A 144,179-nucleotide genomic window follows, 5' to 3' on the forward strand; every position below is an offset into this window, starting at 1 on the left:
TCCAATGTGAAGCTTTGACAAGATGAGTTGCACATAACACAAAATAAGAGTTGTAAGTGAGGGTTGTACAATTTATCAAAGCCTAAAATATACTTCCAAGTGATTTCAAGAGTGTAAACAAAACCTTCTTGTAACCTTCTTCTTCTTGTGGCTTTGTACTCATCATTTCTTGGCTTCCATTAGAAATCTGAAGATGAACAATATGACACATAATCCAAATGCCCCATGTACTTTTTGATCATGTGCTACAACCATGTACTATGATGGTTCATTAAGAAAATCATCTCCACATTTGAATTAGTCTCATATGAAGGCCAAAAAGGTCAAATTGTTCATCAAGAAGATATGAGTCAATTTATATTGCATGAAGAAGAGAAAGTTAAACATGAGAATGGTGGGAGACAACATTACTACTAGGGCAAACATAAGACCTTATGAAGGAAAAGATTATGCAATCATGGAATGGGGTTCAACCATAACAAGGTTTGTAGAGTATCCAATAAGGAATGAAGGGTGGAAACAATTATTGGGATTGATTATGCATGCAAAGTAGAATATGAATGAAGGATTGAGAAAATGGTTTGAAGAATTTTGGATATGATAGGGTGAAATACATAGATCACATGTTTTACAATAGCTTTCTGATTACAATTTCCAAAATTTTTAACAAATTAAAAAGTTCAAGGCTAGTTTTACCTCAAGTTTATCTTTTGGAATTGGAGAAGAGAACACGATCTAATGGCTGATTCGATGTTGACTTGGCTCAGGTACTCTGAACCATGATGCGTTGACCTCTACTTTGATCTTGCTCCACAAAATGTATCTTTTTCTTGTAGCAGACTTGTTTTTCCATTTCTCTCAAATGGTAAATCAAATTCTCTTGAAATTTTCTGAGATTGTTACCATTAATATTATGCATCTTCCCACAAAAGATCTCGGCCAATGGGTGCATGGATTTCAAGAAATTGATAAATGGTTGTAGGTGAAAGTGACCAGTTTCTTAAAAACTACACACTAGAATTCCTTGAAATTTTGTGTGTTTATTTACCCTACCTCAATGCATTTCCCATAAACATTTTAGGACCAATGGATGCACGGTTTGTAAGATATGGTCAAATCAATTTCTACCCTGTTTCACCCTTCAAGTTGCCCAATGTTGCAACAAAAACATATGCCATGAACTCATTTTGAGGCCAAATTGAGTGATTCAAAAAAGAAATGGTGTATTTTTACTTTTCTTACCGCTTCATGCCTTCAGAATCCCATTTTGATGAAGAAAAGGTGCTGCTATGAAAAAATACTAAAATATGGCCTAATCTGTCCATAATGGTGAAAAATGAAAATCTGCCTTAAAATCCCGCTGAAAAGTCCTGGAAAATTGTACTTTTTTGGAAATTTGTCCACTTGTTACTCAATTTGCCATATTCTGAGAAAACCCAAAAGCTCAGAATTTTTTTATTTCTGCTCCAATCTCCTGTAATATTTGTGCCAAAACTGCCTCTAGAAAAAGTTGCTACAACAAAAACAGGCTGCTACAACAATCGCTCTAGAAATTGCAACTTTCCCTAGTTGTTTGCGGAAAATGTCAATTTTTTCAAAAAGTGGTTTTCTCCGAGTTTGAACTTTTTATTTGGATTGTGTACTACATGTTGAAGTAGAAACCATGAAACATAATGCATATTGACTGAAATAGGCCTAATTTTATTGTTTTGCTTGAAAATGAAATGAATGAAAAAGTGTTGTAATGGTGCCATCATGCCACTGTTGAATGAAAAAAATATGAACATGATTCTACAAGAAAACAATAAAATATACTACTGCAAGTTGTTGTTGATTCCATAAAACCATTAGTCTTCATCCAAAACCAAAAATCATGGTACAATTCTTACCATGCGAATGAATGTGCTAAAGTCGGGCATGGAAAGAAATAATTGGATTACCGATCATTAATGAAAATCGTTAACCAATGTGAGATAACTCACTGATAATGTAAATGAGTGTCAAGATACCTGAGTGCATCTTGACAGGGACGAATGAATGTGTTGAAGTCGAGTCACCTACAAGGTCTGACAATCAAGAGACATTGTTGTATTCCCATTGTTGTCAACGAGGAGGCTTTTAATTGATGTATGTAAGTTCCCAGGCACTCCAAATAATCTCTAATATTGATCCCAAATAAGGTGTTGAGGTCGATGGGACAAGATTTGTTGGAAGGTGGGCCTTAAGGAATCCCACATCAACCAACTCGAGCATAGAACCAAAAATGATTTGAAGAACCATAATAAAATATTGAAACCATCATGAAATTGCAGAACTTATTGTGAACTTTGCTCACCAGTATCTTGGTTTCCAAGCAAAGCTCGTGTCCAGTTGCGCCAGCAACCTGGTTTTCACAATAGGACTTATTTTTCTCTTTACTTATTTTATTTTATTTTATTTTTTATTTTTTATATGTCCTACTCTACTTGAAAAAGAAATCTCGTTCAAGTATATGAATACTTCCAATGGAACCATGTGTGTAACAAGATGATAGATAAACTCATATGTAGGTTTGAAATATACTCTTTGATATGTACTAGTATATGAGAGACCAATTTCCTTGATTGAGATGATGTCAAAAGGTATTGAAGAATTGAGCATTGGGATCTGATGACTGTCTTGAACCAAGATTCAATGTAATCTTGTCTTCCTTGGCTTCCTTCTATCATGCCATGCAAGTCCTCAGATATGTGATCTTCATTTATAAAATCTAGCGATAAGCATGCATGAAACTTTTCAATCTCAGGTTCCAACAACTACTCTTTATCGACAAGCATCCATGATTCTTGGACCTTATCTGAGTCTTCTTTTTTTGGTTGTTGTTCTTCAATGCCAGTTGGTGAATCATTTTTCAATACCTCAACATTGTAAGTGGATTGAGGTGTTTTATTGTTGGGAATTTGAAATGGTTGTGCTAGTAGTGGAGTGGGAATGGATTTTTGGGGTGTTTGTGTGTGTGGTAATGGGAAAAGTTGAATTGAGGTCAACTGAGGGTGAAACTGATGTTGTGGTGAATGGTATGGATAACATTGATATTGGTATTGAGGATAGTGAGGTAATGATTGAGGATGTGGTGGATTTCCTTTGTAGGGCCTTTGCAAACTTTGTTTCCAAGATTGGTGTTGAGGTTTGGATGGCCAAGGTTGCAAAGATGAGGGTGTATTCCAATTACCTTGAGGTTGTTGTGCATAACCTTGAAATTTTGCATAGGGATATTGCATTATATTGGATTGATGAGGTTATCATAGCCCTCTTAGGGCTACATAACAGAGTTGTTATTTTGCTTGATTCACTCTGTTATCCTTCTAGTAAACTACCTTTAACATTGGTAATGATGGGCAATCTTCAGTAGTATGTGAACTTGCACAAATTTTACAAATTTTAATGTTATCAAGTGGACATTCATGCAAAGAATGTTTCTTTGTACGTTTAGGGTAAAATAAAGCAACATTTTCAACTTTTTCTTGTTTTGCATTCTGAGCATGTCAATTTGTTCATTTAAATTACCGAGAATGTTTAGCAAATTGTTAAGTTCAGTTTGACTTACCAATCCCGTTGTCAGCTTACTTACTCTTGATGTAACTAGATCTTGAGGGGATCTTCCATACTTTGCTTTTCCGCTTGATATGTTCTTGCATAATTAAAAAATCTCTTGAAATGAAAATTGATAGACATCTCCTTTTCCCACTAGGTTAAGAAGATCAATCCATTCATCCTTTATAGAATTTAGTAGGAGAGTTTTTAACGTGTCTAATCCTAAATTATGCAATTTAGATCTTTTGATATTATAAGTAAATCTCTCCACTAAGTCTTCTAGGTTTTCATCCTCTTTTTGGTTCATCTTAAAGACTTCATTTCTAAGGTCATGGTGTATGCAATAATCTTTATATTTTTCCAAAAATACTCTTTTCATATCATCCCATGTCCTTATAGAATTTGTTCCTAAAGTCATGAACCATCTAAGAGCTTTATCCTTCAATGTTGCCGGAAACAAATTCAATTTTTGAATGTGTAATGAGTAGCCATAAGATCTACAAATGATTTCAAATTCAAAAAGAAAAGTTTCCAGGTTTTATGATGTCATACCTTTGAAGTTAGGAAGTACGGATGGAGGGATGTTCTTCATATAAACATTGAAATTAGTTTCTTGAATGGGAAATCCAAAGGATTTTCCTCATTGTCATCATCTCCATCCATTTCTTCAACCTCTTTTGTCATCTCTTCTTCTACCTACAAAAATAAGAATTCATGATGTGGATGTGTGGCTCTTACTGCACCACGTGATATAGTGTGGGTGGTAGGTGATTGAAGTTTGTTTGTTTTTTTTTTAAGAAAGAAAAAGGCTCCTATTTACACTTCCCCGGCAATGGTGCCAAAATGTTTAGTCAATTTAATGTTCTTAAATTGCAAGCATACATTATTGACCGGGGTTGGTAAACTTATGAAGTGCAGGTGTACTATATATGCTAGAAGCCTACTATTTTGTTTTAGTAAGATAATGGTTATGCTTGTTTTGAGATTTTTGTTGTTATCTAGATTTTTAGTAGAGTTAAATTTATACAAATTAATATATGGAAATTAAGCTATTGTTAGAACAAATAGGAGTTAAACTACTATTAGATTACTTTATCAATTCATGTCTAATGGAGTATCATTCTAAAATGAATTAAGTTATTCATCCTAAAATTATATAAACAACTTGCTTCTATGAAACAAAGTATTGAATTTCAAAAGCTTGTCTATGAAATATATACAATTCTGATTTTAAAAAGCATGAAAGAAATTTCTAATTACAAATTGCAGAGTGATATACATTCTAATTCTAGAAAGCATGAAAAGATTAACTGTAATGAAGCGAAAAACGTTGAAGGACTAATGTATTAAACGATTGTAAGAATAACAAAATGTGAAATGGTAAATGAGATATTTATGCGAAATAATGAAAACAATGGAGTAATTAAACTAAATTGTAGTTATAACAGAAAACAATTTAAATGAAATCAATTCTAAAGCACGAAATGAAAATAAACTAAACTATTTACTGTCTGCAGGGGCCCTCCGCATCCAGTAGGGATGATTCATGATCACATACGCTTCTAATCAGAAAGGTAACTTCAAATTAACACAAGAACAAAGGTCTGGTTCACAATTTCTTTAGCAATTAACTTAATACTTCCTCCTTTATCTGTTTCAATGGTGTGTTTATATAGTGATTACAATGTAAATTCATGGAGATTCATATGGCTAAGTATCATAACTAAATGGAAACCTAATTTCCACGAATTTGATGAATCACAGTCCATTCCAACTTATGTTTGCTTGACTGGGCGTTTATTGACACATAGGTGCACTGTTTTCTCAAGTAACTACAAAATAGGGCTCCAAAGAACCTGAAATACCTCCTAAATGGTAATGAATTTGGGAAAAATTCTAACTAAAAACTTAATTGGGCCCATTATTAACAAAACCCACGTTTTTGTTTTATGAGATTCTCTTTCATTTTCTCAGAAAAGTGTTTGAAGTTGGCTGGTCAAAACTGTTGCGATTTTCCCTTGATCTTTTTGTGGAGGTCTACATGTGCGAGCTGGGTGGAATTTGACCAATCACAATCCATATTGGAGCTTCTAGAAACAATTCCCATGTGTGATATTTCATTCTAGATTGATGCTACTACCTCAACCATGGAGGTAGCTATGAAAACTTGACAAATTTGCAACAACTTGAACTTGTTAAATTGTCATTAGTAAAACCATGCAAAAGTCTTCTTAATTCATTAAAAATAATGTAAATAATAATAATAAACCATGTAAACATGTATGCGGAAATTTGGTGCGTTTTATGGAGGAATATGGTAAAAAATTCTAACAGTGGATGAATGGAATGGTGTAAAATGGATAGTTCGGTTAATGGAATTATGACAATTTGGAGGCCCAACACTCCACATGGGGACTTGGATTGAAAATTTGAACAATGATATTGGAAGAAACATTCATGGCTTTGAATTAGTTTTTGATTTGACATTTAAGGCCTAATAAGAAAACTTGATTAATTTAACTACATAATATTGATTTGTTTGAGGCTGAGTATATTGGTTTGGTTAGTATTATTCTTGCAAAAAACATTGTATGGTTTGAAGAAAGCTTCCCGAACCTTGTATGTTTGCATTGATAGTTATCTAGTAAAGCTTGGAAAATGTGTCTATCTGAACCTCTAATTCAAATTGGTCCAAGGTATGCCTTTGATTTTGGTTTTATATGCTAACGATCTATTCTTGATAGGTAATAAGCTTCTGATGATCAAATTAAGAGGGACTGGGCCTTTGAAGTTCAAGATGAAGAATCTTAGCTTATGAATTACTTTAAGGGATTAAAAGTTTGGAAAAAGAAAAGATGTCATAAAGTTATTTGGCATGATGGAATACAAATCATTGGCCACCCTGACGGAATTGAACTTTAAGAAGTTATGCAGAGATATTATTGAATTGGAAATCGCCAGTTAATCAAGCATTGATGTTCCTTGTAACACCTGCAACACCCTCCTCCTACATCTACCCAAGCAACTGACCAACCGAGCTAAACATGCGATGAGAGGCCACTATGATATGATTCGACCTCCTAAGTCATGTTAAGGAAGTGGAACTGACGGAAACACACCATACAGGCATTCAACATTAGCTACAGGACCCTTAAGAACCGATCCAATACTTTAGAAATCTTGCCCTTGGGTCCCACTAAACTTTTGGACAGCTTAAGCCTCAGTCACTCTCATGCTATATGCATGACAACGTCTAGAAACCCAAAGTCGCTCTCACAAGCTTGCCTTCCAATGTTGAGAGACTAAATTTGTCAGCCTTATGCCAGCATCCCTAGGATTTGACCCACTTTTTCAGGCCCAGAGTCAGGTCATTACCCATAATTGAACCATCTCCTTAGAGCAATAAAATAACATGGAAATAACAATACTAAAACAAATGCTTGAATGAAAACTTTACTGGACCCCTACTAGCCATGATAGGCATTTCATCAAACATATATGAAATATGTAATCTAGAGGTGTAAATAATAGTTCCAAGGATAGGGGTCTCATACTTAGCTAAGAATTGCTAAGAACCATTGATGTATCAACACATGAATTTTCATTCCATCCATTAGGTCATAGATACATTTATCATTCAATTACAAGTAAAAACATGATGAAATCCATACATGGCTGCTATCATAAAACACATATATAACCAACATAATAGCAGCAGAAATACTCATGAAAGTACAACTATACAGACCACATATAATCCATCAAAATTCTCATAGAAATACAAAGAGAAATAACCTTTCATTCATGATGCAAAATCCAAACCCGGGATGGGACTTCCACATTCCACCTGACCGTAGAATGGTTGAGCCAAATCTCTCTTCAACCATTGACCCCTATGCCATATTCTAAGCATGAATGTGGGATCTCATAGAACACATCAATAAAAACTCATCTAGGCTTCTAGAGGCCATCCACCTTAACCCATCAAACATTGATTCCATCACCCGGTCAGACATCACCAAAACCATCATCAAATTGGTCTCCATCCAAGCCTTCCAGGGCTTCTAGAGAATTTGTCCAACCAAGGCTTACAGGACTAGTAACTCAACCTACAGCTTATACAAGACTTCCAAAGCATTTGTCCAACCAGGGCTTCTAGGACTAGTAACTCAACCCACCAAGCGATTCCAAAGTATTTTTCCAACGAAGGCTTCCAGGACTAGCAAATCAACTTGAGTTGTTATAGGGCTTCTAGGACTAGTAACTGAACCCAATCTGTTATAGGCCTTCCAGAGCATTTGTCCAACCAAGGTTTTCAGGACTAGTAACTCAACCCAAGCTAAGGAAACATGAGATCCAACCAAAACAAGCAATGAAAGTAAACCCACAATCACCATGGCTATCCAGGAAATGGTAAGGCTAGGCAATCCACTGTCAATCCCGACCAACCTCCATGGTAATGAGATATCACAACCAAAAATCCACATGCATATGCCATGCATGCCAAAACTAGTGAAGGAAACACACATGCAACTCGGCACTTGCAAGAAAATTTGATGTAGCTGCTGATCCCGATGCCTTCTTGTGCTTTCTTACTCTTCCTTTTCCTTCTTTCTCAAAGAATCCAAGTATGCCACACCCTCCAAGAGTGCTCCAAGAAAACTCTAAGTCTCCAAGAGTATGAGAGAGAAAGAGAGAATAATGAGAGAGCTCCAAAATTGAATTGAAAAAAGATTACCAACTGATCCTCATAAACATTTTTATGAATGAGGCCTCTATTTTCTTCATTTTCCATTATTTTCCTTCATTTTCCTACTCATGTGCAACCTATGACATTTCACCTCCATTTTCTCCTAATTTCCATAATTGTCTAAATAAATGTGCCAAAAATCACATTTTGCCTTTCCAAAGCCTTAGTCGTTGCCTTTGCGAATTACCTTAGCCATAAACACTCAAATGAACACCCACTAGGATTTCTTTCCCAACATTCAGCTTGGAATAAGTGTCTCATCAACCATGGTTATTATTTTTAACTTTTATTACATGGAATTTTCACCAGGTTGGTATAGAACCCTCCCCCTTGGGGGACATTGTCCTCGGTATTCAATCACACATATACCTCAGAAAACTACTGGAAGGAAGACATGCTGCTCATGGAGCTTTATAACATAGCTCATGTCAGTATTTACATCCATATACATATGTACATAAACCAACATAACCAAACATATATCGAAACATATACCAAAGCATATACCAAAATCACACCAAAACACCAAGCCAAAACTACTTTGCCTCAACCAGAAAACAAGGAAGGACACATTCCGCCATCTCCCATGTAGCGTCATTGGGACCAAAGTGCTTCCATTTCACTTTAACTTGCTTGATTACCCGGTTCCGGAGCATGGGCACCTTTTTCTGCAATATACACTAAGGCTCCAGCTGGAATTATCCATCTGGTTCCATCTGCAATACATACCAGTCAATCACATGATCAACATACTTAACATACTTCTTAAGCAAAGATACATGGAAAAAGTCATGGAATTTCACTATTGGAGGCAGTGCAAGTCGATAGGCTACCATCTCAATCCTCTCAATGATGTTGAAGGGTACACAAAACAGTGGTGCCATCTTGGTACATGATCCAATCCGCAAGGAGCTCTTATTTAATTTGATGCGCAAGTACACCTGTTCCCAAACCAAGAACTCCTTGAATAATTTGCTTTGATCTGCATAACTCTTCTTCTTATCATGTGTTTCCTTTAGATTCTTCTTTATAACCTGCATTCCCTATTCCATGTCTGCCAACATGTCTGGTCCAATCAATATCTTGTTAACCAGCTCACTCCAACTGATAGGAGTATTGCAACTTCGCACATACAATGCCTCTAACAGACTCATCCTCAAATATTCCTAATACCCATTGTTGTACGCGAACTCTAATAGTGGAAGATACTCTTCCCACTTTCATTGTTGATGCATCACATATATCCTCAACATGTCCATCAATATCCCGTTAACCCTATTTCTATCCATCTCTCTGCAGATGATAAGTTGTACTAAAGACCAACTCTATGCCCAAACCTACAAACAACTCCTTCCAAAACTTGGAAGTGAACTTTGCATCCCTATCTGACACAATCTTCTCCAGAACACTGTGCAATCTGACCAGATCTCTGATGAACGCCTATGCTACATCACTAATTAAGAATGTAGAATTCACCAGAATGAAATGTGCAACCTTTGTCAACCTGTCCATAATAACCGTGATGGAATCATGCTGTCTCACTTCCTTCAGCAAACCTGTAATGAAGTCCATGGAAATGACTTCCAATTTCCACTTTGGAATCATGATCGGTTGTAGTAGTACACCTAGATGCTTACATTCTTCCTTCACACGCTGACAATCAAAACACCTAGCCATGAACTTTGCTACATCCCTCTTCAAATTTGGCCAATAATAAAATCTCTTCACTGCCGTCAGTGTCTTTTGATAACCTAGGTGACTTGAATATGGTTTCTCATGAAACTCTCTGAAGATCACCTTCTTGAGCTCACTACTATTTGACACATATATCTTGTCTCAGAACTTGACCAATCCATCTGTTGTAAGCCAATAATCCATATCCTATGATCCTGAACCTATAACTGTACCTATACCACTACCTATACATGTACCTATACCTATACCTATACATGTACCTGTACCATCACTTGTACTTGTACCTATACTATCACCTACACTTGTACCTGTACCTATACAATCACATGTACCTATACCTGTACCTATATTATCACCTGTACCTATACAATCACCTGTACCTGTACCATCACCTATATCTATGCTCTGTTGCAACTTATGCACAATATCCATATATCTAACATCCTACTGACCTGCCTGCAAGATCCTATCCTATAGATCTGTCCCATAGGAGCTCATAGTTGTTAAGTGATTTACTTGTACCCGCCTGCTAAGAGCATATGCCACTCTATTCTCTTTACCTTTGATATATCTGATCTCGAAATCAAACTCACTGATCATTGCCAAGCATCGAGCCTGCCTACCATTCAGATTTGGTTGGTCAAATAGATACTGCAAACCATTGTGATCACTCATCAATGTAAATCTCCCACCCAGAAGATAGCGTCTCCACATCTTCAACGCAGGTACAATCACTGCTAGATCAAGATCATGTGTGGGATAATTCTTCTCGTACTCATTCAGTTGCTACAACTCATAACATACCACCTGTCCATCCTGTATAAGGACTCCACCAAGTCCCTTCTTGCAATTATCTGTGCATAATACAAATTATTTGTCTGGATCTACAATATTTAGCACTACTGCATATGTCAACAACTACTTAATATACTCAAAAACAAATTATTTGTCTGGATCTACAATATTTAGCACTATTGCATATGTCAAAAACTACTTAAGCTACTCAAAACTAGCCTCACACTCCTCTGTCCATTCGAACTTCTTACCTTTCCTTTGCAATGATGTGATAGGATAAGCAATCTGTGAGAAGTTCCTGATGAAGCTTCTATAGTAGCCTAACAACCCCATGAAATATCTCACCTCATCCACATTCTTAGGAGCTACCTACTCCATGATGGCTCTTATCTTTTCTGGATCTACCGCAATGCCTTCCTTGGAGACAACATGCCCCAAGTAGTGTACCTCAGTTTGAAAGAAACTACACTTGCTGAGCTTAGCATACAATTGATGCTCTCTCAACAACCTCAACACTGTTGCTAAATTCTCAGCATGCTCTTCCTCATTTTTAGAATATATCAATATATCATCAATGAACAGAATAACTAACTTATTGAAGTACGGATGCAACACATTATTCATCAAACACATAAATGTAGTTGGAGCATTACTTAAGCCAAATGGAACTACAACAAACTCATAATGCCCATACTTGGTCCTGAATGCGGTCTTGTAAATGTCCTCCTCTTTGATGCGTACCTGATGATATCTGGATCTCAAGTTGATCTTAGAGAACATTGCTGCTCCCTTCAGCTGATCAAACAAGTCATCAATCCTCGGCAATGGATACCTGTTCTTGATGGTCACTTTTTTCAACTTCATGTAGTTAATGCATAATCTGAGAGTACCATATTTATTCTTTACAAACAATACCAGTACGCCCCATGGTGATACACTTGGCCTAATGTACCCCTTGTCCAAAATTTCCTTCAACTGCAACTTTAATTCAACCAACTCAAGTGTGTTCATAATGTAAGTTGCTTTTGATGCTGTATCTTCCCCTAGCACTAACTCAATAGAAAATTCTACCTCCTTGTGAGGTGGAAACTTTGTAATTTCCTCAAGAAATACATTCTTAAACTGTTTTAAAACTAGGTACCTTCTCAACACATCTACATCCTCAACCTCCTTACCCTTGTCACTAGAAATGTGTATTGAAAATAACATACGCCCTTTCCTATGGCTACGGTTTGCTTCCATAGTTGTCACCATCCTAACTGATGTGGCTTTCTTCTTACCCTACAAGACTCTCGGTTTCCCATTGTCATCAACACACTCAATAGCTTTGTCATAAAATTCTACCTTGGTTCTATGCAGATAGAACCAATCCATGCCCAACAACATATTGTATGAACCCAATGGTAATACATTCAAATGTGTTGTGGTAGGCATACCATCAAAATCAAATGCACAAGCTCTTACCCAATGATGAACTTGCTTCTTCATACCTGTAGCCAACTGCACTAACCAAGACTCTACATACAATTCCTTACTCAAAGCACACTTATCCACCAATTCAGGACTAACATAGCTATAATTAGATCTAGGGTCAATCAAAATAGAAATAACTTGATCACAAAGCTTACCGTCCATCTCAATTATAGATGCCTAATGATCTTCCTATTTGTTATCTAATTCTACATTGATACATGGAACACTCTAACCAACATCCCTAACAGTCTGTGCCTCCTACGCACTGTATATCTGAGGTATACCACTCTGATCCTATGGAAAATATCTCCTGCGATGATCCTTGCCACAAATCCAACACTCTATGGGCTTCCAGCCTGTCTCCTTATTTTGTTCTCCTGATCGGAATCCCTGTCCTCTATCTATTGTATTGAACTTCATAGGTGGTGCAAAATTCTCCTTGTTACCTGTATCATGTGGTCTTACTCACTTCTTGTCCCATTTTCCCTTGTTCTTTGCATTACCTCTCTAGACTGGATTAGTTTCAGTTCTACGCTTCGATTATTCATAGAAATGCTTCAGCTTCCAGATAGCCTCCTCCAATGATCTAGGATCATCGAAATCGATCCTATATTTGAATTCAACTGGTAATCCACTAACAAATCTAGGAATATTAGCCTTCTCCTCCTTGAGGTAAGGCACATACCTCAACAACTCCAAGAGTCTGCTAGTGTATTCATCATCTATCATGGATCCCATGTTTAGCTCATAAAATTCTTTTTCTCTGTCATCAAAGTATCTCTATAATAGCTACCTCTTCTTGAATAGTCACTCAAACTAACTCCAAGTCAAGTCTTCCTCATTTATACCTCTGACATTCTTCACATCTTCCTACAAACTGTCTTCTTTTCCTTTGAGACTGAATGTAGGCACTCTAGCTTTCATGTTCTCTGAATAGTCATGTAATTTGAATAACTTCTTCATGCCTAGCAACCATGCCTCTGCATCTTGTGATTTCTTTACCTCTCCATCAAAATTAGGTGGCTTTTCTTTCTTGAACTCGTCTAAAAAATACTCCTTATCACTATCCTGTAAGGATGATATGGATGACAATCACAGTTCTTATCGGAATCAGAACTAGAACCATTCCTATTTCTATCCCCTCTCCTATCCGAAGTGTCCAACAATCTGCCATCTATGATTGTGTCATATCTATCTAATCTGCGACCACCATTAAATCTACTATCGTATGCCCCATTAGTTTTATCCTCCTAGTCATGGCTGATCCGAAGTGGTCCCTGTCGCTGCAAATCTGACAAGCTCTAAAGTATCACTACACTTACCTTTTCTAATTTTTCATATGCCTGTATGATTCTACCATTATCTACCTTATAACTCCTTATTTCTCCCATTAAGCTTCTCAGTGTATCTATCAAATCAGAAGAGTTCCCAACACCATACTTCTCTTTTTATTCATAGGGAGATTCTTTGTAGTCAACCATCTTGCTAACCATTTGATATTTCTTCCTACAAGGTATATCATGTCAGCTAAACCAAATCACAATAAACCAACGTACCTTAGTATATCTTGGGGAGGATACCTTGTTTGCAAGATCAACAAATCAATGTGATACATGTATAACATAATCATGACAGAATATAAAAGCTTAATACATAAGCATATGACCATACAACCATCATTCTAGCTAGGGTCCAGTCATCAATGCATGACCTCAACAACAACACACACCACGACCTCATGCATGAAAACCACCATCATTACGTCACTATACACTTGACCACATGCAAACATGAACATGCATAAGCGATGCATAACCATCCACACATATGCATAAACACATATGACCAAGCATGAATGAATAATACTTGAAATCAAACCTACAAGAATGATACATGCAACCAAGCATACAAGAATGTAACCAAGCATACTACAATGATACATGTAAGTGACATAAGTCGACATGTAACCAGTCATACCCTCATGACATTTCATTTCACAACAAAAAACTCAAGTTTCACATGACGACATCATTACAACCATGAACAACATTCGACAAATGAAACAAGCACATGGAATGCAAGTGTGAGAGACACACATGCAATTGACATGCATGCATGACCAACACATAGCCCATCCAGTCCGAGGGGTGAACCATGCTCTGATACCACTTTGTGACACCCTCCTCCCACATCTACCCAAGCAACTGGCCAACTGGGGTAAACATGTGACGAGATGCCACTATGATATTATTCAACCTCGTAAGTCACATTAAGGAATTGGAACCGACAGAAACACACCATACATACATTCAACAACATCTACATGACCCTCAGGAACCAATCGAATACTTTAAACGTCTTGCCCTTGGGTCCCACTAAAATTTTGGACAACTTAAGCCTCAGTCGCTCTCATGCTATGGGCATGAAAACGTCTAGAAACCCAAAGTCGCTCTCATAGGGTTGTCTGCCAGCATCTAGAGACTAAATTTGTTAGTGTTATTCCAACGTCCCCGGGATTTGAGCCACGTTTTTAGGCCTAGAGCCCAGTTCACTACCCATAATTGAACCATCTCTTTAGAACAGTAAAATAAAATGGAAATAACACTACTAAAGAAAATGCTTTAATGAAACCTTGGCTAGACTCTTACTAGCCATGACAGGAATTTCGTCAAACATATCACGAATATGTAATCTACAGGTGTAAATAACAGTTCTAAGCATAGGGGTCTCATACTTAGTTGAGAATCGCTAAGACATGTTGATGTCTCAACACATCAACTACCATTCCATCCATTAGGTCATAGATACATTGATCATTCAAGTACAAGTAAAAACATGATGAAATCTATACATGGCTCTTGTCATAAAACACATATATAACCAACATAATATCAACAGAAATACTCATGAAAGTACAACCATATAGACCACATGTAATCCATCAAAATTCTCATAGAAATACGAGAATTAACCTTTCATTAATTATGAAAAATCCAAACCTGGGATGGGACTTCCACGATTCACTCGACCGTAGAGTGGCTGAGCCAAGTCTCTCTTCAGTCATTCACCCCCGTGCCATATTCCAAGCATGAATGTGGGATCTCATAGAACACATCAATCAAAACTCATCCAGGGCTTCTAGAGGCCATCTGCCTCAACCCATCAAACAATGTTTCCACCACCCAGTTAGACATCACCAAAACCATCATCAGATTGGCCTCCATCCAAGGCTTCTAGGGCTCCAGAGCATTTTTCCAACCAAGGCTTCTAGGACTTGTAACTCAACCCACATCTTATACAGGGCTTCCAGAGTGTTTGTCCAACCAGGACTTCCAGGACTAGTAACTCAACACAGTGTTTGTCCAACCAAGGCTTCCGGGACTAGTAACTCAACCCGAGTTGTTATAGGGCTTCCAGAGCGTTTGTCCAACCAGGGCTTCCAAGACTAGTAACTCAACCCAAGCTAAGGAAACATGAGAACCAACCAAAACAAACAATGAAAGTAAACCCACAATCACCATGGCTATCCAAGAAATGGCAAGCCTAGGCTATCCACTGTCAATCCGTCCATCCTCCATGCCAGTGAAAGATCACAACCAAAAATCAACATGCATATGCCATGCATGCCAAAACTAATGAATGTAACATACATGCAACTCGGTGCCTACAAGAAAATTTGATGTAGTTGTTGATCTCGATGCCTTCTTTCACATGGTTGATGTAGTTCATGGAAGATTTGGTTCATTGTCCTTCATTGATCATGATTAAGTCGCTTCATATACATTGTGTTTCCAACAAGCACTTTTTTTTGAGACATTTTCATGGGATGATCATTCATGGTCTAGGATATACTACATGAGATGTATGATGCATGGATGTGCTAATGTTGACTGGACTAGAAATAATTATTGATAGAAAGGGCACATCTGGGTGTTGTTTTAGCTTGGGATCAGCTATGACATTTTGATGAGAAGGAAATAGAAGTCCATAGCTTTAAGCACGACCACAGTTGAATACGTTGTTGCTAACATGGCTATTTGTGGGGACGTTTGGCAGAGTAAGATCTTTGGAGAGTTGTTTAAGAGGGTTCTAGATATGATAGTGATACATTATGACAAAAAAGGTGGGATCTGATTGGAAGATAATATCATATATTTCTAGGAGTAATATATCTCCTTGTGTTGAGATAATGTTGTTTTATGAGACAAGGTTAGGCTTGTGGTTGTTACCTCCTTGAGACAGAGAAATGAAGAATAAGGCATCCTTTTGTGACGTGTAGCTATTCTGACATAATATTTGATGTAATCAAATGACTGCTGCTCTTGGTAATGTATGAGGTAGTATGATTTAACTCTTTAGTGAATTATTTAAGCAAGTACTAGATATGAGCACGTTGATATGTTTCTGATCTACATAGAGAGCAGGGCTTATTGAGGACAATGAACTGAATCTTCCCCCCTGTATGAGCTCCTAGGGGTAAGGAATTGAGATGTAGGTCTCCTGGAGTTGCAGAATCTATGGAAAATGGGGCATCATCCCTATTTTTCACCCATAGGGTGGAATATGTTGCTCCCCTATATTGTTATAACAGAGTATAGCCTAGTTTACATCATACCCACGAGTTATGATTTTTGGGTTTGTAGCTCCATGTCTGGCCAACTGGTTTAGAGGGCTTGGGGGTGTGTTATCCTTACCTTTGGTAGGTTAGGTACCTCACCCAAGATTATGGTGCAAGGTTTTCTACCACATGGATCTTGAGGGTCTTTTCTAGGAAGATCAACAAGAAATAGGATGGTTTAGATATTTTATATCGCTTATTGCCCGACATAGGGTGGAAGACATATGCTCCCCTATGTGATAGCTTGAGGTGAGAGTGTCCCATAGGACCTTCATCATTGTCATTGGATTCTGGGTTGAGATGTGCTCCCTGATGGATAGAGGGTGGTATCTTGGACTCCCCTAAAATGTCAAATTCTACTTATTTTAAATTCAAGAGTGTTCAACATATGAGCAAAGATACAAAGACAAGTAGAGATAAGCAGGAATGCGAATATATGAGAAAGGATGAGTAGAGATGAACAGAGATGAACAAAATTGACCTTTGATGATGATGAGATACTTTTGATGAGACATATGTTGTAGTTGGTAATTTCTCCCTTAGTTGAGAGGGAGTGTTAATTTGGAAGCTCAAGGATGAATTCCATCCATTGGAAAACCTTCCTCATCAAGAAAGACCCTCCTAGCCCTTGGAAGAATTTAATTTGGTTAAGGAAAATTATATTTGTATTTTGGAATCACATATGTGAACAAAAGGATAGGTCAAACCTAACAAGAATATGGAGATCCTTGGATGCATATAAACACAAGTCAAGTGACCCTCATTTGTAGATCATCAATCATTCTTATTTCTTTGATTTGGCTCACACAAGTCTGAGGTAGTTCATGAAGATTGGTTTGTACAAGTCCAAAATTGTAGGGTCTAAAGCTCGCATGTGTGATTAGGGTTTTTGGTTCCCAACCATGGGCATGCTACAATATATTTTCGGTCGCAACCGCACATAGGCAGGCTCATGCGTGCAGTTGGATATTTTTAGTCGAATGCACATACACTCTCTCTAAGCGGTTGAAAAGTAAGGTTTGATTTTTACAGTTAACCGCAAAGTTGGACAGTTGACCGCAAAGTTAGACAGTTGACCACAAAGTTTGATGGCTAATCGCAGAATTTTGAATCAAGGATTTGATTATTAGCATTGTTGGGGTCTATCTTGGATTTTGTATAGTTGAATTCGTTGGATAGTTTTGAGGGTGAAGATATGGATCATTGTACTCTCTCTTTGTTGAACATTTTATGACAATCCAATAAGAAGAATAATTTGAAAGGGTTTTCCCTATAGTGGGTTTTGCCTTGGTATCCAACCAATACTGGTGTCTCTATGTGTGATTTCTTTTCTTTTATTGTTCCTTTATGTTCCGCTACATTGATGATGATATTGTTCTTTCTATATAAATGCATATGTTGCTGAATAATGTTGTAAAACTGAATATTCTTATGATTTTGTGGGGTGAATTCTATATCTAAATGATGAAATGAAATATCTTAATCAAAGAACAATATAGCTCTAGGAAAATTTAACATCCCACAGTCATCCTCTTTAGTTTCCATCCAAATGGCCTATCATAACTTCTATCAACAAAGTTTTATACAACTTGCAATAAGTTCACTGCATTTTCTGTGCTTCTCTCCATCAAAACTTATATCTTGGAAAATAAATATGCTCATGATTTAGGCCTTTTTATCATTTGGCTACCTAAGATCTTCCATCAATATTTCACTATTTGTGTTGGGGTCTCGATGAAGAAACTAGCAATCTCCATCCATATGTGTTTCCCAATCACAAAAAGATGTGCTCATGTGCTGTGATGTCCTCTTTTATGCCTTCAAATAGGGAATTGTTGGCTTGACGAGTGTGAAAATGTCTCAAAGGTATTCTTAATGAAAAATTTCCATACAAATATGTAGAAGATATCCCTAAATGGTGAATTATTACCACAAGTGCATCAATGCCTCCAAATATATGACCTCAACACTCAAACATACCTCAAAAGATCTATCTCATAATTATGTGAAAGAAAACATAAATCTAAGTTGGCAACATACATATGAATGTAATGGATACTATCTTTAGGTTAATGATAAATTGAGTTTTCAAACCACTTTGTGACCAAATAGAAAATAATATACATTGAAAATGGAACCAATAATCTACACGTCCCATTTTCAAAATAAAAATGAAGTTTTCATCTAGAAAATACAATTCTCATTCAAATGTAATAGCTTGTATACAAAACCTTAGGAAACTTTACAGTTTAGTGGATTATATTATTTCAACATTTGTTTCTTTACAATTATTTTAGTTTTAAAATTTGCAACTTTGCATGTTGTATGACATGGTCTTGAGATTGGGAGTGCATTTTCATGTCTCTAGTAACAAGAGATGTTGTAATAACTTAGAAAAGATAGAAGCATTGCATATTAGGGAATTGTGGAGTCTTCCTCGAAAGAGTGCTTTGGCTATTAGATGGTTTGTTGAAGTGTTTGTTTTAGATTTCTTCTCAAAATATAGCAAGAATGGCATGATAGTGTTTGGTTCTAACTTCATGCACAATGTGGACTTACATAAAAATCAAGTTCTGAGATATATGGTTTTAACTAAAGCAACCTAAAACCTTGCACTATTAAAGAAATAGTCTTATGCTATATCTCCAGCCTTTTATTGATGGTGTAGGATATCACAAACATACAGGGGGTCTCCCCAATGTGAAGTCCCAATTAGACCTCACACCATTTGGAGTAGGAGCCCCATTTGGAGTATTGGCCCGATCATCATACCGTAAGGTTTGACTCGGTTTCAATGAATAACATAAGAGATTAGATATATAGCCCTTGAACAAGAAAGTAGGTTTACATTATGAAACATTGATTGTAATTTGTAAAACGACATTTTCATGAGGGGGGAGACAAAAGTGAGCCTTTAGAAGGGAGTAATAATACTAATCTAAGAGAGGCAGACAAGGAAATAAATGTGCTAGTTATCTAGTGAAATAGTTCACTTAGACACAGATAATTAAACCACATATAACAACACATTCTCAACAAGATAAGTACCGAGGCCACTGAAAAAGTTCATTTTCTTTAGTACATTAGAATGAAACATATATAACAAACCTCCAAAGAATAGTCCTAAGGCATTCACAGTACATGCATGAAATGTGTTGGCTCATCGAGCTTCATTTATAAGGTGAAAGATCCAAGTACACAGTTACAATGATGAGACACTGGTTCCAATATTGGAACATTCAATCACTTCTTGCTTCTCCAAAGAATAGTTTTCTCTCCTATTCCAAGTAGAGAAGCCAAGACTAGCTCTCCCAAGATTAAGCCTCCAAAAGTTTTTTTCTCGAGTTATGAGGTTGCTTTTATAATAAGGAGAATGAACTTTCGTATCCCCATGACTCTTGCATGACTCTTGGACTTCTAATGTGTCCTTTGGACTTCTAAACAACTCTTGAACTTCTAATGACTTTTGGACTTCTCCTAAAGACATTTTGTCCATATATGACTAAGTGAATTTTCATATTCCACATATGACTCTTGGACTTCCACACATTACATTTTATCCTTTTCTTTAGAATACATCATCACATTCAACATGATTATCTGGCATTCCCCATGGAAACATATTAACCATTATGATGACACTTGTACAAATTACAACTTGAAAATGATCACATGGACTTCAACCTGAGGTGAAAATGTGAAGCTATCTTCCTTGTTGCTTCATCTTACATTCTTGATGGTAGATCTTATCTATGCTTATTTTTCATGAAAGATCCACTTTGTTTCTTATCTTCACCCTCCAAAGGGTATTTGATCAATATCAAAATCTCTTGAGTCATCATGCAATTTCTTCTTTTTGTCTTGGTCCATGACCTGCTTCATGTCTCCATGATAGATTTATTTGTTATTCTTCTCTGCATGTGTTTATTTATGCTTTTTTCTTGTTATGTTCTCTTGATAATTGCCTTTTCATGCTAGGAAGGTACTCCTACTAATGAAAATCATTCATGTCAAATGAAAATCAGTCTTAAAAAACATCTATTCTATCATTAACTATCTCATGAGATGATCAACTCATGATAGGCCAATGAGAGGGTTAAAAGAAGAAGGCTCGATTAGGAGGGATTATTCAAACTCATAAAGGCTCACAAGAGGCCTTCAAGGTGCGCTTGTGCACCCAAGCAAGAGAGAGAGAACATCAAGGGAAAAAACTCACACTCCAAAGAGATGAAGGAGTGAGGCTTCAGGCCTTCAGGCCTTCAAGGTGCACTCATGCACTCAAAGAGACTAAGAAGGCACAAGGGCACACTCTGAAGAGTGAAGGAGTGAGGCTTCAGGTCTTCAAGCCTTCAAGATGCACTCATGCCCTCATGAGGAAAAGGAATGTGCAAGGGAAGATGTCGAAGAGAAGAAGGAGAAACACTCAAGCCTTCAAGACGGACTGATGCGGTCAAAGAGGTCATAGTTCTTCGTGCCGAAGGAGTGCACTCAAGCTTCAATCTTAATGACTGTGCCATGCAATCAAAGGGAAGGATGAGACTTCTTGTTTCATGATTACGCCATGCACTCTAAGGCTACATTCTTTGTGAATGTGGCATGAACTCAAGGAATATAATGAAGCATCATGCATCATGAGTGCACCATGTGCTCAAGGAGGGCGTAGTTCTTCGAGTTGAAGGTGTGTGCTCATAGTCTTGAAGTGTTCTTGTTTTCTCAAAGTGTGCTTTTAAAGGCAAGAAGGTCCTTTCTTGTCCAGAGTGCACTTTTTAGAGTGGAGAAGGTCATTGTTCTTCTGAAGAGTGCTTTTTCACTGAGCTTTTGAAGTGCACTTTGTTGTTTGAAGTGCACTTCGTTGTTTTGAAGTGTGCTTTATTGTTTTGAATTGTGCTTCATTGTTTTGAAGTGTGCTCAAGCTTGGGAGGGTGCAATTCTTCTCCAACAGTGGCTGCTTTTTCATTTGCAATGTGTTATTCACTAAGGGGGGTAGCAAAAAGCAAGGTGACTTATCCTTAGGAAGTAGTAATGCACACCTTAAAGCAATGGCAAAATGACACTTATATCTAAGTGCGACAGTTGAAATGACACATTACAACACTTAGAACACAAGTTATGATAGGAGTGACGATTGTGACCAGAAGGTGTGCTTAGATGTAGGAATGTGTCTAGCACATATTCCAATGATATGTAATACCATCTACAACATAAGAGTGTTCCATAACTATATTTGGTGATATGTAAAGGTGTGACATATGCAAGAGATAAAACACAAAAGTGACACCTAGGACAAGAGGAAAACATGAAGATGACACTTGTAAAATGTGAATGACCTTAAAAAAGACACATGTCAAGGTGAAGATAACATGAAAATGAAACGTATTAAATTAAAATCAATTCAAAAATACAATCGCAAATTTGAAATTGGAAATGTGCAAAAGAAAGAAGTTGAGAAAACTCACCAAAATAGAAGTACAAACACAACAAAGTGAGGGGGACTATCAATAAAAGTGCGCATTGACTTTCGACATGATTTGAACATTCCATAGGCAATGTCTTGATGGATGGTGCTATGCTTGTCCAAGCTTTCATAAAGGAAGTGTTCTCATGAACTCATCAAAGGCTGAGCATGTGTGTGCAAGTTACTTGACAACTTAAAAACTAGCAAGAAGACTTAAACACTTTACAAAACATCAAATGACCATGGAGTGAAAATAGGAAGACATACCATAAGATCCTCAATATGCTCCAAAATTCAAGTGTGTGAAAAATTTTGGAGGGTGTTTATTGCAACGACAACACTTGGTGACACACTGGTAGAATTCCAGCTTCTTTGTTTAGGTTTAATTTTCTAAGTGAAAGGTCTCAGTCTTTCAGAAAGTATTGATTCATGTTGTGGATTACCTTGGGTTCCCTACTTAACCTGGTTAAATATATATCCCCTCCATTCCCTTACTTGATTAAACACATACCAAGGCTTGCCAAATCATAATTTCTTTGATTTAGGAAAGGGTAATATGTGTGGCGGTTTTAAGATATTCAAGTATGAGTTTCATCTATGGTGTTGTTCTGCTACCAATATGCATGTACAGTACCCCGACAAAGTCAGTACAGGAGCAAAAGAATTGCTTCGATTCCAGTGAGCCTGGACAATACCTTGGCAAAGTCACTTGTTTCACCTCCCTGCACAGGAATCCTTTCTCTTCTTTCACCCTTTATTTAATAGGATTGTGCTTTAACACTTATTATTTTCAACAGGTGGAAGAGGGATCTCGACTCATTGAGAGAAGAGGAGGTTTCCCATGTAGAGAAGTATTTGTATAACCTCTTATATTTGTTTTCTCACTTTAGGTTTTCCCCTTATCCTTTCTCTACTTGACTAGATCAACAAGAAAACACTATTTACTTACAATATCAAGTTGAGGATCGAAGATCCTAGAAGAGATACATGCTTTCTAGTCTGACCAAAGGATTTTTTTTCGAGTGGATCATATTTTCCATTCAGATATCATTGGATTTAAAGACAGGTAACAGATTAGCCAAGCATTGTTCGTCATCACAACTGCACTTTTCAATTTTTGCCACATTTCCTTTTGAGCCAACAGGAGCATATTTCATGCAAAGTTTTATTAAGAAAAAACAAAAGAAAAGACAAAAAAATGAAAAGAAAAAAAGACAAAGCAAATGGATACCAAACCCAAAAGAATAATTTAATACAAAATATGAAAACAAAATAGATGCAAAGACTAGATGCAGAGCAGGATAGAGGGTGGATGGAATGCAAGGGAAACTAAGTGAAACTAGACCTACTCTTAACCTAACAAGCTAGAAGGTTAGGGCTAAGTGTAATGATATTTCCAATGAATCCACCGTAATTGGTCCCAAAGATAAGAGAAATTACAAGTGATATATAATAATGTGCAACAGAAAAAATGATAACTTTAATATCTTGCAAAAAAAACACAAGGTCTTTATTAAAGGAACAAAGATGTTTCATACCACCTGACTTTACCCAAGCTACAACCTTACATTTTGGATAAGAAAAAATATCATACAAACCTCTACAATGCCTTGTGAAAACACCCACATCTGTGTTGTTCTCCTTAGAAAACATCAAGAAAGGTAAATGTTTTTTATTAGCTTAAGGTATTTATAGGTAATATGCTTCTAATTGATGATAGATTGGATCTTGAAATTCAAAACAATTCTCATGAATATCCTAAAATCCTCGAGAGAAATAATTTTCAATTAATGGTGTGGAATTAGGATGAAAATCTTGTGAGGAAAAATAAATTTGATCATATTCAGAAAGTTTGTCAAGATAGTGAGGGTCTGACATAACCATCAGTGGAGGCTAAAGTGCCTCAACTAGTTGAAAAGTACCTAAATATTGAGATTATAAGCCATAAATATCAGATGATGTAAACAACCATCATTATGTACACTAGTGGGAAAATGATCAATTGAATGATAGTTGTTAGAACAAGAACCATGAGCATATGGGTTGATTTAGGCATAAGATTCTTAGTTAGGATACATCAAAAATATATTAGTTTGAAGAACTTTACAAATGCTTCGAACAATAGAAACATCTTCCTCATATGTTGAATGTGACATACCATCTACTTGTGACTAGATACAACCCACACTGACATGATAATTAATGATTAAAAGGGAATGAAAATATGGAAATCACATGAAACCAATTGAGATGTAGTGGATGAAAAATAGGAACTTGATTCATCACATAACACAAGCATTCATTGACACTGAAGAGGATATATGGTGCCATAAAGAAAATAATCAATATCAAAATATTCACAAGAAGGATTAGAAGTTGATCACTTTCAAACGTATGTGACAGGTATGAATTTATTGGCCAAAGGTAATATTTATAATGATCAACTTCATATCTTTGCTCGTCCATGAAAGGTATACACTCCAAACCCAAGTTTGGTACAAGAGATTCACATGAATAATGATAAATTGAAACGAAACCTCTAGTCTGATCAGAGACCAAATCTTGAAATTTGAAAGAGATGTATTCAAAATAATAAACATCTTTCAAGAAATAATTTGCATTTAGTGAAACCATGCAAAGAAAACAATTTTGTGAGAAGATCCAAATATGACTTATCTCATGGCTCTTACCAAAGTTGCGAGAACTTGACATAACCATCAACATAAGTTGAAGTTCCTTGACTCCCTGATGAGTCCCATAAATTTCAAGAATTATAGAATTTCATTTTGAATATTGAATCAGATCATGCATTATGTATGGACAACTACCATCAGTAGTTTCAACAAGGTCACTATTATCCAAATGGTAGCCATCTACATCACTGATTTGGTCAAAATTTACATTTTCGATAAACAAATTTCCCAAGTCAAAAGATTCTTCTAATTGAACATCTAAATATGGATACGTCAGACAAATCTCATGATTAACTTGGATAGAAGAATTTTCTTCATGAAAAGTTGGAAATGATAAGGAATGGAATGGATACTTGATCAGTTGCTTACCTTCTTCTTCATCATGGATGACCTCACTACTTTGTGTCAATTCAAAATTCAACTCATTAGATGATGAACATGAAGAGAATGGAGTATCTTCTTCACAAGTTAATTCATTATAAATAGTAGAACACAAGGGATGGTGAGGTGAAGAGGAAGTTTCCATAAAAACATTTTCTTGGACCGAACTAGGCTTGAGGTTTGAATCTTCCAAAATAAAATCTTCTTGAGAAACAAAAATATTAGTAGGTGCACTTGGGCATACATCATCACATATAATAATGGAGCGAGAATCATTAGGATGATGGTTGCCAAGAATTCAAGTTGATTAGGAAAATCAACAGATTGATGATGGTTGGTTGTACAAGACTTCAGATTGATTCAACACCAAGATTCTTCGATTCAAAATCAACCAAGGATGTAAGAAAATCATATTGAAATAGAGGATTTTGAAAGAGAGAAGAAAAATCGAAATAATACTCACCTTCCTACTCCTCTACTTGTGAAGAGTGACTACCTTGCACCTAATCACTATTTAGATGTGGAAGAGATTGATCAAGAAAATATAGGGGTAAGGGATCCTGAGAAAAAGATGATAGGGGATGACAAGAATCCAAATAAGATTCAAGACAAGAGTTATGAGTGTAAATAACATCCTAAGGAATGGAAGGATGAACCTATACATAAGGCTTCATGAACCATTCCAAATTTTCCTCCATTGGATATGAATTATGAATAGCAGAAGAAGATTGAGGAGGATTTTTATTTCTAGATTTCCCAACTTCAACATTATCATAGGGAGGCACTCAAATTGGTACTAGAGAAGGAGGAGGATAAGGAAGAAGAGGAATAGTAGTTTAATCCTCTGGAATTAGAGGTGTCTCACAATTTCTAAAAATTGGGAGAACATGAACATTTGAGGGTTTAGATCCACCATGTAAAGAGTTTTGAACCAAATTTTTGAACTTCATTTTAAGGAAATTTCAATCCCTATATTCTACGGGAAATTCATAACATAAGTGAAAGAATTGATTAGAAAAATAATCAATTGATTCGTTAGGGCACATTCTTAGTTGATTAATCCTTTTAAAAACATCGCGATAATCATACCTATCAAAATCTTGATGAAGCTCCTCAAGGAATTGATCAATAGAATGGATGGAGGCAGATGGTAAGGTATGACACCATCGATTAACACAACCTTCAAGGGTGAGGAATAAAATCACACAAGAAATATATTCATCTTCGATTTTATGAGATTCACAAAACTTGAAAAACTAAAAGGAATGCTCGACTGTGGATATTTTACCCTCACCATTGAACTTCAAATGATACAAGTCATAGCTTTTTTCCACGGAGATGAAAAGTTTACCAGGGGATAGGTTAGAAAAAAATCTTGGGACTATGATTTGAGGATGATTCATTAAATCTAATGGATTCAACACATACTCAATGGGAACAAATTTTCATATGGCCCTCCTTCTAGTGCCAGAAAGTTGATAGTGCTAGAAACCGCAAACATATAGGGGATCTCACCGATGTGAAGTCCCAATTAGGCCTCACATTGTTTGGAGTAGAAGCCCCATCCAGAGTATCAGTATGACCACCATAACGATAAGGTTCACCTTGGTTTCAATGAATAACATAAGATATTATATACATAACCCTTGAACAAGCAAGTAAGTTGACATTTTGAAACACTTATTGTAATGTGTAAAAGGAGGTTTTCATGAGGGGGGAGACAAAAGAGAGCCTCTAGAAGGAAGTAATAGTACTAACCTAAGTGAGATACATAAGGAAAGAAAGATTCTTTATTCATCTAGTGAAATAGTTCACTTAGACACAACGATCATTAAACCATATACAACACACCTTCAACAAGATAAATATCAAGGCCACCGAAATAGTTCAAACTTCCTTAGTAAGTGTGAACAAAACATATATAGAAAACATCCAAATAATAGTCCTAAGGAATTCACAGTACATGCATGAAAATGTGTTAGCTCATTGAACTTCAATTATAAGGTGAAAGATCCAAGTACATGTTGGGATGGGGTCCCCTGGGTCAGTTTTGGGGTTAAAATAACCGAAGTTTTGATGTAATTGTAGTAAGTAATGTAGAGTCTCCACAATTTGTGGATGTGGAGTGCGTAGATGGTTAGGAGTCAAAGGGGATTTAGCCCCTTGTTTATGTAAAATTTGAGTCAGTTTTGAGATCCACCCATGGTCCATAGACCATGGGATTGTATGTAAAAAGCTATAAATAGGTGTGTCTTAGAGAGTCTAAGGCATGATAATAATGATGTCATGATGGATAACGGATGAAGTCTTGGAAGTCTTAGTGTGGAAAAGTGGGTCAGATAGGAGAGAAAGGCTCTGTAGCTGAGTGTGCAGGGAAGTTTTGAGTTTGTATTATGAACTGGAAATCAACAAAGAAGTTGTTTTTGGAGAAATCTTGTGTATTTTTGTTTAGTTCTATTTATGACTTATGTTGTTGATGAATAATATGTTTATGAAATATTGATCTAATGATGTGAAATTCTATTAAATAACTGTTAGATGATGTACGTAAGCATTTTTATGTAATTCCACGAGGATTGTGTTCAATTCTATTATGTTTACTGAATAACTTAAGTAGATCTACGCGAACACTAATGAAGGGTTGTTCTATGATGCATGTAAGTGGATAAATCAATTGATAAAGGTCTGTAAAAGCCAATCGTAGACCTTCGCGAAGGTCTCAAGACTGTTTGAAAAGAGTTACAGTGTCGAGCCCTAAGGGCTTATAGATCTTTGTGAAGGTAGATCTAGGGCACTAAAAGAAATCACACTGATCTCTGGATGTGGAAACTTAGTTCCAGCATCCCCCATACTGCTTCGGGTGAGACTGCAACCTGCACTACGTGGGTTGTTTTCGAAAGGGCCAGTAGTGTAGGTTTTTGTTGGTTGGCACAACTAACTCTGAACCTGGGTCAGGACCCCTTAAGCTAGCAAATGGTTCCGTTGCTGGGAGCAGGATATTTTTGAAGGAGATGTGTGATGTCGCATCACTAGAACCTGACGAAGAAAGAAATTGAAAAGTGGATAGATAGAAAAAATCACGAATAAGCAGCGTAGGAAAACAGGAATCTGTGCCTGTCAAAAGAGCAGTGGTTGGATAGGTATTTGTATACGGAGATACACGAAATTTTCTTTTTCACCTTCCTGATAAAATTATATGAGTGGTTAGTTAAGTTGGCATATGGTCAAGGAAACTGGAAGCTTGATGCTCTAATAGTGTGGACTCCAGAGTTGGTACAATGATTAGAAGCCTCTGAAGACAAAATCGCGTTGGCTATCGATCACTGGCTTGATCGAATTATAGGAGGATTTGTTACAGAATTCACAGTTGATAACTCAGTCAGCTATAGCAAAGTGGAGCGGCGATTTTTCAAGGGACCGTGAGGTAAGTATTTAAGGTCTCTGAATACCTGGATTAAAATGTTGTTATGTGAAAAATGGGTTAGGTCATTTCCTTGATGTTCGGAGCTATGCGAAGAGGAAACTCTTCAGAAATTGAGAGAGATTAGGTCCTGAATATAGCCCATTGATTAGACCTCCTTCGAACGATGACGAGGGAGAGATACATGCCTCATCGCGGAGTGTCGTTCAGCTGATAAGACAGACTTTTCCATGAACACATCATCCATCCACTCCACCTCCACCCCATACACCTTCGCCCACATCTCCAGCACCACCACCACCGTTCAACATGTTGAACACAATTAAGTTGCTGATTTTCAAAGGTATAGGGAGTGAAGACATAGATCAGTTTTGGTTTGTTGCGAATGTTTTGTGGACAATGCAGCAGATTACTAATGACAATATAGAGAAGGCACAATTTGTCACCACTATGCAGGATCACACGCTGACTTGGTATATTAAGTATTTTTCTGATAATCCTCTGGCAACGCTAGAAGAGACTAAGATTTCTTTGAACAAAGAGTTTAGTAAGCCTAAGTTTGACTCGCAGTCAGTAGTTGGATTTAAGGAAATCATGATGAGGGTTGATGAGATGCCTTGGGAGTTAGATCAAAGGATAAAATGTGTAATTTGAGAAGCTAATATGCATCTCACAGATGGTCAACATCGCGATTGGTTTATAGCTTCGCTTCTGCCCCACCTGAGGATTACTTTGTCGTAGCAGAAGATAGGAACTCACGCAGAAGCCATGGAAATAGCGATGATGTTGCATGTGAAGCCTATTCAAGATGCGACCTTGGGAGTACAACAAATCCATTCTCAGTTACAGAGCCTATGCTTAGAATTACAGAGCTTGAAGAAAGACAAGGAGACTAAACCAGAGGTGCACGTAGATGTCTGGTGTCTAAAGTGTAAGAGCGAGGGGCACAATAAAGACCACTATCCTGTATTCACAAACTATATCACAGGAGGGGGACCCATTCCCCTGAGGACAAAATCTCCAGCAGGACCAAGCATGGGGGTCATGCTATGGTGTGCTATTTTTCAGGTTGTTGGACAACATGCAATGGATAATTGTCATTTTCTTCAAAATTTCGTCCAGACACCACAACAGTTGTTCTGTAACTTTTGCAAATCAATGGGCCACAATGAGCACCACTGTCGCAGCTATGAGCTGATGATGGAAAAAACACCTACCTACAGAATGAAATCAGAGACTCGGCCTCCAAAGTAGGGTGCCAGAGGAGCACGCAGAGGATATCAAGGACGAGGGCGAGGTTGAGGAGGAGGAGGGCTTGGTAGAGGCGGGGTCAAGTTATTTGTTACAACTACGGAACACTAGGGCACTACGCATAGGAGTGTCAGAATCTGACATGCCCATCATGTTAGTACTCTAGCCAGTTTGACCACACTATAGAAGAATACTCGATGATGATAGCTAAGATGCAAGAGAAAAAGGCGCAGCCTCAGCAACCTACGCAGAACTTACAGATGATGAGAATTGAGCCCCTCGAGGAAGACCAGAGCATGAGCATAGTGCTAAGAAGGGGAATAACATCTGGTGATGATAATGGAAAACATCTTGAAGAGGATAGATGGGTGCGTAAGACCCCAAAAAAGGAAGTTAGTTTTGATTTTGTTCATGCTAAGGAAACTTTTATGGAAGCCAAGAAAAGATTCATTGAGGCCTCCACCTTAGAAAGCCAGAACAAAGTGCAAGAGATGAGCACGCCTACAGAGGTTGATCCCTTTGTCCTTACCACATTCTTGAAGACCTGCATGAAAATTTTGTAGGATACAAAAGTTGTGGAAGGCCTACAGGAGTTAATAAAAAAATGCGCTGGCAAGGAAACGCCCCTGATGGACACCACGTAGTTAGAAAAATTGGCAAACAAAAGGCAAGAACAGGGTGCGAGATGACGCTCATCGCGCAGATAGGAGATTATGAGATGGACAAGGTCATCTTGGACCTGGGGTCTGATACGAATGTTTTTCCAAAAAAAACATGGGAAAGAATGGGGAGACCTGCATTAGAGTGGTCTCCGATCCAGCTTAGAATAGAAAACCAGTAGAAGATCATTCCTATGGGACGATTATATGGAGTGACAGTTGACATAGAAGGTGCAAGTGTGATGGATGACTTTGACGTGATAGAGATTGTTGATGATAGTAATCCATACCTTGCGCTCTTCGGAATTGACTGGGCCATTGACATGAATGGAGTCATCAACTTGAAGAAGAGGACAATGTCATTTGAAAAGAAATCTCTTCAAGTTGTAGTGTCGTTGGACCCTGCAGAAGGGGCGCACTACACTGAACCGATCCGTGATTATGAAGAAAGTGAAGATGACTTAGATTATATCTACAAAATAATAGTGTGACATCTAACTGGATCAATCCAACAATAGATGGATAGATTGCATGGGATCGAGAGAGTTCCTGCAACTCTGATTCAGATGAAGAGTTCGAGCATTGGCAGAATCGGTTGCATGAAGTATCTACATTGTGCTGCAATATGATGACTAAATTGTTGTGCTGCATTTCGTCAGAGGTAAGGAATTTACCTTATTATGATGGTTTAACTAACGTAGATAAGTTTTTGGATGCGTTTGAGCATGAAGTCCCTGAGCATCACTGCTTCCAAGTGTTAGATTTGGCACTGCACATTATGCTCACACGATGTTGGGGTACACACAAGGATAGATTTGATGGATGGATGAATTATAGAAGGATGATGATTTTGTTTTTTGGTCGACCTAACATTTAATTGGCCGAGAAATACAATGGGAGGTGTTAGAGCCTAGATTTGCCTCAGGCTGAAAAGACAAGGTTCTAGGTCCACATCAAACCACGCTTAGCCTCGTAGCTATCCCTACGAGGATAGGAGAGGGCTCTCTCCGGGTCAGTCTCGGCAAAAGGTAATTGATGACGCTCGAGACGACTAAATTTGCAACTGATCTTAGGCTAGGTATTAAGTGCAAGGATTTGATTTGGTTTTTGGTATTTTTTGTTGAAAAAATGGGAAAGGCAAATGGGGCTCAGGGATGAGGCACGGTTTCTGCAGAGTTCCGATTGGGGCAAGGAAGGCAATCAATTTGATGCTTTAAAGTGAGTGAATGGATAGATCAGACCGGTGAGGAGCTAAGGAGAGCAAGAGAGTCTCAAGAATACTCCTTAAACAGATGAAAACATGAAAATATAAACAAATTCAAAGGCAGAGCATAGCAGTTATGGATTCTACCTTAATCACTCATTTGTTCAAATTCAGAAGAAGAAGCAGGAAAATGATACACATAACACTAATGAAATTACAATTACTCAGAGAAGCACACCATAAAAACATAAAGCCACATGGATCCCAAACAGTGCTGCAAAACCCTGGTCTTTCCTTTGCCAAAAATGCAGAAATGAATGTACAATAGAGTGCCAAACTTTTCCCAAGAGTCCAACCCTGAAAATGACTTAGAAATTACATAATATAGACTAGCCCAACCCATTCCCTTGCCTCTAGGGGTCGAGCTCATCATTCTAGGAGCTGTTTCAACCAATTCTAAACAAAGCACTAAAATCTAGGCAGTCAAAACAACTTGCCTCTATAAGGTAGGAAACTGATTCATTCATTAAATGTTCACTTTTTAGTGAATGAATCCTCTAGAACAAGTAAATAAGTGCCAAAATTACATCATTTTCATCCAATTACATCAAGATCGATAAAAAATTACATCACAAAGCAAAACTAGTCAAACTAGCCGAATTTCTGAGCTGGAAGGTGAAAAATTGGGCAAAAAACCTCTGTGTGCTGCGCCAATTTCTTTGTGCGTTGTGCCACTTTGAGACTGAGTTTGAGGCACTTCCTGAAGTCCAAATTGAGCCCAAGTGTGATTTTTGGAAAGCCCTGCCTGTCTGATTTCCAACCCAAGTGGAATTTCTGAATTTGGTGCCCATTTGCCCCTCCAAAACCTCAATCTCCCAAGACTGCTTCATGTGTGTGAAATTAGGGGCAGAGAGGTCATTTTTGAGTGTTTTTTGAACTCTTTGGGACTCAAAACTTGCCCAAACTTCTTGGCCATGCACCAGCAGTCATGATTTTTCATGGAAAATCCAAAAATATAATTTTTTTTTGCATTTGGAGCCTCCTATCATAAGCGCGCGCCACGTGGTGCGGCGCATAGGGAGAAAAACCCTGTTTTTTGTACAAAAATTTGCCAAAATACCAAAAATGCCCCAAATTTCTTGAAATTTGGGTTGGAGCTTCTTCATTAAGTGTTATGTTGGGCTAAAGAGGCTTTGGCCAATATCTGAAGACGATCAAGCTCCCTTTGCCTCTTTTGCTTCCTTATTACCTTCCTCAATTTTGCCTTTAAATGCCTGATTCGTGCCTTGCAGACCTTGTTTCGCGCCATGTAGTGGAAAGCCATGTGTCTTAGAAATGCATGGTCCTTGTTGGCCTTATCCAGCAGTATCTCCAAGTGCATGTTAACTCTCTCGATATTAGACTCCCGATCCTCATTAATCTCTTGCTCCAATGACGTGAGCTCGATTCTTCTCCTTTGTGCAGCCAGGCGATTCTCGCGAATGTTTTGTAGCTCCATGATTGCCTGCTGATCTTCAAGCTATTTGTTCCTCTACTCCAAGTACTTCATGGTCCACTTATCTCTCTCCAAGTCAAGGGATAAGGCTTGGATCTCTGTTTGTTGCTCCTGGATGATTTCCCTAAGCTTGGCACTTTGTGGACCCGTATCTGTATCATCATCATGAATGAGAATGAAGGCAGTCTCTCTTTCACCTGAAGGCCACTCATCCTGCATTAGCCTCTTGCCTTTGTCCTGTACTTGTGATGCTGATGGAGGAAGCGAGGCCCCTTCCACCCCGGGTGGAGATAACACTCGCTTTGCCGCTGCAAACAAATGTCTGGTGCCTCTCTGATATGTGATGAATACCGACACACTAGCGGTATCATGGTGCTCATACTGATGAGAAGGTCCACCTTCATTCTTAACCTCTGATAATCCCTGTGAAGCTCTGAAGAAGTCATGAGAGATGAAATCATCCCAAGTGATGCCCTATACTCCAAGCTAATGAACCACCAAAATCTTAATAAGAGCAAAATGGTAGACACTGTTAAGTTGCTGTTGAGGGGTTTTGTGTTGCATAAAGGTGGTCATCATCTCTATGTTCCGGCAAATGAAAAATGGAATGTTCATCATCCGTACTTTGGTGAAATGCATGAGCAACCTAATGTGATAAGCATAGAGACGAGAGAACCGTCCCTCACAGCCGAAATATTTCATAATTAACTTCATTAGTGGAGCATATTCATCTTTCAGATATCGGAATGGGAACACTCTCTTAAGCTGCCTCAAGAAACTAGTTTTAATGTATGGCTCATAATGCTGCCGATCAATCTTCTGCTTCTTATGCCATGGTTCTCCAATGTTCGGTATGCCGGTTGCTAATGAGACAAATTCTGGTGTAAGCGTGAAGGTGACATCGGCTAAGGTAGCTTGATCTCCATGCAAGTGTAGCACAAAAAGACGAGCCAGCTCATGATGAAATTGAACACTAGCCACCTTTTGACAAAACTCATAGCATGACTGATGCTGAAAACAAAACATGGCAAGAGGGCAGGCCTGCAATTCTGTAAGGGTGGTCGGTTCTTCCCTAACATGTCTGCCACCTTTATGAGGCCTCCGGGGTGCCTATTCTTCCAAGGGTGAGTCACTTTGGGTTTCCACTTCATAGTCCGATGAATGCTCAGATGCCATGACTGCTGTACAAAATACCTTGAAGAAAAGATGGTTGCTATATGAACTGTGCTTGGACTGCTCTTTAATGATGTGTGAAACTGTTGTGTTGTAATGCAATATAGTTGGATTCTGCCACCAAGGGGAAAAAAAACACAACAAGGGAATATTAGGAAGGGAAAACAGTAAGGGATTAGGGAATATTAGAATAAATTTTATTAGGGAAAGGAGGGGGGTTTGAGGGGTTTTATGTATAGGGTTAGGAGATTTTTATAAGGGCTAGGGTTTTGGGGTTTGAATGTAGGAAAGAAAATGTAGGATTGATGAGCTTAGTGGGGGGGGGGGGGGGGGGTAGGAAATGATGAAACAAGGGAGAAATGGGGAAGGAGGAGAGTCCTTGGTGACAAATCAAAGATTTAAGAACCCACAACAATCTTCCTTTGAAGGAACTTTAGATGTAGGGTTTGGATTTTTGTTTCAACCGTTATCACCCATAAACCACCATCACTTATCACAAAATTTGATGCAACATCAAGAAGAAGGCTCTACCTGGCAAATCCATGCAAGGAATGAGAAACTTGGAGAAATTTCAAGCAAATTCGGGCTGTGGACTGTATGCGCTGCGTGCTCCCAGTGCACTGCGTGTTGGCATTATGATGCATGTGTTGTACTTGATGGCAAACAACTCATAGAAGATCAACTCACTTATATATATCTAGATGAATCTATGGAAGAGATATCAGATGACAATTCTCAGTATGACAAGTCCAAAGGGGGAGATTGTTGGCATTATGAGACAAGTGTTGTACTTGATGGCAACCCACTCATCTCAGATGATAAATTATAGTGCAGAAAAGTTCATGCACTTATATGCAAAGAAAAGTTTATTTCATGTAGAGAAAAGTTCACGCACTTTTATGCAGAGAAAAGTTTATTTCATGTAGAGAAAAGTTCACGCACTTTTATGCAGAGAAAAGTTTATTTCATGTAGAGAAAAGTTCACGCACTTTTATGCAGAGAAAAGTTTATTTCATGTAGAGAAAAAGCTCACGCACTTTCATGCAAGGAAAAGCGCGTATATGTTGGAGAACTTACCTTTGGTCCATGGTAATTAGTCCTTGGTATTTGAACCTATGATTTTGGACCATGGTACCTCGTCAGAAGTGTTGATCTCATGCACTTTCATGCAAGGAAAAGCGTGTATATGTTGGAGAACTTACCTTTGGTCCATGGTAGTTAGTCCTTGGTATTTCATGCAAGGAAAAGCGCGTATATGTTGGAGAACTTACCTTTGGTCCATGGTAGTTAGTCCTTGGTATTTGAACCTATGGTTTTGGACCATGGTACCTCGTCAGAAGTGTTGATCTCACGCACTTTCATGCAAGGAAAAGCATGTATATGTTGGAGAACTTACCTTTGGTCCATGGTAGTTAGTCCTTGGTATTTGAACCTATGGTTTTGGACCATGGTACCTCGTCAGAAGTGTTGATCTCACGCACTTTCATGGTTGGTTCATGGTATTAGTCCGTAGTTTTTGATCCTATGGTTTTGGCTCGTGGTATTGCATCCAAAAGTGTTGATCTCACGCACTTTCATGGTTGGTTCATGGTATTAGTCTAACAGTTTTTTGATCCTATGGTTTTGGCCCGTGGTATTGTGAAAGGCCTAAGACTATAAAAGAGGAAGGAGATCATTTGGCAAAGCATCTTCTGAATTATCGAATATCTGATAAAGTGCTAGATCTGGAATATTGTGATTGGGTTATGGTGCAGATCTGGATCTGAATGAAGAAGGAACCTGAGCATAAGGAGAAGGATAAGTTCTATTGATGGGTAAAAATCTTAAGGCTGGAATAGTGGTATCTCTATATGATTTTGATCTGTGATATGTGGCATACGCTTGAACTATAAATCTAATAATCTGGGTCTGAATTATTGATGCATGTTTTATTTTACACATGTTATGATCTGGGTATGTCTGATGTAACAACTGCAAAGTTATAAGGAAATATTTGCAGATCTGTATGCGGGTTGGCTTTGGTGAAATCAGAGATTGATGATGCAAGTGTAGTTGATGGATTTTTGATGTTCTTGGATCCAGTCTGAAAATTAATGAAAAGTGGTCCTTGAAAGAAAAGAAGTAGGGGGTTGTAGCTCCCTTCCAGGAGAGACTGGAAAACGAGAGAGAGAGTTGTAGCTCTCTGCAGGTTGTAGCCTGCGTACTGGTAAAGGACTACACCAATACAAAATCATTGTAAAAGGAGTTTCTTATTAAAAGAAGATAGAGACATATTGCAGCAGGTGGTTTTCACCCACATTGGGTTTCCACCTTATATCTGGTGTTCTTTTGTGTGACTATTTTCTTTTCTTGTTCCTGCTCATTATTTTATGATTCTGACATACAAAGTAATGATCAATATTTGAAGAATTATTCAAAGTATAAATAAGGAAGATATATCGAAAAGAATTTGATAATACTGATTCACCCCCCCTCTCAGTATTATTTCCAACAATTGGTATCAGAGCAGGTCCTTTGGTAGAAGCTTGATCGCTTGAAGGAGATTCGTGGAACAATGGGAAAGAAGCTTAAGAAGAAAGCTCATAAGAATAAGAAGACATCTCAGAAGAACTATGATAGTGGGAGAATTGATTGGGGATTAGGTATAAGAAGCTCTTCAGATTCAGATTCAGATTCGGAATCATTTCAGAATGAAGATGAACTATCAGGTATGAATTTGCTATCCTCTGATGTTCCAGCTATCTATCCATTTGGAAAAGATGGAAGTGATAACGAAACAAGTGAATGTGCTCTTATGGCTGAGGAAGAAGGATATCAAATAGAAGCAAAATTTAACAGGCTGACAAACAAAATTAGTGAACAAGAAAGACTTCTGAACATAAAGAGTGGTGCCCTCAAAGAAGTTGTTACTAGACAAAAGGCTCAACGAGAGTTATTCAAGGAGAAATATCAAAAGTTGCAGGTTGAAGCAACATCTCTAAGAAATGAAGTCAATGAAAAGAACACAACCATCAAGAAACTCAGAGATAGATCCAGTTACTATGAAAGTCTTGAAGCCACGATCCGCTCTCTAAAGGAAGATCTTGAAGAATCAAAGAAGCAGAATAAAGATCTAGTCCAAGATATTGAAAAACAGGGAAACGAAGTTATCAGCTTAAAATCTCAGCTAGAATGTGCCTTCAGAATTCATCAAATGCAACAGGATCTGAATGAAGAACAAGAAAAGGAGATTCTCAAGCTAAAGCATCAGTTGGAAGAAGAAAGGAAAGCTGAAGAAGACATGAAGAAGCAATATCTAGAAAACGAAGAACAACTTCAGGTTGAGGTAAATATCTTGAAAAGTAAATTAGAAGAAAAGGATAAGCTCTTACGTTTTCAAGATAGTACTAAAGTCTTGGATGATATTCTTAATAGTCAAAGATCTCCTGCTATCAAAACTGGTCTTGGCTTTCATGAATCTGTTGAAGGTGAATCTAGTTCACAAGGTGAGGCAAGGAACTCTAAAGAGAAATCTAAAATGATCAACAAGGAGATAAGAGAGATGAAAGGTCAATCTCATCATCAACCAAGGAAAGAAATTCTTCAAAGAAAATCTTTTACTCCTTCTATGAATAATGTTGAATGTTATGTATGTCATAACCTTGGACATGTTGCAGCCAAATGTAGAAGAAGAAGGGTTCAAGATCATCAAACAAACAGATCATCTCAGTCAAGGTACTTTAATGGATATTGCTTTGCTTGCAATATGTTTGGTCACAAAGCTGCTGATTGCTACAAAAGGAATATGAAACATGTAAGATGTTATGCATGTAACAAGCTTGGACATATAGCAAAGGAATGCAGGAACAAAGCACGGACATCACACCAAAAGGAGAAAACATCATCACACTTGAAGATATGGAAGAAAAAGGAAGTTCAGTCAGAAAGTGGCGGCACAACACATTATACAGACATAACAGAGGGAGCCGGGAGTGTAAAACTTCAATCTCCTATGCAAGCTTGATAAAGGGAAGTTGCATATATACACGAATTTGTTACTGCACAGTCGCGTATATGATTTTTAGAAGAAAGGCAGTAGGGACAGATTCAAGAAAAGGATCAGTTTTGCTCTAATTGATAATGGTTGCATTTTGCTAATGATGTGTGGATATGATGGTTAGAAGTATTTTGTTTCTAACTTGATAATGATGATGTATTGATACTTCTTGCTGATATGAATGATCAGATCTGACAGTAAACAAGATGGCACAAGTTTAGGGGGAGCATATGCTTTTAATGCATTGTTGGCATTATGGTTAATAGTCCTTGGTGATGATGCTTAAATGATTCATCTTGCTATGATATGGTTATGAGTTGTTCAGATGATTCTTGGGGTTACATAGTTGATATTTAGATCAGATTTGTGGTTGATTCTCTAATGGTGCTTACATGGTGATCTTCATAAGGATAAGGAGAAGTACATAGCTTGAATTCACATCTTCTTTACTTGATGATGAATCACTCATATGCTGTTGTCGTCATATGCATAAAGATCATATATTACAGTTATGATGCAGGATTCCTATTGTTCTTGGCACATATATGGATGAGGATTGTTGGCTGGATACATGGATGATTATTCAATGTTGCATTGTTGGAGACATGATGATGATGAGTTCTTACCTATATGATGATAGGTTGTTTCGTACATATGTTGATTGATATTCCCAATTGATGATACTTGGTCCATGCAGATCTGGATGGCTATGGTGTTTCTCACATATGATAGAATGATTCTGTATATACAGAATTCTGTTCAAAAGGATGAGTTGATACGGACATACCTTGATGATTCATGCACTAATACAAGTTGTTGGTGACAGATGCTATGGAGCAGATCATTCAGTGTCGTTGCTGATGTTTATGATGATCTTATTTAGGTGTTTGGTCTCTGTTATAAATGTCATGTATATCATTCGATGTAAAGGTCATATCAAGACTCAGGATGTAATAGTGTGTCTCTATCTATTGTAGTCATATCAAGGTCATGTAACGGTATATGTTGGTTTCCCCACTATGCCTGGGATGAATGATGTAATGTACTTGGTTGTCATTTTCTGGTATATCCCCACTTGGTTGGTAGATGGATGTATGTATGAGTAGTTGGTGATAGGAAGGTCATTTATGATGTATAAAGTCATGTACTTCTTGTAGAACATCTTTTTGCAGACCTTGCTTAACAGTCAGGGGTGTTATAGACATTTTTGTGCCTTACAGCTATAAGCATGAAATTTCCATAAACCAAGGGATCCTAAGTCCCTAAAGATGTTGTTCCAGCTCCTAAAGAAACAAGGTCAACAAATTACAGCTTCTCCTAGAAGTTCTCCACCAGAAACTGCTCAAAACTAGTCAAATCAAGATCAATTCAGATGCTCCACTAGCTGCCTGCGTTGCAAAGCACCCAAATACACTGGCTAGGTGCATTGCAACGCAGGTGAATGCACTACCAGGGTGCGTTGAGAAGGAAATGACAAATGGCAAAGTTATTCAACGAGGTGGAAAGACAATGGAAGCTTCCAGAATCTTCTCCAATGACACTTGCCTCACTGAATTCGACCAGTGATGAGTAAGAGGCTCTCAGTCTCCAAGTGGAAGCAAGAACTGATAGAGAGAAGCCACAAGTCAAAACATAAGTTGACTCATCCTCTTTGCATACATCTATATATGGATCCCTCATCCCAGAGATCCAGAGGCTGGAATTTTGTACTTTGCAGAGAATTGCTGTTGGTTTTGAGATTGAGATTAGTGCATTGGGTGATTTATGCTTTGTTGGAGGTGAGGAAGGGATTCCTTTGCTGAGAGGTAGATGCTGGATCGGGACTCACTTGGTTGTATCTCCTTTCGGATCTTCTTATTATATCAATAAAACTATTTGAGTTTCTCCTACATGCTTGTGTATCAATAATGTTTTGTTATATTTGCATGTTTAGCTTAAATATGATCCTAAGCTGTTTATGAATGTAAATCTATGTCTTTTGTGTAGTTTTCCTCTTCTGTGATCTTGCAGGAACTTGGTGAAGCTGGGCAAGTAAGAGATCAGGCAGCGGGAAGCGAACAAAGAGGAGAGCGATTGGATCAACAAACTAGCGCAAGACACAGGTTAGTTACATCCTTCCTCTTCGTTTACATTTCATAAAGAAGAATACGAAAGTAGTTTTCCTTGTTTGTTGCTAAGGCATTGTCACACCTTAGAGTGGGATAGGGGCGTTCTGAGTAGATACTTTTCCCCACAACAAAATGGCGACTCCGCTGGGGAGATCTGTCTAATTAGTTTATTTGTGTTTCTCTTGCTGTTTGTTTCATAGACTCAGAAGTAGCAATCGAACTGCATTTGCCATTTTCAAATGCAAAGTAGACACCTGCTACTTCAATCCACTCACTGGATCTGTTTATGATTTGAACAGTGGATTCACAAATGATCTGATTGCCCTTTGTGATAGCTCTTAGTCCTCCTTTAAATCATCCCTCTGATTGTACCTTACTGATTGCTTTTACTCGGCCAAAAACCATAGATTAAACTGCAAACCGTGACCCAGAACCCGGAGACAATTCTCGTTTCTGCTTTAGCGCAGGCTCTATGAAGAGATTATGCATTTCAACGCAGGTCCCGAGAGGGCTACCTGCGCTGCAATTCAGTTTCTTTGTGCAACAGGTGCGTTGATCAGCCTTTGCCCTGTGCAGCTGAGGTTCTTTGCTTCATTTTGTCCAGTTTTATCTCTGTTTTTTGCAGCCTGTGACCAGTGTGTGTACCTATCTGAAAACCCCTTTTCTTTGCCTTAATTCCACCTCAGTTGTATAAAAGAAACTGTATTTGTTTTTGTGTATTTGTTACGTCATTTACAGTTTTCCATTGAAAAAAGTGAAATAGTCATACTGTCGTCCTTTGATTTAGATCTATTGTAACTGTCGATTTTGGTCTTAGGAGAAAGTTCATTTGCTATTGACAGTTGATTATGCTTTTACTTTTGCCTTTTGGTTTGAATTTGTGAATTTCTAGTGTCGAAACAAGTGTTTACTTCAAAATCATAAAGTGTCGTAATCGTCTCTACCTTTTTGATTTCGAAAAGAAGCTTGTTTGTGTTTTTCACTTAAAATCGAATTCAAATTTGTACAACAACTTTCTTTTTAGGCATCAATATTAAGAAAGTGAAAAACAAATACATGCATATGTGCATTTGCATTTTGATACTTCGTATGGCTTGATTTAGGAAAAGTGCATTTACAGTGTGCTCTTTGCTCTTTGAGAAAAGATTGTGTCTTTCTTTTCCCCTTGTAGCTAGGATTTTCATTGTTGAAAAGAGATAAAAGCTTGCTTATCATCTTTAGACTGCATTTAGGAATTACATCTACATCTCGTGGTGATCCAAAAAGGCAAACTTCTAAGAAAGATCAACTTAAAATAAATTGAATGAATCTAACAACGCTTTGGAACTTAACGCACAACATAGAGGTCTAGGCTAGAGACGTGTTCCGGCGTCGTAAAACCTGGTAATTGTCGATTAGTGGTTGGGTGATTCCTCCACGGTGAGTCGATAACTGCCAGTACGGACTGGTGCTCCCACGTACCGTCGAGTATATATTGGGAGACCCCTATAGGCTTAAAACCTTTTATCCATAGGAAGCCGTGTCGGCCGCCCTACTGATCGCAATGCACCGAACACAGCATTCGGGAAGATTAACTGCCGTACCGTAAAACATATTCTGCAGTTTTGGGATTGGTTTGGCACACCCTCTACCTAGATCTCCAGAGCAGTTCCTTTTGGCCTTTTTCAGACTCTATAACGGAAAAATTCCATTCGAGCATTTGTCACTTCGGGCTCGTTAAAACATCGAAGGTGACTAGAGTCATCTTTTGTTTTTTCTCGACTCTTAAAAACTGAAAAAACAAGTTGTGTCTAAAGCGTCTAAAATTCATTTAATTCGGAAACATACTTCCCTTTTTTATTTTAGTTCATCGAGTAATCCGCAATCGTGGAAGAAAGTCAATTGAAACCCCGTCGTTCGCGGAGGCTTGCGAGTCAACCGTCTTTGTCTCCGGAATCGAAACCAGTACGGACAAAGCAAACTCGTTTAACCAGCTCCAAATCTCCTATTAAAGTTAGAACAAGTGTTCCAACGACATCAGAGATTCTGGTTACTCCAAACATTTCTGGGATCCCTGCCTCTACAGAAGAAGTTCAAAAGCCACAGAGGGACAGTAATACTGATCCTAGTCTGAGAGTAAACACTTGCATCACCGAACCAGTTCCATCTACAACCGGTCCGGAGAGTCTTGCTCTTCAAACATCTGTCGCTGTCGATTCCACACTTTCTTCGGCACCAGAAATATTTTACGGACCTGACGGTCTTCCCCTTCCACCTGGTTTGATTGCAATCGAAGAAATTATAGAAGATCCTCAAACGAGTACTCCAACTCACTTTGGAGTCGGGGTCACTCTATATCCTTCTTCGTCAGAAGTTAGTCTATCACCAGCGGAAGTTCCTGTAGAATCGCTAGGGAGTCTTTTGGATAGACTACAAATGTCTGAACAACCGTCAACATCTAGGACTGTGTCATCTGACACAGCGACAACAGAACTCCCTGCTGTCACTCCGACAATGTTCGCCGGCATACCATCTGTCCCGACTAGCTCTCAACCGCTAGAAGGAGCCCACTCAGGGGCTATTACAACAGTATGGTCCGTTCCTGTTTGTTCCTCTGGAATAATACCCGACAACTCTTATGTTGAGTCTCAACAAATTGATCCATTTGGAGGTCAATTTGGGCAATCCAGTCCCCAAGGGCAAACAATCCCCTTGAGTTCCGGATTACCACCGTATGGGGGGCAGTATGCCCTTTCATTACCCCCTCTGGGAGGGTATCCATACGGGAGTTCACAACAATATTCAGGTTATACTGGAATTACTTCAAGTGGTTGGGTACCTATGCTACCTCAACAACCAAGGGTTGTGTATTCAATGCAACAATGTGTACCTATGACGAACATCCCAACTACACCAGCTATTGTGACAGTGTCACAAGTTCAAACGCGACCTGTTGTATGCCAACCTCAGATTTCTTAGGTTGTAATGCAACAGCCCCTTGACCCTGTGACTCAACCACAATCGCCAACTAGTGGGGCGACACAGGTCCAAACGGGTACAATTACCCCACACCTTGGTCCAACGGTTAGTATAGTGCAACAGCACATGGCTTCACAACCGTGGCTGGTGCAATACCAACAACCACAATTCCAACAAGTATACCAAGGTTCTGAGCAGCAAATCTTTGTGAACAGTGGACAGCCGTACATTCAAAACGGTCAAAACCAACCATTCTACAATGGTTATGTCCACCAACCTTATCAGTCATACCAGCATCAAATGCATTATGCTGGCACACAAAGACCAACTGCTCAAGCGATTCCATCGTATCCTGGGTATGCTTCACCTAACCTGAATCAGCAGTTACCATTCGTGGCAACTTTAGAGTTACCTGATTTACACCGGTTAACAAATGATCCAATTGCTTACGCCCCTTGGTGGCCAGCGATTCCACATAAACTTCCATCAGATATTCCTAAATTTAATGGAAATCCGGGTGAAGATCCATCGAATCACGTGATGACATTTCATCTATGGTGTTCGTCAAACACCTTAAATGATGATTCGATAAGGCTTCGCCTCTTTCAGAGGACGTTAACGGGTCCAGCGGCAAAATGGTATATTGAATTGCCTAGAGCTTCGTTCGACAACTTCAGTACCTTAGCCACAACCTTTTTAACCCATTTTCAATTACCGATAAGGTATGAAACGGGAACGGAACTCCTTACCAACTTCAAACAGACAACAGCCACTCACATATCTGATCATATACATGAGTGGCGACGACGTCGTAGGATGGTAAAAACGTACGTTCCCGATCAGCTATTAGCTGAATGGTTTATCAAGTCTTTACTTCCTGCCATCACGGAAGATGTGGCAAAGGGGGGAGTCGTAACGGAAGAGCAAGTTATCGCTCGTGCGCAATATCTGGACTTGGTCTATACTCAGTCTGGCACGCTCTACGACAAAATACCTGACGCCCCTAGACCAGAATTCTCAATTCCTCCTCCTCCTAAATCAAACAATGACTCTCACGCCGGCGATGGCGTGATTGGCACGACAAACGCAAAATCGACAAAGGCTGCGTCCAAGAAAGCCCGTAAGATTTCAAACCAAAATGCAAAAGACGAAATTCTTGCTTCGGAAGTAAATGCCGTATCGACAGATAAGGGCAAAGAAACCAAACAACCAGGAAGCAAGAAGAAACAAGGTAAAGGGAAGAAGAAGAAACAGGATGAGTCATCACCTGAAAAATCTTCTTCAAACCCTCCTGGAAATAGGAAACCCCCTTCAGGGTGTCAGATATGTGACGAGGATCATTGGACGAAAGAATGTCCATACAAAGCTGAGCTTAAGAAATTATTTAAAAGTTCGAAAACCTCAGCAGTATTAACTGATCCGTTTCCAAATCCGGGAACAAATTTAGTTGAAAGTGGAAATGCTTCCCCGTCTCAAGTGCTAATGTTGTCGGTTTCAAAACAACAAAATGACGCTTTGATTTCGACAAGGAACAAAGATTACGGGAATCCACAACTGTCGAACAGCAAGGATAAAGATCAACCTAGTAGTTCGACAAAAACTTCGACAGAAGTTGTGCCACCCATCAATCCTGAACTAACGATTAAACCGCCAAAGGGAGTAGTACACAAATCGACATTTAATCCTCGCGCTAGAGTGGCGCAGCATTATAATATAGTGGAAGATTTGGCCCAATCGCCATCCGCTATGTCGACTCTTGAAGTACTACAAAATTGCCCATCCCAAAGGCAGGCATTATTATCAGCCATTGGTGGAGTTGACCCAAAGGATTCCAATCTTGTATCCTTCGATCATAAAGGATACGATCCTCAGTTACCAGCTCAATTAGCTTTCCTTATTCAAGTGAAAGCCCTCAACAAAACTGTTCATCGAACAATTATTGATGAGGGGGCATCCACATGCATTATGTCGATGAGTTGCTGGAAAACTTTAGGATCTCCAACCTTGTCACGATCATCGACGACATTAAAAGCATTTGATGGACGGACGTATACCCCGTATGGTATCCTAAATAACTTGAAAGTTGAACTAGGGGGGAAAACGGTAGAAATAGATGTTGAAGTCATTGATGGGAATCTTGATTACAACATCCTACTAGGAAGACCATGGATTTACGCCATGGCGGCTGTTGTGTCGACCTATTTCAGAAAGATTGCATTTCCCTTTCAAGGAGGGATTACAATCGTCGATCAACAGAACTTCCTCCCCAATGGTTCTCAAGTTACGGGAAGCGTTCCAATGATCCATGAGAGCACCCATTCGCTTCAGAATATCGGAGTAGGCCTACTAAAAGATCCTATACTAATGGGAACTTTCGCTCTTCCACCTCCAATCAATCTGGCGGAAGTAGCGTCGATAGGAACCTGCAATATGATATCTTCCATAAAGATCTCAGAAAACGATATCGACATGGATCATGCATTGGTTTTGCCCCCAAGCCCAATAGAAATATTATAGCAATCAATGTTTCTAGCATGGGAGGCAAACCCAAATCAACGCTCATCAAGCGTTTGGATAGATAGGTCTAGAGAATATGGTACCCCTTCAGATCCTTGGTCGCAAGTGCATGGAACCGACGAAGGAATTGTCCAATCAATGTTGATTGAAGGGGCACCATGGAATGATTGCCACCATCGTTCCCTTCTTCTGGATTGTGGAGAAGAAACTCAGGATGACCTTTATCATCCATAAGTTTTTGAATTCCTATCAAATACTGTAAATACGGTGGATTCTGAGCGAAACTTATCCAATATTGAAGAGGCTATAGCCATAAATATCTCGACCAAAACAAATGTTGTAGAGAATATTTATGTCGGCAAATGTTGTTCTCCTTCAGAACTGGAGATATATAGCGCTCTTTTTCGCGAATTCATAGATGTCTTTGCTTGGTCATATGATGAAATGCCAGGCATTGACTCGAGTATCGTTGAACACAAAATTAAGATGTATCCAGATGTCAAACCAGTAAGACAACGGCTAAGGCAGGTGCACCCCAAGAAAGCCGCTGCCATTAAGGCAGAAGTTGAAAAACTTCTCCATGCTGGTTTCATCTACCCGGTTCCTCTAACCGATTGGGTATCGAATATTGTCCCTGTTATGAAGAAACAAGGGACAATTAGAGTGTGTGTCGATTATAGGGATGTAAATCAAGCTTGTCCGAAGGACAACTACCCTACACCCTTTATCGACCAGATAATTGATGAATGCGCCGGATGTGAAATCTTTTCATTCATGGATGGATTTTCTGGGTATAATCAAATAAATATCCGTCCACAGGACGAGTCAAAGACTGCATTTATTTGTCCGTGGGGCACATTTGCGTATCGAAAATTACCCTTTGGTTTAAAGAACCCAGGGGCTCAGAAAAGCAGAGAATGAAGCACATAATGCAGAAAGGAAACCATGAAATGAAAGAGCTCAGGTATAGCTCCTACCTGGTCCAGACGGCGCCGAGAATCGTCCACAGAATCTCCCGAAATCAGCTGATGAAAATCAAGGGGGAAGAGGCACCTCCAAAGCTCCAACAAACCAAGTTCAAATGAAATGGTAAAATGAGAGGTAAAAACACTTTTTAATTGCTTTTTACGTAGTTCAAAGTAAAATATTAGCGTTTTAATCTCATTCTCAAGCAAATGTTGTTCATTTCTAACTAGTTTGATGAAGCAATTGAAAGTACAGTACTATCTTTGAAAGGACGAAGCTATTTATGGTAAAAAATCAGAACTAGACCATGTTATCGAGCAGTTTTAGCACATAGTTCATGCTCGTTAAAAAATAAACATAAGACCGAGCAAGTGTTTCAATCCACGTTTAAGCTCGTTTAAAAAATGAACTATCCTCTGGTAAATAACCACCGTGAATGAAGCATTTTCAGCCATTAAAGCCTTGGTCGTGTTTGCACCGTCACCTCCACTTTTCATTTGGCCGATCATTCACCTCCATTTGATTGTTTACCCATTTTGAGGAACAGCTGCGAAGAGTGATTTCACTAGCCATCCTTGTGACACTGCCGTGCTTGGAAAATTCCAACCCTTACCTGGAATCAGTTGCTACCCATTTTATCACTCGTTCCTCAAAAGACGAGTCTTCTTTAAGCTCTTTTCATCTGACTCGTAAAATATGAAAAGATTGCCAAGTTTTGGCCTTCCAGCTCGTTAAAGCGACCGGAAGTGCTATCCCTCCTCTAGATTTTAATCTTTTTGGACCTGAGGGATTATTGCACAAAAAGATCAAGCGCTTGTTTTATTCGGCTCGTTAAAATTATCGAAAATTCATCCCTTCTGTATTGTTTTATACTTTTTCGGACTTAAGGGATTAGATGACGAAAAAGGAATTCCGGAGTTATCTTTACGTACCTTTTCAGACTCCCTAAAAAGGAAAAGGACCGAGTTATCTTTGTCGTTAAACTCGTTAAAAACATTAATAGCGACAAACTTGTCTTTAGACGAGAACGAGTTTCACTATCGCTAGGCTCGTTAAAACATAGTGATGGGTTTGCCCGAAGGGCAGATTATAGAACAAGCATATGTTATCCTCCTCAAGCTTGACAAAAATAAAGAGGTACTGGTCAACAATGACTGGGGAAAAATTGGGAAGAAACTCAAAGAATCTTTATTGGTAGCAAGTCGCTCTTGAACATGACACTTCCACTCCGTGCCTGAGTCGGGTTGGGTTGTTTCATTCACCGGTCACATCACCATGGTCTCACCATACCATCCACTTTTGGGGTAAATGCTACCAATCCATCATATAAGTGTCGCCGACATGTTCAAGAGAAGTCATCCAGAGAAGTCACTCGTGTCCCATCCACTACCATACATTATACTTCATTCTTTCATGACCGCCACCCTGAACCATATATCATCAGATCGTTTTCACCTCCATCAAAATCATTTGCTCCGTTCCGTGTCATTGATGTGGGATTCATTAAGGCCCTCCTTTGACAGATCACTTCTTGTCGACATCGGCTCATTATCCAAGAAGTTGATCTAGGAACACCCCATTCAGTACTTTGAAGCTTGCATGCCTCAATGGCAAGTTTCTCACTTCCGGCGACAGGTATACATCAATGACCTTCGACTGAAAGATTTTGCGTGGTGTTCGATGCCAAGTCCTTTATTCACACCATGTGAATTGTACTGCAGTACCTTGAGGGTCATTATCATTATCGGTGATTCCTCTCGCGCTTGTTAACAGTTTACATCATCGACTGGTAATCAAGCGATGTCTTTCCATGTTCGACTTCAAAACATTTCTCACATGGATCGACTTGTACTTCGAGTGAAGATCGGACAAGATTGAAGACCCCGGATCTAGTTTCATCCATCCGGGCTGCGATATATATTCAGGAAAAATAAAGACATTGACATGTACAACATTGCAGCACAAATAATCATCCTACCAAAAGGATGATGACTTCATCAGAATCATCAGTCTACCATCAGACGATTGTCTGTCCTATGTACATAAAAATGAATTTATAAAGCTGAGCATGGGAATGCCCGCCTCAGCTAGATCATGAAAATAGTATGAAGATGATGTATTGTATTGTATCTTATTACAGGTCTCCTCCCAGCATTGAAAGAACTTCGGATCCTCCTAATAAAGCATTTCCCCTGATAAACGGCCTCATACTTTAGGGGGCAACTGTTATAGAAATTTTTGTGCCTTACAGCTATAAGCATGAAATGTCCATAAACCAAGGGATCCTAAGTCCCTAAAGATGTTGTTCCAGCTCCTAAAGAAACAAGGTCAACAAATTACAGCTTCTCCCAGAAGTTCTCCACCAGAAACTGCTCAAAACTAGTCAAATCAGGATCAATTCAGATGCTCCACTAGCTGCCTGCGTTGCAAAGCACCCAAATACACTGGCTAGGTGCGTTGCAACACAGGTGAATGCACTACCAGGGTGCGTTGAGCGGGAAATGACAAATGGCAAAGTCATTCAACGAGGTGGAAAGACAATGGAAGCTTCCAGAATCTTCTTCAATGACACTTGCCTCACTGAATTCGACTAGTGATGAGTAAGAGGCTCTCAGTCTCCAAGTGGAAGCAAGAACTGACAGAGAGAAGCCACAAGTCAAAACATAAGCTGACTCATCCTCTTTGCATACATCTATATATGGATCCCTCATCCCAGAGATCCAGAGGCTGGAATTTTGTACCTTGCAGAGAATTGTTGTTGGTTTTGAGATTGAGATTAGTGCATTGGGTGATTTATGCTTTGTTGGAGGTGAGGAAGGGATTCCTTTGCTGAGAGGTAGATGCTGGATCGGGACTCACTTGGTTGTATCTCCTCTCGGATCTTCTTATTATATCAATAAAACTATTTGAGTTTCTCCTACATGCTTGTGTATCAATAATGTTTTGTTATATTTGCATGTTTAGCTTAAATCTGATCCTAAGCTGTTTATGAATGTAAATCTATGTCTTTTGTGTAGTTTTCCTCTTCTGTGATCTTGTAGGAACTTGGTGAAGCTGGGAAAGTAAGAGAGCAGGCAGCGGGAAGCGAACAAAGAGGAGAGCGATTGGATCAACAAACTAGCGCAAGACACAGGTTAGTTACATCCTTCCTCTTCGTTTACATTTCATAAAGAAGAATACGAAAGTAGTTTTCCTTGTTTGTTGCTAAGGCACTGTCACACCTTAGAGTGGGATAGGGGCGTTCTGAGTAGATACTTTTCCCAACAACAAGGGGGAGCATGAACAAGCATATTTCAGCAGAGCAGAGATTTCAGCATGTTCTCAGAAAAAGCATGGACAGATTGGTGCACCATGGCATATACAAAGGGGGAGCTACTTCAGAGATTTCAACAGGTACTCAGGGGGAGTATGAACAGCGGAATGCCTTTCTAGGAAAGAGAATATCTTGGTTCGCCCTTTGCCCTTGATGTCAAAGGGGGAGAGTGATTTGGTATTGTTGCCATCAAGTCCAAAGGGGGAGATTGTTGGCATTATGATGCATGTGTTGTACTTGATGGCAAACAACTCATAGAAGATCAACTCACTTATATATATCTAGATGAATCTACGGAAGAGATATCAGATGACAATTCTCAGTATGACAAGTCCAAAGGGGGAGATTGTTGGCATTATGAGACAAGTGTTGTACTTGATGGCAACCCACTCATCTCAGATGATAAATTATAGTGCAGAAAAGTTCACGCACTTATATGCAGAGAAAAATTTATTTCATGTAGAGAAAAGTTCACGCACTTTTATGCAGAGAAAAGTTTATTTCATGTAGAGAAAAGTTCACGCACTTTTATGCAGAGAAAAGTTTATTTCATGTAGAGAAAAGTACAAGCACTTTTATGCAGAGAAAAGTTTATTTCATGTAGAGAAAAAGCTCACGCACTTTCATGCAAGGAAAAGCGTGTATATGTTGGAGAACTTACCTTTGGTCCATGGTAGTTAGTCCTTGGTATTTGAACCTATGATTTTGGACCATGGTACCTTGTCAGAAGTGTTGATCTCACGCACTTTCATGCAAGGAAAAGCGTGTATATGTTGGAGAACTTACCTTTGGTCCATGGTAGTTAGTCCTTGGTATTTCATGCAAGGAAAAGCGCGTATATGTTGGAGAACTTACCTTTGGTCCATGGTAGTTAGTCCTTGGTATTTGAACCTGTTATCACTGAAAATTCTGTTGCCAAAATTGTTTAGCCTAGCTTAAGGACAAGGTGTTTTCGCAGCACATGAATCCTTTTTAGCAGTTTCGCAGCGCTACCTGTTTAGGTGATTTCGTAGCGTGCTACGAAATTGGGGATTTGTTCGAGTCCACAGCCTCTCGCAATCCATATTCTCTAGAAACCTTTTGAGGTCCTCTGGATTTGTTAAGCAGCTCATAGTCCTCCTCAAAAGCGGATTTTCTACAATTCAAGAGCTGGCAGCCTCGGCCATCTGTAATCTATCATAGACAGATGAAATAAAGCGAGCATTAGGGGAGGCAGGGTACGTTGGTCTGCTTGCACAGATGTTGGATGGCAAGCCTAGCTTCTCTCAACAGCTGGCTGTAAGGGCACTCTCTAATCTATTTGTTGTCGATACAAACAGAAAAGAATTCATTAAATTGATGACCATGTATCTTGCCTGGTGCGGTTATTAGATCCTCAAAATGAAACAGTGACAAAGACATTCCCCATTTCTGCGTTGTTGGCTTTCTCCTACAGCAATTGTTGACCGCCTCTTTCAGTTTCTGGAGATGAAAGGAATATGGCTTCTTGAGCTACATGTCAGTGGTTACCGACAATCATTATGTTTGCAACGGTCCCTGTTTTGAATACTGCTGGAGGTGCTTGGGGTAATGAAAATTGAAGATCTAAAGAACATGGTTAGTTATGGCTTTGATTATATATATATAATACGATATGTTCTTGTTAATCACGGGGATTGGAAATACAAGCTGAGATACGAGCGATGGCAGATAATATCAAAGGGGTGCTTCCGTTATATTTGCTGTAGGTTATTCATGCCTACAATTGTCATGTGTTATGTTGAAGTTTTAGTGCTGAAGGTCCATGTGATAGGGCGAGCTGCACTTGGCGATTGTGTTTCATCAAAGGAACATGGAACATGTGCATCATCAAAGGAACAACTGTCAAAACTTCAGACGTGTGCCCACATTGCAGATTTTGACTTCTGGGTTTGTCCTGTTCTCCATTATGACAGTGCATCTGCAAAACACTCACTGTAAATGCCGTAATGTGCATGTCCATGGTTAGATTGAAAACTGGATCTTTGAATTTATGCGCACAGGTGTTTTTGCCCCCAAGCCGTTGTTTTGAGCAAGCAGTGTAAATCTCAATGTATCAATCATGGCAGGTACTGTGCTCCTGATCCAGAGCACGATTTTAATAAAGGTTATGATGGCAAAGACGTGGTAATTAAAAATCTGAGGCAAATATGTGTTCTCAAAGTTGCAATCGAAAGTAAAAAGTCATAGGTCTGGGAGGACGTGTCCGTGTAATGATATCAGGAGCAGCTCCACTTGCAAAACATGTGGCAGAGTTTCTACGAGTAGTCACTTGTTGCCATGTTGTACAGGGCTATGGTTTGACAGAAACTTGTGCAGGAAGTTTTGTTTCCCTGCAAAATGTAATGTCAATGATCGGGGCTGTTGTTCACCTGTTCCGAATATTGATGTCTGCCTTGAGTCTGTCCCTGAAATGGGATATGATGCACTTTCAGAAGTACCGCGTGGAGAGGTTTGTATAAGGGGCAAATCCGTATTTGCTGGTTATTACAAAGCGTGAAGACCTTACAAATGAGGTTTTGGTTGATGGTTGGTTTCACACAGGTGACATTGGGGAGTGGCAGGCGAATGGAGCACTAAAAATCATTGATAGGAAAAAATATATTTAAGCTTTCACAAGGAGAATATGTTGCAGTGGAAAATCTTGAGAATGTGTATGGCCAGTGTTCTGCTATTGATTCGATTTGGGTTAACAGAAATAACTTTGAATCTTGTCTGGTTGCTGTTGTTATACCTAATCAAAGAGCACTTGAAAGTTGGGCCATAGATAATGGACAAACTGGAGATTTTACTGCATTGTGCCAAAATCCCAAGGCAAAAGAATACATTTTGAATGAACTTAATGCAGTTGCTAAAAGTAGCAAGTTAAAGGGTTTCGAGTGTAACTTTAGTTGACCGACTACTGCCCTCCAATCTGCAGGAAATGCACAGAATCGAATGTTGAATAGCTGGTAGTATTTGACAAAAGGTTTCTCCTAGGAAAGTTCTTTTGTCCGCACAATGAGTGAAATGCATTAGTTTAGAGATTTTTCTGCTGATGAATTTCATTTAACTGTAATGTTATCCGCTCCAGGATTTGCAAGAATTTCAAGCATGAATGTTATGAGCATTGATAAGTTATTTGTGAGCAAGGTGGCAGAGCAGTTAAAATCTCAGGGGAAATTGAAATTGTTTAAAACAGTTTCGCAGTTTCGTAGCGCGCTACGAAATTGCGAAACTGCTGTAGGTGTTGTTTTTAAAGAAAACGCAGGCAAACAGTTTGAAGGAAGAATCAGAAGTTTATAAAGGGAACACCTCAGTGACTTGAAAGGGATCAAAGGAAGCTGCTACAGCCATTCAACCTATGCCAGGTGTACCTTTAACAAAAGGTGAAATCTTTTAACCTAAGTTTAAGATTTTTGGTTATAAAGCCACTTTATTCTCGGTGATTAGGGTTTGGAGAAGAGCTGCATACGAAAAGTTTTGGTTGACACACCTGTCTACCAAGGAAGCCTCCAGCATATCAGGAGCATGGTGTTACCCTATTCTCTTGGGTTATTAAAGAATTAAAGTATCCACTGCTGCATACTCGGTGATGGGGGACCAGAACCGAAAATTTAGGGATATTTTCAGCCGATACAGAACAGATCATAGCCTTCGGTATTCAAAGCCAGCATGGGACATTAATTGCCCATCTTATGCCATCTCATGCCATCTCAGTTGAACGAAGAGAAAGCCAGGTGTCAAAGCTGCAAGGAGGAATCATGATACGAGGAAGATAGAATTAGATATGTAGTTTAATTAGGACTCTTTGTAATTTCAGTTCAGCACTTAATGTACTTAATGGGTTAGTTAAACAGTAGATAGGGGTAATTAGTAGCAATCTTCGAGCTCCCCTCATGCTGGAGGAGGAAGCTCAAAGTGGTTAAGGATCTATCTCTATATATAGATCAAACTTGGATGTAATAGAGGTTGGATGTTTTGACAAAAGACAATTCTATTTTGGTTTATGTATAGCAGATTTCAGTAATGCAAATGACTGTTGTTTCTTCTCAGGATTCACAATAGATCTTATTGTTCAAATGTATGATGGTTTATTCTCTTAGTGTTCTTTTACAATTTTGTTACTGCATAATCACTCAGAACTCATGTTTCATGCTCTGACTTCCTGTATGCTTGGCAAACTGTGTCTCATGTAAGTTATGTTTGAACATTAGATGTAAAGTGCCCTGATTTCTATGAAAGGATAGTGCCATTGTTTACTGAGATTTTAGTGACTCCATAAGCCCAATGGGAATCAATTTGATATTTGTCCAGCCAGCATATTTTCTTCATGTGTCTTATAAGAGTTAGCCATCTTGTTCAATATTAATAACCTGTGAGAGAGCCCTCTCAGACTAAGGAGGCTAAGCCTTAGTTAAAAGCCTGGTTTGAAACAGTTACACAGAGTCTTGCTGATTGGCAGCCTTCAGTACCTGATTTTGTGATAACAGAACCTATGGTTTTGGACCATGGTACCTCGTCAGAAGTGTTGATCTCACACACTTTCATGCAAGGAAAAGCGTGTATATGTTGGAGAACTTACCTTTGGTCCATGGTAGTTAGTCCTTGGTATTTGAACCTATGGTTTTGGACCATGGTACCTCGTCAGAAGTGTTGATCTCACGCACTTTCATGGTTGGTTCATGGTATTAGTCCGATAGTTTTTGATCCTATGGTTTTGGATCGTGGTATTGCATCCAAAAGTGTTGATTTCACGCACTTTCATGGTTGGTTCATGGTATTAGTCCAACAGTTTTTTGATCCTATGGTTTTGGCCCGTGGTATTGTGAAAGGCCTAAGACTATAAAAGAGGAAGGAGATCATTTGGCAAAGCATCTTCTGAATTATCAAATATCTGATAAAGTGCTAGATCTAGAATATTGTGATTGGGTTATGGTGCAGATCTGGATCTGAATGAAGAAGGAACCTGAGCGTAAGGAGAAGGATAAGTTCTATTGATGGGTCAAAATCTTAAGGCTGGAATAGTGGTATCTCTATATGATTTTGATCTGTGATATGTGGCATACGCTTGATCTATAAATCTAATAATCTGGGTCTGAATTATTGATGCATGTTTTATTTTACACATGTTATGATCTGGGTATGTCTGATGTAACAACTGCAAAGTTATAAGGAAATATTTGCAGATTTGTATGCGGGTTGGCTTTGGTGAAATCAGAGATTGATGATGCAAGTGTAGTTGATGGGTTTTTGATGTTCTTGGATCCAGTCTGAAAATTAATGAAAAGTGGTCCTTGAAAGAAAAGAAGTAGGGGGTTGTAGCTCCCTTCCAGGAGAGACTGGAAAACGAGAGAGAGAGAGTTGTAGCTCTCTGCAGGTTGTAGCCTGCGTACTGGTAAAGGACTGCACCAGTAAAAAATCATTGTAAAAGGAGTTTCTTATTAAAAGAAGATAGAGACATATTGCAGCAGGTGGTTTTCACCCACATTGGGTTTCCACCTTATATCTGGTGTTCTTTTGTGTGACTATTTTCTTTTCTTGTTCCTGCTCATTATTTTGTAATTCTGACATACAAAGTAATGATCAATATTTGAAGAATTATTCAAAGTATAAATAAGGAAGATATATCGAAAAGAATTTGATAATACTGATTCACCCCCCCTCTCAGTATTATTTCCAACACTGCGCCCATTCAAAATAAAATTGGACAAAATTTCCCAGTGCACCGTGCCACCTGTTTTGTGCGCCGCGCAGGCTAGTTGCAAGCAATTTCACCCCAAAACACGCACTTGCTCACCCAATTCACTTTGAAATGCTTCTCTTTGACCTTGGCATGCAAAATTACATTAATCTTCATGGCAAAACCTTAATAAAGACATTGATTTGATTTTTGGTTCTTCAAAACCCATTTTTGTAATGTTTTGAAATTGGCACTTTTTCACAATTAATACAACTCTATCTTTTTGTTTCCTCCTTGATTTTTTGGTTGAAATGATGAAATTCTTGGCAATTTTTTGCAGGAATAGTTGACATGGGATTTGGCAAAGGAGACCAGGGCTGCGCTTGAAGAATTCAAGAACTGAAAATTTTGGAAAATTATTACAAAAACGAAATGTCGACTTGTCTTCAAAACATAATTTTGAAGAAAAGTCATAATCCATCCATATGACGATGAAAATATTTGAAATGAAAACTTATTAAGAACCTCCCTCTGGCCTGCTGGCTTTATTGGACATTGTGAAGACACAGCTTGTGAAACCCTAGACCTAGTGACTGAAAATAACTCTTGCTGATCAAAAGACATGAAAACTTGATTTTGATGAACAGACCTGAGCTAGCAGTGCAAAACATGAGGGGGATGAATGACAAAAGCCCTTCTGACAGAGTTTATGGCATGCCCCTAGCAGAATGCAACTGAGTGAAACGAGCGAGACACCTAAGAATGAGATGCAAAAAGAGTTTTGATCTCTGATGGAGGGATGACCAGACCAACTCTAACAGGAGGAATGATCTGCGTGATCAACTAGCAAAGTGGACTAAAGCTTACCGAACAAAGCAGCAGCCGGAGTGGGTACACTTGATTTTCCATACTTTGGATACAATTCCCATGAATTGGTATCTAGAAACAAAGCTCTACCATGGTACCACGGAGTGGGATATATTAAGGGAAGGATTCTTATTGACCTTCAGTTTTGAAGATGGTTTTGAGAGCATTGATGAAGCTCTGCAAGAGATTAAGGCAGTTATCTTCAGAATGCCGCAAGAACCTCTGGAATGGGTCTAGCCAGATTGGGGCACCTAGTTGTGCCATGTGCTGGAATGTTATAATGTGACCACTGAGGAGGAGGATGAAGATCCAAGAAATATCAATATTCCAGAGGTTGAAGGGCATCGCGAAGTCGAGGGCCCACAAATAGACAACCTAGACATCACCGCACCATTGAAGACAAAGCAAGTAAACATTGGGATTGAAGCAGAACTGAAATTTTCCAAGATTGGGGATTACTGGGACAACATTACTGTGGATAAGGTTGTTGAGTTACTCTACGAATATCAGGATTAGTTACCCACCAATTTTTCGGACTTAAATGGAATAATAGGAGACTTGGGTGTTATGAAAATCACTCTGAAGCCAGATGCGAATCTTGTTAAACAAAGGTCATATCACCTTAATCCTAAATACAATAAAAAGGTTCACTGAGAGTTGGATAAGATGTTGGAAGCATGCATCATAGAACGAGTGGAAGAATCTGATTGGGTGAGCCCAATGGTGGTTCAGGAGAAGAAACAAAAGGGTGAAATAAGGATTTGCGTGGATCTGTGAAAGATTAATGATGCATGTGTCCATGATCCATTTCTGACACTATTTACTGATGAGGTATTAGACAATGTTGGAGGGTAGGAGGCCTACTCATTCACTAATGGGTTTTCAGGGTACCATTAGATTAAGATTGCGCTTGAGGATAGGAGCAAAACGACCTTCACGACAGAAAGGGGTTGTTTTATACACTATGTTATCACCAAAAAATTGATCATCTAGCCTAATTTACTAGATGGATCGAAGTACACCATGTAAAGCCAATTCTAACATAGTAAAATTGCTTTCACTGTGAGAAATTACCTAATAAACCAGCCTTTTTAAGTAATTTATAGTTAAAACCATGAATAATAATTAAATAAATCACTATTTATTTGATTTTCTTCTAGGAATAATTAATTAAACCATTGTTTTATTATTCTTCCTTGTCAAATTTGACCCAATCATGAAAGATAAATAGATAAATCATTATTTATCTTATTTTTCTCTAAGAATAATTAATTAATCACTAATTAATTATTATTCTTTGCTAAATTTGACTAAATCCCTTAGGAATAATTAAATAAATCCTTATTTGTTTATTATTCCTTAACTGATTCCTTGAGATGATAATAAATTATTTATTTATTTATTATTTCTAAATAAAAGTTTAAATACCTTTTCCCTCCTAAACAAATATAATAAAATATTCCAAGTGGTTATTCCAAGAATGAGATCAATAATATTTTATTATTGCTCATTATTCAAGGATAACTCAATATTTTGTTATAAATAGAAGGGTTTTCCACTCATTATTCACTTTTGATTATTTTCATTATTGCACTCACTATTGTAACTCTGATTATTTTCATTGTCACACACCATATTTTTGTTGGGTTTATACATTATAGAGGAGAGAGACTCTACACAAGCAAAAGATGTTTGAGAATAGCCAAGAATCCATCCCATAGAGGGGGATTGGTAACATTTATTTGTTCTCTTCATAGGTGTTATAATAAAATTATTCTTTAAATATCCGGTTTCCATTGGATGATTGGAGTTATTACTATTTCTTTTTGTTGTTTAACTATGATTGTAGCATAGATTTGGACTTTGGTAGGTTTTGTTTCTATCAGTTGCTGCAGATCTACAATGTTTAGCAGCCATTTATATTGTTGGCGACTCCAATGGGGAATAATTCTGATTCATAAACGTGGTTCTCCAATACAAAATTGGTGACTCTGCTGGGTTTTATACTTCATATCCAGAAACCTGGGTGATCTTCGTTTTTCAGCTTAGAGTTTCTTCTTTTTTCAATTCTCTTAATGTTTCCTAGTTTTTTAACTCTATATATGATCAATTTTTGAGTTCCGCAAGCTTTCTGGTCATTTCCGCAGGTCACAAGAACCAACCGCAGCAAAGGCAACACTTTTTCTAAGATTTTCCGTCTGGGATCAATGGAGAAAAAATCACACTTTTTGGCCCAAAAATTGTGATCTGGAGGAAAAAGTGTACTAAATAGCCTAAAAAGTGCAATCCCTACTGTTGTGGAGGTAAATCCCCTCTGCGGACAGAGGCGATCCCTACTAGCCCAAATGGGGTCTAGCAACAATCAAACAACGCTAACACGCAGGTTCCTAATTGCAAATCAAAGACCAATGATGAGGGCCTACCTGGATTCCAATGCTAGTACTTGTAGAAGAGTCGTCGCTCCTGTTCCTTTGCTTCGGCTGGTCACAATCCCCACGATCCTCGTGAACAGACACCTGCACATGCAAAGAACGATACAAATACAAGCATAAAATCCAATAGATGCAACTATATATCAGTCATAAAGGGTATAACTCAATCATCATTACAAAGACAATAAGAGTGGAACCATAATGATAGTCATCTATTATTGATAAACAAAGAAGAATACAACCATAGTTCTGACGTCAAATCCTCCTTTGGCTGGGTGATCAACAGCACATGCCTTGCAAAGCTTGTTGGGAATGGGGAATAAGCCTCTCTCTCCTTGGTTACTTGGACAAGAACCTCCTCACTTAAGATTTAGCCTCATGGGAATGAATAAGGCTCCTTGTAGCATGAACTTGGCAATTCTCAGACTTTGGGACTTAGAATTTGGGAACTTGGAGACTCTAACTTGTCAAAGGCAAAAGGACAAGCTTTTATAGATAGAGGAGAAGGAGTTAGGGTCATCCACAAGATTCATGGGATTGGCTTTATCACTAAGAAGCTTCCATGAGAGGTGGAGAACTACTTCCCTTCGATGGAGATTCGAAGCCCAACTGAACTAACTCAAGATGGAATCAGTTAATGAATAGGTTAGGAAGAACCTTCGTAAGTTGGTTTGTTAAAAACTTTACCCAACTAGGCTGGCGCTAGTGCGACTCTGAGACGCTAACACGCAGGTTCCTAATTGCAAATCAAAGACCGATGATGAGGGCCTACCTGGATTCCAATGCTAGTACTTGTAGAAGAGTCGTCGCTCCCGTTCCTTTGCTCCAACTGGTCACAATCTCCACGATCCTCGTGAACGGACACCTGCACATGCAAGGAACGATACAAATATAAGCATAAAATCCAATAGATGCAACTATATATCAGTTATAAATGATATAACTCAATCATCATTACAAAGACAATAAGAGTGGAACCATAATGATAGTCGTCTATTATTGATAAACAAAGAAGAATACAACCATAGTTCTGATGTAAAATCCTCCTTTGGCTGGGTGATCAACAACACATGCCTTGCAAAGCTTGTTGGGAATGGGGAATAAGCCTCTCTCTCCTTGGTTACTTGGAAAAGAACCTCCTCACTTAAGATTTAGCCTCATGGGAATGAATAAGGCTCCTTGTAGCATGAACTTGGCAATTCTCAGACTTTGGGACTTAGAATTTGGGAACTTGGAGACTCTAACTTGTCAAAGGCAAAAGGACAAGCTTTTCTAGATAGAGGAGAAGGAGTTAGGGTCATCCACAAGATTCATGGGATTGGCTTTATCACTAAGAAGCTTCCATGAGAGGTGGAGAACTACTTCCCTTCTATGGAGATTCGAAGCCTAACTGAACTAACTCAAGATGGAATCAGTTCATGAATAGGTTAGGAAGAACCTTCGTAAGTTGGTTTGTTAAAAACTTTACCCAACTAGGCTGGCACGAGTGCGACTCTGAGACAGAGCGCCAGCTGGCATGCCCTCTTTGGAGGATTTCCCCCATTGGCGCGAGTGATACACAGTGAAACCGCGCCAATGGAAAAAGGGCTATTTTTATGGGTATTTTGTAGAAGGTGTCTTCAGGGCATATGAAGTGCATACTCAAGGGGATACAATGCAAGTGTTTTCAGGTTATGTCACTTCTCACAGGTCCCGGAATAAGTCCTCCAATGTGCGGGAGAAGGGGTAACAGGGACGGTGACAAATTACTGTGTAACAGATGCCCCCTAAAGCATGAAGCCTGAGAGAGAGAGAGGGGTGAAATGCTTTACAAGAACATGGCCAACTGAAAACACTGCCGCCGGAGAACCTGCATGAAGAAGTACAACTGATATCTCAAGTACATGATGTATGTGGTATGGGCACAGCCATCCATAGCAGAGTACATAAAAATTTGGATCCAAGGTATGGGCGCAGCCATCCAGTAAGGATCGATAAGTAGACTCAGGCATCGTCGCAGCCATCTAGTGAATGAGTCATGTAATGATCATAATAATCCACAAAATTGCAACCTGGATCTCAATAGACAAAATCCAGGGTCTTGCGCTCCATATCGACCCAAACAAAGTACAAGTTCAAGCATGCGAATATGAGAGTCGAAGTCGAACATGCAAGAACATCGTCTGATTACCAGTCAATAATGAAAATTGTTAACAGACGCGGGAGGTACCACCAATAATGACAATGGTCCTCAAGGTACTATAGGTACAATCTACGATGTGTGAATCAGTGAGCCGGCGTCGAACACCCGTAGAATCATTCGATCGGAGGTCAATAATGAAAACCTCGTGTTGAACACGAAGAACCTACCATTGAGGCATGCAGGCTCCAAGGCACCTGAAGGGAGTCTCTAGGTCAACTTCCTGGATAATGAGCTGAAGTCGACAGGAAGTGACCTTGATCGAAGGTGGTCCATAATTTTTCCCACATCATCGACACGAGACAGAGAAGGATATGATGTTTTGTGTGAGTTATCAGAGGGAGGTTGAGTATTCTGCAGAGGTCAACTTCTCTTGAACATATTGGTGGCACGACAGTGGACTTGGCAGTATTTGACATCAAATGATCAAGGGTCATGGTGATGAGGTAATGAGTAGATTGGAGGTCAAACAGGATAACCCAAACCCACGGAGGCAAGTGTAAAAACAAGATGAGATGTCCCCACCCAGACACGAATGCAGACAAGTGCCATGTTCAAGAGCGACATACTGCCGACACGACAATAATTGTGGTTCCATTTTCCCCACCATTTCTGGCGAGTACCCTAGTTATTTTTATCAACAAGCTTGACGGGGATAGCATATGCTTGTAAAGCGTCATTTCGACGGAATCCGATGTCATTAAGTTTTAATGAGTCTGACAAAGGAAAACTCGGCGTCTTTTCATGTTTAGAGAGTTTGAAAAGATAGCAGAAAAGTAAACTCCAGGGGGTCCTTTTTCGTAAAGTTGTGTCTCTCAAGCCCGAAAAAGTATAAAACAATGCTCAAAAGAACCGCCCGACCATTACGATCGAGGAGTACTTTTCATGATTAGTGACTTCGACCTGAAAAAGTAAAAAAGCGATTGAAATCACGTCGTTTCGTAACCGTTAACGAACCTGAAACGACAAGGGTCCGACGATATTTTCGTCTTTACACGGTCGGAAAAGGGTTTAAAGACGACTGCCTCTTATTTACGTTTAGCGAGTCAAGAAGAATAACTCGGCAATCCTTTCATCTTTAAACGGTCAGAAAAGAGCTGAAAGAAGACCTCCATTTTTATTCTCTTTAACGAGTCAAAAAGGGAAAAAATACTCGGCAATATTTTCATATTTTATGAGTTAGAAAAGAGCTTAAAGGTGACTCGTCCTAGAGGAACAAGTGGTATAAAGGGTAGCAACTGGTTCCGGCAATGGTGGAACTGCTCAAAACATGTAATGGTCAAGAGGCTGGCTAATAAAACCACTCATAACTGCGGTCCCTCAAGAAAGGTAAAACAACCAAGTGAAAGCATATGATCGGCCAAAGAGATGGTGGCGATGGAATGAAAACAACCAAGGCTCATCTAGCAGAATTTAGCGGATAAAAGGAAATCACGAGATGTAAATCAGGTATGGGTTCATTGTTACACAAGCTTGAACCATGGAGAACTCTGCTTGGATTCTATTTCATGTTTACACAAGCTTGAAATGAAAAATTATGCTTGTTATAAGTTCGCATGCCCCTAGCATAATGACGCAAAACGAGGTACATGCCCCCCAAGCTTCATTTCATTCAACAAAGTGGATGGAATGAAGGTTCACGCTCGAGATCTATGAAAGACTCGACTTGTATTTTACGAGATCTTAATCAAAGACTCGATTTGGAAAAGGAGGAGTTGTTTCATTTTTTAATGAGGTTGACATAGGAAAAGAACTATCCTCATAACACCTAGTTTCATTTGTGAAGGAGCTTGACGGAGGAAATGAACTATGCTCCGACTAGACCCAGTTTCATTTTTTAAGGAGCTTGACATAGGAAAGGGAACCATGCTCCGACCAGACCTAGTTTCATTTTTTAAGGAGCTTGACATAGGAAAGCGAACTATGCTCCAACCAAACCTAGTTTCATTTTTTAAGGAGCTTGACATTGGAAAGCGAACTATGCTCCGAGCAAACCCAGTTTCATTTTTTAAGGAGCTTGACACAGAAAAGGAACTATGCTCCGACCAGACCTAGTTTCATTTTTTAAGGAGCTTGACACAGGAAAGGAACTATGATCCAAACGAACTTCATCATAATGAACAGGAAGTCGTTGCTTCCAAGAGTGTCACTCCCAGTGGAAGGAAAATGTCTTGGAAGTCAGGACCCAATGCCCCCAGGACATCATGCACGATGGCATCATCACTGGATACAAGCATGAGATAAGTAGCCACATAGTTGACCTGCGGTGGGGCAGATACAATCGGTGGATAAAAACCAGGAGCAGGTGGCAGCTGCGCAGAAGGCACCGGGGGACTAAAGAACGATAATTGATCTATAGTCATGATTCTTCCATTGTGTGGAAAGCAAACCACACGGAAAAGTGAAGAGACAAGGGCCCCCATGGCATAAACATAGTCACGGCCAAGGAGAAGACTGAAATCTAAAGCACCTTGGACAACCAGCATGTCCATATAGACGGTTTTGCCTCCCAAAGTAATAGGAAATTTCGGGAGGACCCCTAGAGGTTGACTGGTTCCCCCGTCAAATGCTAACAGATTCTGTGCGACCGGCCCAAGCTGCGGGGAACCTAAAGCTTGCCAAGTAGTGGATGGCATGAGACTGACAGATGCACCTTCATCCAAAATAGTGCCAGGTACTGCCTTATCATAGGCAAGTACTGTAATTTGGAAAGGCACATGGGATGAAAGGCGGAAAGCAGTCAGGTGACTCCAGTCAAAGGAGATGGCCAAACTACTTGGTGGGGGAATCATATGATTGCCCCTATGCTCTATAGGAACCGAAGAAGGACTTTCAGGAGCAGCTGGGATAGGAGAGTTATTTCTGGACTCAGGGGAATCTGAGGAGACGAGAAGAACATGGGCATGATGCTCTTCCGAAACATAGTGATCGACGGGTGGTGAGCTCAAGTTGACACTCTTTTTGACTAATGGTTGGTCTGGAACAGGCTTGGCACAGCCTGGTTCGGGAAGAGGAGCCTAGACAAGAGAAGAATCTAAGCCAATCTCTTTGTCAACAGGGAGAGGGTTTGAAGAGAGCCTCTGATAACCAGCAGGAAGTTGGGGTGAAGAAGCTGTAAGACTTTCCAAAACAGCGGAAGCTTTATCCATGAGTGGACAAAGGTGAAGGGGATGATTTCCCTCACATAGTCTACAGGGAATTCGAATCTTTCCTTTCTTCTGAATGTTGTCAGTTGATAGGGTGGCATTGCCATGAACTTCAGAGGATGATGAGGGACGAGCTGGATCGCGAGACCATACTTCAAGGATCCTGGGAATGCCAGGACAATCACGAAGAAGGTGGTCATCCTTGCACAATCTACAAGGAAATTTGACCTTCCGCGGAGGAGCAGAAGGTGGCTCGACTTGAGTCATACTTTTAACCTCCCGCTTAGGAGACTTCTTCCTCTTCGTCTTCGTCTTCTTCTTCTTAGCCACCTGGTTACTTGAATCCAGAATTTCACCAGGCGAAGTAGAAGATGAGGACGCAGAGACAGGCAAAGAAGGGGAGAGGTCCACCTTAGAATCAACATGATGTTGTTCGGGTGGAGGAACTGATTGACCAGCAGTTGAGACGGTAGGGACCAGAGAGGTTGAGAACAACCAAACAGGAAACCCAACAGTTAACCCAGGAAGGGATAACGTTGCCATGTAAGGAGCACCAACATTTCCAAAAGGAGGGAAATGACTAGGATTCCCATCAGAGGGGATGCCTGGGTTGGTAAACTCTGGAAAAGTTGCCATCACAAACGAGAAAGAACCCTACTCAAACTAACGCAAACAAGATCTAACTGGGTAAATGTGAACTGTGGCCGAATAAATTTTAAGACGCAAGGACATAACTTGACCTTTTCATTTTTAAATAGTCGAGAAAAGGACAAAAGATGACTCTAGTCACCTTCGAATGTTTAATGAGCCTGAAGTGACAAGTGCTCAGATGGACCTTTTCTTTTAGGGAGTCTGAAAAGGAACGAAAGTGACTACTCTGGAGAAACTAGGCAAAAGGGTTACCAGACAATCCATAAAACTGCATATACACCTTGGCAATCGTATGAAAACCAAGGACTTTCCGTACGACAGTCAATCTTCCCGAATGTTGTGTTCGGTGTGTTACAGCTTGTAAGGCGGCAGACACAGCTTCCTATGGATAAAGGATGATAACCTAGTGGGGTCTCCCCATATACTCGACGGTACGTGGGAGCTCAAATCCATACTAGACCACTATTGCGTCACGGAAGGAGGAATCACCCAACCTTGAGTGAAACAAAAGTGACTAGGTTTAACGACACCGGAGCACGTCTCTAGCCTAGACCTATAAATGTGTGCATTATGTTCCAATGCGTTGTTAGATTCATTCAGTTCATTTTAAAGTTGATCTTGTATTAGGTTTCATTTTTCAGGCCTTACCGTATGTAATCTCTCAAAATTCCCTAAATGCAAACTATATGCCAAAATATGTCATTTCATTCGATGAATGCTAGTTACGAGAGGGTTTGAGAGCTTTCACGCAAACGAAATGATCACAAAACAACAAAGAACTTCCCTAATGCAGCTAATGGAAATTAACAAACTTTTCTTTAAGATCACTAATCACTAATCAAAATGAAAAGTTCTAATTCTCATTAACTAATACAAAGCAAAAGAGATTTTTTCTTTTGTTGATGGCAAAACGCACTAAACAACTTTGAGAAATGATAACAAAAGAGTAAAAACACAAATTTCACTCAATGCAAACACATTCAGTTCCCTAAATCACAAAGCAAACCTCCAAAGAACGAGAAAAGTCCCAAAGACACCAATGAGCCATGTAATCTAGGCTCAAAGAGAAATGAAGCGGAATTCAAGTGAAAGCGAAGCAGGTCACCCAAATAACACAATAAAACGATTTACAACCACCAAACAAGTGCAAGGGAGCAATCAAAGAGTTGACTGGACCACTAGAAGATCAAAACACCTGAGGAAGGCTCGACACACAAAGCCACTAGATGCCCTAGGGCTAGAAATGTGAAATCGATGGAAAAAAGCAAACACCCAAAGGGTAACGATCAAAGCCAGTCAAATCACACTCCAACACACTCAAGTAGTCTAAAAAAGGTACCTAGAACAAAAACCAAGCTCAGAGGGCTCACAGCCAAGCAAACTTCAAAAGTTCCCAGGCCTGGCGCGACTGTCAGGCCAAAAAGAGCGCCTTTCAGGGATTGGCGCGGGTTGTCAATGAGCAACTGGCGCCAACTGGCGCGACTGTAACACTATAAAAGAGCGCCAACCGAGTTTGCTATGGAAAAATAAAAAACAAATGAGCCAAAGCTAAGTCAACAGTACCCAGGTACACCAAGGGGCAAGAAGCAACACAAGGATTCAACCCAGAAGGCTAACCAAGCAGGAGAAACCAAGAAACAACCAAAAAGCAAGACTAGCTCCCCAGCGGAGTTGCCAAATTGTTGTGGAGGTAAATCCCCTCTGCGGACAGAGGCGATCCCTACTAGCCCAAATGGGGTCTAGCAACAATCAAACAACGCTAACACGCAGGTTCCTAATTGAAAATCAAAGACCGATGATGAGGGCCTACCTGGATTCCAACGCTAGTACTTGTAGAAGAGTCGTCGCTCCCGTTCCTTTGCTCTAGCTGGTCAAAATTCCCACGATCCTCGTGAACGGACACCTGCACATGCAAAGAATGATACAAATACAAGCATAAAATCCAATAGATGCAACTATATATCAGTCAGAAAGGATATAACTCAATCATCATTACAAAGACAATAAGAGTGGAACCATAATGATAATCGTCTATTATTGATAAACAAAGAAGAATACAACCATAGTTCTGACGTCAAATCCTCCTTTGGCTAGGTGATCAACAGCACATTCCTTGCAAAGCTTGTTGGGAATGGGGAATAAGCCTCTCTCTCCTTGGTTACTTGGACAAGAACCTCCTCACTTAAGATTTAGCCTCATGGGAATGAATAAGGCTCCTTGTAGCATGAACTTGGCAATTCTCAGACTTTGGGACTTAGAAGCTGGGAACTTGGAGACTCTAACTTGTCAAAGGCAAAAGAAAAAGCTTTTATAGATAGGGGAGAAGGAGTTAGGGTCATCCACAAGATTCATGGGATTGGCTTTATCACTAAGAAGCTTCCATGAGAGGTGGAGAACTACTTCCCTTCTATGGAGATTCGAAGCCCAACTGAACTAACTCAAGATGGAATCAGTTCATGAATAGGTTAGGAAGAACCTTCGTAAGTTGGTTTGTTAAAAACTTTACCCAACTAGGCTGGCGCGAGTGTGACTCTGAGACAGCTGGCGCACCCTCTTTGGAGGATTCCCCCCATTGGCACGAGTGATACACAGTGGAACCGCGCCAATGGAAAAAGGGCTATTTTTATGGGTATTTTGTAGAAGGTGTCTTCAGGGCATATGAAGTACATACTCAAGGGGATACAATGCAAGTGTTTTCAGGTTATGTTACTTCTCACAGGTCCCAAAATAAGTCCTCCAATGTGCGGGAGAAGGGGTAATAGGGACGGTGACAAATTACTGTGTAACACCTACAGAGAAACAGGTCAGTACCTGCGATTTCTAGGTTTTAGGGTTTTTCTCATATTTGTTTCTAGGTTTTGTAGAGAGTTGTCTGTTGGGTTGTTTGACCTCTATCTCATCTCGCTTAGGCTTTGATCCACTTTGATTTACTCATCAAAGTTGAATTTAGCCTCCCCTAGGGCTTCTAGTATGCTTCCACCTTTCTAGGAGGAGTTTAGCTGAGTGAGAACTATGAGTTTATGCAGCGCTTTCAACCACATTTTCTAGATTTGTACTCTTCTGTTTCAGATGTGTTAAGATAGGTTGTTAGCATCCATAGTTTCACATTTAAACTTGTTTGGTCATTTTCCTTAGGTTCCCATCGATTGCCCTAGGTTTTTCACCCATCTCCCTATATTTTTGCAACGATCTTCCTCTCTGGTTTTTTGTTGTTGTTGCACCACTTTCCAGCAACTTAGTGTCACTTGATCCCAGTCACATGGAAATTTAGATCTCTTGACTCTTTTAGTGTATTTCCTGTCGATTTAGCCACCAAACAATACATTGTTTGCAAACTGAGTTTGGGTGGGCTTTAGTTAATTGTTTTGTTGTTCATTTTCGGTTATTTATCTCAGTTTATTTTCAGCAAGATTTTTTCTTTTTTACAAACATGATCTTGGCTTAATCAATTAATACACTTTCACACACAAGCACACCTTAAGTGAATGGTGCTTTCCTATATAAAATTTACACCGCCAAGCCAAGACTTAACATAATAAATTTATCTCCCTACATCGAGACAAAGATATATTGTTGATCTCCCTTCACCATTTCCATGTCACGTGTGTCCTACCACCATTGCAACACCAACGCGTTTGTTGCGGAGACTATTAGGCCTTCACCCTCAGTTTTCGCTTGGGAATATTACCCCTCCCTGTCGAGTTCAAGTTCGTAGCCCTCCGAGTCCCCATACCGACTCTTCTCCTGGTTCATCTGATTCCTCATCTGATTCTGAGCCTCCTTCACCGCATATCATCACCATGTCTAGACCCACAACTGGTGTAGGAACCCAACCTAGTGTTGGCTCCGGTTCTATCCCAGTGGTCACATCAAGCGGCATAGTCTCAGGAACTTTTCCAGCAGCCCCCATGCTCCCCTTTATGGCTGGGTTAAGTCTACCATATTTTAACCAGTTGATAAACGTCCCCTTACACCATGATCCTGGTTGGCCCTCTATGCCGACTAAGCTTCCCTCCAACATCCCAAAGTTTGAGGATGATTCTAGAGAGGATCCTACCAACCATGTATGGTCCTTCCACGTGTGGTGTTCGTCCAATTCCATAACCGATGACTCCATTCATCTTCGGCTCTTCCAACACACGCTCACTGGAGATGTTGCAAAATGCTATGTAGACCAGCCCTCCGCATCTCATTCTGTTTTTGTGATGCTTGCTAAAGCATTCCTTTCATATTTCCAGTTACCTCTCTAGTACGACACTGGTACGTAGTTATTGACCACATTCTGTTAGTCCTCTGCCACTCACCTTTCTGACCATGTTCAAGAGTGGCATCAAAGAAGGAGCACATTTTGTGCCCCGCCTTACGAAGGTCGTGTTTATCTAGATTGGTTTCTTACGAGTCTTTTATCCCCCATAGGAAAAGATGTCACGTCCAATTTTCCTTAGACTGAGGAAGACACTCTCCAAACCACATTGAGATATGATTTGATTTATGCACAATATGGTTATGTCTATACCGTCATTCCAGACCTCCCTCGTCCTGGAAGTGCAAATGCACTAGGGGAATCTCATGCTGCTGACGGTATCATTGGATCCCTTTCACACTCTTCACCATATACTTAGCAAAGTTATGGCTACCTGCAGGGGGGCACTAGTTCCTCCAACACTTATTCCCCCCTGCTAGCAACATATTTCGAGGACTCAAACCCGCCTAACAAATTTTTTCTCTTCCTTATCCACAACCAAGCACTCTAGCCCCCCGAGAACTAGCGCTGTAGCCTCCCATGCATCCTCAGCCCCAACAGCCACCACCCCCTTAGAGCTAGGTGTTTGCATAGAAAAGTGCTACCAATCCCCCAAATTCGAAGAAAAAGAATAAGGGGAAGGGTAACAAGGGTACCCAGAGTAATCAAGATAACCAACCTAGTGAACCCCAGGGGAACCAGCCTAATACCAACAACTAGCAACAGGGCGTCCATCCCAAGTAGAACAAGGCTACTCATATGAAGAAGCCTTGTGCAAGTTTTGGTGTACATGGCCATTATACTCATGAGTGTCCTCTTTTACCCCAGATGTGCCAAATGTGGGAAGCTCAAGCAGCTTCTAGAGGTCAACAATTGCCTCAGAATCTTGCGCCACCTCAACCGATAGTGCTCACAAATATTTTCCCCCAGCAAGGGTTTGTTGCTTCTCAACCTTAGCTAGGTCAAGCGTTTGTATGTTACAAGCGTCATCCTTGAGTTCCTCACTGGTCAACCTCTTTGATGTTTCTGCATGCTCTTCTATCGAGCCTACTTCGATAGAATCCTAGGTCTCACCATCCGTAGATCCTCCATCTACTAGCCTGTCGTCTACCATTCAAGATGATGCGTATGCGAACCTTCTTTCTCAGGTTGATGCACCAAGTAATGTTGTCACATCATGTAGTCAGTCTTCCTCCCATCTGCCCATATTCCATTCCGATGAGTACATCATGGAAGCTATGTCTACCCCTGATTACCCTTGGGATGATATGCACCACCGTGCATACTTCTTGCCACAATAGTCCCATGACCAGTATGCTGTGGAATCAAAAGACTTCATCCACGGTGAAGTCGATTGGTTTCGAAATCCCATACCTGCCTCAGATGCTTTCAAAGAAGGGAACATGGAAAACATCTCTCCTACCATCAAAGTCAACATTTCAGATAAACCAGGGGTTGAAGAAAACATTACCTTGGGGGAATGGTGCACCCCAGAAGAAATTGAAGCTTACACCAAGCTCTTCAAAGAATTCTGTGATGTTTTCGCTTGGTCCTATTCTGAGATGCCCAGACTCGATCCCGCCATTTTTGAACACCACATCGACACATGGCCTGATGCCACTACTGTCCAGAAGAAGTTGATACCCATCCACCCTTCTCGACGTGAGGGTATAAAAGCTGAAATCAACAAGCTCAAGCATGCTGATTTCATCAATCCCATTGAGTATACCACATGGGTATCCAACCCGGTTCCTATTCTCAAGAAGCAAGGCACCATTCGTGTCTGCACGGAATTTCACGACCTGAACAAAGGTTGTCCCAAAGACAACTTTCCCAAACCCTTTATTGACCAGATCATTGATAAGTGTGTGGGGCTTGAGGTTCTATCCTTTACGGATGGATTCTCCGGATACAACCAGATCAGTATCCGTCATATTGATCAGTTAAAGATAGCATTCATTAGTCTATGGGGAACCTTTGCATATCAGGTCATGCCATTCAACTAAAAAAATGTTGGAGCCACATTTTAGTGGGTCATGTCATACTTCTTTCATGACTTGTTGCACCTTATCCTTCCCTACCTTGATGATCTCACTGCTCGTTCGAGGTCTTGGGCGAAACTTATTGATGATTTGCGCACCATTTTTCTCCGATGTCGCAAGTATAACATTCATCTTAATCCATTGAAATGTGTCTTTTGTGTTCTTGTCGGCCATCTATTAGGCTTCATTATGTCAAAAGACGATATCACTCTTGACCCCTTGAAAGTTCAAGCCATTCTTGAACTGCCACCTCCTCGTACCTTGTGCCAGTTATAAAGCCTTCAAGGAAAATCCAACTTCCTTCACAGGTTCATGCCTGACTATGCGACCACCGCACATGGGTTTCTCAGACTCCTTCACTCCACCATTCCATTTGTTTGGGATGACCATGCTCAATAGTATTTTGATGCCCTGAAACATGCTCTCACTTCCACACCCTTGATCAGTCCCCCCGACTTCACCAAGGACTTCATCTTATACATCTCAGCTTCTGCCCATTCGGTCGTTGGGGTCCTTATTCAAGAATATGAGGATCGGAATGAGCATGTTATCTATTATGTCAGTAAGAACTTAGTAGGTCCCCCGGTGAACTAATCCCATGAAGAGAAGTTGGCACTCGCTGTCGTGTTTTCCATCTAAAAGCTCTATGACTATATCCTCATGCGTGCCACTAGCGTCGTAACAAACTCCAACCCCATGAACTTCCTATTAAGTCGATGGATCATCAATGGGAAGTATGCACGTTGGATCGTCATCATCTAGGAATTCGATCATGATTTTATTATGCCTAAGAGTAAAAAAGGTTTGGCCCTCGCCGAACTTATTTACGAACTACCCACTGGTGCACTGATTCACTAGTTAACGATGAGTTGTCGGATGAACACTTGTTTGTCATCACTTCCGACGATCCTTGGTACGAAGATATTATCACATATTTTCGCAAGTTCTCTCCCTATCTTACCCATGACAATTGATGACAGATTCGATACCAGGCCCCTCGCTACCCCCTCATCGGTGATGACCTTTATCATCGCGGTGTGGATTCTATCCTCTGTCGTTGTCTCAGCCATCCTGAAGCAGAGCAAGTGCTAAATTCCTATCACATCGGTGCTTCTGGTGGTCACCTCTATGGTATGGCCACTACCCATAAATTTATGTGCAATAGTTACTTTTGGCCTTCTCTCTTCAGTGATTACAGTGAGGAAGTCAAACACTGCACCAATTGTCAACATTTTGCCCCAAAGGTAAGAGCCCCACTTGTTCCCCTCCATCCTGTCATTGCTGCTGGTCCTTTATGTAAATGGGCCATTGACTTTATGCAGTGTCAACCACCATCTATTAATAATCATAAGTGTATTATCGTGGTGGTTGATTATCTCACCAAATGGGCTGAGGTCATGCCAACGTTCAATAACATAGTGGCTATCGAAGCCCTTTTTGTTGGAAATAACACTGAGAGGGGGGGGGGGGGTGAATCAGTATTATCAAATTCTTATCAATCTATCTTCCTTATTTATACTTTGAATAATTCTTCAAATATTGATCATTACTTTGTATGTCAGTATCATAAAATAATGAGCAGGAACAAGAAAAGCAAATAGTCACACAAAAGAACACCAGATATAAGGTGGAAACCCAATGTGGGTGAAAACCACCTGCTGCAATATGTCTCTATCTTCTTTCAATTAGAAATTCCTTTTACAATGATTTTGTACTGGTGCAGTCCTTTACCAGTACGCAGACTACAACCTGCAGAGAGCTACAACCCTCTCTCGTTTTCCAGCTTCTCCTGGAAGGGAGATACAACCCCCTTAGCTCTTGTACTATCCAAGATACTAGTACGTAGGTGCTGGCCTACTGAAGGCTACAACCTTCTCTTTCTTCCAGGGACCACGTTTCATAAATTTTCAGACTGGATCCATGAACATCAATCAATCATCAAGTATATCTGCATCAAACAATCTCCTTTCCCAATTAGCACTAAATCAAGTAAACACTTCTCTGACAGCTGTACCCAGAACACAGTAACAGTAACCACACACCAAATTCTGAACCCAGAATACTGCAGCAATAGACAGAGGCAACTAGATCATAATTTAAAGATATACACTACTTCAACAACCTGAAACCTGCGTGCAGATCTATAAAGGATAATTCCTTCTTTCAAATATTCAGACACTAATTAACCCAGATTGTCAGATTTATAGATCAAGCATGCGCCTCATATAACAGATCAAAATCATGTAAAGATACTATTATTCAAGCATAAAGATTATGACCCATCAAAAGAACTTATCCTTCTTTATGCGCTAAGGTTCCTCCTTCATTCAGATCTAGATCTGCACCATAACCCAATCACAAATATTTCAAATCTATCACTTATTAGATATTCAATTCATTCGATGATCCTTTGCCAAATGATCTCCTTCCTCTTTTATAGTCTTAGGCCTTCCACAATACCACGGTCCAAAACCATAGGATCAAAAAACTGTTGGACTAATACCATGAACCAACCATGAAAGTGCGTGAGATCAGCACTTTTGGATGCAATACCACAAGCCAAAACCATAGGATCAAAAACTATAGGACTTAATACCATGAACCAACCATGAAAGTGCGTGAGATCAACACTTTTGGATGCAATACCACGGACCAAAACCATAGGATCAAAAACTATCGGACTAATACCATGAGCCAACCATGAAAGTGCGTGAAATTTTCTCTTCATGAAAGGAACTTTTCTCTGCATGAAAGTGCGTGAACTTTTTCTCTACATGAAATAAACTTTTCTCTGCATAAAAGTGCGTGAACTTTTCTCTACATGAAATAAAATTTTCTCTGCATAAAAGTGTGTGAACTTTTCTCTACATGAAATAAACTTTTCTCTGCTTAAAAGTGCGTGAACTTTTCTCTACATGAAATAAACTTTTCTCTGCATAAAAGTGCGTGAACTTTTCTCTACATGAAATAAACTTTTCTCTGCATAAAAGTGCGTGAACTTTTCTCTACATGAAATAAACGTTTCTCTGCATATAAGTGCGTGAACTTTTCTGCACTATAATTTATCATCTGAGATGAGTGGGTTGCCATCAAGTACAACATATGTATCATAATGCCAACACTTTTCTTCTTTAACCATGTTATCTCTCGATTTGGGGTTCCGAAACAATTGGTCTCTGACCATAGTCGACATTTTGAAGATGAGGTATGGCGTGAACTATCCTCACTATTAGGCTTCCAACACGAGTATTCATCATCTTATTACCCCCAAGGTAATGGACAAGTTGAAGTAGTCAACAAGATTCTCAAGATAATGCTTTAGCAGACAATGAATAAGCACAAGACCAACTGGCACCTTATGCTCTTCCCAGCTTTGTGGTCCTATAGAAATTTTGTTAAAACTGCCACTGGATTTACTCCTTTCCACCTTATCTTTGGCGAGGAGGTAGTCTTACCAATCGAGTGTGAGATCCCTTCCCTCAACCTAGCTATCGAACTTCTCCCTGACACCCAACCATTAGAACAAAGACTTGTCATGCTTGAAAACACCTCTAAAGACTATCGTGTTGCTTTGCAAACCATTGAAGCGACCAAAAATCCCACCAAAGATCAATATGGCTGAAAATTCAACCCTCGTGCCTTTCAAGAACGTGATCTTGTTATGGTGTATGACCAGGCCCATGATACCTCGGGTCAGGGGAATTTCGAATCATTATGGCTAAGACCTTACATCATTCGTAAGGACTTAGGTAAGGGGGCATATATCGTAGAGGATTTCGAAGGCCAACTCCTTCCCAATTCTCGTAATGCACTCTACCTAAAGAAATTTTACCCATAGAATTTCCCATTGATTTACGCGTATTTATTTTTGTCATGCATTTAGGTAGGTTTCACCACTTCATTTGATGATTTGACACTTCACTAGGAAGCTATTTTTCCAAGAAAGGTCACTTCCTCGATTTTCATCATGAGTAACCATCATTTACTCATGTTTTCATGGTCCCCATTGGGCCTAGTCTGTGTGGGAGTGTCATTGAGTCACCCTTGTTCAGAGCATCCGGAATGAGTCACCCTTGCACTCTTGGAGTCTATTTCATGTCACATAATCTCATGTCAGAGTATTCCATCCATATTTGCATACCGTTCATCTTGTGTTGCCCATTTTGGTCTCCAGTCATACTATCCCTATCCCCTCCAGAGTTGAGTTAGTTGCTGCCAGGTCAACCATGCACTCTATGCTTTGACAAGGGTAGTCATCTATTTGTCCCTCAGTCCCACTTTTCCCCATTATCACTGGTTTCAGTCCATTAGTCACATTACTATTTTCCCTCTTGCTTTAGTTGAGGATCCTAGTTGTTGCATCTATCATGGGCCCTATTATGTCGACATCAGTTCATTTATTCCAGAAGAACGACCTAGAGGGCGGTGTATCTCAGTTCTAGCTTCCATTCTTGTTTGGAACCTTGGATCGATCAGAGGGTCTCATTATTTCCCTTGGACTTGGTCGTTTCATGTTCGTGATTCATACACTTGATGGTCCAGTGATGCAGCAGATTGTACCAGTGATTCCCGGGCATGTGTGAGATGTTTCAAACCTCATGAGGGAGTGGCCCTTCAGGTAGCCGCCTACATGCCCAGATGCATACCTACTATGCTAAAACCTCAGATGAAGTTCCACAGAGTTGATGGGTTCAATTCCTACCAATCGCAGTGTTCGTGGCATGCACGTCTCCTCCAGATGATCCATTAAGTTTTGCAGAGCCCTTCCTTGTTTAGCAGGGCTTCTCTGATTGTTCTAACCTCCCTCCCACCCATTTTTTTAGGGAAGGAGATTTGTATCTCATGTACTCAGATATTATTTAGTCCTGGCTCATGTTTTTCTAGGTGCATTATGTATATGGGACACATTGTATTATTTTCTAACTATGTTACACCAGCATGTCATGTACCATTCAGCATGTACTTCATTGCTCATTTTTATATTTCTGGGCAAACCATTATTTTTGTACTAAGTTATCTCAGTGGGTATTGGTATGCCTCCCCCGCCTCATTGAGGCCTGGTACCACAACATAAAAGGAGACTTGCATTACTCTCGCCCCCTCTGTCGCTATCCTCTTTCAAATTCAACTTCATTGGTCTCTCTCTCTCTCTCTCTCTCTCTCTTTGACTTCCCTATGTTGTCTAAGTGATTGTGTCTTTACAACGTACTTCAGTCATACGTTTTTCTCCTAACACTCGTATGTTGAGGGGTAACCTATTATCACCAAAAAATTGATCATCTAGACTAATTTACTAGATGGATCGAAGTACACCATGTAAAGTCAATTTTACCATAGTAAAATTTCTTTCATTGTGAGAAATTACCTAATAAACCACCTTTGTTAAGTAATTTATAGTTAAGACCATGAAGAATAATAAATAAATCACTATTTATTTGATTTTCTTCTAGGAATAATTAATTAAACCATTGTTTTATTATTATTCCTTGTCAAATTTGACCCAATCATGAAAAATAAACAGATAAATTATTATTTATATTATTTTTCTCTAAGAATGATCAATTAATCACTAATTAATTATTATTCTTTGTTAAATTTGACTAAATCCCTTAGAAACAATTAAATAAATCCTTATTTGTTTATTATTCCTTAATTAATTCCTTGAGATGTGTTGAGGGCCCCGAAGTCGGGTCAACAACAAGGGGGATACCCACTTGGTCCGGAACCTGGTTGGCGGCTCCTTGCCCGTTTGGAGTAGCGGGTCCGACTGGGGGTAATGGGACCAGTTTCCCAATGTGATGGGTGTGTGTGTGTGCATAGAGTCTGATGATATTAATCTAGAGGTTTTTCTAAACTAGTCTTGATTTTAACTGCTAAACTAATTCTATGCTAATGTAATCTAATGAAGAGAAATACATCTGATCTATGCTAACCCGGGGTGTTTTTCTTTTGTTTATGCGATCTAGAAAGATTTCTAACAGCAGCTGGTAATAAAGATCATTCAACTGATATCAGAATATAAACCAATAAAGATAAACCGTTCTGCATAAGAAGTTAGGCAGAGTAGTTGTGAAAAACATATCGCATAATCAGTTTTCTATATGTTAAGCATGATTAAATGATCCCACCATATAGAAGTGCCAAATGGTAATGCAGACATTCATACAATAACATATAAAGAACTCAGCTACATATCACTTTAGGGATACTAGCAGAATTTAGTCAAGAGATAAAAGTACCATTTATGACTAATTTCACCAATAAACTTCAAGTAATAATGATTTATTTCTACTTGTTCTAACATCTGCTAAGAGTACAGAAGTGCAACATCAGTAACAGATATTAAAATGCAAACATAAATAAATCTTGATCCATCTATTCATCAAAAAACCTCCTCTGAGGGTGCAGAAGTGCATGTTCTGAGGATAAGTTTTTTGACAGATTTCCGGACCCCTCTCCAAAAACCATGAGAAGGGTTAAATACTACTAGCTAATTGATATTAATTACACGAATCTAGGGAATCGGCTTCAAATGACCGCCCTTTACTAAAAGCAAATTTATTTCTAAAACTTTAAATCTAATTTATGACCGTTTCTGTATATTCTCTTTAGTGCTGTCAACAGCGCAACGTTTTCCTGGGAAGAGTCGGCTGACTGCCTTCTTCTTTTGCTCGGGAGATAAAAGTGGAAATAACAGGAGCTGGCACTTCCTTCTGACAGACCGGAAGATATTTTCGAAAACCTTTCTCTAGCTGGGTGTATTCGCCACGTGTATACTTAGCGCAACCCAGGTTCTTCTCGAACTGATTTTGCTGTTGCTGTTTTGGTTTCCGGTTGTGCGAATGACTGAGTGGGTTAGGAGCCGTGCTGTATGGACATCCCCCTGTTTTAAGAATTGTTTCCGTTCTTTGTTCCAGGTTTTCCTGAAGCGTCTTCCTTCTCAGGCGCTTCTTTCTCTGCTTTACCAAGTCTGAGCTTCAGGATCTTTTCTGAACACGCTGCTTTTGTGCGCCTTTGACTCTGAGTCCTGGATAGTCTAATTTCATCAGTGCTGGTTGTCTAATAGTCTGGAATCCGCGGTCCTGCTGCATGCGGCATCCGTTTGCGGAGGCATCTTCTCTCTGCTGTTTGATTGGCGTTTTCCCCTTTCTCTCAGATGTTTCCTGCATATAGATTTATATCAGTTGCGTGTCTTGTAGTCTACGCAAAGAAGCAGGGAAATGAAAAGATTGACATGAAAGCATTAAACTCTAATGAATGCGTAATCCTGACATGCATCATGACTTGACTCTTCGATAAATGCGATGCAATCATTCCTTGATACTCAAGCATGAGGTCATTAAATTCCTTCAAGGCGCGCACTTAATCCTGGGCTTTGTCGTGTGATAAGTCTTTTCAGATCGCAGATCGCAAATCGCTGCCATCACAGATCGCAAATCGCTTCCATCGCAGATCGCAAATCGCTTCCATCGCAGATCCCAAATCGCTTCCATCGCAGATCGCAAATTTTATTTAATGGTTATGCCGTATAGCGTGATGCTTGCGATTGGCGATTTCGCATATCGGCAGTCGGCGATTTTCGAAGGTCTTCTTTTAAAGGGGCGCGTGTGATGTATGTGACGCGATGAACTTCGCATCGCTCATTCGCGGTCTTGCTTTTCGTGCCCGAGTAATGCTTCGGCCTTTCTTTGCGATGCGATTTAGGCCTTGGGGAGAGAAATATAAAAACTTTAGAAAAAATATTTTTTTGGGATTTTTTGTTCAGGGTCCCCTCTTTGCTTGACGTTATTGCTAATGTTAAGTGAAGAAGGGGGGTTGTTGGTGACCACAACAATGGTGATTCACTGTGAAGAACCAGTTATCTCTGCTTGTTCTATTGCATTTTCACTTCCAAAACAGAAAAGTTTTCTTACGCCTAAATTTTGTTATGGACAGATAGAGTATTACCCCTTATCCTGTCAATGATGTTTCGTCACAACTTTTTATTTCATTCCAATTGTATGCTTCCTCTGGGTTATTTCTTGTATTTACACCTAGACATTACTTAGTCTTTTCAAAGACAAAATAAGGTCTTCTCTGCGTACTGGCTTTGTAAAGTATGCTCATTTGTCGTAGGTAGAGCCTCTGCTGCCCGCAAGCATCCATAGCCTCGACAGGGTTACCATATTATCCAGCAATGATCCTTTTTCCTGCTTGAGGTTATTTACAACATTCCAGAGAAAAACCCTTTTGACACTTTTTCTTTCCTTTTAAATTTTTTTTTTTATTCTCTAAAGAACAATGTCTTGGTTTGGTGGCCAAATTATGACATAGTCATTCACTTGTTTTACACTTTTGTTGAACAAGCTGGCTCGCGATGAGACCCCTTGTCTTTTGATTGCAACAATCTTGAGTCGTTGCCCTGTTTTGATAGACAGTAGTGGCAAAGTCAGCAAGTTATAATATCTGTGATCATGATAAGCCGGCTCGTGATGAGACCTCTTATTCTTTGAGATATAGTGTTTTCTTGGATTGTTTCTCTGGATGCTGCGATTTTCCTTAACAGGGAGGAAATCATTGTTTTTCCTTAAGAAAGCTCTGGACGACAATAATAGAGTTTAAGAACAACAATTTTGCAGAGAATACTTATTTTGCTATTGATGATACTTTTCATTGCGTTGGCATAGAACAATTTTTTGCCAAAAGTTACCTTCATCCCAGATTTCTTTGTAAAGTTGAAACTAACATCACATTCAGGCTAAAGTTAACTCTACATGTCAATAATAAAAGTCAGATTTTTCGAAAAGTTTTACTATTTATACAAGTGAAATCAAAATCTGATAGAGAAATGGTATATACTTCATAAATACAATTTATGATCACTCACAACCAACCTTATTTATATTTAAAAAAAAAAAAAAAAAAAACTAAAATAAAACTAAAATTATCCTACAAAAATTAGAAGGATAACCTTCTATGGAAAATACATTTTGAGGATTTGTCCGTTTACAGGCAGAGAATCTCTCCTACCTGTCAAGTCCTGCAACACAAAAGTCGATGGGCCTATGACTTCTACGATTTGAAAAGAACCAAGCCATAGCTTCTGGAATTTCGTATGTTTGCCCTTCTCTTCGTGAGCCTTATCCCACTTCAAAACTAGATCTCCCATCTGAAAGTTTTTTCTGGTCATTATGTTCGAATCAAAAGAGGATTTTATCAGCGCTTGGTGGTGAGCGTGGGTTTTCTTGGCCTGTTCTCGTTGTTCTTCTAGCTTGATTATTTCCGTTTGCCTTAGTTGTAAGGGAGAAGTGGATACTTCATCAATGTATTGTACTAAGGACAAGGAGGGAATGACTAAGTGAGTAGGAAGAACTGCTTCTCTCCCGTAAACTAAATTAAAGGGAGAAGTGCCGATAGAGGCTTTGTTTGTAATTCTGTCTGCCCATAGGGCGTTTACTAGCGCTTTATGCCAATTCTTTTGGCTTTGGTCGACTGTCTTTTTGATAATCCTAATTAGGTTCTTGTTCGTTGATTCAGCCAACCCATTACCTTGCGGATAGTAGTTGGCAGAATACTTTAGTTTGAACCCTCTTTTGAGTGCGAACTCAGTCATGGTATTTCCAGAGAAATATGAAGCGTTATTGAATATTAAGGCCATTGGCAATCCAAACCTAGTAATGATAAACTGATCTATGAATTCAATAATATTTTCAGAATTGGCTGTCTTGAGAGGAACTGCCTCTACCCATTTAGTAAAATAGTCAGTTGCAGTGAGGATATACCTATGCTGTTTAGAGGAGTGAGGAACGATCTCACCTATTATGTCCAGACCCCATTGGCTGAACGACTGTTCGATGTTAACCGGCTGCAGTGGCATGGATGACTTCTTTTGTTTCCCTGCAGCCATTTGGCAGACTTGGCATTTTCTTACGTGATTGTACGAGTCTTTGAACAGCGTGGGCCAGTAGTATCCTGCACGTAAGATTTTGTGTGCGGTGGCTTCTCCAGCATAGTGTCCACCTGCTGGTCCATCGTGGAGTTCCTGCAAAACCTTTTCGGCTTCAGTTTTCTCAAGACATCTAAGAAGCACAGAATCATAGTTTCTTTTAAATAAGACATCATCTACGAGCTGATATTGTTTGGCTTTTAACCTCAGGGCTCTCTTTTTTATGTGATCCAGGTGAAATGGGGCATATCCGTTTTTTAGGAAATAAATGATGTCAGCATAAAATGATTCTTCGTCGTTTAGGCTTACCTCATACGTGTGTACATCTTCAGGCGATTCTTCGGGGATTTGCGATGCTCCAGCTAACATCTTGCAGAAGCCTTGGCCTCTTACGATGTGTGCCGGCTTGATTTCCAGGTCGTATTCTTGCAAGGCGGTGATCCAATTCGCTCTCTTCTCGCCCACGTCTTTCTGAATCAGGAGGTTTCTTACCGCTGGGAATGGTACTATGACCTTGGTATGGGCCTTTAGCAAGAAGGGTCTGAAATATTTGACCGCTTTGAAAACGGCATACGCCTGTTTCTCTACGTCCGAATATTTTAGCTCAGCACCTTGTAAGTTTGAGCTAAAGAATGCGATTGGGGCTTCTGCCTTTTCTTGGTTTGCCTGGGTCAAGATCGCAGCATAAGAATTTTCCGAGGCAAACGTGTATAAGATGAATGGTTCTGAAAAATTTGGGGTTGCTAGGGATGGAGCGTTGATGATGGCTTGTTTGATTAAGTTAAACGCTTCGTGCTTGTCTAGACCCCATTTAAAGTTTGAATTCTTTTTTATCATTTTTTGTAAAGGAGAAATAATGCGTGAAAAATCTGGGACAAATCTTTTCACAAAATTGATCTGTCCTAGGAAAGATTGCATGGTCTTTTTGTTATGGGGCATGGATATCTTGGAAATTTCTCTGATTCTGTCAGGTTCAATGTGGATGCCCGATTTGGACACTATGAACCCTAGCAATTTTCCTTCACTCAACGCGAAAAAAGATTTCTTCGGGTTAAGCGAGATTCCATACCTTAAACATCTTTGAAAGATTTGCTTCAAATCTTTGAGATGGTCGCTTCGGTTCTTGGAGTACACAGTTATATCATCCAGGTAAATCACTACTGATTTATTGACTAACCCTTTGAACGCAATGTCCATAGCCCTTTGAAAAGTAGCGCCGGCGTTGATCAGACCGAACGGCATCTTCCGATACGCGTAGGTACCCCATTTAGTTCGGAAGGTGGTTTTTAGCTGATCGTCTGGGTGTACCAGCACTTGATTATATCCTGAAAATCCATCCAGGAAAGACATCAATTCTAAGCCTGCTACAGCCTGTAGTATTTGCTCCATAGGTGGGAGGGGAAAATTGTCTTTCTGACAGGCTTTGTTGAGATTCCGGAAGTCGATGCAGATTCTAATATCTCCATTTTTCTTCCTAACAGGTACCATGTTGGATACCCATTTGGAATGTCTGACCGGGAAAATTATTCTGGCTCTCAACAACTTATTCAGCTCAGTTTTTATCTGATTTTCCAGGTTGGGGTGGATTTTCCTGAGCTTCTGTTGGACGGGTTTCTCATTGTCAATCATAGGGATAGTGTGCTGAATGATAGAAGTGTTATAAGTTTTTATCTCATCGTAGTTCCAGGCAAAGACGTTTTTGTACTATCGTAGAAGACGGATGTATGCTGACTTTTCTTCAGGAGCTAGGCCTTGGCCTAGATTAACGTTTTGGGGTTTCTCTTCGGTTCCTAAGTTCACTGATTCGTAGTTCAGAGTTGAACTATAAAGTTTGGCGTTAGCTGATCTTTTGAACCGACTTTTTAAGTCATACAAATCTTCTAATTTGATCACTGATTTGGGTATAGCATTATCCGTGCCATTTTGTTGTATTAGGTGGTCATGACAGTCCTCGTCGATTATCTGGTTTGAGTAGGATCCTTCAGAGGTAAGGAAACTTACGATGTCTGGGTCGTCGTTGAATACTCTCCAGTTGGTGATGTTGTCAGGGATAGATGGCTTAAAAATTAACTCTATGGAAAACCTATCTGGACTAAAGTCTTCGGAGGGGATGAGTCTGGAGGCTACGTTTGCTAGCAGGTCTGCGCTTGCATTGTGAAGTCTTGGGATTGATGAAATATTGAATGCCGTAAAATGCGCAGTGAGATCTTGCACTAAAGACTGATAGTGCTTTAAATGACTAGACAGGCAGTGTATGGTGTTACGTACCTGTTTGACGACGATCTCGGAATCTCCAAAGACTTGAATATATTTGACGTTGCAGCCGATTGCTTTGTATAGGCCTTGCACCAAGGCTTCGTATTCCGCTGTGTTGTTCGTGCAATCGAACTCCAGCCTGCATGTGAGCATGGTCTTATTTCCGTCGGGGCTAATCAAGACGCATCCTGCTCCCGCTCCCTCATTGGACTTAGAGCCATCAAAATATAATTTCCAAAATAAAGAAGTATTTACAGGGTTATCTAAGAAACTAACACATTTTGAATCATCAGTCTGGGAAAAGTTTTCTACTTGGGACACGACTGAATTTTCAAAATATGGTGATATGTGAGCATTGAAATTTCCAAGGAAAGAGTCTACCGAGTAGTTGCCTATGATGCTGCTGTTGTATGCTATGGCTTCGTTCTCTCCCTCCAAATCCGTCACTATGTACTTTTGGTGCAGTTCTCGTTCAACCTTTATTTGATTTGGCTTCCCGTTGAAGGGTAACCACATGTGTGACCAGTCAGTCGAAAAATATCCGTGGAGCTTCTCGGACCAATCCCTGCTAAGAATTAGACCATAAAATTCAGGGATGTCAGCAACTAGAATATCGATGACCTGGCATACCTTGGGGTTGGACGACAGTCTTATGTTCACTTGATTAAGTTCGCCTATCACTTCGACTTGTGATCGATCAAGTTGAACTATGCGCACTGCGGATTTTTGCGGTTGAACATTAAGTTTGGTGCATATTGACTTGGGTAAAATATTGGTTGAAGCACCAGAATCAACCAAGCAGTTATGCACGTTTCTTTTAAAGATCTCATAAGTGAGGAGGAAAGGAGGAGTGTGAGATCTAGACCTCCCTCCAATCAAAGCGATGTCATTTGGATCGATTTTATTGATCGCGTTGATTGGGGGTCTTCCTATATTATGGGAAGCTATAGCTGTAGGTAGAGGTGCAGTAGGTACGGCGTGTAACTCTTTCATCATGATCTTCTGTTGGTGTTTCAATTTGCTCAACTCGTACAGGGTGATATTAGCCCTTGTCTTCTTCATGTCGTCGATGATGTTATACTCCATTTCATCCGACACTATTAGTGTCTTTGATGGAGGTGATTGCTCTGATTGGACTGGACTAAATGAGGTCGCTTTAGAGGTTGTCTTCTTTGTTGCGACCTTTTCTTTCGCTGGAGGGTTCGCGCCCTTCTGTTTTGGGGTAGTATGGGGAGGATCAAGTTGATTTCTGCTTCGTGTGCTAACTGGAAGTGCTTCTTGATCCTCCTCTTGTGGGAGGATGAAATCCCACATTCCTTGCAGTTCCACCACTTCTTCGTCGTCGGTCTGTGTTTCGATGGTGCTCTCTTCTTCTTCTTCTTCAGATTCCACATTCGAGACCACGTTGGGTGGCTTCGTCTCCATAGGGGGATTTCTTTTGAAACTCCTAAAAGGCTTTCTTGGGGACGATTCTGCTACTTTCTTTCTTATGTCAATCATCTCATTAGACATGGCTTTCAAGACTTTTTGTAATCCTTCCATGTCGAAAGGATCCTTCGTTTGCTTCTTCTTGGTTTCTTCTTTGAAAGAGATTTTCTTAGATTTACGCTCTTCGATTGTAGATCTCTTTTCTAGGGCTACTACGCGTCTTTCGACTGCCAATGCCTCAGCCAAGTTTTCGACTAAGGTTGTCTTGCTTGCCCTATCTACGAAGATGGCCAAGTTTGAAGGTAAGGCCGTGATGTACCATTCACATCTTACTTCCTCGCTGGACTGGGAAGCAGCGGGGATTTTATTGAGGATCTTGTTGAACCGTAAGTTAAAATCTTTAATGGGTTCCCTAGCCTCAGCTTTAAGATTGGACAGATCGTTGATCAGCGTCACTGTCGATCTATCATCGCCGAATTTGGTGAGAAATTGATTTTGAAAAATATCCTAGCTGGTGATAGATCCGGAGGGTAGCGAAAAATACCATGACCCGGCTGTCCCTTGCATCATATAGGGGAAGAGTCGGACCATGGCATCTTCATTGGTGACCTCGTTGAGATTAACGGAAAGCATGAAATTATTGATATGTTCTTCAGCTAGCATTCCAGTTTCTGGATTGAACTTTGGTAACCACTTCTCAGGATGGGCAGGTATTGGACTCAGGGGTGGAGGCATTAGAACCGCCCCAGGGTTGTTCCATGGAGATTGTGCCATCGCTGAGTTGCTGGTTAACAAAAGTGTAGAAGATGATCTTCGAGGTTGAGAAGATAGAGACGTTACGATCTTTGACGATTGTGGAGGAAGGGTTGCGGAAGATGGATGAGTGATTTGAGGTGGAGATGTGGGTGGTTGACTTCGCGGAGAGGGAGTTGAAATGGACGAGGTGGATGAAAGAGTCTCTCTGTCAGACTCTTGAAGTGCTTTCCTTGCTCTTTTCCTAGTGGGGAGAGGGATTTCAGTTGGCTGAATGCCGAACTTTTCACTCTTCAATCGAGTCAGGGGATGAGCAGGGTTTTATTGCGAAGTCAAGCTGCCTTTAGATTTATCAGGTTTCTGGTTAAAAATAGAGAATCCCTAGAGTTTACGGATCAAGGTTTGAACTTCAGGGGGATCGACAATAAGTTGTTCTGATATATCGGGATGTATAGCAGCGGTGGATGTCCGAGCGACTTCCAGTTCCGAGTTTAGTCGTACCGGGGAAGTCGGGGAAGTTGGTGAGGGTGACTTGCTCTTAGAATGGTATTTGGATTTTGAATTATGCGCCATTCATAGCTCGGCCCTCCTTCTGGCGCCAGAAATGTTGAGGGCCCCGAAGTTGGGTCAACAACAAGGGGGATACCCACCCGGTCCGGAACCTGGTTGGCGGCTCCTTGCCCGTTTGGAGTAGCGGGTCCGACTGGGGGTAATGGGACCAGTTTCCCAATGTGATGGGTGTGTGTGTGTGCGTAGAGTTTGATGACATTAATCTAGAGGTTTTTCTAAACTAGTCTTGATTTTAACTGCTAAACTAATTCTATGCTAATGTAATCTAATGAAGAGAAATACATCTGATCTATGCTAACCCGGGGTGTTTTTCTTTTGTTTATGTGATCTAGAAAGATTTCTAACAGCAGCTGGTAATAAAGATCATTCAACTGATATCAGAATATAAACCAATAAAGATAAACCGTTCTGCATAAGAAGTTAGGCAGAGTAGTTGTGAAAAACATATCGCATAATCAGTTTTCTATATGTTAAGCATGATTAAATGATCCCACCGTACAGAAGTGCCAAATGGTAATGCAGACATTCATACAATAACATATAAAGAACTCAGCTACATATCACTTTAGGGATACTAGTAGAATTTAGTCAAGAGATAAAAGTACCATTTATGACTAATTTCACCAATAAACTTCAAGTAATAATGATTTATTTCTACTTGTTCTAACATCTGCTAAGAGTACATAAGTGCAACATCAGTAATAGATATTAAAATGCAAACATAAATAAATCTTGATCCATCTATTCATCAAAAAACCTCCTCTGAGGGTGCAGAAGTGCATGTTCTGAGGATAAGTTTTTTGACAGATTTCCAGACCCCTCTCCAAAAACCATGAGAAGGGTTAAATACTACTAGCTAATTGATATTAATTACACGAATCTAGGGAATCGGCTTCAAATGACCGCCCTTTACTAAAAGCAAATTTATTTCTAAAACTTTAAATCTAATTTCTGACCGTTTCTGTATATTCTCTTTAGTGTTGTCAACAGCGCAACGTTTTCCTGGGAAGAGTCGGCTGACTGCTTTCTTCTTTTGCTCGGGAGATAAAAGTGGAAATAACAGGAGCTGGCACTTCCTTCTGACAGACTGGAAGATATTTTCGAAAACCTTTCTCTAGCTGGGTGTATTCGTCGCGTGTATACTTAGCGCAACCCAGGTTCTTCTCGAACTGATTTTGCTGTTGCTGTTTTGGTTTCCGGTTGTGTGAATGACTGAGTGGGTTAGGAGCCGTGCTGTATGGACATCCCCCTGTTTTAAGAATTGTTTCCGTTCTTTGTTCCAGGTTTTCCTGAAGCATCTTCCTTCTCAGGCGCTTCTTTCTCTGCTTTACCAAGTCTGAGCTTCAGGATCTTTTCTGAACACGCTGCTTTTGTGCGCCTTTGACTCTGAGTCCTGGATAGTCTAATTTCATCAGTGCCGGTTGTCTGATAGTCTGGAATCCGCGGTCCTGCTGCATGCGGCATCCGTTTGCGGAGGCATCTTCTCTCTGCTGTTTGATTGGCGCTTTCCCCTTTCTCTCAGATGTTTCCTGCATATAGATTTATATCAGTTGCGTGTCTTGTAGTCTACGCAAAGAAGCAGGGAAATGAAAAGATTGACATGAAAGCATTAAACTCTAATGAATGCGTAATCCTGACATGCATCATGACTTGACTCTTCAATAAATGCGATGCAATCATTCCTTGATACTCAAGCATGAGGTCATTAAATTCCTTCAAGGCGCGCACTTAATCCTGGGCTTTGTCATGTGATAAGTCTTTTCAGATCGCAGATCGCAAATCGCTGCCATCGCAGATCGCAAATCGCTTCCATCGCATATCGCAAATCGCTTCCATCGCAGATCGCAAATTTTGTTTAATGGTTATGCCGTATAGCGTGATGCTTGCGATTGGCGATTTCGCATATCGGCGGTCGGCGATTTTCGAAGGTCTTCTTTTAAAGGGGCGCGTGTGATGTATGCGACGCGATGAACTTCGCATCGCTCATTCGCGGTCTTGCTTTTCGCGCCCGAGTAATGCTTCGGCCTTTCTTTGCGATGCGATTTAGGCCTTGGGGAGAGAAATATAAAAACTTTAGAAAAAATATTTTTTTGGGATTTTTTGTTCAGGGTCCCCTCTTTGCTTGACGTTATTGCTAATGTTAAGTGAAGAAGGGGGGTTGTTGGTGACCACAACAAGATGATAAATAAATTGTTTATTTATTTATTATTTCTAAATAAAAGTTTAAATACTTTTTCTCTCCTAAACAAATATAATAAAAGATTCCAAGTGGTTATCCCAAGAATGGGATCAATAATATTTTATTATTACTCATTATTCAAGGATAACTCAATATTTTCTTATAAATAGAAGGGCTTTCCACGCATTATTCACTTTTGCTTATTTTCATTGTTGCACTCACTGTTGTAACTCTAATTATTTTCATTGCCACACACCATATTTTTGTTGGGTTTATACATTATAGAGGAGAGAGACTCTACACAAGTTGAAGATGTTTGAGGATAGCCAAGAACCCATCCCATAGAGGGGGACTGGTAACATTTATTTGTTCTCTTCACAGGTGTTATAATAAAATTATTCTTTACATATCCAGTTTCCATTGGATGATTGGAGTTATTACTCTTCCCTTTTATTGTTTAACTATGATTGTGGCATAGATTCGAACTTTGGCAGGTTTTGTTTCTATCAGTTGCCGCAGATCTAAAATGTTTAGCAGCCATTTATATTGTTGGCGACTCCACTGGGGAATAATTCTGATTCATAAACGTGGGTCTCCAATACAAAATTGGAAACTCCGCTGGGTTTTATAGTTCAGATCCAGAAACCTGGTTGATCTTCGGATTTCAGCTTAAGGTTTCTTATTTTTTCAATTCTCTTAATGTTTCCTAATTTTTTAACCCTAGATCTGATAAATTTCCGACTTCTGCAAGCTTTCTGGTCGTTTTCACAGGTCACAGGAACCAGCCGTGACAAAGGCGACACTTTTTTCCGAGATTTCCGACCGAGATCCATGGAGCAGAAATCACACTTTTTGGCCCAAAAAGTGTGATATGGAGGACAAAACACACTAAACAGCCTGAAAAGTGCAATCCCTACATAGAAACAGGTAAGTACCTGTGATTTTTGGGTTTTAGGGTTTTTCTCAAATCTGTTTCTGGGTTTTGTAGAGAGTTGTCTGCTGGGTTGTTTGACCTCTGTCTCATCCCACTTAGGCCTTGATCCACTCTGATTTACTCGTCGAAGTCAAATTTAGCCTCCCTTAGGGCTTCTAGTATGCTTCCACCTTTCTAGGAGGAGTTTAGCTGAGTGAGTAGTCTGAGTTTATGCAACGCTTTCAACCACATTTTCTAGATCTATACTCTTTTGTTTCAAATCTGTTAAGATAGGTTGTTACCATCCATAGTTTCATAATTAAACTTGTTTGGTCATTTTCCTTAGGCTCCCATCAATTGCCCTAGGTGTTTCACCCATCTCCCTATATTTTTGCAGCGATCTTCCTCTCTAGTTTTTTGTTGTTGCCGCACCATTTTCCAGTAGCTTAGTGTCACTTGATCTCAGTCCCACCGAAATTTAGATATCTTGACTGTTTTAGTGTATTTCCTGTCGATTTAACCACCAAGAAGTGTAGTGTTTGCAAACCCAGTTTGGGTGGGGTTTAGTTAATTGTTTTTCTGTTATTTATTTCGTTTTATTTTCAGCAAGTTTTTTTCTTTTTTACAAACACGATCTGGGCTTAATCAATTAATACACTTGCACACACAATCACATCTTAAGTGAAGGGCACTTGGTTTACACCACCAAGCCAAGAATTAACATAATAAATTTATCCCCTGCATCGAGACAAAGATATATTGTTGATCTCCCTTCACCATTTCCATGTCACATGTGTCCTACCACCATTACGCCACCAAGGCATTTGTCTCGGAGACTATTAGGCCTTCAACCTCGGTTTCCTTTTGGGCATATTACCCCTCCCCGTTGGGTTCGAGTTCATAGCCCTCTGAGTCCCCATACCGACTCTCCTCCTGGTTCATCTAATTCCTCATCTGATTCAAGCCTCCTTCACCTCATATCACCACCATGTCTGCACCCACAGTTGGTGCAAGAACCCAACTTGGATTTGGCTCCAGTTCTATCCCGATGGTTGCATCAAGCAGAACAGTCTCAGGAATTGTTCTGGTAGCCCCCATGCTCCCCTTTATGGCTAAGTTAAGTCTACCAGATTTTAACCAGTTGATAAATGACCCCTTACACCATGATGTTGGTTGGCCCTCTATGCGTCCCATTTTCCTCAGATCGAGGAAGAAGCTCTCAAAACTACTTTGAGATATGATTTTATATATTCACAATCTGGTTATGTCTATACTGTCATTCCATACCTCCCTCGTCCTGGAAGTGCTAATGCAGCGAGGGCATATCACGTTGCCAATGGTATTGTTGGATCCCTTTCACACTCTTCGCCATATACTCAACAAAGTTATGGTTACTTGCAAGGGGGCACCAGTTACTCCAACACTTATGCCCCCTGCTAGAAACATGTTTCCAGGACCCCAACCCGTCTAAAAAATTTTTTCTCCTCCTTATGCACAGTCGAGCGCTCCAACCCCCCAGGCACTAGCTCCGCAGCCTCCCATGCATCGTCATCCCCAGAAGCCATCGCCCCCTCAGGGCCAGGTGTTTGCATAACAAAGTGCTACCAATCCCCCAAATTAGAACAAAAGGAATAAGGGGAAGGGTCACAAGGGTAACCAGGGTAATCAATGTAACCAACCTAGTGAACCCCAGGGGAACCAACCTAACACCAACAACCAGCAACATGGTGGCCAGCCCAAGTAGAACAAGGTTATTCATACAAACAATCCTTGTGAAATTTGTGGTGTACATGGCCATTATACTCATGAGTGTCCTCTTTTACCCCAGATGCGCCAAATGTGGGAAGCTCAAGTAGCTTCTAGAGGTCAACAATCACCTCAGAATCTTGCGCCACTTCAACCGACAGTGCTCACAAATCCTTTCCCTCAGCAAGGGTTTGTTGCTGCTCAACCTCATCCATGTCAAGCTTTTGTATGTTACAAGCATCATCCTTGAGTTCCTCACAGGTCAATCTCTCTGATGTTTCTGCACGCGCTTCATTCGAACCTCCTTCAATAGAATCCCAGGTCTCACCATTCGTAGATACTCCATCTGCTAGCCTGTCGTCTACCATTCAAGATGATGTGTATGTGAACCTTCTTTCTCAGGTTGATGCACCAGGTAACGCTGCCACATCATGTATTCAGTCTTCCTCCCATTCTCCCATCTTCTATTCCTATGAGTACATCATGGAAGATATGTCTACCCTTGATTACCCTTGGGATGATATTCACCACCGTGCATACTACTTTCCATAGCAGTCCCATGGCTAGTATGTTGTGGAATCAAAAGACTTCATCCACGATGAAGTCAATTAGTTTTGAAATCCCATACCTGCCCTAGATGCTTTCGAAGAAGGGAACATGGACAACATCTCTCCTACTATCAAAATCAACATTTCAGATAAACTAGTGGTCGAGGAAAACATTACCTTGGGGGAATAGTGCACCCCAAAAGAAATTGAAGCTTACACCAAGCTCTTCAAAGAATTCTGTGATGTTTTCGCCTGGTCCTATTCTGAGATTCCTGGACTTGATCCCACCATTGTTGAACACCACATCGACACATGGCCCGATGCCACTCCTGTCTGGCAGAAGTTGAGACCCATCCACCCTTCTCAATGTGAGGCCATAAAAGCTGAAATTGACAAGCTCAAGCAGGCTGATTTCATCTATCCCATTGAGTATACCACATGGGTATTCAACGAGGTTCATTTTCTCAAGAAGAAAGGCACCATTCATATCTGCATGGACTTTTGCAACCTGAACAAATCTTGCCCTAAAGACAACTTTCCCACACCCTTTATTGACTAGATCATTGATGAGTGTGTGGGGAATGAGGTTCTATCCTTTATGGATGGATTCTCTGGATACAACCAGATCAGTATCCATCATGCCGATCAGTTAAAGACAACGTTCATTAGTCCGTGGGGAAACTTTGTATATCGGGTCATGCCATTCATCTAAAAAAATGTTGGAGACACATTTCATCGGGCCATGTCATACTTCTTTCATGACTTGGTGCACCTTATCCTTACTTACCTTGATGATCTACCACTCGTTCGAGGTCTCGGGTGCAACATATTGATGATTTGCACATGATTTTTCTCCGATGTCGCAAGTATAACATTCGTCTTAATCCATTGAAATGTGTCTTTTGTGTTCCTATTGGCCATCTGTTAGGATTCATTGTGTTGAAATATGGTATCACTCTTGACCGCTTGAATGTTTAAGCCATTCTTGAACTACCACCTCCCCATACCTTGCACCAGTTACAAAGCCTTCAAGGCAAAGCTAACTTCCTTTGCATATTTCGTGCTTGGCTATGTGACCACTGCACATGGGTTTCTCAGACTCCTTTGCTCCATCATTTCATTTGTTTGGGATGACCATGATCAATAGTCTTTTGATGCCCTAAAACATGCTCTCACTTCCGCACCCTTGATCAGTTGCCCCGAATTCACCAAGGACTTCATCTTATACATCTCAGCTTCTGCCCATTCGATTGTTGGGGTCCTTATTCAAGAAGATGAGGATCGGAATGAGCATGTTATCTATTATGTCATTAATAACTTAGTAGGTCCCCTAGTGAACTACTCCCACAAAGAGAAGTTCACACTGGCTATCGTGTTTTCCATCCAAAAGCTCTGTCACTATACCCTCATGCGTACCATGAGGGTCGTAAAAAACTCCAACCCCATGACTTTCCTAATGAGTTGACGGATCTTCAATGGGAAGTATGCACATTGGATCGTCATCCTCCAGGAATTCGATCTCAATTTTGTTATGCCTAAGAGTAAGAAAGGTTTGGCCCTCACCAAACTTATTTATGAACTACTCACTGGTGCACGTGATCCGCTACTTAACGATGAGTTGTTGAATGAACACTTGTTTGTCATCACTTTCGATGATCCTTGGTACGGAGATAGTATCACATATGTGCGAACCCAAAAGTTCATTCCCCATATTACCTGTGATGATTGACCATGGATTTGATACCAGGCCCCCCGCTACCTCCTCATCGGTGACGACCTTTATCGTTGCGATGTGGATTCTATCCTCCATCGTTGTCTCATCCATCCTGAAGCAGAGCAAGTGCTAAATACCTGTTAGAGCGGTGCTTGTGGTGGTCACCTCTCTTGTATGGCCATTGTTAAGAGAGTCATGCATGTCGGTTAATTTTGGCCTTCTCTCTTCAGTGATTGCATTGAGGCAGTCAAACACTGCCCCAATTGTCAACATTTTGCCCCAAAGGCAAGAGCCCCACCAGCTCCCCTCCATCCTGTCATCACTACTGGTCCTTTTTGTAAATGGGTCATTGACTTTATGGAGTGTCGACCACCATCTGTTAATAACCATAAGTATATTATTGTGGTGGTTGATTATTTCACCAAATGGGCTGAGACCATGCCAACGTTCAATAACATAGTGGCTACCACAACCCTTTTCTTCTTTAACCATATTATTGCTCGATTTCCGAAACAATTGGTCTCTGACCATGGCCAACATTTTGAACATGAGGTATGGTGTGAACTATCCTCACTATTGGGCTTCCAACACCAGTATTCATCATTTTATTACCCCCAAGGTAATGGACAAGTTGAAGCAGTCAACAAGATTCTAAAGACAATGCTTCAGCGAACGGTGAATAAGCACAAGACCAATTGTCACCTTATGTTCTTCCCAACTTTGTGGGCCTATAGAACTTCTATTAAAATTGCCACCAGGTTTACTCCTTTCCAACTTGTCTTTGGCGAGGAGGTAGTCTTACCAATCAAGTGTGAGATCCCTTCCCTCCACCTAGCTGTCGAACTTCTCCCCAATGCCCAACCATTGGAACAAAGACTTGTCATGCTTGAACACACCTCTAAAGATTGCCATCTTACTTTGAAAACCATTGTAGTGGAAAAAAATTGCACCAAAGCTCAATATGACCGAAAAGTCAACCCTTGTGCCTTTCACGAAGATGATATTGTTCTAGTGTATGATCAGGCCCATGATACCTTGGGGCATGGGAAGTTTGAATCATTATGGCTAAGACCTTACATCATTCGAAAGGACTTAGGTAAGGGGGCATATCTCTTAGAGGATCTTGAAGGCCAACTCCTTTCCAATCCTCGTAATGCACTCTTCCTCAAGAAATTTCACCCATAGCATTTCCCATTGATTTACGCGTATTTAGTTTTTCATGCATTTAGGTAGGTTGCACCACTTCATTTGATGATTTGACACTTCACTAGGAAGCCATTTTTCCAAGAAATTTCACTTCGTCGCCTCTCAAAATTACATTTCGTCATAAAGTGAAACTTGTACTTTGAGGTCCACCTCCTCTTAATACTTGGCGTACCATATGTCGATTTTCATCATGAGTAACCATCATTTACTCATTTTTTCACGATCCCCATCGTGCCTAGTCTGTGTGGTAGTGTCATCGAGTCACCCTTGTTTAGAGCATCCATGATGAGTCACCCTTACATTCTTGGAGTCTATTTCATGTCCCATCATATCATGTCATAGTATTCCATCCATATTTGCATATCGTTCATCCTGTGTTGCCCATTTTGGCCTCTAGTCATACTGTCCCCATCCCCTCTAGAGTTGAGTCAGTTGCTGCTAGGTCAACCATGCACTTTATGCTCTGACAAGGGTAGTCATCTGTTTGTCCCTCAGTCCCACTTTTCCCCATTATCCCTAGTTTCAGTCCATTAGTCACATTACTATTTTCCCTCATGCTTTAGTTGAGGATCCTCATTGCCTCATCTATCGCGGGCCCTATTCTGTCGACATCAGCTCATTTATTCCAGAAGAATAGCCTAGAGGGCGGTGTATCTTAGTTCCAGCTTCCATTCTTGTTCAACACCTTGGATCGAGCAGTGGGTCTCACTATTTCCCTTGGACTTGGTCATTTCATGTTCGTGATTCATACACTTGATCGTTTAGTGATGCAGCAGATTATACCAGTGATTCCCGGGCATGTGTGAGATGTTTTAGACCTCATGAGGGGGTGGCCCTTCAGGTATCCCCCCACATGACCGGATGCATACCTACTATGCTACAGCCTCAAATGCAGTTTCATAGAGTTGATGGGTTTGGTTCCTACCGATCGCAGTGTTCATAGCATGCACGTCTCCTCCAGATGATCCATTCAGTTTTGCAGAGCCCTTCCTTGTTTAGCAGGGCTTCTCCGGTTGTTCTACCCTCCCTCCCACCCATTTGTTTTAGGGAAGGGGATTTGTATCTCATGGACTCAGATATTATTTAGTCCTGGATCATGTTTTTCCAGGTGCATTATGTATATGGGACACATTGTATTATTTTTGGCTCTGTTACGCCAGCATGTCATGTACCATTCATCATGTACTTCATTGCTCATTTTTATATTTCTGGGCGAACCATTATTTTTGTACTTAGTTATCTCGGCAGATATGGGTATGCCTCCCCTGTCTCATTGAGGTCTAGTACCACAACATAAAAGGAGACTTGCATTACTCTCGCCCCCTCTATCGCTATCCTCTTTCAAATTCAACTTCATTGGTCTCTCTCTCTCTCTCTCTCTCTCTCTCTCTTTGACTCCCTTGTGTTGTCTAAGTGATTGTGTCTTTACAATGTACTTCGATCATACGTTTTTCTCCTAACACTCGTATGTTGGGGGGCAATCTATTATCACCAAAAAATTGATCATCTAGCCTAGTTTACTAGATTGATCGAAGTATACCATGTAAAGCTAATTTTACCATAGTAAAATTGCTTTCATTGTGAGAAATTACCTAATAAATCACCTTTGTTAAGTAATTTATAGTTAAACCCATGAAGAATAATTAAATAAATCACTATTTATTTGATTTTCTTCTAGGAATAATTAATTAAACCATTTTTTTATTATTATTCCTTGTCAAATTTGACCCAATCATGAAAAGTTAATAGAAAAATCATTATTTATTTTATTTTTCTCTAAGAATAATTAATTAATCACTAATTAATTATTATTCTTTGTTAAATTTGACTAAATCGCTTAGGAACATTTAAATAAATTCTTATTTGTTTATTATTCCTTCACTGATTCCTTGAGATGATAAATAAATCATTTATTTATTTATTATTTCTAAATAAAAGTTTAAATACTTTTTCTCTCCTAAACAAATATAATAAAACATTCCAAGTGGTTATTCCAAGAATGGGATCAATAATATTTTATTATTACTCATTATTTGAGGATAACTCAATATTTTATTATAAATAGAGGCGTTTTCCACTCATTATTCACTTTTGATTATTTTAATTGTTGCACTCATTGTTGTAACTCTAATTATTTTCATTGTCGCACACCATATTTTTGTTGGGTTTATACATTATAGAGGAGAGAGACTCTACACAAGTTGAAGACGTTTGAGGATAGCCAAGAACCCATCCCATAGAGGGGGACTGGTAACATTTATCTGTTCTCTTCACAGGTGTTATAATAAAATTATTCTTTACATATCTAGTTTCCATTGGATGATTGGAGTTATTACTCTTTCTTTTTGTTGTTTAACTATGATTGTAGCATAGATCCAGACTTTGGCAGGTTTTGTTCTATCAGTTGCTGTAGATATACAATGTTTAGCAGCCATTTATATTGTTGAGATTGTTTGTCATCCACAATCTTAAGTGGGTTCTTTTCGTACATATTTGAGAAGAAAACACTACAACACACTGTAATGCCATTTGGACTCAAGAATGCGCCTGTGATATTTTCTTGCGTAGTCAATGCAGCATTTAAGGAGTTCATTCATAAGTTCTTGGAAGTATACTTTAATGACTGGACAATGTTCGGATTAGTGAAGCGTCATGTAGCAAGTATGCGCTTGATGTTTGATATGTGTCGCAGATACCAAATCGCATTGAACCTGAAGAAATATATATTCTGTGTTCCCTTTGGAATCTTGTTGGGTCATGTGGTGTGCAAGTAATGGTTGATGGTGGACCGTGCCAAGATTGCGGTGATAGTGAATCTGGAGGCCCCGAGGAACGTAAAGCAGTTGCGTGCAATGCTAGGACATACATGATATTAAAGAAAACGTATCAAGGCATATGCTCAGATTACCGCGCCTATGGAGAAGCTGCTAAAGAAGGATGCAACATTTTGTTGGGATGAAGAATATTAGTGCATCTTAGATGTTTTGAAAGAAAATATGGTCACCGCACTGATATTGTTATTCCTGAATTGGAAGAAGTAATTCCATGTACAGGTTGATGCCTCTTGCATTGTGTTGGGTGCAGTGTTAACGCAAGCCGGTGAAGGAGAGATGGACCACCCTATATCCTTCGCCAGTAGGAAATTATCGAAGGCTGAGAAGAATTAATCAACAATAGAGCGTGAAGGATTGGCCATGGTATACGTGCTGGGGAAGTTCAGGTGCTATCTGTTAGGAGGGAATTTCAAGATGTACACAGATCATTATGCCTTGAAATACCTGGTCAATAAGTCTGTGTTGGTGGGGAAGATCTGTCGATGGTTATTGCTATTCTAGGAGTATGACTTCGAGGTCATTGCGAAGCCAGGGAGGTTGAATGCAAGACCTGACCATCTGTCGCGGATCGAAATAGGAGAGAAGCCCACTAATTTGGAGGAACCGTTTCCAGATGCACAGCTCTTATGGTGCGCGTAGTAGATAACCATTTTGTAGATATCATTCATTTCTTAACTACGGGGATGGCACCAAAAGCATATACAAGTTAGCAAGAAAGAGCTAGTAGTGCATGCGACAGACTTTTCAGTAATTTCAGGATATCTATATAAGATGGGTGCAGATGAGATATTGCAAAGATATGTGCTAGATTTTGAAAGAAATAACATTCGCGCTGAAGCTCATGGAGGGGATGCAGGAGGACATTATCCAGGAAAGGAAACTTCGTAAAAGATTTTGTGCATAGGGCTATGGTGGCCAACGATGCACAAGGACTCCAAAGCATATTGTAAAGCATGCGATGCATGTCAGAGAACTGGCATACCATCATGGAGGGATGAATTGCCATTACAACCTTAAGTATCGTTGCATCCATTTAAAAAATGGGTGATTGATTTTTTTGGGCCAATTCATCCCCCAGGAAAGAAGGCAGGTGCGCGCTCCATCATCACTGTGACAGAGTATCTAACCAGATGGGAAGAGGTACAGTGGGTTAAGGATTGTACAGGGGATACAACAACAAAGTTTTTGTTTTGAGCATGTCTTAACCAGATTTGGCTGCCGGAAAGTATTGATAAGCGACAGAGGTACACACCTTCTAAGCGAAATGATCAGCGCGCTGACAGAAGAATTCCAGGTCTACCATCAAAAGAGTACATCGTATCACTCACAAGCGAATGGAACTATTGAGGCCTTTAACAAGATTTTGGAGAACATGCTGACGAAGATATGCAACACGCATTGAAATGATTGGGATGTGCACGTACTTGCAGTACTATGGGCATATAGGACTACTTGCAAGAAGATGACAAGACAAACACCATTCAGATTGGTCTATGGCGTAGAAGTTGTGATGCCTATGGAATATATTGTGCCTAGTTTGCACATAGAAACTCTAACGAGTTTGGTAGATCACAAAGCCTTGGAGGAATAGCTCAAGCAGCTGATGGAGCTTGAAGAGGACCGATTCCTGGGAGGATTCCATAAGAAAGTGCAGAAGGAACGCGAGAAAGCATACCACGATCGACACATCAAGATTCGCACGTTCAAGGTAAACGATCTGGTCTTGTTATATGATAGTAAGTTCACTAAATTCTAGGTAAATTTCAGATGCATTGGTGTCAGTCCCCTAATTTGCACCCTTTTTAACCATTTTTCCCTTCCCAAATCATAACCATTTACCCTTATTTTACCTATCTTATACTTCATCATCTTGCACTAGTGCAAGAACGATGACACATTTTGCATTAACTTCATATTTCACATTTTCTAACTTAACTTAGCATTTATTAATTATTTATTGTGTGATTTCTTGCTTATAATTACTTTCGTAACTTATCGATACCTCCTATGTTATTTAATAGTTAAATTCTCACCTTGACTGCTGATCTTAGTGCATATCGGATCTCACACCAGTGCCAACACCATGAATATTGGCAACAAATCTGGATCTCTTTGATTGCCGCCTAATTTTGCACCGCCTTAGCCACGACAGCAGAACATATTTGAAGGCAGCCAAGTCCTAGTTATGACAGCAAGGCAATCTAGAGTAGCTGAGATCGGATTTAGGAGGAACGAACAACTGGAGATAGCCACGGCCTGTTCTATTAAAATGCCTAATTTTGAAGGCCGAAAGCTTATTTTTGCAATCAGTTATGTAATTTGTTGTAACGATCTAAATTCTGCAATCAGCTATGTAACGAGTTAAACGATCCTTTTGGCCTTCAGCCAAGAATCTATATAAGGAGAAATGTAAATAGGACAAAATGCTTAATGGTTGATAGAGTTGTATAGAATAGAGATAGAACTAGGAAGGCGGTAACAGGCTGTCTTTTGTTATCGCCCAAATCTGGGCTGGATATGTAATCACGCTTGTATTTGCCTTGATGATTTAATAAGAAAGGGAGCTTCACCTTACGTTTCATGAATCTTATTTTTTATGTTTAACAGCTGATGAATTGATGCGCTGGTTGGCTAGGGCCCAACCATAGCACGTTCTCCCTCTTTTCTGTTCTTGTAATTTATGTTTTAAACTGCCAAGTGTGATTTAATTTACAGCATCTGAATTTCTGTTTGAGTGAAAGCAGATCTACAGCGTGAAGTAGTTAAATTTCCTTTCCCTGCATCTAATTTTGAATTAGTTTTCTCCGCCTGGTTCGAGTAGGAGAAATCACCTGCACCAGTGCATGTTGGCGTGCTATTCACTTTCTGCACATTTGGTTTGGTTTTCCCCGCCTGGTTCGAGTAGGATAAATTACCTGCACTAGTGCACGTTGGTCTGCTATTCTCTTTCTGCATGTTTGGTTTGGTTTTCCCCACCTGGTTCGAGTAGAAGAAATTACCTACACTAGTGCACGTTGGTGTGCTATTCACTTTCTGCACATTTGGTTTGGTTTTCCCTACCTGGTTCGAGCAGGAGAAATTACCTGCACCAGTGCACGTTGGTGTGCTATTCACTTTCTGCACGTTTGGTTTGGTTTTCCCCACCTGGTTCAAGCAGGAGAAATTACCTACACCAGTGCACGTTGGTGTGCTATTCACTTTTTGCATGTTTTGTTTGGTTTTCCCCACCTGGTCCGAGCAGAAGAATTGTTCCTGCACCAGTGCTAGATAGTGTGATGCAGCAATCCTCTTTAGTTTACTTCTAACGGCTTTCTTGCTTTCATTAACATTTCATAACAAGATAAATTAAAAAGATTGTTTCTCTATTTCTGCACTTTGATAAACTCATAAACATTCATCTTTTTGGTATGAAATTTGGCTTCATAACACTTGCAGTAATTAAGCATTGATTTCAAGAATTAAAAGTCAAAGTGTAAGAAACTCTGATCGGGTACAAGAACCAGTTTCTTGTTACTAGATATGAGTGCTCTGTACTTGAGAAAGTTCAAGCCCTTGCACGAATAAAAGCACTTTTAGTACTAAAATCATTTTACACCCTCTGCATAAATCTTTGTTCTTGCACTAGTGCAAGCAGACTGCACTAGTGGAAGATCGATTCTTGCGAGAAGGACATCTTTACATAAGCAGGTTTGAAGGGCCCATCTGTTGAAGACTGCTAAAGTTTCTTTGCTAAAGAAAACACACTCTCAGTAGTTAATCAATAGTCATCTAGAGTAATTTCCCCTTTTATTTCTAAATCTCTTTTGCAAGTACATTTCTTCTTGTTCCAGCCTTATATTATTTTGATGGTTCAAGTTGCCTTTTTCTCTATAGTTTGATTCTGCAATTTTTCCTTTAAAGAAATTTGGAGTTGATATTACAAACATTCATACCATCTCTGGCATTGCCTGTACTTCGTCTCTAAGTTTACAAATACCATGGGTTGACAATTTAAGTGTTGAGGAGTTTACTTAAGTGTAATTCCTGCACCCAACATTTTGGCACCATTGTCGGGGAGGCGATTTGATTTGGTAAGAATTTTCTGATTGTACAATAGAGGTAATTTTTCTTTCAGTATTGTTTGGGAAAGATTTTTCTTTTGAAGGAATTTTACTGGCGTTAGTTGATTTCTGAGAGAATTTTTTATTAGAAATTACTTGTTGTTTTCCTTTCTTTTTCTAAAATGAATGCCTAGGAAAGGTAAGGGTTCAAAGCCCACTAAGGGCCAAAAGAATTTTGAAAACAATTCTCATATTGGGTCTCCTTCTGTGAGCAAGAAGCCCAATCAAACCCATCATGCAAGAACAATCCACCTGGATTCTGGTGACAACAACTCAGGTGTGGTTCAACCTGTCGAGAGTAAGAAAGAGACAATGGCAGATCATGAAGATTATGTGGAAGGGTCTGGAGAAAACCAGGACCAGGTAAGTGGAGAACAATCCACTTTTGTGTTTCCAATTTTGGATCCTGATACTATGGCATAGATGAAGAATATTCCATCATCAGCGCTCCTCCATTTCCATGGTAAAGTTCATGAAGACCCTGACTCTTTTCTATTCGAGTTTGATATTTTGTGTAGAAGTTATAATTATTCAACCAATGCTCAAAAGTTAAGATTATTTCCTGCTACTCTCAAGGACTCAGCCCTACGCTAGTTCATGGGGCTAAGAGGAAACTCTATAACCTCTTGGGAATAGATGAAGAGAGTTTTTTTGTCTAAATATCATGATTATTGCAAAACTCGGGACATGCAAGATGAAATTTTTACAATCATAGAGGATGATGATGAAACTCTTGAAGATTACTTAGAAAGATTTCTGTATATTCTACAAAGGTCGAAACTTAAGCTTGATTCCAGCACTATTAGAACCTTGTTCTTAAGAGGACTTACTGATAATGCTAGAAATAATCTAAATCTACTAGGACAAGGTGATATCTCTCAGCAAACTTTTGATCAAATTTGTGAATTATGTAGGAAATTTTCAAGAAATCAGTATAGATCTGGTAGAGGAACTCGAAATAGAAATAGAAAAACTGAATCTACTGATGCTATGATTATTGGACTAGAAAATAAAATGGAAAACATGAAAATTGATATAATGAATGCTGTTTCTAAACAGTTGGACTCTTTAAACTTTCAGCAAAAAATTATAAAGGAACAAGAGTCACTATGTATTTTCTGTCCTAAATGTAGAGATAAGCATCCGCCTAAAGAGTGTCCTCTTAATTTAAAAGAAACTAATAAGTGTGTTATTTGTGCAAAAGACCATATCACAAAAAATGTCCCTCTATACCAGGACTTAAAGTCATGTTTACAGGGGGACAGCCTGAAGCTGAATACTTGGATGCTACGGGACGAAGAAGAAATTGGCCTTAGGTAGGTGGAGGAATGGCTCCTGAATTTTCTCCACACTATTTTGGTTATAATTCACATGCATATTCTTATCCTAACACTAATCAACAGTGGTAGTATGGAAATCAATATCAGCATGGGAAACCTTCTCAATCATGGTAGCAAGGTTGGAGAGGGCCAATTCATTCCCCATATTCCTACCAAACACCTATGCAGTCATATCCTAATACACAAAATTTAATGCCGCAACTTCCGAGTCAGTCTAATCCACCATTTCTTTACCTCCACCCTTTCGACCTCTTCAATTTCCTACTCAACCTATGCCTAATCCTAACAATAATAAAGCAGTGTAAATGATTTATGTAACAAACCCACCTTTACCATTTGAGTACCAGTCTATTCCAGTTGGGGTTCATGATATCCAGTTAATATCGGGAAGGACTGTAACATCAGAAAATCAAAGCTGAACCACAGTGATTGTTGAAGAGAAAGGAGAAGAGGAAACTCCTAACCATTCTCCAAAAGCAGTCACCAAGCAACCCTTACCCTCTGGATCCTTGCCACCTTCTTCCAACTAGCCTCCCTTCCTAGAGAGGCTAGTGATGGAAAGAAGTGCACCTATTTTTGAGACTAGCTTGGCATCAGAGCTTCAGAATCTTTTCATTAAGATACCTTTGCTTCAAGCCATCAAAGAGATCCCTATTTGCACTAAGATTATTAAGGAACTCTGTCTCAAGAAACCCGGAAGGAAGAAATTGGAACCCCAAACCATTCAATTTGTTAGTAGGGCAACAGAGTTGATGACAAGATGTGTATCTATGGAAAAATACACTCATCCTGGAAACCATGTTGTCTCAGTTAAGATTAGTAATGTCCTTGTCTCTAATGTTCTTATAGACCTAGGGGCAACCATTAATGTCATGACTAAGTAAACCATGGATCAAATTCGGTTAACCCATCTTCGCCCTACTCCCATTGTGCTTGAATTAGCAGATAGATCTAAAATTAAGCCAGAAGGAGTATTGGATGATGTGATCATCTCATTGGATTCTTGGGAATATCCTATTGATTTCATTTTGCTTCAGCCAAAGAACCCAGTAGGCAGACATCCTTTGATCTTGGGTCGACCATGGCTTGCTACGGCCGATGCATATATAGGATGTCTTTTTGGTGATATGTATATTTCACATGGAGACTCTAGGAAGAAAGTTACCTTATATCCCCCTACCAGATCCATTCAAAACCTTCGAAATACTTTGTGTTTGGATCAAAGTAGTGATGACGAGACTCAACCCATCTCCCTTATCCATCATTATACTAGGTCTTCACAAGAAGATGAGATTCAAGACTTCCTGAATAATCTAGACACTATGCCTAATTTTGAGCCATTGAGCCAAATTTTCAGCCTAGATTTTCAAGATGATCATGATCCCCATTCTTTTGTACCACTGCATTTGACCACTCCCTTGAGTATTCCCGAGCCTGATACTACTCTTGTTGAGATTAGCCCTGGTAAATCCTTGTATATTAGTTCAGATTTGGACTCATCTCAGTGAGAGCAGCTTGTGAATTTGTTGCGAAACCATCTTAGTGCCTTTGCATGGGGTTATGAAGATATGAAGGGCATCCCTCTTGAAACTTTCACACATCATATCTATATTTAGGAAGGAACCTGACCTGTCTGACAACCCCAAAGGTGAATGAATCCAACTCTAAGAGATATTGTGAAAGAAGAAGTACAGAAACTCTTGGATGCCAGTTTTATCTATCCTATTTCTGGCAGTCAGTGGGTCTCTCCATTAGTGCTAGTACCTAAGAAATATGGAAGATGGCGTATTTGTATTGATTATCGAGAATTAAACAAAGCCACTCTCAAAGATTATTTCCCTCTCCCATTCATTGACCATGTGCTTGATACCCTTGCAGGAAAGAAATACTTTTCTTTTTTGGATGGCTTGAGTGGCTATAAACAGATACAGATTGCACCCAAAGATTAGGATAAGAGTACTTTTACATGTACATGGGGTAAATTTTCTTATAGAGTGCTTCCCTTTGGCCTATGTAATGCCCGACTACCTTTCAAAGGGCACTCTCAGCTATTTTTGCTGATCTGGAATTTGTGGAAATTTATATGGATGTCTTTTTTGTATTTGGTGATTCTTTTCAGAAAGCTCTTGAAAACTTGGAAAAAGTACTTCTTTGTTGTAAGGAAGCTCATCTCACTTTGAGCAACAAGAAATGTAGATTTATGCACAAAGCGGGAGTGGTACATGGCCATTTGATTTCTAGTAAAGGTATCCAGGTTGATCCAGCAAAGATTGAAATCATTCTGCATCTTCCTGCACCCAAAACTCAAAGGGAAGTAAGAGGTTTTTTAGGACATGCTGGTTACTATAGAAGATTCATTGAAATTTTTTCTAATATAGCTGCTCCTCTTTTCCAACTTCTAGCTAAGGATAGTGAATTTTCTTGGACTATAGCTTGCCACCAGTCTTTCGAAACATTGAAGGAAAAGTTAGTACAGGCACCAGTTCTAAGAGGTCCTAACTGGTCTCTGCCTTTTCATATTTTCTCTGATGCTTCAGATTTGGCTATTGGCACAGCTTTAGGACAAGAGGAAAATAAGCAATCCTATGCTATTTATTATATTAGTAAAAATCTATCTTCTGCTAAATTAAATTATACAGTTACAGAGAAAGAGTTTTTAGCTGTGATTTTTGCAATTAATAAGTTCAGACACTATATTACAGGATATGAAGAATTTGTACATATTGATCATTCCGCAACTAAATATTTGATGAAAAAACCATTAACTAGTGGTAGAGTGACTAGGTGGTTACTATTGTTACAGGAATTTAATATTACTATTGTTGATAGACTAGGAAAATCTAATGTTGTAGCAGATTTTCTTTCTAGATTAGATAATCCTAGTGAAACAACTCCTGTTAATGATGATTTTCTAGATGAACATCCTTTTTCTATGTCAACAGATACTTTGTGGTTTTCTAACATTGCTAATTATTTGGTTACTGGGAAAACACCACCCCACTTGTTTGCTCGTGAAAAGTGGAATATTATTCAGAAAAGTGTTGCATACTCCTAGATTCAAGGAGATCTCTTTTACACAGGCCCATATTTGATTATTCGTAGGTGTGTAAGAGAGGAGGAAATGTTTGAAATTTTGAAATTTGCTCATGATGAACCTTGTGGAGGCCACTTCACTGATAATCGGATTGCATATAAAGTATTACACGCTCGTTACTATTGGCCTTCCTTGTTTAAGGATGCCAGACAGTATGTCAAGCACTTTGATAGCTGTCAACAAATGGGCCAACCTAATCAAACCAATGAAATGCCTTTATGTCCTCAAGTTATGAATGAGTCGTTTGAAAAATGGGCTATTGATTTTATAGGGGCAATAAATCCTACATCATTAAGTAAAAAGCATATTTTGGTTTGTACAGATTTTGTTACAAAATGGGTAGAAGCTAAAGTTGTTTCTTTTGTGACAGAAAAAAGTTGTTGTTGATTTTCTTTTTACTGAAATATTTACTAGATTTTTTGTGCCCAGAGAAAATGTTTTTGACAATGGTCCGTAGTTTATTTCTAATCTGGTCCAGGGTGTAATGAAGCAATACAAGATCTAGCACAGAAAGTCCACACCATATCACCCGCAAGCAAATAGCTAGGTGGAGTCTACAAACAAAGTGATCGAGTCCATTCTTACCAAGACAATTAATATGCATCGAAAAGACTGGGTTGAAAGATTAATAGAAGCTTTGTGGGCATACAGAACCACTTGGAGAAATAGCACGAGGCATACACCATATGAGCTGGTATATGGAAAACAGGTTCTATTACCAATTGAATTCCAGATCAAAACTTTTAGGACTGCAGTTCAGTTAGGACTAGATCTCTTTGAGGCACAGCAACAATGTCTTCTCCAATTAAATGAGTTAGATGAGTTTTAAAGAGATGTTGTTCAGCAGAACATACTGATTCAGCAGCAACGTAAGAAATGGCATGACAAGTTTATTCAGAAAAAGCAGTTCCAACCAGGTGATTGGGTGCTCCTTTATGATTCTAGATTTAAAATTTTTAAAGGGAAATTCCATACACGTTGGATGGGACCTTATGAAGTGATCCGAGTATTCGAGAATGGAGAAGTTGAAGTTAAAACTATTGATGGACAAGATTCAGTATTCTTGGTAAATGGGCATAGGCTAAAGAAGTACTTTCAGCCACTTACCAAGAAAGATTTTACACAAGAAGTCCAACAACAATTTGGGACGGTAGTGGAGAATGGTAATACCAACCTTTTGGAAACATGAATTATTCTTCTTCTCAAAAATAAAAATAAAAAATATATATAAAAATAGAAAAAAGTAAAGAAAAAATTATTTTCCTGTAATTATGAAAATCAGTTTGCTGACATGATTATAGAAGGATCAACCTGAAAACTAGCTTACTGGCAGGAAGATCAAAAATTTCTAATAAAAAGAAAATGTTGCTTGATCTTTAGATGTGCTAAGCTACCACCAAGTAGAAGCAGGTTCAGCAGAACCAACCTTTATAGAGATGGGGTAATTAGCATGGATATTTTTTATTCAAGTAACGCTTAATTTTTGCTGCCGTTATTTTTCTTGCACCAGTGTAGGTAGACTTTCTAGAAAATTTTCTACCTTTCTTCATATTCCACTTTTGTAATACTCCCTTTGTTTTCTTCTTTGATCCAAGAATATTGACCTTCCCATATTCTTCTAAATTTACCCTGTCCGCTTCGAAGAAATCCCACTTTAACCTTGAATTTTTTTTCCTATCCCACTTCTCTTTATTCCCTCTTTTGGTACTTTCCTGGAATACCTATAATAGAATTCCTTCCCATTCTAAAAATTCCCCTTTCCCACTTCTTTATTCCCTCATGAACTTATTGCAGGATCTTGCATACAAAGAGAAAAAGGATGTGCTTTGAAACATCAGAAAGGGTGAATCAAATTTCAGCATAAAGTTGAGGAAATCATGTGAAAATTCAGCCTATATTTTAATTCTTTGTCTTAATATTATGTTTGCACTAGTGCAAGCATGTTGTCCTATGTGATAAGATAAGCAAAGTACCAGCAGAACGATATGATTTAAGCGGTGCAAGATCAGTACGAGCATGCATCTCGTCAGCAGCATAGTACAAGTTATCATATGGCATAAGAAAGTGGTCATTATGGAAAGTTATATGAAGTCTTTTCATTTCATCGACAAGTATTTATGCTATTATACTACCTAGGAGGAAATTAATTAAAAGTACAAAGTTTTTTAAGTAGAAATCATGATCTTTTTTAATGAATGCTAAGTTTCTTTTTTAATTATGAAGAAATGTAAAAATGTGTTAATCGTTGCTTGCATGTAATCTACCCCGCTCCACCATGATCTTAAACGTCTTTCACTCATAATTCCCCGCTCCTCCATTTATCCTAAACGTCCCTTCACCATAATTATTATTGCACTTAACCGTTAAACTGCCGCCGCACTTACCAATTAGGCATGACCAGAAATGATGAGTATCTACGGCGAATGCATCAGAGATACGATGGATTATGGTTAGATTTTCATTTATGAAGGCCAATTTCCCGGTATTGCATGCAAAGTCTAAGAGCTCGACTGTTCATAGTCGATAGCAGCAATGCCACTTGTCTGAAATGAACCCCTGTCTCTCAGCAAAATTGAGCAAATTTCTGAATATCGCAACAATCTTGCACTGTTGTGAGAGTCATGATTTCTACAGTTCCTGTAGAAGTTTGACGGGTATGACAGAGAAGTCACCCTACGATTTGCAAGAAGTTTTAAGAACAGCCAAGTGAGAATTGGGCCGCTCAAATTTAAAGTCACGAAGAAATTTGTAGCAGTAGCAACGGGCTTGGAGAACATGAGACAACAATGGTTCAAGAACCAGAAGCTGGAAAGCAAATTCTAGCAGTGTTTCGTCGAGGATAAAAATATAGAAGTGAACTAGAAACTCGGAGTCCAGCGCAAAGCCCTGTTGGGTCAGTGGTAGGACCTCCTGTTTATTTTGCAGAAATTCGTGACCTACGAAGGGAGATACAACCGCACCCTAGTGTATCATTTTAGAATGTTGCAACATTTTGAAGCAGGCTGTCACATTCATTGGAGGATGAACTTCCCCTACTTTTTTCTCAAAAGCTTGGAGAAAATGGCTAGAAGCATACAGGATGGAAGGGAGGACCAGGTCGATACAACGTTATACCATCACGGCCTGATCAAAATATTGGTCCTAAAACATCTGGAGAGGAAAGGTATGTCATGGGAAGAGTTTTTGGAACGGCTGCACGAAGAGTCAGCCGAGGAAAAGAAGATAGAGGTCCCCGCTAGCACAAGCAAAGGCCTGAGCAAAAGTGAAAAGAGAAGTCCTTCTCGCACTAGTGCGAAAAGGAAGCGGTCAGAGAAATCGACAGAAGAGAAGGCCTCATCTTCCACTAAGGAAATAGCTAGTGCACCCGCTGAAGAAACCCCTTCTACATATGCACAGGCCTCTGAGCACGACAATCTGTTGGTCCTTGCAGATGCGATGAAGATTGCAGAAGTCGGGGATGATACTCTGCTGGCTGATTTTATCAAAAGGCCCCATAAGAAGAGTAAAATATCTGATGCAGGTGAAGAACCATAGCCCCCACAGGGTGTGGAACCCCATCTTGCACCAGTACAAGAAGAATCACCAGCCCAAGAGGAAGAACTAGAAATAGAAGGAGGAGTTGAAGAAAAAGAAGACACAGGAGAAGAAAAACTGGATGAAGAGGAACTAGAAGAAGAGATAGGAGGAGAGGAACTAGATGACGAAGAAAAAGAAGAAGAAGAAGCAGAGAAAGAAGAACCCGAAGGAGAAAAGGTGGAACCTGAAAAAGAAGAGACAGAACCCACAGAATAAGAAGAACCAGAAGAAGAATAATCGAAGGAAGAAGAACCAGAGGAAGAAGAACCATAGGAGGAAGAGCCGGAAGAAGAGGGACCACAGGGAGAAGAATTCCCTGATGTGACCATGGTAGATATGGAAGTCCCTGAGAAAGCTACAAACCCTGCTGAGATAGAGGGAGGAAAAGAATTGGTGACTCCTACTACTCGGATAATTGAGTTAGAGCTCCAAGTGAAAAACTTGGAGCAACTTGTGGCTGAAGCACAGGAGGAGAAAGAACAAAGCAGAGGAGAATTGATGGCGGAGCTCAAACAAAAGAAAAGCAAGGTCAGAGTTTGGAAATATCGGGCTGGACATTGTTTCAAGCGGTTGAAAAAGGTAGCAAAGAAGTTAAGGCACATCGAGAAGAAGAAGGCTAAAATAGTGTAGCCAGAGGACAACGTGCCAGAGTAGGATTGAGTTGGAGTGCTCAAATTTTGAAGTTTTTTACAGAGGTAAAGAGTTGTGTGAGGACACACAACAGTTTAGGGATGGGAGGATGTTAGTCCCCTAATTTTCACCCTTTTTGACCATTTTTCCCTTCCCAAATCATAACCATTTACCCCTGTTTTACCTATCTTATACACCCTCATCTCACACTAGTGCAAGAATGATGACGCATTTTGCATTAACTTCATATTTCACATTTCTAACTTAACTTAGCATTTATTAATTATTTATTACATGATTTCTTGCTTATAATTACTTTTGTAACTTATCGATACCTCCTATGTTATTGAATAGTTAAATGCTCACCTTGACCACTGATCTTAGTGCAGATCGGATCTTGCACCACTGCCAGCACCGTGAATCTTGGCAGCAGATCCGGATCTCTTTGATTGTCGCCTAATTTTGCACCACCTTAGCCATGAAAACAGAACATATCTGAAGGCAGCCGAGTCCCAGTTATGACAGTAAGGCAATCTAGAGTAGTTGAGATCGGATTTAGGAGGAACGAACAACTGGAGATAGCCATGGCCTGTTATGTTAAAATGCCTAATTTTGAAGGCTGAAAGCTTATTTTTGCAATCGGTTATGTAATTTGTTGTAACGATCTAAATTCTGCAATCGGCTATGTAACGAGTTAAACGATCCTTTTGGCCTTCAGCCAAGAATCTATATAAGGAGAAATGTAAATAGGATGAAATGCTTAATGGTTGATAGAGTTGTATAGAACAGAGATAGAACCAGGAAGGCGGTAATAGGCCTATCTTTTGTTATCGCCTGAATCTGGGCTGGATATGTAATCACACATGTTAGAAAATTATATATTACGAAGCAATGGAACACATAAAATATTGCAGAGATATAAACACAGAAAACACATAAAACAAGAGAGACATAGATATACGTGGTTCACCCAGTTTGGGCTACGTCCACCCCGAACAACCATTCCTTCCTTTCTATTATCCAGCAAAATGAAGAGACACAATCTACAGCAGATCCACTGTAATATCCTTTGTTTTCTCTCAGAGTCTCACATCACTACTTCTCGCTCGGAGAATACACATATATTGCATAGACACAATACAATTCCCTCATACAAAGAGAGGGGTTGCCTTCTAGGGCAAAAAACCATAAGCTAAACATAAGTTCTACCGTCAGATCATCTGCCTAATGAACAGCCCAGATTGATTAGAAATTACTATACTTTTACAAGGCAATTTTACATCTGTTTTTAGCTTCAAGGGTGCTGCCCCCGAAACCCCCCGCCAGGGGGGGCTCCCCAAAGGTCGCAGCCACCCCCCCTGGACCCCCCCTATAGCGAATATTTTACGGGCGGCAATGTTTTGAACTGGGGTCTAATGTGGTGATACCTTTGAATACAAAAGATAATCAGGCTCCACATCCAACACATGCATGTATTTGCCTTGATGATTTAATAAGAAATGGAGCTCTGCCTTACGTTTCATGAATCTTATTTTTAATGTTTAACAGTTGATGAATTGATACAATACTGAGTAGTATTTCCATTTGAAATGGAAATGCACCGGTTGGCTAGGGCCCAGCCAACCCAGCACGTTCTCCCTCTTTTCTGTTCTTTTCATTTATGTTTTAAACTTCCAAGTGTGATTTAATTTACAGCATCTAAATTTTTGTTTGAGTGAAAGAAGATTTGCAGTGTGAAGTAGTTAAATTTCCTTTCCCTGCATCTGATTTTGAATTGGTTTTCTCCACCTGGTTTGAGCAGGAGAAATTACCTGCACTAGTGCACGTTGGTGTTCTGTTCACTTTCTGCACGTTTGGTTTCGTTTTCCCCACCTGGTTCGAGCAGGAGAAATTACCTGCACCAGTGCATGTTGGTGTGCTATTCACTTTTTGCATGTTTGGTTTGGTTTTCCCCGCCTGGTTCGAGCAGGAGAAATTACCTACACCAGTGCACGTTGGTGTGCTATTCACTTTCTGCATGTTTGGTTTGGTTTTCCCTACTTGGTTCGAGCAGGAAAAATAACCTGCACCAGTGCACATTGGTGTGCTATTCACTTTCTGCATGTTTGGTTTGGTTTTCCCCGCCTGGTTCGAGCAGGAGAAATTACCTGCACCAGTGCACGTTGGTGTGTTATTCACTTTCTGCATGTTTTGTTTGGTTTTCCCCACCTGGTCCGAGCAGAAGAACTGTTCCTGCACCAGTGCTAGATAGTGTGATGCAACAAGCCTCTTTAGTTTACTTCTAACAGCTTTCTTGCTTTCATTAACATTTCATAACAGGATAAATTAAAAAGATTGTTTCTCTATTTCTGCACTTTGATAAACTCAGAAACATTCATCTTTTTGGTATGCAATTTGGCTTCATAACACTTGCAGTAATTAAGCATTGATTTCAAGAATTAAAAGTTAAAGTGTAAGAAGCTCTGATCGGGTACAAGAACCAGTTTCTTATTACTAGATCTGAGTGCTCTGGACTTGAGAAAGTTCAAGCCCTTGCACGAAGAAAAGCACTTTTAGTACAGACATCATTTTACACCCTCTACATAAATCGATGTTCATGCACTAGTGCGAGAAAACTGCACTAGTGCAAGATCAATTCTTGCGAGAAGGACATATTTACATAAGCAGGTTTGAAGGGCCCATCTATTGAAGACTGCTAAAGTGTCTTTGCTAAAGAAAACACTCTCTCAGTAGTTAATCAATAGTCAGCTAGAGTAATTGCCCCTTTTATTTTTGAATCTCTTTTGCAAGTACATTTCTTTTTGTTCCAGCCTTAGATTATTTTGATGGTTTAAGTTGCCTTTTTAGCTATAGTTTGATTTTGCAATTTTTCCTTTAAAGAAATTAGGAGTTGATATTAGAAACATTCATACCATCTCTAGCATTGCTTGTGCTTCGTCTCTAAGTTTACGAATACCCCAGGTTGACAATTTAAGTGTTGAGGAGTTTACTTAAGTGTAATTCCTACACCCAATAATTGGTTGGGGCCATATATTATCCAATACATTACAAGTGGAGGTGCAGTTCAACTCGCGAAGCTAGATGGAGAACCTTTTCTGAGAAGAGTGAATGGAAGTTGATTAAAGTTGTATACATGAGATCCTGCGCAATGAATATAGGGCGGCAAGACAGTCTTATTGCTCCAGGCAATTGCAAGGGAGAGTGGGACTATAAACTACACTACTAGGGTCAAAGGACTACGCAGCAGGCGGGCTGTGCGGAAAGTGGTGAAGTTGCAATATATGAAGCTGCACGTAGGAAGCTACGCTATGGAGGGTGGTGTCGTGCAACACAACAGAAAAGTGACCGTTGGAGTCATTGTTCATGACTTGACAACCAGTTAAGAGGAGCGGGCTGGTGGCATTTAAGGCAAAAATATTTGAGGATCTGCCACCAAGCTAGCATTAATTGTCAGAATTTGGGGGAAATGATTGGATTTGAATTCAAAAACACCTATAAATTACATGTGCCGGTCCAACAGAGAACACTTTGCACACTTGGAGTTTTTGCTGAAATTTGTTGTCTGTTGCTTATGAGCCGAGCATTTTGGGAGGAATTATTCATCTACATAGACTTTTCCCTGGAAGCCTGTGAGCTATTTATGGAGAGGATGACTGTCACAAACCCCACTGGGGCTTTGAGTTTAGAAGTAGTTGTATCTGATGCCCCAGGACCTGAAGCATCCAATATTGAAGCTATGCCTGCGGTGCCCATGGTGCCGAGGTCATCAAGGCCAAAATAATCCATGTCGAAAGAAAAGTAACTTGCTGGGAAGGAGAAGCAGAAAAAGCCAGTGCAGATATGCACTTCCCCAAGGAAGCATACTGCAACACCAACCCTAAAGAAAGATAAACAACCAACAAAAGCTAAGTAGAAGGTTGTAGACCTGGAGGCGGAAGAAGGCCAAGGAATGGAGGATATCAATGTTGAAGGCGCAAAACCCATAACAAAGCTTCCTGGGTATATCCCTTCAAGAAAGGGGAAGGAAAATATCACCAAAGACCCTGACTCGGAGAAATTCACCATCTCCACACCCCTACTACCCAAGCAGGTGCCTTTTGAAGGTCTGTGGCTCACGCGAATCCCATTATTAAAGATGGAGGACTGGGACCTAACAGATCACACTAAGTTCCCACACTTAGTAAGAGACAACTTCATGAAACAAGTGTATTATCAAGACATGGGTGTGACAATGCTGAAAATGGAGGAATGGGTCCGCGGTGTTGAGCAATCTAGGTTTCTCAACTTGCTTTGGGTGCCACATTACCACTGCACCCCCATTAACACAATTTTCATACACCAACTGCTCACTCTGGTGCATGATGGGTGTTTATGGCTAAGAGGGCCTATACCCATCACAGATATGCTTATTCATAGGATTACACACCTATCGCATGAAGGTTTGAACCAAGCCAAGGATTTTGGCAGAAAGACAAGGGAGAAGGAGCTTGTGGAGTGAATGGAGCAAATGAAGAAGGATTATGAACTGGCAAGTCGCGCAGGTATTCCACTTTGTCTATCTCGGACCCCGTAGTTCAATTGGCTGTGTAGATATTGGCTAGGAAGGTAATGAGGAAGTGTCACGCGGATGAAGTTCCGACACCCATAATGTCCCTAGTTGCTCAGTGCGCGAAGGGCGTCTTGTTCAACTAGTCCAGATATCTGTGCCAGGAATTCCTTGTGAATTGCGGCGAGGCCTAGGATGAAACCAAGTCGTTTCATTATGATTGGTTGTTTCTCTCCATTGTATTGGTTACATGGGAACTGCTGGAGGATAGCCAGTTTCCTCCACTGGAAGAAGGATTATCAAAGGTAACGTAGTTCACCTCTTTGTGGGCTACAAAGAACCCCGCGTGAATCACGAAAACTAAAATCTTTTTTGTCCCGATGGAATCGAGTCTTCGCATGGAGATTAACCAATACCCAAGGTTGTCCCCAACCTTGTACACACGGTTGTCAACCTATGCAACCTTCAAGGCTGACTTTCACAGAGTATATATGTTATGAAACCAGCTCACAAAAAGATAGAAAAGATAGATCAATGCCTTAGAATTCAGCCTCTTCTAGGGGGCAACCTCCTTTTCATTACACAAATGAAAAATTCTTGGATGATACAATTGACTAAACCTCCCTTCTATATATAGGAGTTTAAGGGGTCACAATATAATCAATCCGACATAACAGTAATAACATAAGGGAACAACAATAATAATAGTGTGTTTCTATGGGGCACACTAATAACAATATGGGGAAAATAGGGGGTTTTTGGCAATATTCTTTGAACTAGGAGCTTGTCACCTATAACCTTCTTTAAACATGAAACATGGAGCACTTGGGATGCTACAGGAAGCTCCAGTTTGTATGCCATAGTACCAATCATTTGCAACACCTTGTACGGACCATAATACTTTGGTGATAATTTTTTATCCTTCTTAGCTTGCTTGAGGGACATTTGTTTATATGGTTGTAGCCGAAGGAATACCTAGTCACCTACATCAAAAGTTATTTTGTTGAAATGTTGATCTGCCTGTTGTTTCATTCTATTCTGTGCCAACGTGAGCTTATCCTTAAAGAGTTGGAGAACTTGTTGTTGATGCTTTATGTGATGTTCCACTGCTTGAACCTTAGAATTTTCTCTGAAATATGATGTGATGGATGGTGGATGATATCCATAAAGTGCCATGAATGGGGTCATTTTTGTTGCAATATGGAAAGAATTGTTATACCACCATTTAGCCAGAGGCAACCATTTGACCCATTGTGTTTGTTTATCATATACAAAGCAATGAATATATCCTTCCAAACATTTTTTTTACTATCTCAGTTTGCCCATCAAATTGAGGATGACAAGATGAGCTATGAGCTAAATGAGTACTGAGACAAGAAAATAATTCTGTCCAAAAATTTCCAGTGAAAATGGGATGTCTCTCGCTTACAATAATCTTTGGGTTTCCATGTAGCTTTTAAATTGTTTCCATAAATGTAGTAGAAATTGTATTGGCTTTAAATGGATGCGATAATGCACAAAAGTGTGCATACTTGGTAAGTCTGTCAACTACCACCATGTTGACACTCTTTCCTTTGGACTTGGGTAAACCTGTGATAAAATCCATTGAAACGTCCTCCCAGAGTTGGCTTGGAATGGATAAAGGTTGTAATAGACCTAGGATCTTAATTATTTCAACTTTATTTTGTTGGCAAACCAAACATTCCGCCACAAACTTTTGAATATTTGATGTAAAGCCATCCCAAAAAATTTCCTTCTTAACCCTGTGGTAAGTTTTTAAAAATCTTGAGTGCCCTCCTAAGGGAGAAGTGTGCAATTCCATAAGAATATTTTGTTTGAGTTGGGAATTCTTACATAGGTATAAGCAATCTTTGTACCATAACGAATCATTTTTCCAGCTAAATGTATCAGATGTACTGGGATCTTGTTGTATCTTTTGAATGAGTGCCCACACTTCTTCGTCATTCTTCCATTCATCCCTTGCTTCGTTTATCCAATCTGGTTGGATAATAGAAATGGCGCACAATAGTGCTTCCACATCCTCATCCTTTCTTGAGAGTGCATCTACCACAAAATTTTGCTTCCCTTTTTTGTAGATGATTTTAAAGTCATAACCCAAAATCTTTGTGACCCATTTTTGTTGCTCTTCAGAGGATAATATTTGTTCTAATAAGTATTTAAGACTATCATGGTCCGTTTTTACCTTGAAGTTTCTTCCCATTAGGTAGGGTTGCCATTTCTTAAGTGCATGTAGTATTGCCAACATTTCCTTCTCATAAATAGCTTTGTGTAAATACTTTCCTTCGATTGGATGACTTTCAAAAGCAATGGGTTTTTCATCTTGCATTAAAATAGCACCAATTCCATTTCCTTAAGCAACACATTCCAAAATAAAGGTTTTTGTGAAGTCTGGCGTAGCTAAGACTGGTGCTTGGCACATTGCGTCTTTAAGATGTTCGAAGGCCTTTGTTTCTTCTGGAGTCCATGAAAATGCATCTTTCTTCAATAATGTTGTTAGAGGTGCTGCTATTCTCCCATAATTTTAACAAACTTGCGATAATACCCTATCAACCCAAGAAATCCTTGTAGATGTTTTATGGATGTGGGATTTTCCATTCCTTAATGGCTTTAGTTTTGCTAGGGTCTACCTTAACACCTTCATGAGATACAATATGACCTAGATATTCCACTTCTTGTACTCCAAAGAAACATTTGGAGCTTTTTTCATATAATTGTTTCTCCTCCAATAGTTTGAGCACCCTATCAACATGTTAAACATGATCCTTCCAAGACTAGCTGTATATTAGTATATCATCAAAAAATACTAACACAAATTTTCTAAGGAAGCGTTTGAAAATGGAACTCATCAAACCTTGAAATTTAGAAGGTGCATTGATAAGGCCAAAAGGCATGACCAAAAATTCATAATGACCCTCATGAGTTCTAAATGGTGTTTTCAGAATGTCTTCAGTCTTCATTCTGGTTTGATGATATCCTGAACGAAGATCCAACTTGGTGAAGTAAATTGATCCATGCAATTCATCCAATAATTCATCAGTGACAGGAATGGGAAATTTATGTTTAATAGTGAGCTTGTTGAGCTCCCTATAATTTAGACACATGCGCCATGATCCATCCTTCTTGTGCACCAATGCTACTGGAGCAGAGAAAAAACTTTGACTAGGTTGAATTATACCAGCCTCTAACATTTCTGAAACCATACATTCAATTTCACTCTTTTGGGCATAGGGATATCTGTACGGCTTGATGTTTGGAGGAACACTTCCAGGAATCAAATAAATATCATGATCATGATCATGAATAGGTGGGAGGCCTTTGGGAGTCTCAAATACCTTGGAATGATTGTCCAATACTTTTTGGAGATCTGGAGAAATAGATGATTTCGATGTGGGAACCTTTAGCGAACATAATTGTGCAATTACGCCTCGTTCTTCCTTATTTAGAAGCTTTGTCATACCGTTAGAGCTGATTATATTTCTCGGTTTCCTTGCAATACCCCTTAATTCAACTTCCTTTCCTTCCGCACAAAATTTCATGAAAAGTTCTTGAACATTAAAATCTATTGCACCCAAGGATTGTAGCCATTGGACTCTTAGTACAACATCAGCACCACCCATTAGAATGGAAAGCATTGGGTTATTCAATACATATTCTCTCATGGATAGCTTGATATTATGGCACTTTCCAGAGAAATTTATTGTTCCTCCACTTGCAACCATCACTTGACACTCTGGTGTTGGATATAGGAAGAAATTCAATACCTTGGCTACCTTACAATGAATAAAATTATGGGTACTTCCTGAATCAATCAACACTATTACCTTTTTCTTCTTGATATGTCCTTCTATATTGATAGTTTAAGGAGTGATACTTCCAGCCAATGCATTACAAGATATGGTCGGATTCAATTCTTCTTTATCTAGGGTTTGTTCCTGGATTATATCCTCTTATTTTGACATTTCTTGTTCCTTTTCTTCCTCCTGTTCACAATCTATGTAGAATAATTTCTTCTCAACACACTTATGACCTTCAGTGTATTTGCTATCACAACTGTAACAAAGCCCTTTTGCTCTTTTTTCTTCCAATTGTTGTGGTGTCAAACTTGTAGGTTGTGGAAGGCTAGGGGCAACAACACTTCCATATTTATAGTTTTGATTGGTAGGCTTCCTGGTTGCCATAATTTTTCTTTCCATTTTTCTTGCTAACCTGAATGCCTTCTCTAATGAATCAGGTTCCAAAAGGCAAACCTCATGTTGGATATTATCCTTTAAAGTCCCTATGAACACATCAATCATATGCTCCTCTGGAATATCTTTTACCCTTATGTTCAATTTTTGGAAGTCCTCAATGTGCTCCTGTCACACGGAATTTGTCAAGGGTGCGGACACGACTGACCTTCCTAGAAGTCTAAGACGTTCTAATGACAAACAAGACAAAATGGAGTGATCTTTCTCTAAATACACCTTTTACAACATGAAAACTACAAGTGTTTAGGCTTACCTTATTCCAAAACGCTGTTGTTGAAGTCCGTTCTTGACGATCCGGATGAGCTCCTCCTTCAAGTCAATTCCTGCAACCACAAACAATCAAACAATTACCAAGCACTTGCATTTCATATAATAAAACATATATTCAACATGCAGACCAAGGAACACATGAAATAACTCATTAACACAAGCTATTGAGAAAAATAAACCAGTTTGTATTAATAACGAAACAAAGAAACTCTTACAACCTGGCCTTGGTGTTGTGCAAGTTCCTCCCAGGGTCCATCAAGGGTTTTCCTCTACTTTGACAAAGCTCACCCTCTCCCAAGTAGAATCAAGTGAAGACAATCTCTCCTCACAAAGGCTCTAATGGAAGACCTAAATCCTGCAGCATTTACCCAAAGAAAATGTATAGCTCCAACCTCCTCTCCTTCTGGCTCAATGCCTTTATTTATAGTGCTGTAAAGAGGTTATTCAGGTCCACTATCAATGGGATCATCCCCCTCTTTGGGTGGGATAGCTCCCTTATTGATGGGATAAGTTCCCCCTTAATAGAGATACATGAACCAACTGGAGGCGCATCCATTTCATCAAACCGACCTCTAGAATGTTCTAGAAGTAACCATAAGTAACTTTTTCAAGATAAAACTCGCGCATTTTTCCTTTTACAGAGGGACGCACCTGTCCCTTAACATACAGAGCGTCCATGGACGCAGATTTTGTGAACATGGTCAGCGTCCCCGCAGGTAAGGCTAGAGAGAACCTGCGACCCAAGAGATAAACATAGTTTTTACAAGACTTTCTCTCTTCTTTGAGTTTGAGATGGATAACAGAGGCATGAGACTTGCCTAAGAGGGTAGCATGACTGTTGATTTGAGCCATACTAACTGTAAGTAGTCAAGGTGACATTTTTTAGTGTAACAGATTGCCCCCTAAAGTGCGAAGCCTGGAATAGAATAGGGTTTTGTAATTCTAGGAAGGGTGAAGCGCTTTATCATTTCAAGGATTGTCTTGTGGATGGCCTGGTTGGAACCTGCAATTTTCAACACAAAATACATGGATAAGATTATATCATCACTGAGGTAGGCATTCCCATACTCAGATTCAAAACTTTAACTAATGGACTAACTATTCTGATACAGGAATGATCTTGCAGTACATCATTTTAATAGACTTTTGTAGACACAGTATGGACGCAGCCATCTGTTTATGATTAGTCTACATAGATAATGAATACAAAACTCCTCGCAGCCTGGATGGTAGAAACTAGATCCAGGGTCTTCACTTCTACTTCCCGAATTGGTACGATTCTAGCCATGTGATTAAATGATTCGATGTCGAACATGGTAGAAACCACTTGATTACCAGTCAATGATGTAAACTGTTAACAAGCGTGAGAGAAACCACCAGTAATGTCAATGGTTCTCAAAGTACCAAGCACAACCCGTGAAATGTGAATAGATGTTTTGATGTCGAACACTTCACGGAATCCTTTGATCGAAAGTCAATGATGTAAACTGACGTCAAAGGCGAGAAACCTGCCATTGATGCATGCAGACTTCAAGGTACTGTCGATTCCTAAGTCATCTTTCTAGATAATGTGTCGATGTCGATAGAAAGCGACCCGTTGCAGGCAAGCCCGCAACACGAAATCATTGTTCAAGTTGAAGAAATGTTGCTGTAAGGACTGACTCAGGGATGGTCAAATGGATGACAAGTATTTTGCAGATGAAAGTTTTGCTTGCAGACCTCTTGAACACATAACGACACGATAGATGGCTTGGTGACGAATAACTCAAAGTTAATTCCCGGAACCCGGTTAAAGACTTTCAAAGTGGTTTGGTCAACTGTGAGGTAAAAGATTTCCCAACCCAGGTGAATGAAAAAGTGTCATGTTCAAGAGTGGTAATAAAGTTTCTTTTGAGACAAAAGGTTACAAATAGGTTCATTCTTCTCTCTTTTCCCCCACCATTTCTGGCAAGTACCTCTTTATTTTTAACAAGCTTGAGGAGGATAACATATGCTTGATTATAAGCTCATCCTTCGGACGAGTCCAACCTAGTTTAAATTCGAACCCTAGGAAGGAGTGGTTCGTTCCTGTTTGTAATTGAACAGGTCCTCTACTGTAAAAGTTTAACGAGCCCAGTATAGGAGAAACTCGGCGTTTTTCAATTTTAGAGAGTCTGAAAAAACTAAAGGAGACTCCACGTTGAACTTTTTCGTACATTTGTGTCCCTCAAGCCCGAAAAAGTATAAAATAATACCTGGGGGAACCGCTTGATCTTGCGACCAAGGAGTACTTTCATAATAGTGTCGTTGACCTGAAAAGTAAAAAGCGATCAAGGACACGTCGTTTTATTTCCTTATCGAGTTTGAAACGACAAAAACCCGGCAATCTTTTCCTGATTTTGCGGTCAGAAAAGAGCTAAAAGGGGACCGTCTTTTAATTCCGTTTTAACGAGTGTAAAAGAAACGCTCGGCGATCTTTTCATGTTTTAGGAGTCAGAAAAGGGCTTAAAAGATGACTCCAAGGTTTCACTTTTTCGTAAGTTTTAACGAGTTCGAAAAAGGGATAAAAATGTACTCATGGTTTTCACTTTTTCGTAAGTTTTAATGAGTTCGAAAAAATGATAAAAATGTACTCATATGGCCGACTTTCAATTTAATTTACGAGCAGGAAAAGACGGAAAGAACTCGGCATTTTCATTTGTTTTACGAGAATGAAGGATAGCAAAATAATCTCGGGATTTTCATGAGTTTAACGAGTCTTGAAAATAACTGAAATTGACTCGAGATAGGTTTCATTTTTACAAAAGCTTGAAACAGATCAAAACTATGCTTCAAAGGAGTTTCATTTTTACGCAAGCTTGAAACAGAGAGGAAACTGTGCTTGATGCCCCCTAAGCATAACTGTTAGAGTGCATGCCCCCCAGCTTCATTTCATTCAACTAAGGTGGATGAAATGAAGGTTCAAGAACGAGATCATTTGAAAGACTCGACCTAAAACTGTAAGAAAATTATGCAAAAACTGAAATAACTAACCTAAATACACATCCTAACATCTATGAGGTCTAGTCAAACTCTCGACTCAATTAGAGGAGGATTTGTTTCATTTTTTAACGAGTTTGACATAGGAAAAGAACTATGCTCAGATTCAGTTTCATGTTTACACAAGCTTGAAACGAAAAACTATGCTTGTTATAAGTTCACATGCCCCCAGCATAATGACGCAAAACTAGGTACATGCCCCCCAAGCTTCATTGCATTCAATGAGGTGGATGGAATGAAGCTTTACTTTCAAGATCTTGGAAAGACTTGTGGGAGTTGTTTCATTTTTTAGTGAGGTTGACACAGGAAAAGAACTATCCTCAAAACCCTTGTTTCATTTTTTAAACGAGCTTGACACAAGATAAGGAACTATGCTCATAACTACTCTCTACAGTCTACCTAACAAAAACTCTACTCTAAAAACCTTGATTCATTTTTTAACGAGCTTGACACAAGACAAGGAACTGTGCTCTAAAATCCTTGATTCATTTTTTAATGAGCTTGACACAAGACAAGGAACTATGCTCATGACTACTCTCTACAATCTACCTACTTAACCTACCCTTGTTTCATTTTTTAACGAGCTTGACACAAGACAAGGAACTATGCTCAAAAAGTTCGCATGCCCCCAGCATAACGATGCAAAGCGAGGTACATGCCCCCCAGGCTTCATGGCATTCAACCGGCTGGATGAAATGAAGGTTTACTTTCAATATTTAACTTGAAAAGGGAGTTGTTTCATTTTTAAGGAGGTTGACACAAGAGAAGAACTATCCTCATACCTGATTCATTTTTTAACGAGGTTAACTCAGTAACAGGAACTATCCTCAAACCTGATTCATTTTTTAATGAGGTTGACTCAGTAACAGGAACTGTCCTCAAAACCCTTGTTTCATTTTTTAAACGAGCTTGACACAAGATAAGGAACTATGCTCATAACTACTCTCTACAGTCTATTTCATTTTTTAACGAGGTTGATACAGGAAAAAACTATCCTCGTACACACTGATTCATTTTTTAACGAGGTTGACACAGTAAAAGGAACTTTCCTCGTACACACTGATTCATTTTTTAATGAGGTTGACACAGTAAAAGGAACTTTCCTCACGACATCCAATTTCATTTTTTAACGAGGTTGAGAGAGGAACAAACTATCCTCGTACCTGATTCATTTTTTAACGAGGTTGACTCAGTAACAGGAACTATCCTCACACTCACTGATTCATTTTTTAACGAGGTCGACACAGTAAAAGGAACTTTCCTCTTGCAGCCTATTTCATTTTTTAACGAGGTTGATACAGGAAAAACTATCCTCGCACACACTGAGCATGGCTTCTAACTGGAAGAAAGACATGTCAATGGACACACCTTGATCATGGCTTCCAAGAGATCTTCATCAGAAGGAAGAATACTTCTTGGGAAGGAACACATGTCAAGGGACTCAAAAGGGATAAGAACATCGTGTTCAAGTAATCCCATAGAGTTTTCCATGTCAATTACCGGAGCTAAATCAAAGGAAGATGAGCAAACAGTGAGAGGCTCACTTACATCGGTAACTGAAATCATGGGACCGGTTGCCACATAATTAACCCGTGGCAGGGTAGATACCACTTTAGAATCAGGAACATTTAGGGGTGTCATATTATTGGTAGTTGAAAAAAGACTAGGGAACGAAAGCTGGTCTACAGTCACAATACTGCCATTGTGAGGGAAAGACATCACGCGAAAGAGTGTCGATACGACAGCTTTCATTGCATAAACATAGTCTCGCCCAAGGAGTAAATTGAAATCCAAGGGACCTCGAACTACCATAAGATCAACACAAATAGTTTTACCTTCCAAGGTAATAGAAAACTTAGGAAGGATCCCTAAAGGTTCACTAATTGTTCTGTTAAAAGCTTTCAGATTCTGCGTAATAGGCGCTAGCTGAGGGGAACCCAAAGCTTTCCAAACAGTTGAGGATAAAATACTAACAGAAGCACCTTCATCTACCTGAGTACGATGTATGTCCCTAGCACCCGCCTTGACAATGATTTGGAAAGGGATGGAGGAAGGAAGACGAGGTTCTGTCAGTCTATTCCAATCAAAGGAAAAGACCTCAGTACTTGGAGGGGGTTCTGTAGAAACAGGTGAAATGCCCCCCGGCATAGAAGAATCTGATGTAACAAGAAGAACATCAGCAGTATGAAATTTACTCTCGAAAAGGAGAGTGTGATCGACCGAATGTGAAATTGAATCGACCACTTGATCAACTAATGGATCATCAACCTGAGTGACATGAGTTTCACTCTCCAATGGAAGAGTGTGATCGGCCGTACTTGAATTTAGATCAATCACTCCGTCAGTTGACGGTAGGTTGGGAGAAAGTTTACGGTAACCAGTTGGAAATTCTTGCTGTGGAACAGTAAGGTTTTCCAACAATGTTGAGGCTTCATCCATGTGAGGGCAAATGTGAGTTTGATGACTCCCTTTGCATAACTTACAAGGAAACCTAACTTTACCCTTTTTCCCAGGAACCTGACTATCACTGGTTGATGGATCAACGGAAAGTTGATGAGATTTTTCTGACCATACTTCCAAGACCTTTGGAATACCAGGACAATTGACAAGGAAGTGGTCACCCTTACAAAGTCTGCAAGGGTATTTGGGTTTACGATGCATGTCGGAATTTTCCTCAACACAACTAACACTTACAACCATGGTTGGTTGGTTGACTTCTTTCTTATCTTGCTTCTTCTTCTTTTTCTTCTTCTTCCCTTTCTTCTTCTTCTTAACCTCCTGGTTACTAGCATCAAGGCTTTTACCAGGCGAAGAGGAAGAAATGGAGGAAGAAAAATTAGGCGAAGAAGGTAAAGGGTCAACAGAAGGTTGGTGATGTTGAGATGGTGAACTCTGTTGAGGTGAAGCATCCGGTTGAGATGGAACAATTGGAGTATTTTGGGCCAACAAAGTTGAAAATAACCATATCGGTAAACCTATTGTAAATCCAGGTAATGACAAAGTAGCCATATAAGGAGGACCAACATTTCCAAAGTAAGGAAAAGTACTAGGATTCTCATTAGGAGGGGTTCCTAGGTTGATAAATTCCGGAACATTTGCCATTATAATCAACTTCAGTGAATTTTATTAACAATTTAAAACTAAAATTAACAATTCACAATTCACACTTAACAACTAAAATTCACAATTCACACCTATGGTCTCTAAAAGTAAAAACAAACAAATTAACACACGCTATCAAATCTAGGAGTCAAACCACACACAAACAGTAAGCTCTCCGGACCGAAAACACTAGTTGGTGATGAAGCCCAACCTCGCAGAATTCAGTACAGAAATGGTGGGTGGAACAGTTACCCCGGCAACCTGCTTAATGAATAGACCGGACCAAGTTCCTCCACTTTAACCGTCTCGAAGTGAAGTGAACCCCCCGGAAAATCCAAGTGAGTATAACCGACGTCTGCTCCAGGTACAGTGGGACCTTCCCTCCACCGTCACCTCGGTAGAACCCTAAAGATTATGGTCACTAAGGTCACCAACAGTAACAAATACACCTGGGGGAATAGTCTAAACTCCGACAGCACGCAAGGGCAGAGTAGCAAGCTCAATCCCCTTACCGGCTCCTTGACAACAATCCAAGGTTTACCGATAAGTGACCCCTGGCTCCTCGACAATGGTTAATCCGAGGTTTACCGTTTGTAATACGTACTGTCTGGCGTCATTCCCAACGAGGGGGGAATGATCCCCTCACTGGTTCGGACACGAGCTCGTGCTTCTCCTTTAAGAGGAGCTTTCCCAGAGTGCAATTGAAACAATTGGATTTATTCTACTCAAGATAAACTATCTGTTTGGTTTTGTAGTCTTGGAGAGTTAAGTACTTACCTACTCCAAGACCCTAGCCTAAGCTATGTTGGTGCTTCAGAGCCCTAGAAATGTAAAAAATACTAGATGAATTTTAATTAAGCGCTGTGTTATTAAGGCTGTTATTACTCAAATGGGTAAATGGAGATGAAACCAATGGTGTTATGACCCGACTCAACTGAATGCAATCGAATATGATAATGCAATCCTTTCAATTCGATGAATCCTAACTAGAGTAAGGAGAGAGTTTCCATTCACTTCCAACAATGCAAAAAATTGATCATTAAGAGAAAATTTAACAAATTCTCTAATGCACTAATTTCATCAAGAAAAACCAATGCAAATCAATTCCAAACCAATTTTTATTTTTATTTTTGTGTAAATTCAAATCAAAGGAAGCTGATCTAAATCTACGATTGATTTTTCAGAATGTAAACTATGCAATTGTAATCTATGCACAATTCACTCGAAAAGTATGCAAATGTAATCTATGCACATTTTTCATTCATATTCTGAAAATGAGAATTCTAATTATGCAAATGTGATCTATGCAAGAGAATTCTCAAACACAAGATGATTCTAATGTAATCTAAGAACCAATCAAGTGCAAGTCGAGAAAATTGGGTGAGAGTTCCAAAGATCAAAACATAAAAACACTCAAAGGCGATTAACACTCATACACAATTTAGCCCCCCCCCGGCGAATGAGGGGGAATTTTTTTTTGCAAAAACAAAAGCAAAAAGATGCAAAATTGTGAAAAGACTGAGAGAAACCTCCAAGTAATGACCAAAGGAAATCAAATTAAGAATTTCTCAAAAAAGAGACTCAAAACACCCAATTGATGAAAGCTAAAAGCAGGAATGAGCTTAGGTGAAGATTCTGGACAAGGGACTAATGAATCTGGGCAGAAAAAACTAAGAAAAAACAAAATCTAAGAGTAAAAAAGCAAAAAATGGAGTTTTCTCAAATTTTAGCAGGGGGACGCAGGCAACCCGTTAGCACAGGTGCGGGCCCGCTCTGTGCACACAGCAAAAGTGCGTCCAGGGACGCACTGTGCAGCACTCAGAGGGTGCGTCCTACTGAAAAACTCAAGAAAAACCAAAATAAAACTAATCCTAAGCTAACCCACCCAGAGACAGAATCACAGAGCCAAAACCAGAAAAATAAACCAATTTTCTCAAAGAAAAGTTCACATAAAGGAAAAGACTTTTCTCATCAATGGAATCTATCCCCAGTGGAGTCGCCAATTTGTCACACGGAATTTGTCAAGGGTGCGGACACGACTGACCTTCCTAGAAGTCTAAGACGTTCTAATGACAAACAAGACAAAATGGAGTGATCTTTCTCTAAATACACCTTTTACAACATGAAAACTACAAGTGTTTAGGCTTACCTTATTCCAAAACGCTGTTGTTGAAGTCCGTTCTTGACGATCCGGATGAGCTCCTCCTTCAAGTCAATTCCTGCAACCACAAACAATCAAACAATTACCAAGCACTTGCATTTCATATAATAAAACATATATTCAACATGCAGACCAAGGAACACATGAAATAACTCATTAACACAAGCTATTGAGAAAAATAAACCAGTTTGTATTAATAACGAAACAAAGAAACTCTTACAACTTGGCCTTGGTGTTGTGCAAGTTCCTCCCAGGGTCCATCAAGGGTTTTCCTCTACTTTGACAAAGCTCACCCTCTCCCAAGTAGAATCAAGTGAAGACAATCTCTCCTCACAAAGGCTCTAATGGAAGACCTAAATCCTGCAGCATTTACCCAAAGAAAATGTATAGCTCCAACCTCCTCTCCTTCTGGCTCAATGCCTTTATTTATAGTGCTGTAAAGAAGTTATTCAGGTCCACTATCAATGGGATCATCCCCCTCTTTGGGTGGGATAGCTCCCTTATTGATGGGATAAGTTCCCCCTTAATAGAGATACATGAACCAACTGGAGGCGCATCCATTTCATCAAACCGACCTCTAGAATGTTCTAGAAGTAACCACAAGTAACTTTTTCAAGATAAAACTCGCGCATTTTGCCTTTTACAGAGGGACGCACCTGTCCCTTAACATACAGAGCGTCCATGGACGCAGATTTTGTGAACATGGTCAGCGTCCCCGCAGGTAAGGCTAGAGAGAACCTGCGACCCCAGAGATAAACATAGTTTTTACAAGACTTTCTCTCTTCTTTGAGTTTGAGATGGATAACAGAGGCATGAGACTTGCCTAAGAGGGTAGCATGACTGTTGATTTGAGCCATACTAACTGTAAGTAGTCAAGGTGACATTTTTTAGTGTAACAGCTCCATCATTGAACCCTTTTGTTTGAGGATTTATCAATTGGCTAAAAAAGGTGTTGCTTTTTGTATCCTCATAATGTGCTATCATTTCTTCCATAAAAATTGCCCAAGTGACAATTTGTTTATGAAAGCAAAGCCATTGATACCATACAAACTAATTTGGTTCCAAATATAAAGTTGCAATACATACCTTTTGTGTGTTTTTCACATTATGGAGATCAAAAAATTTCTCCATCTGTAGTATCCATGTTCCAGGATCCTTACCAACAAACTTCCTCATATCGATTTTTGGAACATGGTGGGTCTTCAATCCAACATTAGAGTCTATGAAATCATGATTAACATTTCTTTTGTTCTCATCATGAGTTTCCTTTACTACCCTTTCACCATTTGTAACCATTTCTTGTAGCAACTTATTCAAATTTATCTTCAATTCTTCCATCTTAGCATCCATTCCATTCATATTAGCATCCATGCCATTCATCTTAGCATCCATGCCATCCATCTTAGCTTCCACGCCATTCATCTTGGCTTCAGTTACCTTTTGTGAGAGTAAAATTTGTTGTACTTGGTCTTGTAATTTTGATATATCATGTTGCATTTCTTCCTCTTCTTCACAAGTCATGCTAGAGCTTTCAGGTTGCTTACTAGGTGTTTCCATTTTCTTTCTTCAGGGCATCAATTAATTCTAATAATTCTTCACTATTCCCTTTGAATTCCTTCAAACTAATTTTTCAAACCAATCTTATGCAAAATTAAAAAAAAAAAACTACGCACCTTTTTTTTCACTTTGTAAGAGCTCGATATTCAATCTGTTGTATCTCTATAACTGTGGATCTTGAAAATCTGAAATTGGATCCTGTAGTATCTCTTTGAGTCCTCTTTCTAACCCCACAAGATTGATCAAGATTTGATTCTCCAAGGAAGAGTTATGCCAAATCTCCCACAGTGACCTGATTATAGACTAGTTTAGTATAGCAAACTTGTACGAAGTGCTACGTGTCACTGTTTTGACCTTACTACCTGAAACCTATATACAGAAAACTACAGGCTGTCGTCTTTCTGAAATGTCTTATGAAAGTGGAATCTGATGCTTAGAACAAAAGTTATGACAATTTTCCCCAGGTCACTTGTTTAGAATGTAATTCGGGAGTCTACAAAACCCTAACTTCCTCAGATCATACCTTTGAAAATATAGCAAGAAAAGCTCTAAAATTCGGACCTGAAGTTTAGAACGATTTTGGATCAAATGAGTTTTTTTTTTTAGCTTCTGAAATGTCGCAGAAAAAAAGTTATAGCGAAAATTCCACGATGATCTGTTTGGAGCAGTGAAACCCTAGAATCCAAAGCTCTGATACCAAATGTTATGAAACTAGATCACAAAAAGATAGAAAAGATAGATCAAAGCCTTAGAATTCAGCATCTTCGAGGGGGCAACCTCCTTTACATTACACAAATGAACAATTATTGGATGATACAAATGACTAAACCTCCCTTCTATATATAGGAGTCTAAGGGGTCACAATATAATCAAGCCGACATAACAATAATAACATAAGGGCACAACAATAACAATTGTGGGTTTCTATGGGGCACACTAATAACAATATGGGGACAATAGGGGCACAATAATAACAATAAGGACTACAAAGACAATATTAATGGGGGAATTACTAGTATTATAGGGACCTAACAATATATCTAGGCATGGAAGGATCCAGCGCAGAAGTGGCATGATTTTCCATACTTGGTAACAAAGACGAATGTGCAGGAGGTAATGGCGTGCCCCTTCAGATCTAGTTGTAGGGCCAAGCACAAGTGCAGAGAGTGCGGCCGGGAAGAAAAGGAAGGAGGCAACTAAGCAAGCTGCGCAAAAAAAGAAGGATGCCACAAAGAAGGCTCAGGTCGAGAAGGAACGCACTGCCAAGGAAACGGCGGAATAAGAGCAACGCGAGACCCAGAAGGGTGACAAGTCACCTTCACTAGAAGCATAAACAAAAATAGGGCAAGGTGGTGAAGGGGAGGAAGGGTAGTGCACCCCCTTCATTCTAAAAATATGTGAGCTGGAACAACAAGGTAGATCACAGAAGAAGCAAAAAGCTCAGAAAACACAAGTTGATCCCATGGTGCTCACAGAAAGTGATCTGGATGACATCGATGACAAAGTCCATGACGCCACAATAGAAGTGTTGCAGTAGCTGGAACAACATTACTTGCAAACATTAAGTAGAGTTCAGAAGGATCTCCAAGATTTGTAGCTCCAAGCAACCTAGATCCAAGCAGATGTTGGGAAAGTGAGTGGCGCAGCAGGCAGTTCGACGCGAGGTCAAAGTATAGGCGTAGAGATAATTCCATGGTCATTGTAGGATGTGCGAGTCTTCCCCTTGCCTACAAGATCAGTCCACACAGATACCGAGGAACAATGTTGTTATGAAACCAGCTCACAAGAAGATAGAAAAGATAGATGAACGCCTTAGAAATAGGCCTCTTTGAGGGTGCAACCTCCTTTACATTACACAAATGAACAATTCTTAGATGATAAAAATGACAAGACCTCCTTTCTATATATAGGAGTCTAAGGGGTCATAATATAATTAGAGCCGACATAACAATAATAATGTAAGGGCACAATAATAACTGTTACACAAAATATTGTCACCATGACTATTTGCAGTCAGTATGGGTCTATCATCATTCATACTGTCCTCCTTAGCAAGTCTCAAACCTCAACTCTTCACGTCAAGCTTTAAAAATGAGAGAAAGACTTTGAAAATCAATAAAGCTTTGGTTCCGCACTTTCCCTTACTGTTACCTGCGGTCCCGCACCCCTTGTTCATGTTACCTGCGGACCTGCCCACTCTGTCTCTAAAGGAGTGGGTGCGGACCCCTGTGAAAGTCAAAAAGGCGCAAGTTTATTCTTAAAAACTCACTTGTGGTTAATTCTGGATGATTCTAGAAGGAATCTTGACGTGGATGGTTTGCTCCTAGGTGGTTCATGCATCCCAAAGTAAAGGAGTTAATCCCTTGATGAGAGGAGCTTATACCTTTGAAGGAGGGCTTTATCCCTTTGAAGGTGGACCTAGTAACTTCCCTCCATTGCACTATAAATTAAGGCATTGGGCTGGTTGCTAGGGAGGTTAGAAGCTAAACATTTTTGAGGGTAAATGCTGTTGGAATTGAGACTTCTTAGTTAAGCTTGAGAGGAGAGATTACATACCTTTTGGCTTCATTGGAAAGAGAGTGAAACTTGTCAAAGTAGAGGAGATTCTTGCTGGACCCTGGGAGGAGCTTGTACAGCATCAAGGCACCAAGGTTGTAAAGTTCTTCTTTGATTAAAGTTAATACAATCAGATTCATTTTTCTCAACAAATTGTCTTATGTGATTTGTTTCATGAATTCCTTGATCATCATGATGAATATGCTTTATTATATTGGCTTTTCAAGTGCTATTTAATGTGTGTGCTTGTTTGTGTTTGCAGATTCTTTACAAGGGAGCTCATTTGGATCAACGGAGCATGGCTTCCACAAACTTGCACTGGACCCAAGGTAGGCCTAAAACACTTGTTTGCCTTTATTTATAAATTGCATATTTAGAGAAAGATAGAATTTGTTTGGTTTTCTTGTCGCTAGATATCATTAGATACTAGGGAGGTCGGTCTTGTCCGCAAGAACGACTTATCCGGCCAACAAAATGGCGACTCCACTGGGGACTTGAATTTTTGGATTTTTCCTTTGCTTTTACTTTGACTTGAGAAACTGTGTCTTTGTTTCTGTTTTTGGCTTGATGTGTGTGGGATTGGGTAGGTTTAGTAGATCTTGAATTATTTTTTGTTTTTCATACTTTTGGGAGAGGACCGCACCCTCTGCTTGTAACACAGTGCGGACATACCCGCACTTTTGCTTTACACACAGAGCAGTACCGCACCTGGGTAAACTGGGGGCCTGCGGACCCTGTCAAAATTTTGAAAAACTTAAATTTTTCTCTTTTAGTTAGCTTAGGATTTGTTTACATGTTTTTAGCTTCTGCCCAGATCTGCACGTGACTTGTCAGGAACTTTTCTTTGGTTAATTCCATTAGCATTAGGGTTTTAGGTGAAATTCCTAGAATTTTGTGTGCTAGGATTTATTTTCATTTGGTCTTGTAGTAACTCAGAGCTTAGAAGCCTTAGAAGCCTCAGATCACCTTGGTTTTTGCTGGCCTTCTTATGAGTCTGACCATTTCGTAAAATCTACCTTTGTTAAGGAATCCATCTTGCTTTTCTCTTTGTGAAACTTCGAAAGAACTTGTGTTAAAAGTTTTGGATTTCATTTTTAGAAAAGAAAACAAAAATTGGTTGTTTTTTGACTGATTTGTGATTCTGGACAAATTAGTCCTTAGTTTGATTATAGCTAAGTAAAACATCCTTGAAAAGAAATCTTGTAAGATTTTACTTCAATTAGTTTTTTAGAATTTATAGATCTCAAGATTAGATTTTTCCATAGGTTTGAGTGTTTATAAAAATAAAAAAATCTCTTTTGAAAAAGTTTGTTTTTGTAGTATTTGAGTGTTTGAAAGAAAAGGGAAATTTTCGTGAGCATAACTAGTTGTCTCGTTTTTTAGTGTATTGGAAAAGACGAAAAGCTCTTCTTTTGATTTGTTTGTTAAAAAAGGATTTGTTTTTACAAGCATTTGCATTCTCAACTCTCTCTTTAGCTAGAAATTCATTGAAGAGAAAAGATTTCTTATCATCTTAAGTGCATTTTTTAGTGATTTGGAGTTGAGTATTCACACCATAAGTTTCATCTCCACACCTTTTGACTTAAGAAAAAACCAATAAAAATAACGCTTAAAGTAAAATCTATCTAGTAATCTTTTTATTTCTAGGGCTCTTTATCACCAACATAACTTAGGCTAGTATCTTGGAGTAGGGAGTAATTAACCCTCCAAGATAGTAAAACAAACAAGTAGCTGTATCTTGTGGTAGGAGATAAATTCCAATTGTTACATCTATGCTCTGGGAAAGCTCCTCTTAAAGGAGAAGCACGAGATCATATCTGAACCAGTGTGGGAATCAATCCTTCCTCATTGGGAACGATAGAAGATATTCACGTATTAAAAATGGTAAACCTCGGATTAACCATTGTCGAGGAGCCTGGGTCACTTGTTGGTAAACCTTGGATTATGTCAAGGAGCCTTCAAGGGGATTGAGCTTGTTACTCTGCCCTTGCGTGCGTATCGGATCGTAGACTATTCCCCCAGGTATATTTGTTTTCGTTGGTAACCATAGTGACCATATTCTATAGGATTCTTTCCTAAGGTGACGGTGGAGGGAAGATCCCATTGTACCTGGAGCAGACATCGGCTAGACTCACTTGGATTTTCTGGGGGGTTCTCTTCACTCGAGACGGTTTAGTGGAGAAACTTGTGCCAGTCTATTCATTAAGCAGGTTGTCGGGGTAACTGTTCCAACCGCCATTTCTGTATTGAATTCTGCGATGTTGGATTTCATCACCAACTAGTGTTTTCGGTACGGAAAGTTATTGTTTGTGTGTGGTTTGACCTCCTAGATTCTTTAGGTGTATGATTCAAAATTTTTTGGTTCTTTAGAGGCTTTAGGTGGTTTTCATTGAGATTTTTCTTTGTTTGCGTGTGAAGTAGTTAAAATATTTCATCGTGGCTGAATTACTGAGGAAGTCCCGTAGACTTCGGGGCCAACCTCCTAAGTTTTCACCAAGCCAGCTTGAAGGGCTACGAGCCCTTGTAACTCCTAGTGACAGTAGAGTTGGGTCACCTGAAGAAGGAGAGTCTTCATTGGTTGTACATCCTGATTATCAAGCTCTAGTAGCAGAGTATAATCCACAATCTATTTCATTTTCCGAAGTTACTGGTAGTTTTTCATCTACTAGTGATTTAGCTGAGAAACCTGAGATATATGAACCTGAAACTGAACCTGCTGCTACTCCAACATCAGGATCTGCCTTTCCAACTTCCAGTGGTCCTGGTTCACCCAGGGTAGAAAGAGTCATTACCCAAAATCTTCCTTTTGGACTTACTACTATTGAAGAACTTGTTACTCCGGAAGAAGGTATCCCTATCCCTAAAAATCAACCAGTTATAGAACTTAGGGAGTGTGAATCGATCTTTTACAGTCCACCTAGGAGTGACGCTTGGTATCTTTCATTGACCAATTTTTTGGAAAACCCGGGACTAATTTTTTCACCACCTTGCATTCCTTTTCACCCAACACTTAGGGTTATTATCCTCCATTAAATATGTTGAGATAGTCGTCCATGTTTTCTCAATCTCCAGAAACCTTTTTATACGGCGGTCCTTCCGTTCCCTCTGGGTATCAGTCACTTACTGGTACTTTTTCGGGAGCATCTCCTCAACCTATTGAACAAGGGTTATTAACTGGTAATAACGGAACTAAGCCGTTTAGTGTAGAAGATATTCTTATGATGTTAGGTACTATTCCTAATCCGCAACCTCAAGGTGGCCAGTTACCACCTGGGGGCAACCTCAAGGTCCTCAATTATCGCGTGGGGGGCAACCTCAAGGTACCCAATTACTACTTGGGGGGCAACCTCAAGGACAATACATACCTACGAGACAGTACATTCCTCAAGGTCAACCTCACACTCAGTATGTACCTCATGGTCAACCCCAGAATCAATATGTACCTCAAGGTCAACCCCAGTATCAATACGTGCCTCAAGGTCAGTACCCAACCCAAGGTTTCCAACCACCTTCCAGTCAATCATTTGTCCAAGGAGCTGGAAATGTACCTTTGAATTATCAACCCTACCCTCAATCCAGTTATGGTCCTCAATATTCTCAACCTGCTATGGGTCTATACCCCGGAATGAACTTAGTGTGGGATCCATCTCAATCTCAACAGATTTTGCGACCGAATGTGCAGTTGTCATCTCAATTTGGACAACCCTTGGTTTCTAGTTCAACCCAGCAACCTGTCCAGTCTACTATTCAAACTTCTGCACCTTCTGTAGTTTCTCAGCCTGGGCCTAGTACGCCTCGTACTCCGCCTCAAATGACTGATGCCACTGCTGTAACATCTATTCAATCTACCCCACCTACTTCTGGAGTATCGACAACTCTGGTTTCTACTGTTCCTGTATCAACTCCTCAAGCATATTTACCTTAGTCTGGATCCACAATTCAGAATTCGGTTCAAATGCCTGTAGGAAAACCTGGTCCAAGTACGGTTGTCACAAGTCAACCTCAATTTACTTATTAACCGTACCAGGGAAAATACCAATTCGGTCTTGCTCTGCAGCAGCCAGTCTATCAGTATCAATCGTACCCTTGGTATACATATCAGCAACCTCAACAACCCCAGTATGGTCCGGTTAATCCTGGTTTTCTGGGAGGATATAATATCCCAAATGCAATTCCAATTCCTAGTTATCTTGGATATCCTCCTCCTAGGGCTGGTCTCATGACCCAGGGTTTCAGGGACACTAATCGCCAGTTACCGTTCATTGCAACTTCGGAATTTCCTGACTTGTCGTGCCTTACGAACGATCCAATTAACTATCTTCCGAATTGGCCGCCAATGCCGAATAAGTTGCCTAGTGATATTCCTAAGTTTGAAGGCAAATCGGGAGAGGACCCGTCGAACCATGTGATGACTTATCACCTCTGGTGTGTGTCTAACTCCATTTCAGATGATTCAATCCGTTTAAGGCTTTTCTAACGCACTCTAATTGGTCTTGCGGCCAAGTGGTACATTGAGTTACCGCAAGCCACTTTTTATAACTTTATTCAGTTAGCTACTTCATTTTTAACTCATTTTCAGTTGCCAGTCAGATATGACAATGGCATAGAATTATTAACTTCATTAAAACAGTCAACGTCCACTTACATTTCAGATCACATTCATGAATGGAGACGTCGACGGTGTTTAGTGAAAGTTTTTATTCTGGATCGGATCTTAGCTGAATGGTTTGTAAAATCTTTATTACTGAAAATAACTGAGGATGTAGCTAAGGCAGGAGTCGTTACTGAAGAGCAAGTAATTGCTCAAGCTCAGTACCTTGACTTAGTTTATACACAGTCAGGTACGTTACATGAGAAAATCCCCGACCTTCCTAAACAAAATCAAATAACTGCAGCTCCTTCAGGGTCTCATGCCGCTGATGGTATGATTGGCACGGTTAATACAAAAAGTAAGAAGAAATCTTCCAAGAATTCTTCTCCTATCATAACTTTACCAGATTCCCGACAGGAGATTCTTCCGCGGAAATTTTTGCCGATATTCATGTTGTAGAGTCGTCTACAGCCAAATCAAAATCCGGAGGTAAAAAGAAAGGGAAGAAGAAAAATAAAACAGATAAAATTTGAAAGAGAAACCAGAAAAAACAGAATCAACTGATGAGAAATGCAAACCTCGTTATCCTTGTCTCATTTGTGACGAAGAGCATTTTACAAGAGACTGCCCTCATCGCACCGAGGTTGCGAAAATTGTCAAAGGTTCCCAAACGCCTGCTGTTTTGAAGGATCCTTTTCCTAGTCAAGACAGTAAGATGATAGGTTCTTCTTCCAATGCCTCAGAAGAACCCATAATGATGATGTCCCATGTTAGGATTGCGACTCGATCGCAAGATTATGGAAGTAAAAGTCCTGTTGGTGGTAAGGAAGCAGAATCTTCTCATTTGAACCCATCAACTTCAACTCCCGGTTCCGATCCACGACAGATCGATAAACCTAACCCAGACTTAGTAATCAAACCACCCGCCAAGGGTATATTTCGAAAGTCAGCTTTCAATCCACATGCGAGAGCAGCTCAGAACTATAACATTGTTAAAGATTTGGCTATTTCACCTTCAGCAATGTCGGCTTTGGAGGTGCTGCAATCATGTCTAGCACAGCGTAAATTGCTATTGTCGGCTATAGGAGCTGTTGACATTCAGGACTCGAACCTTATAATTTTCGATCTAGAAAATAGTACACCTCTCTTACCTCATCAAATGGCTTTCCATATTCCAGTGTTAGTAAAAAATAGACCTTGTTATAGAACTGTGATTGATGAGGGAGCCTCAACGTGTATTATGTCGATCCAGTGTTGGAGATCCCTTGGTTCTCCTACACTTAATCAATCCCTGACGATTCTAAAGGCCTTTGATGGCTGTGGGTTCCATCCTTTTGGCATTCTACAGGATTTACCTATAGCGGTAGAAGGCAAAACTGTTAATCTCGATGTGGAGGTGGTTGATGCCCCTCTAGATTACAACCTTCTCTTGGGTCGTAGTTGGTCTTATGCTATGATAGCTGTTGTTTCATCGGTCTTTCAGCTTATAAAGTTCCCTCATAATGGAAAGATCGTAACTATAGACCAGCTAACTTACTTTTCATCCGACCCAGCCTCTTCTGAAAGTATCCAGCATGTCGGCAAAACAACTATCCCTTATAAGGATGTTGGAGTAGGACTAGTTAAAGATTGTGGTTTACTAGGAACTTTTCCTTTTCCTCCTATCAATGCATCGTCTTCTACTGCAACCATTCATATGATTTAGTCAGACACTATTGTTTATGATGATCCTTGGATCGTGTTAGCTACCTATACCAATAGGTTTCATTTTTCATGATTGGCAGGGGAAGTGCCAAATATGCTCTACTTTGGTGATGCAAAGATCTCATATTTTTGTGGAAAACACATATCTACAGTTGTTTGATGCTGTCCTACTTCTGAATGGGTGATCCAACAGTCTAAGCTGGGTCATGCCATATTTCAATTTTTGTTGTAGATTAGAGAAAGAAATCTGTCCAAACTGTCCAATCTTGGCAGATCAATAGTTAGGTAGAGAATGAAGGTTCCCAACTGCTTAATCTGGGGCCTTGGAAGTAATAAGGCTAGCCTTAGATAGAAAATCAAAAGAAAATGGAAAAAGAAAAGAAAAAGAGCAATTGAGGGTTTGCTAGTCTAAGTGCACCCTCCTTGAAGTAACAAAAAATGCTAGGCAATAGAATGGGTAGGTATATGGGGTTGCAGAAACATGATTTCTTTCATATCACTGGCCTAAACAAAGGAAACACATGGTGGCCAGTGCAGATTTTCCTATTCAGCAATTTTGTAGCAACAAAGTGAAGCAGGTCTAACCTCCCAATCATTCCCCTATCAAACTTCTTTCTAACATCCCACTATCACCTTGGTTCATGACAGATATCAAACGTATTCGTTGATTCTTGTTATATAGAAGAGCCACATTTCCTGTGTAAAAATCTTTTCATTTTGATCTACTCTCATAACTAAGTTTGTTCCCTAAAAAGCTTAGTGCTTACTTCCTCTCTTCCATATCTCCCATCCAATACTAACTACTAACTCTATTATTACTTAACTCCCTATGTTCCCCCTTTTCCCCATTATTATATCACTATTGTATATAAAATCCCCAAAAATATGTATATACCCCCTTCCCCTAGGCAATATAGCCTTATATCTCCAAAAGGTCGGAGCACAAAGAAGTTTAGCGCTAAGGCAAAAGCATGATAAATGGCGTATCTCGGGATTAAATCAATATCTGGTTGGTTTAACAGCCCAAGCGCATTTCACCAACAAATACATGAAAACCCATTTGTTCTAAAAAACATTGCAAAACCCGCAAATCTGACGTTGTCCTAAGTTTTGTTCCTGGCGCGCATTCCCAGAATAATAATTGTTTATTACCCACTCCCCGCCGTATTGTCTGATCACCTCTGCTCCCCGTCAACCGTCGGATCTGGGCCCTCCCATCCGACGGTCCTCAGCAATATCGGGCTGCCTCCGATGGCAGTACTTTAGCGCCCGAAAATGTCATAATGGTGACGTAGGGCGCTGGACACGCGTCACAACTCAATTGTATCGGGCGGCCTCCTGCCAATACTGCGCCCATACCTTAAGCGGTCCGATTTTACCACTTACCGCCTTCTGCTTACCGCCCGCCAAGTCGACCCTACGTCACCTCCACGCCATTGCCGAGTCAGCACCACATCAACGCCCGACCCGCCATCGCTCCGAGCTGTCCGCCACGTCCCCCGTCTACGTGGACCACTCACAGACCGCCACGTCATCATTCCGTACCATGACCCCACCTATGATGTCATGCTGACGTCATCCGAGAAAAGCGCGCCAAAGGCCAAATTTCCTATATTTTCGCCCAAAATCACGTTTTTTCGCGTTTTTGTGAAAAAGACTGTTATGCCTCCTGCATGAATTTTTACGTCGTTCTCGCCGCCAACCTGCAAAAAATTGATTCAAAGCCGTGGCCGCCCAGAGTTCAGCTTGGATAAGCCACCACCCATCGCGCCGTGACCAGGTATTTACCAATCCTTCCTGCACCTGGTTCAGTTTGTCCTTCTCTGTAAAAAACGCCCAGAAGTGCCATTTTCCCCTGAAACTCAAGCTTTCTTGTCCTGGTAGTGACTCAATTTCTCCCCAGAGTGAACAATTGTGCCCCTTTACACCAGAACTGCCCTGTTTTCAGTGAAAATCCTTTTTACCTCAATTCACCTCACAAAGCCGCATTTGCCTACATTCCCAAGTGAAATTCTGCTTGAAGAGCACCAAACACATGGAGACACCAGTAGCTCTAAACATTCCTCCTTTAAATGCCCCACAAAGAGAGCTAGAATGGCTGCCCCTGGCTGATAGAGACTACCAAATGGCAGAGGGAATCCCTGATTACAGCAGATACCATATTCATGTAATCAATGAGCTAAAAGCCAAACATCTCAGTGGAAATGATATTCTAGGGATTTGGGACTCCAATTTGCCCATTTTCAATCTTCCTCAAGTCAATATCCTACCAGATTTAATCCATCGATGCAGTGCCAACTACGATCCATGTCAGAGAGCTGTCCTCAGTCCCTCAGGCTCAGTCTTGTTCCATGTCACCCCTGAGGCTATAAATCAAATGCTGCACTTTCATACTACAAAGCCATTGACTCCTCTATCCATGATGGACTTGATAAAGCAAGGAGGCAAGTTGTCCAGTGCCCAAATCATAAAGATTAATCAATTATTCATTCAATCAGGCTCTCAAACTGTGAGGACTCCTCCTATTGGAAATGTATATTTCAATGAGTTGGGCAGGATGCTTGTGGATATGATCAGTTATGTCCTGGGTTACAGGTCAACTGAGGATGCTGATGAAACCATTCTGGCTATGATGTCTGTCTTCTCCCCTGGAAAGCCTCCTTCTGTTCACTATGATTATGCTACATACATTGCCAACAAAATTCACGAACAATTGATGAATTTAGAGAGGGAAAGGATATTTAGATACACTTCTTACATCTATCACTTGTTCCTATTTTATCAGCCTGATAGCTTCCCTATTACTCTCAAGAAGTTTGATGCCCAGGGGAACCAAAGGTCTGTGGTATTTTGGTCTTCAATCTTTCATCACATATCTTTTTCACCATTTAGCTATTGTGAATTCATAGACCTTTTCATCCATCCAGCCATGTCCTTGTTGTTGAGTTCTCCTCCTCCAAGATTTACAGATGAGATGCAAAGAATCCTCCAGCTCTCAAAGGCCTACAGCATTGGGGATTGGTACTTTTACCAACACCATACAGTGATCAGGATATATGGTTGTGAGTTAGCCCCATATAGGCTACCAAGATATGTCCCTATGAGACTTTTTGCTTTAGAATATTTCAGACAATTTGGAAATGCAGACATGATCCATTTCCACAGCAAGAATAAAAAGGCTCAACTCAAAGTCAAAAACCAGCTAGGCCCATTTATTTATAACAAAAGAGAAGAGGCATGGCAAGAAGCAGACAAGATCCTAAAGTGCCTCGGGTTACAAACCAGTTTCCTCTGGTCACCTTATGACCCCAATCACTTCATTAGTCTTAGAAGGGTCAAATATAAATTGGCTAGCTATGATCATATCAGGTTACCACATATTGAAAAGTATGCAAATCAATTAGAATGGAAAGAGGGCACCCTAGAAGAGGCAAGTTCTAAAGAGGAAATAGCACAAAAAGCAGCAAAGAAACTTGAAAAGGAAGCTGACTTGGAATATTGTGGACAGGTTTCTTCTTCTTATCATATTCAACTTGGAGCAGCTGCCTCATCTTCTACAGCTCCCCAGCAAGTAGCTCAAACCACTACTCAAGCAGCTAGCACAGATAAGGGGAAAGAAATGGAGCAGGATCAGACACTCCCAACAGCAGAACAGTAGAAAAAACAGACAGAACAGCAAGAGGAAATGGCTGAGGCCCCTATATCTACAGAGCAACAGGTTCAAGAAAATGTGCCTCCAAGGCAGGAAACAACAGTGGATACCTCGGTTCTCCAAACCCCAATGAATGAAGAGAGAGCCAGGAAGAGGGACAGACAGCAAGAAACTCCCCTCACTACATCAGCAAGTCAACAAGGGGAGAAAAGGCAAAGTTTAAACCCTTTTTCTGAAGAAGAGATGCCTACTGGACCATCCATGGGTATGGGCCCCCCTAGTATGGAAGCATCAGCCAGTTCCTTCCAACAGGAACAAGAAAGACCACTTGGAGGAGAGGTCAGCTCCTCAAGCCAACAAAGAAGGGCAGAGTCTGGAATCAAGAAGCAATTTATGGATATAAAAGCTAGGAATGAGCCAGTCAGACTCCAGCTTTACAATCATTTGCTCAAAATGGCTCCCACCAACCAACAGAGGCTCATGTCAGCATATGACATTGCAGAAGGGAAGATGACTATGAGCCATTTCATGCCTACCATGCTGCAGCCACAGTCAGCTGCAGATTACATCAGAACCAACCTAGAAGTGTTTGCAAAGGACATCCACCCAATGGACCAAATAGAGCTACATAAGCAAACGGGTGAGATGGTCTACTCTACTCTTGCAGATAAAACATTTCTGGCGCACAAACTGCAAAATTCTCTCCATAACACTACTGCCCAACTAGAATTGGAGAAAGCTTCTTCTCAAGCCAAAGACAACAGGATTAAGTCTTTGGAAGATATCATCATAGAGCTTGGGCATGACCCAAGTGATCCCAAAGCTGTGCAGGCACTACTGAAGAAAAAAGATGAAGATATAGCAGCTTTGAGGAAGATGGTCAAAATTCCAGCAACCCTTCACCCCCAAACAGAAGATGTTGCTCAGCAGAGAAAGGATCAAGATGTAGCAGCCATGCTGCTGACATTACACAAACAATTGGTAGAAACAGAAGGACGATTGGTAGCAACAGAGGGTGCATTAGAGGCAGCCCTGAAACAAAAAGAAGGAGAGCAGATACCTCAGCCCTCTCAGCCAGTAATAAATCTTGAGGAGCCTCCTCAAATTATAAGTCCTCCCCTAGTACAAACAACAGAAACAAGTGCCTCAATTGCTGGGCCTCAAGCCACAGAAAAGGAAGTAGCAGCAGAGCAGGTCCCAAGCCTCGGTATGCGAGATATGATGAAGGAGCTGCGAGCTCTTGAAACCCAAATGATTGAGCTGAAGGATGCCAAAGAAAAGCTGGCCCAGCTGGATGAGAAATATGACAAATCCAAGTAGCAAGTGGCAGAAAAGACCAGGGAAGTTAGGACACTAGAAAGAAGGATAAAAGAGCTTGAAAAGGAGCTCACTATGAGCAAGGTCATAACTGAGGTCAAGAAGATCCTATGGGCTAAGATTGGCCAGTCAATCACAGATCAGTGGCAATACATAGAGACAATTCATGAGCAAATGGATCTGCTGAACAAGGCTCATGCTGAAAGTCAAAGGGCTAGAGCCTCTCTGGGAAGTATGCCTGATATTGCTACCAGGATGATCAATGTCCTGAATAATAGAACTGGCCTTCAATTGGCAACAATGGGTATCAGGGATAGGACTGATACAATTTTGTTAATCAAAATGGTGCACACCCTCAGAAGCTATGTGCAAACATTAGAAAGAAAGTGCCAAGATATTCAAGTAGAGATCAATGCTTTTGCCACCAAAATCACAGCATTGCATGGCAGAGGGCTTCCAAGCCTAGTGAACAGTGCAGGAAGACTGTTGTCCCATGAATAGTATGCTAAAAGGGTCAACAATTATGCAGCTAATCAGTTGACAGCTATAGCAAGCAGTCCAGAAGCAGTTGGCCCACCATCAGGGCAAGAGATTTATGATAAATTAGAGAATTTATTCTTCATAGAACATGAAATTAAGCACCTTTTTGAAGTGCCCCCTAATTATTATAAGTATACAGAGGCAGATGAGACCCTGATCAAGATGCAGAGACATCAAATGCCCACTGATGAGTGGTGGACGAATATGATAAAGACTTTGCTTTAAATCAAGTCTGAATTTTGGTCTAAAAAGTTTTTCACAGCAACAGGAAAACAGTTGAATGAGGTGGACAGTGGCTATGTACAGCTAGA

This window comes from Pinus tabuliformis, chromosome J (genome assembly GCF_031772625.1).
Source record: "Pinus tabuliformis cultivar Carrire ecotype Pingquan chromosome J, CPIR1, whole genome shotgun sequence".
NCBI classification, from domain to species: domain Eukaryota; kingdom Viridiplantae; phylum Streptophyta; class Pinopsida; order Pinales; family Pinaceae; genus Pinus; species Pinus tabuliformis.